The 140,355-nt window shown below is 49.0% G+C and overlaps 23 protein-coding genes across 23 annotated transcripts in view; 12 read left to right on the forward strand and 11 right to left on the reverse strand.

Moving 5' to 3' along the window:
- The window catches only part of UCRPA7_8448 (putative fad binding domain containing protein), a gene marked incomplete at both ends in the record, with an annotated part of 1,836 nt that extends 1,291 nt beyond the window's left edge, over nt 1-545 (reverse strand). Inside the window, 2 exons of the mRNA XM_007920961.1 lie at nt 1-253; nt 333-545. The exon at nt 1-253 is cut by the window's left edge and continues 171 nt beyond it. Coding sequence (XP_007919152.1) covers nt 1-253; nt 333-545 — 466 coding nt within the window. The remainder of the gene's footprint in view (nt 254-332) is intronic.
- Nucleotides 546-7,219: 6,674 nt separating this feature from the next.
- UCRPA7_8449 (putative c6 zinc finger domain containing protein) lies at nt 7,220-9,667 on the forward strand (the record flags this gene model as incomplete). Its single annotated transcript, XM_007920962.1, has 2 exons — nt 7,220-9,520; nt 9,578-9,667. 2 exons carry the CDS (start codon nt 7,220-7,222, stop codon nt 9,665-9,667), a joined length of 2,391 nt encoding a protein of 796 aa, XP_007919153.1.
- A 1,431-nt stretch (nt 9,668-11,098) lies between these two features.
- UCRPA7_8450 lies at nt 11,099-12,094 on the reverse strand (the record flags this gene model as incomplete). Its single annotated transcript, XM_007920963.1, has 1 exon — nt 11,099-12,094. One exon carries the CDS (start codon nt 12,092-12,094, stop codon nt 11,099-11,101), a length of 996 nt encoding a protein of 331 aa, XP_007919154.1.
- A 1,315-nt stretch (nt 12,095-13,409) lies between these two features.
- On the forward strand, nt 13,410-13,850 carry UCRPA7_8451 (hypothetical protein; the record flags this gene model as incomplete). The annotated part of the gene is made up of 1 exon (XM_007920964.1): nt 13,410-13,850. The coding sequence occupies one exon, from the start codon at nt 13,410-13,412 to the stop codon at nt 13,848-13,850; it is 441 nt and encodes a 146-aa protein (XP_007919155.1).
- A 2,113-nt stretch (nt 13,851-15,963) lies between these two features.
- Nucleotides 15,964-19,004, reverse strand: UCRPA7_8452 (hypothetical protein; the record flags this gene model as incomplete). Its single annotated transcript, XM_007920965.1, has 4 exons — nt 15,964-15,980; nt 16,031-16,380; nt 16,428-18,544; nt 18,609-19,004. The coding sequence occupies 4 exons, from the start codon at nt 19,002-19,004 to the stop codon at nt 15,964-15,966; spliced, it is 2,880 nt and encodes a 959-aa protein (XP_007919156.1).
- A 2,114-nt stretch (nt 19,005-21,118) lies between these two features.
- On the reverse strand, nt 21,119-22,666 carry UCRPA7_8453 (hypothetical protein; the record flags this gene model as incomplete). The annotated part of the gene is made up of 4 exons (XM_007920966.1): nt 21,119-21,741; nt 21,798-22,326; nt 22,384-22,411; nt 22,473-22,666. The coding sequence occupies 4 exons, from the start codon at nt 22,664-22,666 to the stop codon at nt 21,119-21,121; spliced, it is 1,374 nt and encodes a 457-aa protein (XP_007919157.1).
- Nucleotides 22,667-24,508: 1,842 nt separating this feature from the next.
- Nucleotides 24,509-25,105, forward strand: UCRPA7_8454 (putative prefoldin subunit 4 protein; the record flags this gene model as incomplete). Its single annotated transcript, XM_007920967.1, has 4 exons — nt 24,509-24,535; nt 24,594-24,725; nt 24,785-24,852; nt 24,913-25,105. The coding sequence occupies 4 exons, from the start codon at nt 24,509-24,511 to the stop codon at nt 25,103-25,105; spliced, it is 420 nt and encodes a 139-aa protein (XP_007919158.1).
- Nucleotides 25,106-37,775: 12,670 nt separating this feature from the next.
- On the forward strand, nt 37,776-39,674 carry UCRPA7_8455 (putative minor extracellular protease vpr protein; the record flags this gene model as incomplete). The annotated part of the gene is made up of 5 exons (XM_007920968.1): nt 37,776-37,834; nt 37,888-37,945; nt 38,002-38,058; nt 38,566-39,416; nt 39,464-39,674. The coding sequence occupies 5 exons, from the start codon at nt 37,776-37,778 to the stop codon at nt 39,672-39,674; spliced, it is 1,236 nt and encodes a 411-aa protein (XP_007919159.1).
- Nucleotides 39,675-43,719: 4,045 nt separating this feature from the next.
- On the forward strand, nt 43,720-46,803 carry UCRPA7_8456 (putative iq calmodulin-binding domain-containing protein domain-containing protein; the record flags this gene model as incomplete). The annotated part of the gene is made up of 1 exon (XM_007920969.1): nt 43,720-46,803. One exon carries the CDS (start codon nt 43,720-43,722, stop codon nt 46,801-46,803), a length of 3,084 nt encoding a protein of 1,027 aa, XP_007919160.1.
- A 1,403-nt stretch (nt 46,804-48,206) lies between these two features.
- UCRPA7_8457 (putative peptidase family m1 protein) lies at nt 48,207-51,164 on the forward strand (the record flags this gene model as incomplete). The annotated part of the gene is made up of 2 exons (XM_007920970.1): nt 48,207-48,310; nt 48,611-51,164. The coding sequence occupies 2 exons, from the start codon at nt 48,207-48,209 to the stop codon at nt 51,162-51,164; spliced, it is 2,658 nt and encodes an 885-aa protein (XP_007919161.1).
- A 1,474-nt stretch (nt 51,165-52,638) lies between these two features.
- Nucleotides 52,639-53,640, forward strand: UCRPA7_8458 (putative glycosyl hydrolase family 61 protein; the record flags this gene model as incomplete). Its single annotated transcript, XM_007920971.1, has 1 exon — nt 52,639-53,640. The coding sequence occupies one exon, from the start codon at nt 52,639-52,641 to the stop codon at nt 53,638-53,640; it is 1,002 nt and encodes a 333-aa protein (XP_007919162.1).
- Nucleotides 53,641-54,162: 522 nt separating this feature from the next.
- UCRPA7_8459 (putative alcohol oxidase protein) lies at nt 54,163-55,230 on the reverse strand (the record flags this gene model as incomplete). The annotated part of the gene is made up of 3 exons (XM_007920972.1): nt 54,163-54,225; nt 54,293-54,824; nt 54,899-55,230. The coding sequence occupies 3 exons, from the start codon at nt 55,228-55,230 to the stop codon at nt 54,163-54,165; spliced, it is 927 nt and encodes a 308-aa protein (XP_007919163.1).
- An 8,546-nt stretch (nt 55,231-63,776) lies between these two features.
- On the forward strand, nt 63,777-65,360 carry UCRPA7_8460 (putative glycoside hydrolase family 31 protein; the record flags this gene model as incomplete). The annotated part of the gene is made up of 2 exons (XM_007920973.1): nt 63,777-63,930; nt 63,979-65,360. 2 exons carry the CDS (start codon nt 63,777-63,779, stop codon nt 65,358-65,360), a joined length of 1,536 nt encoding a protein of 511 aa, XP_007919164.1.
- Nucleotides 65,361-67,979: 2,619 nt separating this feature from the next.
- Nucleotides 67,980-70,225, forward strand: UCRPA7_8461 (putative tartrate transporter protein; the record flags this gene model as incomplete). Its single annotated transcript, XM_007920974.1, has 3 exons — nt 67,980-67,998; nt 68,607-69,562; nt 69,620-70,225. The coding sequence occupies 3 exons, from the start codon at nt 67,980-67,982 to the stop codon at nt 70,223-70,225; spliced, it is 1,581 nt and encodes a 526-aa protein (XP_007919165.1).
- A 1,579-nt stretch (nt 70,226-71,804) lies between these two features.
- Nucleotides 71,805-72,554, forward strand: UCRPA7_8462 (hypothetical protein; the record flags this gene model as incomplete). The annotated part of the gene is made up of 1 exon (XM_007920975.1): nt 71,805-72,554. One exon carries the CDS (start codon nt 71,805-71,807, stop codon nt 72,552-72,554), a length of 750 nt encoding a protein of 249 aa, XP_007919166.1.
- A 2,236-nt stretch (nt 72,555-74,790) lies between these two features.
- Nucleotides 74,791-76,554, reverse strand: UCRPA7_8463 (putative glucose galactose transporter protein; the record flags this gene model as incomplete). Its single annotated transcript, XM_007920976.1, has 4 exons — nt 74,791-75,403; nt 75,458-76,027; nt 76,323-76,384; nt 76,546-76,554. 4 exons carry the CDS (start codon nt 76,552-76,554, stop codon nt 74,791-74,793), a joined length of 1,254 nt encoding a protein of 417 aa, XP_007919167.1.
- Nucleotides 76,555-87,154: 10,600 nt separating this feature from the next.
- Nucleotides 87,155-87,913, reverse strand: UCRPA7_8464 (putative kinesin light chain protein; the record flags this gene model as incomplete). The annotated part of the gene is made up of 1 exon (XM_007920977.1): nt 87,155-87,913. The coding sequence occupies one exon, from the start codon at nt 87,911-87,913 to the stop codon at nt 87,155-87,157; it is 759 nt and encodes a 252-aa protein (XP_007919168.1).
- Nucleotides 87,914-99,822: 11,909 nt separating this feature from the next.
- On the forward strand, nt 99,823-101,256 carry UCRPA7_8465 (putative abc multidrug protein; the record flags this gene model as incomplete). Its single annotated transcript, XM_007920978.1, has 4 exons — nt 99,823-100,032; nt 100,080-100,624; nt 100,679-100,751; nt 101,248-101,256. 4 exons carry the CDS (start codon nt 99,823-99,825, stop codon nt 101,254-101,256), a joined length of 837 nt encoding a protein of 278 aa, XP_007919169.1.
- A 13,394-nt stretch (nt 101,257-114,650) lies between these two features.
- On the reverse strand, nt 114,651-116,438 carry UCRPA7_8466 (putative flotillin domain-containing protein; the record flags this gene model as incomplete). Its single annotated transcript, XM_007920979.1, has 3 exons — nt 114,651-115,748; nt 115,818-116,265; nt 116,320-116,438. 3 exons carry the CDS (start codon nt 116,436-116,438, stop codon nt 114,651-114,653), a joined length of 1,665 nt encoding a protein of 554 aa, XP_007919170.1.
- Nucleotides 116,439-120,444: 4,006 nt separating this feature from the next.
- Nucleotides 120,445-122,777, reverse strand: UCRPA7_8467 (putative ph-response regulator protein pala rim20 protein; the record flags this gene model as incomplete). The annotated part of the gene is made up of 3 exons (XM_007920980.1): nt 120,445-121,691; nt 121,741-122,449; nt 122,526-122,777. The coding sequence occupies 3 exons, from the start codon at nt 122,775-122,777 to the stop codon at nt 120,445-120,447; spliced, it is 2,208 nt and encodes a 735-aa protein (XP_007919171.1).
- A 3,015-nt stretch (nt 122,778-125,792) lies between these two features.
- On the forward strand, nt 125,793-126,547 carry UCRPA7_8468 (putative cytochrome p450 protein; the record flags this gene model as incomplete). The annotated part of the gene is made up of 3 exons (XM_007920981.1): nt 125,793-125,952; nt 126,004-126,085; nt 126,139-126,547. The coding sequence occupies 3 exons, from the start codon at nt 125,793-125,795 to the stop codon at nt 126,545-126,547; spliced, it is 651 nt and encodes a 216-aa protein (XP_007919172.1).
- A 1,003-nt stretch (nt 126,548-127,550) lies between these two features.
- Nucleotides 127,551-131,446, reverse strand: UCRPA7_8469 (putative fatty acid oxygenase protein; the record flags this gene model as incomplete). The annotated part of the gene is made up of 5 exons (XM_007920982.1): nt 127,551-128,273; nt 128,329-128,598; nt 128,648-129,062; nt 129,120-131,352; nt 131,428-131,446. 5 exons carry the CDS (start codon nt 131,444-131,446, stop codon nt 127,551-127,553), a joined length of 3,660 nt encoding a protein of 1,219 aa, XP_007919173.1.
- Nucleotides 131,447-136,361: 4,915 nt separating this feature from the next.
- Nucleotides 136,362-138,005, reverse strand: UCRPA7_8470 (putative glycosyltransferase family 31 protein; the record flags this gene model as incomplete). Its single annotated transcript, XM_007920983.1, has 1 exon — nt 136,362-138,005. The coding sequence occupies one exon, from the start codon at nt 138,003-138,005 to the stop codon at nt 136,362-136,364; it is 1,644 nt and encodes a 547-aa protein (XP_007919174.1).
- Nucleotides 138,006-140,355: the final 2,350 nt, after the last annotated feature.

Below are 140,355 nucleotides of genomic sequence, written 5' to 3' on the forward strand. Positions count from 1 at the left end.
TGATGCCACCTTCAATGCTAGAAGCGCCAGCCATAGCCGCATGACCACCACTCTTAGCAGCGAAAGGACATTGTGTCAGTCGGGCAACCAAGATGGCAACAGATACATCAGCCCCTTTGGAAGGCTTGAAGACACAGAAAGGATCGACCTGAGCTTGGTTGTCCGACCAGTAGGAGTCGGTGAAGTTCTCATATGTTGATTCGCCTCGTGAATAGACGGCCTTGCTACCATAGATGAACTTCAGGGAAGAGCACTAGCGATAATTCATGTCAGAGCTTGATCTAGTTTTCAACACGCACAAACAAGGGACTTACGGCAATGCGACAACTTACAGCGATGGAGCAGGATGAGCCTGTGGACCGTCTCTCAACAGCTGCCGTCTCGTTGAAGTCCGCCAGAGCAGGTATTTCAGAGATGTCGATGCCCTGATCAAGGAGGGCCTCCGTGACATTAAAGTCGCTCGACTCAAACGCACCAGTCGGAGCGGCAACAGCTGCAACAGCGAGGCCCAGCGCCAAGCCTATAACAAGCCGTAACAGACTCATCTTCGAACCAGAGAGCCGGAGAGGGGGGTGTAAAGAAGGAAAAGGCTAAAGAGTGACAATGAACGGTTGGAAGAGATCAGCAATAAGAATTGCCGTCTGCAGATCCCTTGTGTCCGTAGGGAATCTAGAGTGGTGGGTGATCACGGCATCGTCGATGTTTTATTTGAATTACTCATCCGTGTACTGCTAGACGGACAGACTTGGCGCATAAGGTCGCACTTATCCAAGCCCAGTGTAGGAAATGGCCCAGGAAATAAGACAAACAGATAGTGCGTGATGCTATTGATTAGACCCGTGTAGCCTGGTCGCGCCTTCTCGAGCTCTCTTCCATTTCAGTTGCAAGCAGTAGCTGGGCGTCTATGCCACACATGGTATGGACGAGTTCCAGATTTTAGGCCTATACCAGCCCCCCCCCCCCCCAACAGGGTCATGTTGACCAACCCCTGCAGGACCCTTAGGATGATCAGAGCCGTCAGAAGTACTGAGTACTATCTACGTGTAGTCCTAGTGAATACGGGCATCCAGTACATTCAGGTCATATTCCCCAATTCCCCCCTTTTCAGTCTGGAAGAGGAAGTGATATTCATGTTTATACGATTCTAGCTTCGTAGATCATAACCCACTAATTATCTTTCACATAAGACAAGAGATGTCCTTGCACGAAATGCCAAGTCATCCTTCTTGTGTCTTCCATGATGCCGACGCTGTCTTAAGATTGGGGGAAACCCTTTCCGCAGCATGTAAAGGGTCGGCTGTCACGAATGCAAAAGTCTACTCAAGTGGACTACAACCTTGCTTCCTCCAGGTTCCGAGAAAAAGACGAATCCCAGGGTTGTCCAGGCATTTAAACTACGCAAGTACAATTATGGAGACCCCCACCTTAGCTTGTCGAACCGAGCTTGTTGGTTACAGTGAAAACAAGCGTGCAAAGTCGTCGTGACAGGGTCATGATACGAGCAAGACAACAAGAACACCGAAGGAAGACTTGGCAGATGTTCGGCCATGGAACTGTCCCAGTTCCTTACACAAATTGCTGCCGTGCCGCATATAGTGCTTGAATTCTTTGTTTAGCGTGCATCTTGACTTCGTCGGCCTACTTGGCGGTCTTGGCAGTTGTCTCAGCAGGCCCATATCTTCGAACCTAGCAAAAGTACACAAGTTGTACTTTCTCCAGGTCGTTCTGCAACGTCCCCAAGATAATGCCAGTCACTGTAACTTTCATCGAGCTGCGGGTCAAGCCCCAGCTAAACCAAGTAGGCGGTAGCGATGTGGAATGAGCCACCTTCGACGGATAGCATGAGCCATTTGAACGTGTCACAGCATGTCCCCCAGAGACAACATTCGCAAACAAAGAGCCCGCAAGTAAATTGTCACGAAGCTTAGTAGAAGTGACCCAGAAGCTGCCAGTGTATCTGTCAGTGAAGGTACTCAACTGCTATTGCGCCATGATGTCTCCTCAGCACCAGTGTTAGTGAAGCTTATTGCCTCTCAAACACTCCAAAACAGATATAACAACAGCCCATACCAAGATGGGGGCATATCAAACTACCGGTGCACGGTTGAACAATTAACGTTAAGCTTAGGGGTAGTTTCCAGGTTGGGCTGCGATGTTAAAAGCAGCCAAGCCAGTCGGAATACGTCCAACGAGCCTAATCGAGCCGGTCGCCGAAAGGACTTCATTTCCGATGCAACTTCCGGCAAGAAACGGCCTGCTTGTGCCGGAAGCTAAAGATTATTCACAACGCCACTGTACACTAGGGCTGTTCTGTGTATCTTGAGTGTGAGACCGAACTGGCCGTGCATGTGGTGCGAGTCATGCCATCTTGCGGGAGACGAGACCCAGTTGAACGGCTGTGGCGCTGGTCAACGAACATGAACTTTTGTTAAAGCAGACCCTCATCATGACTGTGAAGAAGTCTTCATTACTTGAGGTCTGCTTGTAAGACTCTTAACGCCAGTATTCAATTGGGACTCTAGGAATGGGAAGATCAGTAGTGAGACTAACCCCTGAATCCAATACCCACCATATGCACGAGCTTAAGACGTACTCTGCAGGTACTTTACCAGGGTCACTCTTGATGGTTAGAGCTGAAATTCTGGTTGCCAAGCTCCAAAGGTTGCAAATCCTAGACTCGGTCGCCGGTTCTCGAAGGCAACGCTAAGGGACACTGTTCGCGCCTGGAGAGAATTGGAGACAGTCTAGACGTAGGCGGCGCTGATGTACCTCTTCTTCCCCATGTAAATAGGAAGGCCCTCTCTGCTCAGGAGAGGTTGAATGATTTCCTTTTACATGGTTGCTTTTTGACGATCGCCATCGAGCAAATGAAGATGGCTGACATCTCTCGGTCATCGATCCGAAGCACGGCGATTGCACTGATCATTTTGACAACAATCTCGATACTTGCCCGCATTGGAGGTGGATACAGTCAGTGGAGGCAGTTGCAAGTAGAAGACTTGTGGCTCGTGCTTTGCTATCTCTTTTTCATCACTATCGCCGTTCTGTATCTTTACATTGTGCCTGCGTTCTATCGTCTGACAGATCTTTCTGCTGGCGTGATCGAGCCATACCCAACGGCGAACGACGATGCTCTTTTCATCCAGAAAGGTCTTTTTGCGGCCTCGTCATGTCTGTGGTTCTGTCTTTGGTCGGCGAAGTTCTCACTCTTGTGCGTGTACAAGAAGTTGATGGACAAGCTGCCGTTGTATATTAAGCTTTGGTGGGCATTGGTCATATTCAGCGCTTTGGTAAGTTAAAGACGGCTGATTCAGTGGACTTCCTCCTATTACAAAGAAGTGGTCGACATTCGTGAGCTAATTCATTTGATTTAGGCTCTCGTCGGATGCATGGTTACTTTATTCTTAGCTTGCTCGAGTATGCATGCCTGGTTTTCAGTCGGACTCTGCTACACGCAACGGGACATCGTACATGCCGCAATCAGCATGTGGTACGCTTATGCGGTTGATGTCTTGACTGATTTACTGAGTAGGTCAATGTCATCTGATGGACACTGTTATCTACTGACTCAAGTACAGTCATGGCTCTACCGCTCCGTCTCATTATTGGCTTACAGATGCCAACTTCGAGAAAAGTCAGCGTTGCTGCACTGTTCTGCCTTGGATTTGTGTGCATCATCGCCTCTACGATACGTGTCACTCAGATTAGCAACGGTTCCAGCCAGCCGACAGTACCATGGCTGGCACTTTGGGGTACAATTGAGTCTGCTATCGGTAGGTCTTCCAGCTAACGGCCGTTCGAAAGCGTCCCTTGGTGATGGTCTAGAGCTAACATGATATCATCAAAGCCGTCATCATTGCCAGTGGACCCGGCCTTTATCGCATCATCAAGATGCATACCAATCGCGCGCAATATTATGGGAACGAGGTCAGCTCGAAGACTCCTCGTAGCCGCAGCAAAAGCAATGGCCGGACCATTGACAAAGATATCGACCTCAAGGCCTATCCACATGCATCAGTGAGCCGAGCTGAACCGAACAGCAGTCAAGAAGGCCTGGTGTACCCGGACGGTTCTAATGGTATAATGGTGACGAGAGCAGTCAAGATTGCTCGTTCTGAGGACGAGGGGAGTCTATAATCACAACGTCATCTCTTTTGCTCTTGTGTGTGCCAAATATCATTTGTTATAATGGGAGCGTCTGAGTTCCCCATAGCAAGCGTCGCAAGTGTCCGCCAAGTGACATTACTACCACTTGTCCTAGACTCTATATCGCAAGAAGAACCACTCCCTCCATCCATTTGAATTGTTTTTGCCTTTTGATAAGTGTTGTGCATACGGTGTGATGTAGAAGGCGCGCTGAGATGGGTCCTTCCGGCAAGATAGGTTTTGATGCTCAAATGCGTATTGTTCGGCCGATGGTCGGCCACTCGAGCTTGGCTAGAAGCCGGCCGGATAATTGCTACATCCCGCTACTCCTCGTACTGACCGGCCGATGAACGGCGCTAACCTTATCCATAATTAAACCACCCACTTCACCACATCTCGCGGACCATTTGAATATAGTTACGTGTCTCAGCTGCCGGTTCAATAGGGGCATCATGGGCTCGAATTTGTCTTCTGATATGCCCGTTGCGGAGGCCCCTACCTATTCTTTCGGCCGAGAAGTAAAAAAGCAATTTCTGTTTGATCCCAAGTGGACGAACCTGAATCATGGCAAGTTTGCAATTACCTCGAATTTGATAAGGTTACTGACCGAAGAAATCATAGGGTCTTTTGGCAGCATACCCAAAGTGATTCGAGATCGACTTCGGTTCTATCAAGACGCCTGTGAAGCTCGTCCCGATAAGTTCATTCGGTACGAGTATCCTCGTCTTCTGGATGAAGGTCGGCAAGTCGCCGCGGAACTCGTCAATGCGCCCTTAGAAACAATTGTTTTCGTCCAAAATGCTACCGTTGGTGTGAATACAGTTTTTCGTAATCTCAAATGGAGCGACGACGGAAAAGACGTCGTCTTGACGTTCTCCACAGTCTACGAGGCTTGTGGCAAGACTGTGGATTGTGTCGTAGACTACAATGATGGCCTTGTGACGAGTGAAGAGATTGAGCTTGCATATCCCATTGAAGACAAGGACATCATTGACAAGTTTCGAGACACGGTCCGAGAGATCGAGCATAGAGGAAAAAGAGTCAAAGCATGCATGTTTGACGTCGTCTCGTCCAGACCAGGGGTGCCATTCCCCTGGCATGATATGGTCCAAGCTTGCCGAGAGCTTGGGGTACTCAGTGTGGTGGACGGTGCACAAGGAATCGGGATGGTCCCTCTGGATCTTTCGGCCGCTGATCCGGATTTCTTCGTCTCAAATTGTCACAAATGGCTACACGTGCCTAGAGCATGTGCAATCTTCTATGTGCCGATTCGAAATCAGCATTTATTACCATCGACTGTCCCTACCAGTCACGGCTACCAGCCAAAACTTCATCAACGAATCTCCCCACTGCCACCAAATAGTAAAAGCCACTTTGTCAACAACTTCGAATACGTCGGAACATTAGATAATGCGCCTTATCTCTGTGTGGCTGACGCCATAAAATGGCGGAAGACCACTTTCGGTGGTGAAGACCGTATCTTAGCATACCTCTGGGACCTGAACAAGAAGGGCAGCAGTCTGATTGCGTCGAAGCTAGGGACTCATGTGCTGGATAATGCGCAAGGTACCATGACTAATTGCGCTATGGGCAATGTGGCCCTGCCGCTGTGGACAAGCCCTACCCAGCAAGCTATGCAAGAGGGAGGCACGGTTATTCCAACGCCAGAGATCAACCAAGCGTTCCAATGGATGCTAGAGACAATGGTCGAGGAGTATCAAACATTCATAGCCATGTATCTGCAGGACAATCGACTATGGGCGAGAATAAGCGCGCAGGTATATATAGAGTTGAAGGATTATGAATGGGCCGCGGAAACCCTGAGCGACTTATGTGCAAGAGTGGCAAAGAAAGAGTATATCAAACAAAGCCGAGAGAATTGACACAAACTCGTGCTTAGAGTAGAAAGTCAGGCGCTTGTATGGCAAGCATCGTCAATTTTATGGCATCACAGCATAATAGACTCGTTACTGAAGACTGTTGAAAACTCCGGCGGCTGTAGATGTGATATAGTAAAGAACGTCAGACGCTGAGACTGTAATCGGGGACTGCTAAGTCAAGAACCCCCGCACATTGACAAGATATTCAGATCGGTCCTAATAATCTTGAGTGTCAGAAATAAGGTTGACTATTCTCATACGTATAGTGTAAGTCACTGTTAGCTCACATGTCGCGATGTCTTGCATCAATTGACAGGTGCAGGTGCGTCAGATAATAACGTGGCGAAGGATTGAGCGCTGACCGAAACAGGGTGCGGTACGTAGATCTGGTCCTCTCAAGATTAGCGGGCCATTTGTAAGCTCGGCTGTTCCGGGCCACGCCAAGGGCGCATAAGTACTGATCTTCTTGGCAAGATAATCAGTACTTGAGCAAAATCTCAGAAACGCATGAAAATTATTCGTGAATGTGTAGGGGATCATCACGCTATCTTCGCTATCGATCTTGCTGATCAAGCTCCCATTTCTTTACTCGGTCATGAATGAGTCTTTGGCCTAAATTCGGCTGGTTCATCGAGTCCATATCTGAACGCCTAAAAAGGACTCACATTTCAAGGAGTTGAAGGAGCAAGTGACGTCTTTGCTGACACATTATCTGTGATGAGTGCCTAGGAGTCAGGCCGCGTAATCCCGCGGTGTGTCCGCGGTTGTGGCTTGCCAGAGTCGCATCCCTCTAGCGATCCTTGCAGAAATCGCAGAGCATGTACCTGTTAACGTCGCGTCTCGGCAAGTACTTGAAAAAATTATCAGATCTAAAATAACTCCGCATCGCAAAAGTCGTAATCCGACGTCGCTCGGAGCTCCGAGAAAAAGCCCTTTCGTAAACAAGCCGCCGTCATCGCTTCCTGGATGACTCAAGGGTCAGAAACGACGTTCTCACGAGCCTTAATTGAGCTTCAAGTGTTGCAAGAACTCAATTCTTATAGTGTTGCGACCCCCGTGTGTGTGGGAAGTGCAATTGCATGCGACTTGGCGTTCACTGAGCCCACTAGACCACGGAGCCGAAGTTTCCCCTGAGCACGCGACAGTCGCTGCCGATAGGACGTAGCTCGTCATCACCGAGCTCATCGCCCAGTATGTCCGAGACAGGTGCCGGCGACGAGCACTCATCACCGAGGACCGATCCGAACTCTCTTCATGACAGCGACAAGCCAGATCATTCAGATCAGCCCCCTCGCAAGCGCCAGCGCGTGCGACTCTCATGTTTGGAGTGTCGACGCAGAAAGCTGTCGTGCGACCGAGGCTTTCCCTGCGAGAGATGCTTGAAGTCGGGCACTCCAGATCGCTGCACTTACGAGACGCGACCTGGTATTGCTCCTCCAACAAAGACCGGCTTAGGTCTCTCATCTTTTGACGGACGTCTGTCTTTGCCAAATGGCCTCGGCGAGTCGCTCCTTCGCAAGGATTCCTTGCGAGATTATGATCGCATTCGGAGACTAGAGCTTGAGGTATCTACCCTCAAGAACCTACTGTTGAAGCAAGCAGGGAGTGATGGGAGCACGCTCGTAGAGCACTCTCCTTCCGCCCTGCGACTTGAACCCAGGGAGCAGATTACCGAGGAGTCAGTGCTGCCACCATTTCTTCAGTACCATGACGCCGGTGCCGACAAGGACGAGCTGCGCTTCTTCCGTGGCAAGGAGTTCAAGACTCGATATTTCGGGCCACACAATGCCTGTATGGCATTCAGTGAGCTCACTGGATTGACTCCATTCATGAGAGAAACAGCTGAGGAATGGCTTAAACCCCTTCACATCGCTCAAAATCCGAAAGATCGCCCGAAGAGGAAGGTCGAACGGGAGAAGAAGTATCAGGAGCCTGACCTAGAGCTTGAGGCTCTGCTTCCGTCCAAGAATGATACTGATGCTCTAGTCTCGGTTTATCTTGACCAATTTGAACAGCTGCACCGTATCATTCACATACCCTCTTTCCGCAGAGAATATGCCACCTTCTGGGACCCGACGAAACCAAGATATGCTGCCCTCACTGCTCTCGTTCTTTCAATGATGTCCATATCCAGCTGCATGAACAGCGGTTCGTCTCCATCCAAGTTTGTCGGGATGGTGTCTTGCTCTCATCAGACCGCTGAGAAGTGGATCAAGGCGTGTGAAGAGTGGCACCGACGACAGAGCCAGAAGCACCGAAAGCTCATCCACTACCAGATTTCGTGTCTACTTTATCTTGCCAAACGGGTCAACACAGTTAAGAAGAAGCGATTTTGGACTGGATCAGGTATCCTCGCTCGAGACGGCATATCCCTTGGCCTTCATCGAGATCCGGTTCACATGCTCAAAGCTAAGATTTCACCCTTCCACCAGGAAATGAGACGAAGAATCTGGGCAACTATTCAAGAGTTTGACTTCCAAGCTGCTTTTGACCATGGCCTCCCGACGATTGTCAGCTCCCTGCACTTTGACGTTAACCCGCCACGAAACCTTAACGATGAGGACTTTGATGAGGACAGCAGCGAATTGCCGCCATCTAAGCCAATCACCGAGTACACTATGGCTTCGTATCAGCATTTAGCTCGACAAAGCCTGCCACTCCGGCTCGAATTGGGTCGCCTACTGACCGGACCTCCGGAGGAGATCGATTACGAACAAGTCATTCGATACACGGACAGTATAACCCAGGAGATTGATTCGTTGCCCTCCTGGGATACCTCAGGAGATACTACCTCGGAGGGCTCCAAGAAACCCCTTCTAGCGTACACGCTGCTACATATTCAGCTGAGGCAGTATATCATCCCGCTACATCAGCCTTATCTTCGAATGCGCAAGGCGAATTCGCGCTATCAGTTTTCTGAGATCATGTACTACAATGCGGCACGAGACATGGTTCTGTTGCACGATAAATTGACCCAACAGGGTATCAGAACATTGAACTTCTTGCGTGAAGATGCCCTGACACTTGCCGTTAATCTTTGCAGTGTAACCTTGCTGCAGCCACGCGGCTCGACCAACATGATCATGGTTAACTCGCAACACACGATCAGCCTGTTGGAGAAGTGTCTGGCTATGAAGGAAGACCGCATCCTGCGCTGCGGCAACAACGAACCATGGGGCTACTCGATCATGTGTGCCGCGTATGGCTTGCTTGAGACGCATCTAGGCCTCAAGGATTCCCAAAGTGCCAAGTCTAGCTGCGCGGAGCGATTCATCAACCTCCACTATCGTCTTCTTGCCGGACAGGAACCTCCAATCTCCAGCCAGCAGTCCGATGTCGGCGTGGCTGCATCCACTCGCCCTGCCGTCCCAGACTTCTTTGAACGCGCCAAATCAGTCACGCCTTTGCCTCCTCTCGCTTCTCAGGGTTCAGTAACCCAGGTGGAAGTGCCTTCTACACCTTGGTGGTTGCCGAATGGTGACCCAACACCAACTGTGAGTCCCCTGTCGGTTCTACCTGTTATTGTAACAGGAATTAATAATTGCTCTCAGATGCAGCCAATCAATCCTGATTTCAGCATGGAACTCTTGGGCTTGAATTTGAACGAACTATGGGCCGACACCTATGATGGCTTCCCGTAGATCGACATTGTATGTTCGCCGGTTGGGTATTTGACTGAATACCCATTGTTTAGTTATAAAGTCTGGGTTTGGAAACTCGCAAGTAATGGATAATACACTGCTTTTCATGACAAGGCTTTGAATGATGGTTAGGGGCGAATGTTCTTCCACTTCATCGGGTTGCATAGACCCCCAGTAATGATACTTCGGAGATAGGATACCCCGCCTGTTTAGTTGGTGAATACTTGAATGAATATGAATCTCTTCTCCATAGAGAACGGCCTGATGTTTGCCTGATTTTACAATGGAGTCAATAACCCACCACGGTGTATAGCCGGAATGAACAAAAAGCATTCACAAACAAGTCACTTATGAGCTTATCATCTGCTGATTTATCTTTCAAGTGTCTCTGTGTTATATTGATTAAAGTAGAAGTGAATAATCCTCGAAGACTGATTATGATATTGCCGAAGCATTATGGACTTCTCTCAGTGTTCTACCCAATTGCTTCATTACAAAAGAAACTATTTGAGGTGAGTTGAACAGTTGTTGCTTTCGATTGGTTAGCTTGGAAATATTTTATATAGCAAATGAAATCTGGTTGTTATACCAGCAAACACACACTAGCCCATCTGCCCTCCGAAGCGCAACTTCCGTTTTGACCGGCTATCAGGTCCAACAACCAAAATATGAGAACTTCATCCTTACCTGCCGTTATTTTCTCAAATGAATGAACCAAGGTGTGAAACTCTTGTTACCTCCGTCATTTCATTCTATACTAAAAGCAAGTTGATTACCTCAGGAATACCAAGTTGAGGTCGTTACAGCCGCCCACCGTAGTGATCTCAACAACCTCGTATCCAATTCGACTCGCTGATCATTCAACACAAGATCAGCAGACTACTCCTCCTATCTATCACCAGAGATGACAACGGAGACACCGCGCTTCATAAATCGTGCATCTTGGTCTATTGGGTACGTGAATAACGTGAGCTTTAATTAGTTTCACTAAATTGACAATCGTTCAGACATCCTTCACTACATCTTAGGACGGAGGTGGCAACGCTGTATTACATCGAAGATATGGAGGCGCTTTTCATCAATAGCTATCTGTAAAACAATGGAGATTTACTTACACGAAAGCATAATCTTCGGGGAGCCCACGTTTTAACGAAGTGTTTTGAATGGTCGTGAGGCTCTCCATTTTTCTCGGTTTCCAAGTCCCCAGACTCTCTCAGCCATTGTCGGACTAGGTAAATAGCCAATGAGTGAGTTTTTAGACTTCGTATCCAGAAATTGCGAGTTCACGTAGGTCACAGAGTTGCAAATGAAGTAATGGGCTCTGTGGAGGAAAGATTCTAGAGTGTTTTTCAATTGAGATGCCTACCTGTTTTTAAGACCCAATTTTGAAGAAACAAAGAAAATGAAGCTAAGAGATGGCCAGTAAAGAACTCATTGATCGTGACGAGATGGGTCGGACATACGGTTGATGAAGAAAGCCGAAGCTTCCTCACTTCGTAGCCCGGCAAGCTGCCAAGGAGCGAGCCCATTGCGATTCCGGAGATACTCGTCAGCTCCATAAGAAAGTAGTAGCTCAATCATGTTGACGTTGCCGTCCACAACAGCAGAGTGGATCGGGGCATAGCCGTTCTGATTCTCCTGCGAGTTCGGGTTAGCCCGCCACATCAGGAGCGCCCTGGCACACTCAAGAGAACCGGGCCGTAGCACAGCAAGGTGCAGCGGCGTGTAGCCACCTCCGTTGCGGAGATCTGGAGCCGCACCTGCGCTCAGCAGTTTGTCAACAATGACGAGGTTCTTCATTCGTGCTGCCATGTGCAGCGCCGTGTCTTGGATGAGATTCGCGGCATTGAGATTCACTCGCATGCTGATGAGCCAATCGAAGATGTGCATCCATGGCGTATACGTACCAGGATTGATCAGGGGTAACGGATTGTTAGGGTTCTGGGCAATGGCGCGTTGGCGAGCAGCCTCAACGGTTGCTGAGATGTATGCGTTTGCGGCCACGAGGAGAGGAGTCCAGCCAAACTGGTTGGGGAGCTCGAGGCTTGCGCCGTTCTGAGCAAGCGCAATAAGATACTGCAACTGTCCCTTCTCAACAGCAACGTGAACCGCGGTGCTGCTTTCTCTGTTCCGAAGTCCGATGAAGACTGCCTTAGTGCCGGGTGCAAACGTAAAGACTTCGTCGCTGAGAAGATACTCGAGTATCTCGACCAAGCCGAGATGAGCGGCTTTGTGAAGGGCAGAGTCGTCGTTTTCGTCCCTGCAAAGGATGAGTACCTCGCCCTTGCTGAGTTCGTGCTTCGTAGACAGTGCCGTGAGAATTACCTTCAAATCATCGAGGTCTCCCCGCTGGGCAGCCTTCACGAGAGCTCGAGTCTCTGCTCGCTCATTGATGAGCGGGTTTTGACCGGGACCTGAGCTAGCCATGTTAGTTATGAAGTACTTTGAGATGTCTCAAGATATCTTGGGGGTCTTACCTTGGGCGAAAAGAGTCTGTATGACTGCTTTTTTGAGTCGATAGCAAGATAACGGGGTTGAGTTGATGGACGCGAAAAGTTGTTAATGGCTTGAGTGGTTCGGTATCACTCTAGTGAGATGGTGGAAGTTGCGGAATATATATAACTGTGTTGAACAAACGCTCTGAATTTTCGGAAGAATGACTGAACAAAAGATTTTTGAAAATGTCTTAAGGAAGACAAGAACGTTGTCCAATATGCTCTGAACAAGGCCGGTGAGATGATGTAGTGAGATTACGAAGGCCTTGTTTGAGGCATGTGCAAGACTGTTCTCATACATGATAAACAAAGAAGATAAACACATTACGAAAGAGAGAAAGGACTGCCTTGCTTGTTTCGGAAGTTATTGAGTATTTTGTTTTCTTGCCCATAAGTAAAGTTGCTCTTGAAGTATCTGGGCTCAAGGCGTGCGGCAACCTGGCTAACAAGGCCCTTTACGAGAACGGATAACATGAAAGGACCTCAGCTTTTGTGGAAACATGGTTTGCCTTCTGCAAATTTACTCAATGTTTATTTCTTCTTTTTGATGATATACAAGTAAATATTTGCCTGTACGCCTGAGAGACAAGAGCTTGTGCGGGAGCTATCAGCTGATACCCGCTTCAATCACCCTTACAGAGTTAACAATGCCTTTGTGGAATGCATTGTGAAAACACAACCACAAAGGCATTGTGAAAACACAACACACCCAAACAAAAGATTACTATGCACAACCAAATCACACCTGAGGAAATATGGATGAACCAGGGGAGCTGTTTAGGATGACTTGAGGCCTTGTCACGGGCCATAACAGTAAGGCAACTAAATTGGTGTGTGGCACCCCACAGCGGGAAAACGTGGCGTTGATCAACCGTTGCACCACATCTGCAAGAGAGTGCGCTGCGACGGCAGGCGGGGCCCCTACCCTGACCCTGCTTCATGCCTGTGACGTCAATCTCCTTGACATCCACATGCTCTCACAAACGCATCATCGTCGTCAGGTTCCCGGTTTCTAGTAAGGCCGCATCAGCCTTAAATATGCTGGCGATGGACGGATCGCCCCTAAGTAGCGTTCCATTATTGATGGATCTAACGTAGCATGCCGTGCAATCTTAACAAGACTACTTACAATTAGATCCAGACATCTAGACCTCTTAACCTCTTAATTGATCATCCATCCACTCTTGGTAAAGAACACACGAGCAGACCATCTGCCTTATCTTCCCAGCAAATCTACAACCGCAGACATGCCCGTAGGCTCAAACAACAGCATCCGCTCGCGCAACCTCCGCGCCGCCAAGGAGTCCGAGGTGCTCCTCTGGCGTGCGCTCTGCGACTCGGGCGAGGATGCCAAAGAGTACATCGAGGCAGACTGCTCGATGATCAACCCGCTGGTGCACCCCTCGGGCGAGAACACGCCGCTGCACTCGAAGAGCGAGCCCAGCCTCATGGAGGCCATGGACAAGCTGGAGCCCTGGAGCACCTATCGCATGCACAAGGACCCGGAGCCCCAGATCGTGGAGATAGACATGATGGCTGTGCAGATCATGTACCGGGTCACGGTGCAGCGCGTCGACGACGCGGGCAGGACCAAGCCGTACAGCGTCGACGCTCTCGTCACGAGCACGTGGAGGCAGGGCGCCGGGGGCGATTGGAAGCTGTGCGGGCAGATGTGCGTCCCGGAGTGAATGGACGCGGGTGCGCTGAGATCTGACAACGATTAATCGCGATGTGGGATGCGTCTTCTTTCAACTACGTAACTCTCCGGGTACTGGGCACGGGCATGTATTGTATTTCTAGCGTCACGGTCAAAAGGGATGGGTTGGCTGTTATTCCGAGCATCGATTTCCAATCACAGATGACGCGGCCGATTTGGCTGTTTCTAACAACACGTCCAGATTCCTTGTTGTACTCTCATCACTATTGTACATCGTTCCTCGCGGTTCCCTTAGCCTCCGCGATCAAAAACGCCGAAATTCCGTTGAGACGACCAATATGAAGGGCCGTGTGCTCAATAACTATGTATCTATGACCTGTGGCACATGAATGCACAGCAGCAAGTGACGCCGACAGGTCTACCAAGAATGCTCGCAAAAGATAACTCGGGCTCTTCTCAAGAGCTTCAACCCTGCAAAGCGAAATAAAACCGCGTTCCATCGTTGCGGACGTGATGCCATCAAGTGTATCTTGCAGACCTAGAAGCCTCGCTAACCCTCAAAACGCCGCAGAGACATCACGGACCACATGTCCATATTCATGAAAACAAATCCTTGCTACCTTCGTAATGTCATACGCCCAAGTCATATAGACTCCTCAAGTCCCCGCAGCTCCATTCTCACTCGCCCTTCTAAGGTTCAGCATCATCCTCTCTACAAGAGCCATTGAGTCGGGTTGCACCTCCGCAACTTCAGGAAACTCTCTCACATTCACACCATTGGCGGCTAAAGAGTAGTCGGGGGCAGGCTGTGGAGGTCTTGGCTCTTGCTTCAGAATGCGTGGCGGGGACTGTGGAGGGAAAAGTGATACTTGTGAAAGACTGGACCTAGGCGTATGTCCACGACTAGATCCACGGCTCGATGAGTGTGGTCGTCTAAACGGAGATTGTCTGGGGTCGGAAATCCGCCGGAGTTGCTGGTGAAGCTGCTGCTCAGGAGATTGATGTACTCCGTTTTCTTGCTCTGCTGAAAGCGGGGCAGGAGACGGCGTGGATAAGGAAGTTCTGTGGCCATTCACAGACTGTGGTCGTGAACCCACAGTGCCAGTAGAGTTGCTAGTAGCACCTGCTATTATAGAAGCTGCCGGATGCATCGTCGCCGGCGGACCAAGAGGACTAGACTGTTGAGGAGCCGTTGATACAGCCGACTTCCCAGGAGCTATTTGATTCATGTTGTGGTGGTAGTTGTGTTGCCAGGCAGCTCCAAATTGGGGCCGAATGGCAGGGTGGAGGGGGGCGGCCGGTGCAGAGGGCATACGGCGATGGACCTTGTTCGGAAACGGAGGAGGAGACATCGACAACGGCTTGTGAGCGGAGCCGTGTGACGATGAAGGTGACACTGCGCCCGACTTAGACCTGGAGTGCGAGGAACTGTATATCGACGATGCTGAGGAGCCCGTTGAGTTCGAGTAAGTGTGTGAGGGCGGGCGTGTCAAACCCTGAAGGCCACCGCCCAGCCCAAAGCTAAGACGGCGGTCCTTGAAAAGAGCATCCGGCTTGCTCATGAGATAATTACGGAGACTACCCTCATATCCGTTTGTAAACCCACCCCAAGTCGAGTAGGGTGTGCGGTAGCGAGAAGAATCCCTGAGAAGCATGTAAGTATCTAGACAGAGCTAATGGGTCATACCAAAACCTACCTATTGTGATGTACGTGGAAGAAGCTGTATTTCTGCCACGCATGCTGCAAAGGTTGCTGGGTGCCGCTTGACGATTGATTGATGAATTGTTGTTGTGGAGTGACCTGGGGTGCCTTGAACGCAATATTTGCACTGTACTGTCCTGATGACGCTGAGACAGGTGCAGCATGGATACTTTGTCCAGGCGTTGTATTTTGCCCTTGAGCGCTTGTATTCGCTGCCGCTGGAGCAAAGGGAGCTGTCGCATATGCACCTTGACCGTTATAACGAGGATCTGTGCCAAAGGGCAGCTGCTGATTGGGAGGGGTAGGATTCGGCACAAATTGCAGTGGTGTGTAATAGGGACTGACATAGCTATTGGTCTGGACCGGTTTCCGCGGCTTGTAGACATATGGCTTTTCGGCTTTCTGCGTCCCTGCGAGCCCAGCTTGTGATGCATGGGTTGCACTATATGATGGCCGAGCCTGAGTGCGTGGTGCTGGTGGTGGCTTCGGAATTGAGTCGAGGAAGTTACTCTTGAGGTTGTGCTGGGGCTTGCTTGGATCTTCCGTGTACTGAGCCTTGGATTCGGTCGAGGTTTTGCCCAGATAATGCCACACTTGATCTGTGTTGGACATCTTAACGTTGACTTGCGCCTTGTTCTCGCATTCTTCCGCTCCGCAGGTGTGGAACTCTGCCCAGGTGAATCCATCAACGAAGATGTCATCTGCACGAGGAACATCATCAACTTGTCTCTTGGCATTGAGTTTGTCCTTCGCCTTCTTAGTTAAGGGCATGGGTAATGCGTTTGCAGATGCCTTGGGAAGGTGGAAATCTGCAGGCTCGGGGAGAAGCAACCACTTCCAGTCTACCTCGACGCGGTCCCTATTGATTGTTAGTTTGATATACACCTGCGGATTCGAGCAACATACCCGTTAGGAATAATGTCAAGAAGGAGAGTGCGCTCGTCATGACGGTTCTCGACCACCACTCCGGCGAAGATGTCTCCCTTATAGTACTGCATTTGACAGATCTCGCCCTTCTTAAGTACTGCAGCAGCCTCCTGAATACGGCTATTCTCTTCAAGAGTGTCACCGTCCAACCTCTTGTCTCGCTTCGTTCTGTGGAACCGACAGCTGAACTCAAAGGCTTGTTCCTTGTACTCAGTACCATCTTCACCGAAAACTGGTACCTCGGCCTCTTCAATAAAGACTCCAGCTGCTGCTGCACAAGTTGCGTGATACGATCGTGCACACTTCTTCTGCGAGCACTGGAAGCATGCCCCCTTCTTCGACCGACAATACAAGCACTTGAGATCCAGGCGAGCTTTGTTGATATTGGCAGCATTTGTAACGACCTCTTTGCCGTCCTCCGTTTCGATATATGTCTCCGGAAGATACAGCGCACACATGCGATGAGCCTTGCGGCCGTCATCTGTTGGCAAGATCTCGGCGCCAGGTATGTCATTGGGACACAGACAGCAGATCGGCTCCGCTTGCGCCTTGAGTCTGAGTCGGATCTTCTTGGTCTTGACCTTACCGTCTTTATCGATCGTGACTCTCTTGCGCTTCTTACCGGGTGCTTTAATGCGTACGGCATGGCTTGAAGGAGGTGAAGGAAGGCCGGTTCCGTCTTCATCTTCTTCATCCTCCTCCTCGTCCTCATCTTCTGTCTCCTCGTATTCTGTTGACTCGCCGCGAAGCTTCCTTTCAATCTCGTACACATCGACCCACACACTGTCCTGTGCCTGCGCACACTCGCACTTCTTGGCGATCTTGCCCATTGGCAACCATGAGTCCAATGCAAAGTTCACCGCTTCGGCACAATTGTAGCCCAGGTTATATCCAGAGTGATATCCATACGGATAAGTGACAACGAATTCTCCGGGATAGGAGACACACTTGTTGACTTTGATGTTATAGTGCTGTTGTAGGTGGGCAGGTGATATTAAAAAGGCCTTGTGGCGAAGGAATTGATCACAAGCCTTTGCGTCAGTTGGCCAAATGCTCTTCATAGCAGCCTCGAAACGTCGAGCGTCTCCTTGTGAGATACTATACCACTGTTTCGGGGCACCGAAATGAAGATAGTTGATGCTATATAGATCAACATCTTCAAGATGCCAAGCAAATGTGGCCTTCCACATGCCAAGATAAAGGTACGCAGTGTTGACGCCAGGTACTTTGGTGCCGAGCACGTCAAGAAGGTTGGGTAGCTTGTTGAGGTTCCAAGACTCGGTTGACTCATCGAAGAGGGTTCCCATAAGGTCAGCACCGTACAGGGGAGGCGCGTAGGTCAGAGTCTTCCAGTATATCCTCTCTAGCTCTTCGCAACGCTCGGGGGTGTAATCGGACACATCCATACGGTAATCCCAGTCCTTGAAAGCGGCCTCGTCAATCTTTGCGGACCCCTCGCGTCTGCTATATTTGCGACGAGCTGAGGTGGACTGCATTTTTGGCTTTGCTTGTCGAGAGAACCCGCCCATTCTTCGAACCGTGGGAGGTTCGTCGCAATCTTCATCCTCTTCCTCCTTGATACCGGGATCTTGTTCTACAGATTCGACAACTTTGTCCTCGTTACCGTCCTTTTCGACCTCAGGTTTTGGGGATACTGGCGTCATAGGCCGCTCCTCCGCATCCGCTGTGTCTTCCTTGACAGTATCTTGCTTCGCCTTGCCTCGGGTGGCTCGCCCTCTGCGTGCTCGTCCCTTTTTCGTCGCTGGAGAATTCGAGGTAGTTGATGGAGCGGGCCGGGATCGGGGCGCAGGCTTAGGCTTGTCGGCGTTTGCGCGCCGTTCGCCTCGTCTGGCGGGAGGCTGATGCTCGCTCTGGTCGCAAAGCTGCCTCCACTGAGGTAGATTGTAGGAGCGCTGATGAAGGATATTGACTTGGCGGTATGTGCCATTGGACCCCATGATGTCCTGCTTGATTGGCTCCTTGACCTTGACTTGCTTGACCAATTCGTCCAGGGCTGGCAGAGAGTCCTTCCATTCCTGCGGCGGGATGACCTTGACGATTCCGGATCTCATGCCGTACGAGTCTATCTTCGTCATCTGCCATATATGTCAGTATCCGTGCAAACACAGGAGGGTCAATGCGAAAAGAGTGCATTCATACAAATCGTTTGAAGTCCTTGAACTGGTGCATGGTTGGTCTGAAGACAGGCACTGTGCCAGACCAATGGTCGGGCAAGACTTCGCCGATATCATCTTCTTCGGCCTCCTCCTCCTCCTGCGGCGGCTGCTGCTGCTCTTGCTCTTTCTGCTGTCGCTCTTCCTCCTCTCTGAAATCGGCGGTGATAGCGTCGTCGAGGTCGCTCAATTCGGAATCGCTGCCGTCCAGCTTGAGATCATTATCATTGTGCGAGTCGGGAGGCGAGTGCAAGCCGATGGACTTGGAGCTCTCGGCGAGAAGCTGGGCAGGGTGCACGACGGCGATTGTCGACTCATCCATCTCGATCTCCGTCCCCAACTCCAGGCCAGGCGCCGCAGCGCCGGTCGCTTCGGTCGACATGGCTGAGCTGTAGACCTACATGCGATCGGCCCGCGAGGAGATAAAGTCCAGGCTGCGAGGCCTTTGACTGCAGGATACGATACACAAGGGCCTGACTGTCTAGCGCAGCTGAAAACGAAAGAAACCCGGTAGGCGGCACAGAAAGGTCGGACAGTAGGACCGGATGGCAGGATGCGAATGGCAGATTGTAGGTCGGCTTAAGGTGAGATCAGTTTAGTGGTTGGAAGGGGCGAGGTTCTGTAGTGCGGAGATTAGATAGGTGCAGTAGTGAGTGCTAAGTGCTTGCAGATGGGAATGGGACAGACAGGCAAATTGGCACCACTTCAGGCGGGCGGGCATGCTCGGCGTGAGATTGGATGGGAAAGAGCACCAGGTAATAATGGAGGTCGAGTAGGTAGGTACGGTAAGAGAAGGGGGGGGGGGGGGGGGGGGGTATACCTGTCTGTCTGGCACCGCTACTCTGCTCTTTCCCACTCAAGTATGCAGCACAGAAAGAGGCAAGGTCTGGTAAGGTAAGGCAAGGCAAATCTGGCAGTGCTGCGCAAAAATGGGCCGATTCCCTTCGAATCTGGGCTGATGGCGGTGCAGGCAAGGGAACAGAGTACCGGGTCTATTCGCGGCTATTGAAGGTCAATGAGTTCACACTGTGAGCTACGGGCAGATCTGTGCGGTCTCCTACAGTGTTCCACTCAACTTCCTGATAGATGGCTCGCCCTCGAGTACATCTTACCCCTAGAAACCTTTGAATGTCTTGTCCTGCCTCCCTTGAGAAAGTTGCAGGGACGGCAATAATTATAAGGTAAATCCTGTGTAAAATAATATCACCTATAATCACACTGAGCTTCATTATTTTCATTATTTTCTCTCTACTTAGAACGGCAATCTGACTCAAGGTAGGATACGTTGGCACAATACCTACCTAAGTACCTATTCACATCCGGTTACCTGCAGGATTGGCAATGGTTTCCTGCATCCCGTCGACCTTGAACTTTGATGGCGGGCTGCTTCTACCCATGATTGGACTCGCCTATGCTCCTCAGCGCTGCCACTTGCTGGCATTTTCCAGACATTCTGCTTCTGATGTTGCAGGCCTGATTTTCCTTCCTCTTTCTTTTCCTTTGCCATTCCCAGGGCCACTTGCGAGAATGTGCGCCTCCCGTGTCATCATTGCGTCCACTAAAAAAGCTAGATCAGCCGCTAGTCTCGACTTATCTCAGCTCTTGATGCCCCAGGCACTGCCCGCCCAGTGGGATTCAGGAATCTAATCTTATCAATCTAGGAGTGCTCCATCCACCACCTGCAAGACCACCGAAGTGCTTTGTCTTGATCTGCATCTACCTAATTAATACCTGCTTAGGTAGTGTGTCGCCCCGGAGTCGGAGCATCAAGAGCGGACCTCCTTTGATTTCAGTCCTACCTAGGTAGACTCCATTCGTCAGATATATCGAATGGAGGACACTTGCAGTTGGAATTGTCAATTCATTGGAGGACAGTCCATTTACTGCATCCTGTCAAGATTCGTGATGGAGGAGAGCTCTGCAATAAGGCAGCCTCCCAAGTTGAGCTACATAAGCAAGCCAGGTGAGCGTGGGCTCTGGTCTATCATTCTCTTGCCTCCACCCACCCGTATTGAACTGTATCATGCTGTGCGAAGTACATGATACTTTTTGGCGAGAAACACCGTTTTATAGCCTTCGAGCTTTTCTCTGAAGGCACCAAGTACCCAACCCATTCCATTCGGAAAGCACTTTACTGGAGCTGCGATAACTCACAGGTGCTTATCGCGATTCTGGACGAGGGTGTCTGACAATCCTCCTGATTTCTGACCATAAGGACAAACAGCTGTTATGAGAACGGTCGGTTACCGCCAAAGAGCTATATAGAGTTATGTTCGACAGGAGCCCGAAAATTAACAACGTTCGGCAATGAGATGCGTTCAATCTCTGCTTTGGTGGTTACCATCTCATAGAATGTACATCACAACATCGAAGACAAGAGTTACCACCAGGATCCTTTACTAATATTAAGGGGTCCGGCCTCCACTAGAGACTATCCCTCAGGATAAGTCTCCTCTAGACTGATTTTCCTAGTGATACAGGTTTGAGAGTAAGCTCTTATTGGTTGGAGTCCTCACGACGACCGCGGTAGGGCACTCCGCCTCGGTGGCCACCACCACGTCCGCGTCCTCGGCCATCACCACGGAATCCTCCGCGTCCACGATGGCCACCACGGCCTCGGTAGCCTCCTTCACGATCCCCACGGCCACGGTGGCGGCCCTGCACCTGATGGAACCCGTCGTTGGGGTCGGCTGGGACTGGAGCCTCCGCGGGGACATCCGGCTGGTCATCGGCCCATGACTGGGTGTTGCTGACCGCCGCTGGGGTGGCATTGAGACCAGTTTCTGTCTCAGCAGGATCGCGAGGCACCTTCACGTCCACCCACTCCTGTGACATCGACAAGTCATTACCAGTGTCCCACTGAGTCTCGCCTGCCAGGTTAGCTGCGCTGTCGCCAACATCAGCATTGGCTGTCACGCCATTGATCGGGGACTCGGCGTGTCCGTTAGTAAAAGGTGTGTCGACAGCTGCCTCGATTTCAGTCAGGCCAGCGTGTGCGACCGTAGGGTCGGTCTGAGGAAGCTCGGTGGACTCAACAGGGGTTTCGGTCTGTTGAGGAGTAGCTTCGGTCTGGAAGAGAGGGGCGGCGTGGGCGACTGCTAGGGACTTGACATTGGCATCTGATAAGTATTAGCTAGGAGGGACTTTTCGACCGGATGAGTAAGTCTAGACATACAGGTCGTCTGGAGAGAGGTGCCGGACACGCTTGTGGTAGTGTCCTCAGAGCCGTCAACGAGCTTCAGCATGGTGTCAACTGCGTTCTCGTCACCAGAGTAGACATGTAGCAGGACACCCTCGAGAGCGAGATTCTCATCCGCCTCTGAGTTGGGCTCCTCGGCACGCTTAGCAGCAGCTAGGCGCAGGAACTGTGACAGCACCAGGAAGCCATCGTGTAGACCCTTCTTGGTATCTGCCTCAGCTTTCTCCTTGATCTCGGCAACGGCGTCCGCCTTCTCCTTCTGGAGCTTCTCGGTTAGAGTCTTCTCCAGCTCGGCCTTCTCTGAAGCTAGTCGTGATCGGTAGTCCTGGTCAAGCTTCTTGAACTGGGTCAACTGCTCCTCTAGTTGTGTGATCTGGCGCTGTAAGGTGGGGATGTTGAGGTAGGCGGCTTTCTGATCGGCATTAATGATCTTGGACTTGACAAGCTCGTCGAGAGACTTGTCCTTGTTGGTGGAAACGAGATTCTCGATTTTGGAGGAATTGGTCTGGGTTTTGCGTCATTAGTAGTGCGCTCGTTTGCTCAGGTGGAGAACGTCACTTACGATCTTTTTGTTGATGTTACGGATGTTCCTAGGCAACGAATTAGCACAAAGTGATGAAATTTTGAGAGCAGCCCTGAAAGTAGACTCACTTCTGCAGCTCGCGAATGTACGGGCTGTCCGAAGACTCGTCCTGAGCACCTTCGCCAGCGGCCACGGAGGCAGCCTTCTCGGGAGTCAGCGTAGCAGCAGGCGCCGGCGACTCAGTCCGCTCGCCCTTAGACTTCTTCTTTCGCGCGGCTTTGGACTCGGTGGAGGGGTTCTGGACGGCAGTCGGAGCAGCCATGATGAGGTCGTGGATATGCAGTAGTTTGTGAGGGTATGTGGGTTGTAGATGATGTGTTGCTAGGTGTTTGCAGGTAGAAGTTGTGTGTTTTTGCAGGAGCTCGAATTGGGCCCGGGCAGAAAAGTGGTGACAAAAAAAATAGGGACCAGGCGCAGCCGCTAAGATGCAAGACAGTCTCAAATCCACGCCCGCCTTGACGAAGTGCCGTAAATCGTTTGTCTTGAGAAAACAGCAATATCGGGTGATACAAAACTACAGGCTTAAGATTTTAATCGCAACTCTGTTGTTTACACTGGCTCTGCTTGCTCGCGTGCTGTCTCTGGGCTCTGTCGAAGTTGACACTTTTGCCTAGTGCGCATGTGCCCCCTGTCGAACACGGGCCAAATGCCGTCCCTGGACCATTTCTTAGAATCGTGGAGAAGCTCCAAGAACTGGATTAAGGCGTAAAGCTATGCTACGTGGGTATCGGCCAACTGAGTTCTACTCCTCCGCTAGGGTATTAAATATTAGTTATTGGAGGGTGAAGTTACTCAATGTTGAGAGTCGTAATACCATCGAGCTCTTGAATATTCCGTTATTACCTAGGTACTTTAGGTCTATCACCTTCTACAGAGGTAGTAAACCCTTGTTGAGGAGGTAGTGACACCCTACCGAACTACCATTCCTTACCCTGGCGGAGGAGTACATTACAAACTTGACCACAGAGTCTTTTGCATTTCATACAAAGACCATCGCGTGCTCTTTTGCTACATTGCTCGCAGTCTCAAAGTAGTCTTCTCAACGTAATCTCTGTACAAGAGTTTCCTACGCTTGCACTTCTAGCTAGCCTTCTGGTTATTTCTAGGCATCACGACCTTTAATGGGACCGACAAGCTGGCACCTCTATGATACTTGATCATAGTCTCTTCTGAGGATCCATTCGCGACATACTTCAGTCCTTGGCGAGCCCAGGCTCTGTGATATGTGCTCTCGTTCGTAGCTATCCTGCATGGGCCTACGGCGCTTGACGCCGATTATTCGCAAGAGACCGCTTTGCTGGCTGGATATGTAGTAATGTTGAATTCTGCTGTTTGGGGAGTGTCGTGGTCTCAACCCTTGAATCTCGCAAGTGTATCCTAGAAGGAAATACCTATTAGCCATGCGTCTTTTGCCCCGGTCGACTGTCCAGAGAGTACATACCCCAGTGACCTTTTTGACACTCCTTGCAGTGATGCCCCTCTCACCGCCTTGCTTCGATTCGATAGCCGCCTCCTTCATGAGACTGGACATAAGGTTAGCTGGTTTCGACCTCTCAAAACACCGAGATCATACGTTTGCATGAAAAGAACATAGTCGAGGAAGATCTGTCAGCGGTGAAATAGTTAGCTCATGTAGACTGGGACGCGTCTTGAGGGGTCATCGAACCATGACATCCACGTTTTTGCTGGCATTGCAATTGGAGTGGGCCTTCACAATCTTCTTGACCGTCGCTCTTGGATACAGCTTCTGCCCTGGCGCCATCTTGAAAGCTCTTTGCACTAAGCTTTCCGTTGTGGTGTTGATGATAGATAAGAGAACGTACGAGCGGGCCTTCAGTGTTGACTTTCTCTACCGCGCGTTCTCCGGGGAGAGCATGGTGAGGAACCAATCGGCTGGCGTAATGGTAAGTGTGGGGTGAGACAGTTGTCCGGGCTTGCTTATCGGGGTACCTGACCTGCCTTGTAGTAGCTCCGTGAGAGGCTAGCGCACACTGTCTGCCATATACTGTCTGAGGGTTTTGCGGCTTTGGTGGGACAAAGATACTAAAGGCTCTGGTATCAACCACCACTCGAACACACACACGTCCCTCCAGCAAGATAAATCATGGCCACCATGATGCAGAGACGTATGGTAAGTTTAATTCAACATTCAATTACTTCGTAGAGCCTGCTTATACTCCGTCTATCAGCTATCAAGAGAGGACGAGGCCGCGGTCGGCGACGAAGTAGAGGTTCGGCGGGAAGACCAGGACAAGATCAATAAATTCAGCCGCCTCCATCAGCGCGAACTCAATATTGAAGACGAACTGAAGATCAAGAGCGTATGGAAAGATATCTTTTCCGATTATCGTGAGAAACCGGGTGCTAATGATCTCTTCAGAAGGAGAGAGAAGAGCTGGAAGATATTACAACAGAGCTCGAGCTCGCAGACGAGGATGATACGGTGCCGTCAGTACCCCTGAGATACTAGACGCCTACACGCTGCTTGCTAACGTAGTTCCTACACAGATACAAGGTCGGCGATGCATTCTTCCACGTAAAAGTACCACAAGCTCAGGAGATGTTGGGCGTATCGTCAGCAAAGGTGGAGGAAGACATTGAAGAACTGGAGGACAAGCTGAACACAATAAAAGACGAGATGACACAACTGAAGGTTGAGCTGTATGCGAGATTTGGCAAGAGCATCAACCTCGAAACATAGACGAACAATACCCTGACGATTACGAACATTGCAATTCTTCTTTTCCAAACGTCTCATGACCCGTTGCTGGCCGACTCTAAGCGCGTCGAATCTGCCGAATACTACATCGTTCTGATACGCGATCTTCCAGAGACTTTGATCAGACAGCGCAGTTGCGCAATACTCCATGGCATATCTGCCATCGCGCCCTAAAGACGATCAAGGCACCCGATATCGCGGCGGGTGGGGTCACCGCGCATTGCTAATCCACCGTCCACTGAAGAGCTGTAGTGGGGCACCTCCGGCTCCGGGAGGGTGTCAGCATCCGAAAGGCAGGCTGTTGGAGCAGCCCCCGGCTAAGGAGATCCCCTCATGGTCAGTAGGTCGACGGCGCCCCATCGGTTATGACGGCAGCCGCCTTAGGTGATGCACCTAAAGCCTCGCCTGTGATCTTATTCCTGCCATGACCAATCAAGCCTTTGGAGAATCTGCTTGACTTTGCGGGGGGAATAGCGCCCCGGCGGGTTACACGCGGGCATCAATGGTTCGGAGACGGTGTACTCGCCCACTTTTTGCGTCTGTGGCTAGTAGCCCAAGACACACCCTGGACTCGTCAGTCCGCTCCTCAGTCTTTGTTCTTTTCTTGCCTTCGCTTTTTTCATTCTGCAGTTCCGTCAAAGTTTCATAGTGACGACTACACCGTCAGTTTTCATGGTATATTTCTTCCTCTTCGCCCCTTTATATGAACGACACAACGTCGGTGTTTCCTGCCCCTTCTGCTCCAATCCGCAATCCCCATTTCCCTCCTGCCAATCTCGATGGATGAAGACAAAGAAGTCCATGGTTTGGGAGCCGATCTTCGGCCACATCGCAGTCGTGAGTAAAGTCAATAACTCTTGTTCCACAGCTAAGTAACCGTTGAAGGCGGTGACAGTCGTATTTCACGGGTCGTGAGCGGAATCGATGAACAAGATGCAGCATCCAGGTATCGAGAGGAGGAAGCAGACAACCGTCTTCCCGAAGGCGATCATGGCTCAGCTTCTTCAAGCATCGACGAAAGGACAATTGTGGCTTGGGAACGAGGGGACCCAGAAAACCCATACAACTGGTCCAGTGTGAGGAAGTCACCAACATGCTAGAGCTACCAGCGTCTGACAGCAAACAGTCTAGGAAGATGTTCATTCTAGTCTTGACGATGTTGACGATTATTAACAGCACCATGGGAAGCGCGTTACCTAGCAATGCAACACCTTTTTTCATGAAGGAATGGGGCGTGGAGTCACAGACACAAAAAGTCCTTCCCATATCAGTCTTCTTGATTGGTAAGCCTTTTGAGAATGTGCCTAAAAACTTATTTCGTGGACTGACAACTATCTAGGGTATATCTTTGGTGAGCAGATCATGACATCCAGAGGCTACGATCAAAATCTGATATATCCCCCTCTAGGTCCTGTTGGATGGGCTCCGATGAGTGAACAGTTTGGGCGGCGCTGGCTCACCGTAGGAACATTTTTCATATTCTGCATATGGACTATGGCGTGTGCCCTCGCGCCTAATTGGCCTGCGTTTCTAGTCTTTAGGCTTTTTGTTGGAGTGTTCGCCAGTGCTCCTATTGCCATTGTAACTGGAATCATGGCTGATATGTATGGGGAACCGCGTAGCCGGGGTAGGGCGATGGCGGTTTTCATGGTCGTATGTCCCGACCCCCGCTTCCTCATACGGTGCCGTGCTTACACACCTGCAGACCACCCTCTTCGGCCCCCTTTTTGCTCCGATCATCGCCGGTTTCTGCTCTCCGACCATTGGCTGGAGATGGACTTTTTGGATTGGCCTCATTTACGCCGGAGCAACTATGGCCTTCCTGATATTCCTTCCAGAGACATACGGCCCCATTCTTCTACTACAAAGGGCTAGGCACATCCGGAAGCATGATCCAAAAGCTAATGTAGTCGCCCCTCACGAGCTTGACAGACCAGACTTGAAGCAACTAGCAACAAGAGTTTTGACACGACCCTTGCGAATGATCTTCTTTGAGTTGATTGTGACCGCTTCTTGCATGTACCTTGCTTTGGTATATGCAATATTTTACATGACGTTTCAGGCGTTTCCGCTCATTTTTCAGGACCTCTATGGGCTTTCTCCAGGTGTATGTGGTCTAACATTCTTGACGATTGGCGCCGGTGCATTCGTTTCCCTCCCAATCTTTTGGTGGTATGACGGCTACCTTCACCGAGCTACAATTCGCAATGCGTCTTGGACGCATCAAGAGGAGTATAGGAGATTGCCACTTGCTTGCGTCGGCGGCCCAATGTTTGTTATCTCACTGTTTTGGCTTGGGTGGACGTCTCGGCTAGACGTACCATTTTGGGTTCCCATGTTGGCTGGGATACCTTTCGGGCTAGGATTCATGCTTATCTTTATGGCATTGGTAACACAATCTCGCCTATCTTCACATCGATATTGTGTTGACTCTCTCATAGTTAAACTACCTCACCGATGCCTACGAGATCTTTGCCGCCTCTGCGAATGCGGCCGCTTCATGTTGCCGGTCCTTACTGGCTACTGTTTTGCCGTTTGCGTCTGTCCCCATGTTCAAGAAGCTTGGTGTTAACGGTGCGTGTAGTCTCCTTGGAGGCTTTAGCTGTCTTATGTGTATAATTCCCTTTATCTTTCTGATTAAGGGGGAGAGGATACGCGCAGGCTCGAGATTTTGCATATATCTCCGAGAGAGGAAAGAAGAGATGGCAAGGAAGGTGGAAGAGCAAAGGCTGAGACAGGCCGAGGCTGAAGCCAGGTCGTCAGGACTGCTGCAAGTCCCAAAGGAAGAGGTCTGAGCCAACTTGGCATTCACACGTATTTCCTAATCTCTAGAGTGGCATTGCTGCCAATGGTAGTGCCATTGGCAGGGCTTCGTTAAGATTCCCTTCTGAAACATGTTGTCTTCCCTACTCAGCTGACTAAAGCCGATGCCGACTCCCTTCCACCATGGCATATCAAGTCAAGCTAAAGCCAGTGGTCTTCAATCTCCCATATGGAAAAGCAATTGCTGAGGACTACAGCATACTCCAGTCACGGGACTACGTCACAACTCCCTTAGAGCCAGTCCTCACACATATCTCTAATTCAGTATGAATATCAAAACCGACACGATTCCCAAAGAGTCCACGTTATATATCGCAATACTCCGGGAGTTGAAAAGCAAGGACAAGAGCATTAGATATCAAAATTGATCACCGTTGACATTAAGATCTCCAATTAGTCACACGCTATGGGTTTTGCGGTTATCGATTTACAGGCTTTCTCGATTGTTAGTTACCGGCTACTGAGACAGCCGCCTAGACTGTTGCTACCTCGTCATTCAATCATCTACTGCCTAGAATAAGTGATAAACAGTAGTAGCGAGTTTTGATTACCAAGAGAGTATTAGTACAATCGGTATATTCTGTCTGCTACCCTCTCTAGTTATATGTACGCCATACGGACGTGAGGCGCCAGCGGTATTCATTAACGAGCTTCATCCTTCAACCCTGTTTGTGACGTCGTATGAATCTTTAACTCCGTCACTAACAGGATTTCAATCGTGTTTGATGGTACATTCCTCTTCATACAATTTGATAAGTCGACTGAGCGGTGCGGTTTGGTACTGGCCCTAAAATTGTTATCCTGGCCAGTGGTGTTCGCTTGCATGTCACAGTGAAACATGAAACAGCTTGGCTCACAGATGAAACACCAGCACCCTGTCAGAGCTCCAGCACAACAACACCTCAAAATTTGACCACGATAGAGTTAAAAGTTTAAATCTTTAAAGCATAACTTAAATTCTACGCGCAAATAACTAATATTCTCAGTCCACGTAGGAAAAATGCGTATTATTTTGCTCTCTTGCTTACTCTCAGTTGGCCTCAGTATCGACACACAACTTCAATTGAGTAACTCAGACTACTGCTCATGGAGCCCCCTTCAACGGACAGCAGACGACTTGTGGTGCCAGCCAACAACACATCTGAATCGCTTGCCCAAAAGTCAATTCAATGGGACAAGCACCCAGTCAAGCCCTTCATCTAGAAGTAACAACTCTGCTTGGGAAGGGCCCCGCCACTGCACAGGAAAATACTGTGTTTGGTCCCATCGCAAGTTTGCCGGCGGTATAACAGTGGTAACCACACCTGAAAATGCTCAGAAAATTGCAAAATTCCCATCTATCTCGTCACTGGAGATAGTTGAAACTCCCTCACCCTCCTTTCATGCTACAGAGGTCCCTGGGAAGGGCATCGGGCTCGTGGCCAATAAGACCATCAAACGCGGCGAGCGTATTATGGCATGGCAGCCGACATTCTTGATGCACCATAGTCTGGTCAAGGAGCTGGACTCGGAATCACAACATCGCATCTTGGACTTAGCTCTACACAAGCTACCGGCGCCTCGCCGACGAGCCTTCGCGCGTCAGCTCGGTCAGTTTGGTGGACATCAGGTCAGCGACATCATGGCCACGAACTCATTCCAGATCGATGTTGGCGGTGACGACGGTCATCACCTAGGAAATTTCCCGGATGTGTCTCGTTTCAATCATGACTGCAGGCCCAACGTAGCATTTCGTATTGACAATCATCTAACACATCACACGCATGCTGTTCGCGACATTGCAGCGGGAGAGGAGTTGACGATCTCGTATATGAATCCATTTGAGACATGGGCGTCGCGCCAATTGCACATCGAGAAGTCATGGGGATTTGTGTGTACATGCAAGCATTGTAGCATGTCTCAGAAAGAAATCGAGAAATCGGACAGACGACTAGAGAAAATTGAGGAGATCGAGGCAGAGCTGGGAGATTTTAACAGCAAGAAAGTTAGTACGAGGATGATCGACCGCCTTATAAACCTCTACGAGGAAGAAAGACTGCAAGCCAAAGCCCATGGGGCATATGTGCTGGCTGCACTCAACTACAATCTGTTTGGAAATGCGAAGAAGGCAAAGCAGTATGCAACACTAGCAGTTGAGACAGGAATTATAGAATTTGGACCAGATGCTGGAGACGTCAAGGCCATGCGGACTCTTGCGAAGAATCCCAAGCAACATTGGTCATGGAGGATGAGGGTGGGTAGATAGTTGCATCTCCTGTTACGTCAGGTTATCAAGGTCGATTTCTTCAGGGTGGCCCAGCTACGGAATAATGAGAGTCATGCATGCCACGGCGTCGATATTGTTATTCTACAATGTCAACCCGCTGACTTCCTCAAAGTCAGTAATCTATCGTTGATGGGTTTATGGTATCCTTACCGAGCTAACGCTTATCATCCCGGTGGAGGACTACTGCTAGAATAGGCAAGCTGTTATTCCTGTTCTGTAAGGGCGAGCCGAAGTTTTAGGTATTGCACAGTCACTAATGATACAAGTACTTATGGGTTCTCTGTAACAATTTATGTATTCATTTGAGGGCACTAAGCAATACTATTCTTTGTCTGATTGCGCCTCACGGCAATGAACTCTCTTCTATCTCGCTGCCAAGGGCTCAACTACCAGTGGTGTCTCGACATCAAAGGGATCGCTTACAATCTTTCGCTTCGCCTGTGTAGTTATGATCAACCGATCCAAGGGATTGTCATCCGCAAGAAGAAGGAAGTGGTGCAACGTTAGCTCTTGGCCCTCACGATTTGTTCTCCCAAAGCATTGTACTTCGTTGTCTTTGTGTCTCAACGGTCCTGTTAAGATTTGCCAATTAGCGACCTGAAGGTTCAGTCCGGTACCAGCGGCATCGAAAGGAGCGATGAAAATTTGTGAAGTCCCTTGCTTCAAGCTGCGGAAGTTGTTCATGATTTCTCGACGCTGAGCGGCATAGAGATCACCATGAAAGAGAACGGGCTTTAGCTGCCCTTTGAGTTTCTTCAAAGCCAGAAACAGGAAGACCGCCTCAGCCAGACGAGGACATATAATCACCATTTTCTTGAGTTGAAGTTCATCCCTGGGCTCCTTTTCGTTCTTTTTCTTGATTCGTCTCTTGGATGTTGAGTAGTTAGCGGGCCGTTCCTCTTGATCATTCTCCATTTGATCGATACAATTCAAAATCTTTTCGAGCTTGGGACTGTCCTGGATAACTTCTTCCGCGTAACCCAGAAACAGGGGAATCTGAGAGACATCACGGCTCTCCCATTTGAGAATTTCTTCTCTAATAGAGTCCTTGGTAAAGCTCATCTTGTTTTCGATCATCAATTTGCCAGCAGCTGGGTATGAAGACAAAAATTGTAGCTTGTAAGACTTTTGGAAGGCCATTTTCGACATGGCTTCCTGACTCATAAGATCTGTAGAGATTAGATCTGCTTTGACCTCGTCAGCAATCATTTTTAAGTCATGGACATGGTTCTCGGGAGTGAGAACGGTGAGCTTTTCTGGCTTCACCTGCTGTAGATTGACGATTGGCAGGCCGAAGAAAGTCGATTCTTCATTATGTCGCACGATCAAGTCACGGGTGAGAACTCTCTGTGCCAGATTGTTGAAATGAAGTTGATCTTGACTTGAAGCAGTCGGTACAACTGCCTTTTGATAAGCTTCACTGAGTTCCTTCAGGGCTGCCGGACGCTTCGGGAAATGAGGATGGCTGGGCTGATCCCATTCTGGACGATATAGAAGCTCAATTAAAGGAGATATATCCCCAATGGCCTCGGGCATTGGAGTTGCTGTGACAGACCAAAAGTCAAACTTACCTTTCCGGATATGCTTGTGTTCCTTGGCAAGATCTGTTGCCCACGCTCCATTTCCTGATCGAGCGAGGTGACACTCATCAACGATCTGCACGCCAACGGGGCAGCCGTAGACAGTTCGAGATTGCCGTGCCGTGCCATTTACTTTTTGAAACGGAAAGTTCATACTCACCTGGAAAGAATCTTTGAACTTGATGCTGTTGTAGGCTGCTAGCATAATGATACGCTCAGGGTGCCGGTGTAGAAATTTGGATGGTTCGTACTTGAAGTTGCCGTCCTGGACTGACACCACATGCTCAGGAGCGTATGATGAGCTAGTGGGGCTGGCTGTAACGGCGAGCGTCTGTTTCAAGTCCGCGGGGGGATTGAGATCAGCGAACTTGTCGGTGCTGGCAGTCGCCCGGAAGAAGCAAGGCTGATATCGCCTTTGGTCCAACCTCGCATCCAGCAAAATTTCTGCCCATGACTCAGTGATTCCTGGTGGTGCAATAATCAGCGAGGGACCTCTGACAAGGCTGTCAGCGATCTTGCGAGTAATACTCCTGGGAGTTGCATAACACTGGATTCCAGCTTTGTTCTTGCATGGGCAAATCTCCTTACCTGTTGCGGTTGAGGGAAGGTGGTTCTTTGGCCGGGCGGTTTTGACGGGCTGAGAATGGGCGGATCTCCCAGTTTCGTGTTCGCGGATAGCCCATTCAGCTTTCACCTCTCCTACATTCTGGAAAACCAGAGCCCTCAAGAGGCAAAATACAATGCATGTATGCGACTTCCCAGTACCTGGGGCGTCTGCGACAAGTCCACCGGCAATATCTCGTTCCTGTCTGCAAATGAGCATCCTGTAGGCTGCCCAATATTGTCTTGGTGAGACTCTTATCTCTGAGCCAGGTATTGACACCGATCTAACACGGGGATCTTTGTGATCTGCCGGAGCCAGGTTGAGAAGCGCACAGCAATCTTCCCACTCCTGCTCTGTAGGCGAGCACGATAGAGGAAGTAGCGATTGTAAATCGCCAAGGAGGAAACCCCCCTTTCGTGCACCTGTATCAAAGGAGCTCAATATTCCCTGCGTATTTCTGTTTGAGTTTACATCAGAGCTGTTCTTGACTGGCGGCTCTTGGGAGCTTTTGTTCGAGTCGTCAATGCGAATGTCTGTCCATACTGACTCTGAGTAGGCTCTCTCGAAACTTGACCCAGCCGTCTGCAACATGGGGGAACCCAAGGATGCTATTGGGCTGGGCGTTCTCAGGCGAACTTTGGATGATTGTCTATCGTCTTCCGCCGGCTTGGTTGTACGGACCGAGATTGTTTGACATGGAATTGATTCTTGCGGCGACTCTGGAGATAAGATATGATTCTCAGGCTGACTCGAAGGTACGTTCCAAAAAGGTGCTGCAATAAAGGACATCTCACTTGCTCCGTCATTGTCAGAACTTTGATCATCATCTGCTTTGCTCTGGTCCTCTTGAGGCCTTGTCGCTGCATCGGTATCGTTAATAAGAAACACGACTTTCTTCCATCGCTTTCGTGGGGGAGTTCTGATAGAGTCTGGACCAACCTGAGAAAGGCCTGCTGTCTCATCCTTCTCAACCACGAAGTACACTCTGTATCGACTTGTCGGGCTTTCAAGAAAGAAGAGGAAGAATTTAGCCAGAGCAAATCGGAATTGCGTCGCCGATACGATACGGTAGGCTGGCAACTTGGGACTTAGGATGAGCCACATTCTGAAGTTGTCGTCTTCGCCAAGCTGAAGCTTTTTTTGCAGGTCCCGGACGAACTTTGCGGCCAGGAAATTGTTTGGCGAGAATGGGGCACTCGTTTCATTGGTGGCGAGTGCCTGCTCACCACCTGTGAAGTACTTACAAAGACTACCCAGGCAGTGATCGGGACCGTCTACATCGTTGGAAACTATTGCCGTGAACCTTACGTACCCCAAATGGTGAATTGTTGGGTTGTTTAGTACATCATAAGGCCACCATAGCGGAGTCATAAGCTCAATGTCCCTCTCGGATACGTTGGGACCGAGGCTCATATCGCTGCAAAGCACTTGCCGGGGCAAAAGCTCGTCAACGTCGCTCGACATTGAAGCAGACATGGTGAATGAAATCACAGTCGGGAGTCTGCTATGGAGACAGTTGTATCGCCACCGCACGATGTCTAGATCCGAATCCAAGGCGTAATGACCTCTTCTTCGAAAAAAACAGGAAAACGCGGTTTTTTTTTTTGTTTCAGAGGTAAAGGTGACGTGAAGATATCTACCTATTTATATCAGTGTCGTGAACAAAGTCTTTGTCTATCTATTACTGTAGCGCACATGACTTTATTACCTATCATTGAAGGAAGAACAACAATTTCTTTGTGAACGGATAAAGAGCAAGTCCCGATTGTCGACCCTAGAGCGAGATCCTGATGGTCCGTGCGCCGTTGAAACTCCTAGTAGTATGCAAGGGGCTATCGGCGTACTTTGCCCACTTACTACCAACTACTTCCCAAATAGGAACTGGTGAGGGTATCTCCGCTCGCATCTTGGCCCAAACAACACTTGTGCTTTCTTGAAGTTCCAGAAGAGCTCATACCCGAGGCGCTGAGTAGATAAAATACAGCCTCAGCATAGTTGCGTTAGAATCAAACAGACCAAGTGGCGTTGCTACACACGTATACAGAATCTTCGGGGCTCTTGAAAGCGCTTTTGATCTGCCCTTTTTGGGGGGTATATATTTCTAGAATATGAGAGACAATGCACTTGCCTAACGGGTTCGGGTGTTTCGTCGGTAATTTTCCAAAAGTCAAGCAGAGTTGATGAGATTGTTTACCTAATTATGAGCCTCGTGGAACTCATGCACCGTTGGTCATGGAGAATGACGGCATGCGAGTGATTATATGTACTCCTCTACCAGAGGAATCAATGTTGATTGGGCAAGGGTAAAAATACTGAATAATAAGAGTCATACCTGCTGAAGTCTCGAACATTCGTGTATGTATTGTAGCCCACGTCTTTCCACAACGGTTAGTAAAACGTCGCTGCGGAGTTGGTGAGATCTCAGCTAAATCTACACTTATCACCTTGGTGAAGGAGTTCTCCTTGGGCAGGCTAAAGTGCTAACCTTTGTCTGTGGCGACGAGCCGGACGTTTCGCTGCTGTACAGTCACTGATGGTTCATTTATTCATAGATTCCGTGTACCATTTCGGTCTATTGTACTAAAGCATCGAAGATCGCCTTCGATCCGACTACCATGACCTCGGAGTCAGCTCAGAGTGAATATTGAGCTGAGGGAGCAGGGTCTTATACCTAACAGCTGTCAGGTGACTTATTTGCAATTACTTACTTCACTTGCACTCGATTCACTTAGCTACTACCGCTTACAAGATACAAGAATGGCTACCCTTTCATTCTGAGTGCTTTCTTTACGCCCGGGTGGCATCTTTTGTGTGTGTGCTATGTGATATCTTTAATGAGTATAGGTCAGCATTAGACACTGCTGCCTTGTTTCAGTATGCACCATGGTAAATCGCCTTGATTGTCATGTGTCAACCTGTACTTGATTCGGTGCGTCCCCTGTAAAATTATAAGGGCTAAAGAGTAATTCTCTAATTTCTGTCACAAGTTTGATGATCTTGTATCTCCTGAAGCCCCTTTCTTGAAGTCTAAGTTGTATACATGTAACGTACTTGACAACACTGAAAGAATAAAATCTCAATAGCCTCTAAATTTCCGTTTCAATTCCTATTCTAGCATCTATATCAGTAGAACGTCTAGTTTCTTTGACTTATAATCAAAGTGATGAGGTGAAAGCTTACTATATAGATTATTAATCTAGATTAGGGGTATCACACCCATTCAAGGCCCATATTTCAACGTTTCGCGCACTCCAATTCCTGCATCGGGGTGCGACGAGTGACCGAGATTCCGATAAGGAGTGTCAATGGGTTGATTGAATTGCTCCGCTGAAGCGCCCACCTCAGTATGGCTTTTGGAAGATCCCGGCTTGTTTGTCTGTTTTAGAGCGGCGCCAGTACTCATTTCCTTTCTACCTCCTCCTCCTACACGTAGCACGCATGCAAGGTTGCTTAAACAGGCCCTAGATAGACTACAGTAGAAGGAAGCGATAAGACTGTCCGTGCGATCTAAAAATAAATTGGCAGCGTGCCATCTCCGGAAATCCTCAGGGGTATGCGAAAGAATGCAACGGCGCTGAGCCAAGAAAGGGTTAAGCTTCGAGGCTCTTCGCACAAGACTATCGATGCCAGCATGCACCGAATAAACACATTTTCACCGAGCTTCCTCTTATGGCTTGGCATCGCGCGATGTTAGGTGGTGAAAAGAGTAATAGCCCTAGAACCGCCCTGGTAGATAAGACCGGCCAGAGCAGTTCATGCGCATCGTTTCGGTCGTCGGCAGTGTCAATCGAACAGCGGCCCACAGGAAGACCAGGTATGTATCGCATCGGGGGTACTTAAAATGAGCGCACTGTTGGGCAATGGCATGGTGTCGGCTTATGTCACGTTTTGACCATTTGCGGAGCTCCTTATTTCTATGTATTAGAATTACCAGAGCTATTCTGGTATTATAATACATGCCATAAGCTCTTGATTTGTCCATTACCAATATTCATTGGCAAGAAAGTCGCCAGATTTGACGAGAAACTGCGTAGGTGGGCATGCGGCACAAACTAGGCCAGGATCAATCGGCTATAGCCACAAGATGAATCGAACGGGTCGGTGTAGCATTTCCGGCTTTCAAATCTAGTCACATGGAAGAGCAAACCTGCGATCGGAACAGAATCGGAACAGTCGTATCAATCACCCGAAGCTTCCTATCACCAATTCTCTAGACCGGTATCCATTCCATATTTGACATAATGAGGCCGCGTCGTGCGCAAGAATCGTTGTACATCTGCCAAGACTCTTGATAACGAATGGGGCAGGTGCATTGAAGGAATCTCGATAACACTGAGTCCACTGTAAGGCTACATGCAGCGATGATTCTGAGATACTTATGCCCCGGGTGCTGCTATCGTGGTATCTCACACCGATCCTCTCACTCTAGTGTATCATGGGGACTATCCCTATAAGACGCTAACCAACTTTTGTCATGAGCTTCTGCTTGAAGTAAGTCTTTCTTTAGTAGCATCGGTAATAATCAGTAACTTTGGGGTCGGCCATTGCTGCAAGATGATATTATAAAACCCCCATTCATGCTATTGAATAAGTGAGGTATCAAGACGCGAGTCTGTAGCCTGAATAAAAAATGCGTTTCGACAAGATATTTGTTGTGCTATCAAGCGTCAGCAGTGTAGCTGCTCTTCGTATTCGAGATACTCTACTAACTAGCAATGATAATAGTACTGTGCCAGAGCCAAAGAGATACATCATCGAGTTCACACCAGTAAGACAGTATCGGTTGGGGTCTGTAGCTGAGAAAGACATCTAATAAAATGTGCAGGGAACAGACCATGCTGACCTCAAAAATCAAATTGCGTCGAGAAAGGGCACTACTATCCTGAAGACGTTCGAGTCTGATGTTTTCACCGGTATCAGCGTCGCGTCGACCGGTGATAATGTTGATTCACTACAAGCTATTAGTTCAGTCGCTCAAGTTTGGCCATCTAAGAAAATCAAGCTTGATGCAGTCGTTCCAACGCAGTACTTCAATTACAGTGCTGCTGCGGCTGCCACACCTTACTCTACACACAGCCAAACAAGCGTATCGAAGTTGCATGAAGCTGGGATATTTGGCAAAGGGGCCGTGGTGGCAATTGTTGATACCGGTATTCAGTATACACATCCAGCCGTGAGTTCATTTGGTCACATATTTTCAAAGTATTAGCTGACATTTTAGTAGCTTGGTGGTGGCCTCGGTCCTGGCTATAAAATTGCAGGGGGTTTTGATTTTGTAGGAGATGGCTGTAAGCATCTCAATTCAGGGCATTTTGGGTCGTTCTAACAAGAATAGGTTGGCCATATGTGGGCTGCGACAAGGTTCCGGACGATGACCCGATGGATCAGATCGGTCACGGTACTCACGTCGCTGGTATTGTGGCCGGAAAGTCCGAATTGTATGCTAGCACGAACTACCTCTGAATGAAGTGTGTTGACTTGCAAATACCAGGTTTGTTGGAGTAGCTCCGGAAGCCACATTGCTCTCATATAAGGTCTTCACTGACTATGTAAGTTACCACTGAGGCTTGCTCCTGATGGCTTTTTAGCTGATTTCACTGGAAAGGACGGAACTGACGACGAAACACTCATTGACGCTTTCCTAGCGGCTTATGATGCGGGTGTAAGTTCAATTCACGGCATTGAGATTATCCACATTAGCACATTGAAAACTGATAGGTGATAGGCCGATATCATTACTTGTAGCGTTGCTGGGCCAGGGGGCTTCGGAGATGATGCTTGGTCTGTAGTAGCATCGCGTCTTGTAGACTCAGGGCTCGTAATAACCATTGCCAATGGCAATTATGGCACTGAAGGTCCATTTTTTGCTTCCATCGGCTCTTCTGGACGACATGTTCTCGGCGTAGCCTCTGTTGAGGCAACCGTCGTTGCCGAGACAGCGTTCTTGGCAACATTCAACCTGAATGGACATTCCAATACTACGGCGATAGGATATTTCGACGCATACAATCCAATCCCCTGGACTGTAAATCAGTGGCCAGTAGTGCCACTAACGCTCAACACCTCGGTCGAGAACGATGCATGCGAGCCCTTACCAGCGGGTAAATACAACTTTACTAATAAGGTCGTATTAGCAAGACTCGGGGGTTGTGAAGGGAGAACTAAACAGTTGAACATTCAAAATGCTGGGGGACACTATACTCTCTTCTATTTTGACGATTTGTCTACCGACATGCCGTCGGTTTCGAGAATTGGTGGGTTTGTTGGTATGGTGGAGGCAAGAACTGGCAAAGCCATGGTTGAAACCATTGCGGCTGGTGGAAGCGTCATTACCGACTTCGCAACATTAAGTGGTGAGACTTATTTCGTCGGGATGCCAAATTACCCGAATTACGGCGGTGGATTCGCCAATTACTTTACGAGCTGGGGCGGCCTCTACGATTTAAGTATCAAGCCTGATATTGCTGCACCTGGAGGTGACATCCTAAGCACTTGGCCCACGGATTCGTGGGCAGTTGCAAGTGGTACATCCATGGCTACTCCTTATGTAGCTGGTGTTGCGGCTCTCTATATTGGTCAATACGGCGGCAGGAAGACGAACCCAAATTTCAACTCCACGGAACTCATCATGAAAATAATTTCCAGTGGGGATTCTATTGCATTCAACGATGGTCAGACCATGACCGATTACGGATTGTATGCCCCAGTTCCGCAGGTCGGCACTGGCATGATCAATGGCTTCAAAGTGCTGAATTACACCACCTTACTGTCATATACGAAATTTGAGCTCAACGATACGCATCACTTCAGCCGTTATCATTCTGTGCAGATTACCAACAAGAATCCTTCCGCTACGGTTACTTACGATTTTGCAATGGAAGATGCAGCGGGCTTCGAAGTCTGGTCTGCTGAAAGTACACGACCAAAGGATCTCTTTGAGATTAAGCCCATCAAGATCGTCCCAACAGTAACCCTGCCCAAGACAGTGACTCTGGTACCTGGGCAAAGTAAGACAGTTCAGTAAGTTAACGGACCACCTGCTCTATGCGTAAGCTAAACGACTCTAGGTTCAACTTCATGTATCCTGAGGGCTTGGACAACATTCCTTTATATAGTGGGAAAATCCTTATTTCATCAAGCCTGGGTGAGGAGCTTTCAATACCATATATGGGTCTCGCTTCAAACCTTGAGCAAGACATGAAGAGTCAATTTCAGGATGGCTATCCATACATTGTGTCGGGCCTTGACAACGTTGCGATTGATCAGAAGTCTTCGTAAGTGCTAAGAAGTGACAATGTAAAATAAGCTGACGAAGACTAACGTTTGTCGAAGTTTCTCTTTTGATCTTTCAGTGGATGCTCAAGACTTTCCAAAGATCTACTCTAGGCAACAATGGGGTTCGAAGGAGCTCCGGTGGGACGTAAGTGTCCTTGCTTACGAAAGCTTGATTCTCATACGATAAAGCGAGGTTGACAAGATTTGCAGATATTTGAAGCCGGCTGGACAGAGCGCAATTGGGTCTATCCTCCGGTCGTGGGAGAGAATGGTTATGTGGGCACGGCGACATACTGGCAATTCTCTGGTGAGGTCCCAGTATACGACGCATCTTTATATCCCAACACCACAGTCACGTTCCCAATGCTAGACGTACCACGATGCTCGGTCGATGTGGCTTCTTTGGAGTATTGGTGGTTTGGTCGCCTTGCAAATGGATCTCAAATCGAACCAGGGCAATATATGTAAGTCTCAACTGTTTGCACCACCGGTTGCCTCGGCTTCAGTGCAGCGATGATCGCCAACGAGACTGACGTGTCACAACTACGTAGTATGCGCTTTGCGTCCTCTATCCCGTTTGGTGATTTAACCCATTCGGATAATTGGGACACTTACACCAAGGCCTTTAGCGTGCTGTCAATGTAAGGCACAGCCACCAGGACTCTGCAGTCCCGAGTCAGCCTTGCAATATATAGTCAACCTTGCTGTGACTGAAATCCGACTCTAATAATGATGCGGCGATAAACGGCAAGATTGAATGCAGAAGTTTGGGTAATAACGTCTCTAGGATTATGGCTCTGCTTTATGATTGGATCTGGGGCTCGAAGATTGGACAATGATGATCACCCAAAGGTGAAAGTTATATCGGGATTATAAGTAAGAAAACTAAGATTAAACATCTTCACACCTTAACGGAAGCATTATGCTACTATGTTAAGGCCTGCAAGGGTTCCTTAGGATTCATGTTAGCTAAGTCAAGTTTGGGGCAACAAGAAAGCCACCAACCGCCGAAGGCGCTCAACTCTTGGTTGGTTTTCTCCAAGCTGATCAAGAACTTATATATACACATGCTATCAAAAAGGGGCTTTAGCCGCCGTGGCTACAGGTGACTAAACCAATCCCGGATTGCACTGCAACCCCACATGCAGTGCAAGGCCCTAGGCGTTTTCAGCTATGATTCAATCAGTCCACTGGGCGGGGAGACCTTTTAATCAATTCATCCTCCCTCGCCGGACATTTATCTAGGGCGATACACATGGGCCAGTTTTTGACGCCTCTGTCGTACGGCGCCTCCTGGGTTCACTCTTACACTCCCAGACAGACGCCATAGTCGCGGAGAGCCTTGGAAACTACCACTCGTCCACTGACCAGGACCCGGCCCCCACCAATCGCATGGCCCTGCCAAGACGCAAGCTCCTTGCTCTGAGGATAGGTAGACGGCCATAGTCATGTCACAAAACGCTCGATACGCTCGCGTTGCACATACGAAGTCTCGTAATGGCTGTAAGCAGTGTAAGAAAAGACGGGTCAAGGTATTATGAGTTAAGCTTTTTTCACAACTGTTCTACTCTGACATTAGAGCTAGTGCGATCTTCGCACACCTGAATGTTCCAATTGTCATAGACGGCGCGAGGTCTGTGATTACAACAGGGACAAGCCAGGCGAGACGGGATCTGTGCCGGCAATGATACCGTCTTCCAGTGTTGCAGGGCTTCGAGCGCCGCTGCGGCCTCTGTGTGGAGAATGGGACTCGAGCGAATTTCTCACGGCCATGCCCGCCATGGATCACTCGCTCTCCGAGCAGGAAAGACGGGTGTGGAATGTCCAGGCCGTTCAGCATCTGGGGGGTCAAGCATACCTCCAGCATAATGTCCTCGCACTCAATGCGCTTCAACGCTATCTGGTCGGCGCTGAGGATGCTGCGGCGTGCTATGCTGCAGCATGTTCTCATCATCTAGAGGCTTCGAGGATCTTCCGGCAGACGACATCCACAATCAATGACAAGAACTGGCTAGGGGCATACATCCTGTGTACGTCGGTGATCATGTTTCATTTCGCCGTGTCCCAGGTCGCAGCACACCCGCATACCTTTGAGCCCGTGGAGCCACACGATTTCCTGGAGACTTTTTTTGTCCTTCGCCAATCATCATTGCTTGGAGCTCAGCTACGGTACTTTTTCCAGGGTCCATTGCAGGGCATGATCAAGCAAAGGCTCGACAAATTCGAGGTTAAGCCAAATGTCACGGTGGATCAAGCCGTTTCTGACCTTTGCTCGGCAGTAGATGAGTTGAAGGATATAGATGGCACAAAGAGCACACTTATGACAACGGCGACAGCCCTTCAGGGCTGGGTACATACCACTAATGGGATGCCTCGCAGCTGGGTTCATATCATCTGGTGGCCTGCAGCCGTAGGCCAAGACTATATCAACCTTCTAGAGCAACATCACCCATTTGCCGTGGTCATTTTTATTTATTGGTGCACAATCCTGAGTCGAGCTCCTAGTCGGTGGTATATGGAAGGCTGGGCCGCCCGGACTGTTTTGGCAGCCTTGAAATGCCTGCCTTCAGAGCTAGATGCATTAGTCCAGTGGCCCCGCGAGATTTTGGAGCTTGACAAGGCCGACCAACCTCTTGCTTTGAGGCGATTAACCAGTAGTCCTGATGTCAAGATCAAGGCAGAGGTCTTGGATGAGGTACAGAAGTATTTCGCCCTGAGGTCTGCATCGACAGAAGCTCTAGACAAGGCATCGAAGGAGTGGAGGAAGCACACCGAATTCTAGCACACCTCACCTCTGCAATGGGAGAGCCTGAGCGGCTCTTGACATGATATAATATGCATCGGCCTTATGGAGTTTGTGACTGGTTAGCCGGCGGTACTCTGACTTATACCTTTATCACAAGCGCTAACATGAGCTTTACTTCGCTAAGTGCAAATGGAGACTGTGCTCGTGATGAAGTGATTAGTACTTGACATTCTAATCTGGCCACTGACAAATAATTCCGTTCACAACTCTTCTCCTTGAAAGCTGTTCGTGCTAATAAAATGCTTACGATCTTGAAGATTTATAGTCCTGATGTCCAATTGTCGGCCTGTCGAAGTGACCATTACTCAGCGACCCGTGAGGTGGCCAGGTCTTGTTAACACTTCACTTGATACTATAGATGGGACGTTGGATCGAGTAGGAAGACATTGACGAGTTAGAGCTGTCACAATGAACAGAGGTCAAGTCCAAGAATCATGCCATTGTTGAAGAAATGATGTCATTTGATCACTACATTCAATTCAATGAGCACGAGGTTCAACGTCTTCTCAAACCTGCAAACGGAAGCAGCTCTGATCAATTCAAGCTTTGCTGACATAAGTAACACTAGGCAGCTCCATTCTGTAGGTGATAGGCAGGCGGTTGCGTTAGCGTCCCAGCTGCTTCCGTCATTCCTGTTTACTGTAGGTACAGTATTACAGAGGGGCAGCTCACTTTCCCCAGCCTTCTTTTGCGGTCCATCACAGACAGTCAGCGCTGAGCTCCACTTACATACTCCTTGGCCCATTTGGGTCCAGCCAGTCATTCTGCCGCCTGCATCAACATCCATCATCAACATCGCCATCGCCATCGCCGCCGTCTGCAGGCTTCGGTGTCTTTCTGCTTCATCGCATGCATATGCTCGGTTCTTATTGAACTGTTTTCTTTCTTTCGTTCCTCTTCTTTTTCTTCCTTCTCGTCCTTGTTAGCATCTTATATCATTTACCGGACAGAGAGCCTCTTGTGTGGGCAATCGATTGACTGATTGTTGTTTTTATCGGCCTGCGCCACTTTTTCCGCAACCGGGAGCCCATCGTATCGCGACCTTGAGACCAGGGGCCGTCTCACATTACTCACGCGAACAACCACCGCTGCAATCCTTCTGACCAGCCCTTGGTAGATCAAGGAGTTTTGTTCTTCTTACACCTGCGAGATACCCTTCTAAAACCGAATCATCCGGTGGGCTGCGTACACACATACGAAAACACCTACATACCGGAAGACCCAAGCCCACCAACCGCCAACATGCGGCGAGCTTCATTAGATCTCACGGAGCCTTCGCGCAACCTAGAGGAGTCTATAGGTGCGCCGACGCCTGGCACTCCGGACGCCGATGTCGACATATCACTACCAACCCCCGAGGAAGCCATAGAAGCCGTTGAAGGCGCCGATGATCAAACCCCGCGAATCTACACGCCCCCGCCACACATCGCCGCACGCTTCTACCGACCAACGCAGAACCGACGCAAGGGCTCAGCAGCCTCATCGCGACGGAACTCTATATCCTCTACCCATTCACGAGCCTCACTGGGCTGTGCACCAGACGATGACAGTCCCCAGAGCAAGCATGTCGCCCAACACCTGCGCCGCGCGTCCATCCTCGAGGATCGCCAGAAACGACTCGCCGACCGTGCTGCGCACGCCGAGAAGGTCCGCCTACGAGCGGCATTAGCGAAGGCAGCCACCCGCGATATATCCGCTTCGGAAGAGAGGGCTCTCGCTGCCCAACAGGCGCGCGAGAGAAATCTCGCCGAGATTGCTGCAGCATGCGCGGAAGAGGTGAAGAGGGCCAAAGCAGTGGCGGAAAGCATGAAGGAGAAGCGGGAACAAGAAATCAAGAAGATGCGGCTACAGATGGAAGAGCGTCTGGCAGAAGCCGAGAAGAGACGTGAGGAGCTCCGGAACAAGAGCACCACACGAACTCGCGGCAGAGGCCAGAGCATCATTACAAGTCGGAAGGCTGTCGAAGTGATGCCGGAGGTGAAGGAGGTCAAGGAGCGGGACTCTTCGCCTATGCGAGACGACGTTGCGATCACGAAGATCCAGTGGTGGTGGAGGGCTGCTCTGCGAAAGAGGGCTGTTTCAGAGTTTCTCCAACTGGGTTTGACTATCGATGGCGTGAGAGACACGTCATTCGAGAAGGTCGTTGAATTGCTTGGCCAGGAGAAAGTACTCCTGATCACGGCGCGAGTGCTACGGATCTGTGGTCTCCAAGAGGGAAACACCGGATCCGTTGACGAGATGGCCGCAGTGCGGACATTCTTGAGTGCATTCCTCATTTTGGGACACCCTGCCCAAGTCCTTAGTAATAGGGAAGGCAGTAGTGAACAGGAGCAGGTTGGAGCAACTCTGGCGCAGCCAATGCCGAAGGATGATCTAGCTAATCCACAGCTGCAGGAACTCGTTGGGAAGGCACGAGACCTTTTGATTTCGTTTGAGAACACGCTGTCTCGGTTGACATCGCTCAACAACTATACTCCCCCGCCCGCACTCGTCGAGTCGCTGCCTGAAGTGTATGCGACTTTCTATAATGCGTTTATCGCATGGAAAGCCCGTGACTCTAGCGCGCTCATTCAGGTCATGTTACTACAGTTTGTTGAGCTGGATGCTATCTGGCAGTCCGTGAAGGATAGCACTGATCCATCTGTCACTGATCAATACCGCCAAAGTATACAGGATAATCAGGTCAAGCTTATGGTGAGAATCAAGAAGCTGGCCGGTGCCGAGCAAGGCAAGAAGATGGTCTTCGAAGCTGTCAGGAAAGCTCGCAAGGCAAGGGCACAGAAGAAACCGGCTGGAGACACGAAGCCACGAGTTGCAGACCAATCAATTACGACGGAAACTGTAATGGATGACTTGGTGACCACCAGTGAGCGCAGGTCAGCAGCTGCTACACAACAGCCTACGCCACCATCCACGCCAAATGCTAGGCAGCGGTCCTCAGATATCCATGTTCGTCCGGCGAGCAGGAAAGGTAGTCTGCTGCCCGACAATCGCATTGTGGTCCACGAGCTAGCCATTAACCGAGAATATCGCGTCTCTGCGGATGAATTCATGGAGGCCGAGACCAAAGCGCTGCAGCCGTTGCTGGAAGAGATGCGCAACACGATGGTGGATGACCAGCAAGAGGAACACTTCTTCCTCCTGCTGTCTATCGCGGACTATATACGCGATAAGCTGCAACGCTTGGTGCGACCAGGTAACTCGATGCACACCTTCATTGGTGAGCTCCTTGACGTGGACATGGCGAAACGCCAATTCAGCGCTGGGAGCTTCTCTTATGAGAGATTCTTCTCGTCCATGGGTGCTTTGCTGCCTAAGCTCTGTGCGCCTGTCCGCGATGACGAAGTGAAAGACCTCGTTGAGAACAAGCTAAGCCAGGGAAGCTATGTTGACCGTCTCGAGGCGCTTATCCTCTTCATCGACGTCATGCTGAGTGACTACGCGAACCACTTGCTTCACCTGGTGGCACCAAAGCTGCTCGAATCTGCATCGCAGTATGAGGCAAAATCATTCTCTTCTGCATTGGAAATGGGAGTGCACGATCTGTCTGCCGCAGAGGCGGCATGGCGTGTAGCACGTAGCAAGGTTCTCACAGAGGTATCCCGTCGCGACCCTGAAGGCATTAACCACCCCAAATCACGGCCGACTCCGGACAGGATTTACAACCAGATGCTAGTAGACATCTTTACGCAGCTCGGTCCTATGCCGTCAGACGAGGTCCCCGAGATGCTGCGCCTTGATCACAAGCGTATTGCAAAGTACGGCACACTGTCCAGAAGAATCATCACAGCTGGTGCGATCCTTTTGCAGTGCAAAAACCTTCTCAAGCGCGACGTCCGGGCTCCGTGGAAGACCGAAGCTGGAAGAATCATGTCAGTCCTCGAGGCTGCAGATCGGCAGCCGAATAGTGATGCCATTGTCGATGGGGTTATGGCTGCTCTCGAAGCCGGCCGCTCTATGCCGGCCGCTACCAAAGGGCATCTTCGTGCTCTGGTTCAAAAGCTGGCAATAGCTAGCATGGAGTGCGCTACCAAGGCAAATGGCACCTTGGCATCCTCGGAGCCTAGGGAGCCGGTCTTGAGATTGCTACTCAACCGTCTCAGGGGTCACATGCTGGCCCGACTGGCAGCTGGAAGCACCAGCGAGAAGGTCAAAGCTACCAGCACAGCTGGCGAGAAATTGGCCGGTCTCGGGCTTGCAGAGTTCACGGATCGAGTACGTGAGATGGTGGACGAGATTGCCAAAGTCGGCAGTGTCGACCGCGAAGCCCATAGCGTATGGTGGGAGAATGTGGCCGAGAAGGCTGAGCGCGAAGAGAGCTCTTGAGCAGGAAGGAAGCACCATTCCAAAGAGCTACAATTTGAACTAGTAGGGCCGGGACAAGAAGGCAACATGTTTGATTGGCCGTGTTTGAACGCATTGGATTTATCTGGACAGGGAGACACTTGGGGACAGCTCGGCAGAGCTCATCACAGGACAGCGGCGTTTGATAGGCGGTTTCTGGTTTCATTTTGGCTTTTGGCATGGGCTGTGTGATTATCATGTTATTATTCGGGCATCATCTTTCCTTTGGTCGCATGGCATTATCATCTGGATGAAGCGCGACAGTTGAAGTCGTGCGGTATCATGACTAGCGAATGACACAACACAGCACAGCAATACATAACCTCACAATGCAAAGCGATGCAATGGAATGCAACGATTATGAACGTACAAGTCCTTGTGTTGAGTGTGAGCAGTCATTAATTGAGTGATTGGCCATCTCGGACACGGTCTCCTAGTGCAGATACTGTAAAAATATGGCCAGGAGCATTTAGGCTATCGAGTAGGTCTAGGCTATCCTACACAGTGCCAAGCAGCCGCGTCCAGTTCCCACTGTGTGCCTGGGTGGTGCTGTAAGAGCCTCCTTTTGGACGCGCCCGAATCGTTGTGTCACAGCGGCCGGGCGTCTTCCTTGCCCAGCTTCTCCTGACTAAATCTGTAGAGTCGCCGCCCACGAGACAACCGACGAGGACGCCGATCCACAACTAGCCAGGTGCTACTATGGAGCGGTAATTGACTTGCTAGAACGGGCAGGTGTCTTTTATAAGCCCGCGAGGATGGCTTCTCTTTGGGGCGCCGTCATGATCAAGCATGCGCGGGTATCGACGGTTCGATGCTGGTTAGGCCTGAGAACCGCTATCCTGCCGAACCTGCGCGGCTTCAAGAATTTTCGCAGAGCCGGCAACCCACAAGCGGCAGCAGCCAGAAGCTTCGGCACACGACCATCACCACTACCAACACGACAGCAGGGCGACGCTAATGGGCAAACAGTGCCCGTATGCAGCGTTAATAAGTTCACACACACATACGCAGCTGTTTGTACCAATCGTGGGGCACATCGTCCTCGCTCTTTGGCTTTGGGAATTTTCTTATTTAAGCGGATCAGCAGCAGTAGCCGTAATATTCACCATATTCACCATATTCACCACATTCACCATCCCCAGATTCGCCGTCTATCGTCGTCAGTCTCCGGTTCGCATATTGCTGCTGCTCTTGCTCCTGCTGCTGGCTGCCACCTGCACCAGCGGCCGACGACGACCATCTCTATCGGTCAGCTCCACTCGCGGCTCGTAGCTCCGACGACGCCACAGAATTGCTCGCCGCGGGGTTATCACTCCATCACCTCATCGTCGCTGTCCTCTACCACCACAGCCTCAGCCTCAGCATCGCTTCATACAGACGCGACAATGGCCGACCGAGAGATCCTGCCGGACAACTTTCGGCCCCAGCACTACGATCTGGTCCTCACTGACCTGAACTTTGCCGAATGGACCTACAAAGGCACTGTTATGTATGTTGTTCTCCCCTTTCAGCTTGTAGCAGCTGCCCCTCCCCCACCACCAATACCTCCCTTGTCGATCAGCGTTTGAAGCGCTTGCCCACAGAATGCAATCGATGGGAAACAACTCATCCCAGTTCAATTGAGATTGGTTGAAGCATTGGCTCAAGTGATGCTGGACATGAATAGCAGTGCCTGTCTTCAGGACGATTGTCACTGTGTGAGTTGCCAGGGTGCTGCCAGCCAAGGATCTAGACATTTCATCCCCCCTGCCATTAAGTCTCAGTGAGATGCTGACAATGTACCCCATAGCATCAATGGACCCTTTCAGAAGGCCACCAAGGAGATTGTGCTGAACTCCTTGGAGCTCACACTCAAGAAGGCTGAGGTTGTCACTGAGCAGACCAAGTCTAGCACAAGCTTCACCTCCACCACATTCAACTATGACGAGAAAGCACAGCGGGTCACTATTCCCTTTGACACTGAGATCCCAGTGTCTAGCAAGGCTAGCATCCGTATTGAATTCACCGGCATCATGAACCATGACATGGCTGGATTCTACCGGTCCCAGTACAAGCCCGCTGCCCCGCCAGCCAAGAGTGTGCCCTTCGACGATGACTGGCATTACATGCTAAACACGCAGTTTGAGAGTTGCGATGCTCGGAGAGCTTTCCCCTGCTTTGACGAGCCGAACCTCAAGGCTACATTCGATTTTGCTATTGAGATTCCGGACGACCAGGTAGCCCTCAGCAACATGCCAGTCAAGACCACTACCGAGTCCAGGGCTGGCAAGAAGCTCGTCGCTTTCGAGACCTCACCTGCCATGAGCACCTACCTCTATGCCTGGGCTGTAGGAGACTTCGAGTATATTGAGGCCTTTACCGATCGCAAGTACAACGGCAAGCAGCTTCCCGTACGACTATACACTACCAGGGGCCTGAAGGAGCAGGGTCAGTGGGCCCTGCAGCATGCTCCCAAGATTATCGACTTCTTTTCCGAGGCATTCGAGATTGACTACCCGCTTCCCAAGTCCGACATCTTGGCTGTGCACGAGTTCACTCACGGCGCTATGGAGAACTGGGGATTGGTGACTTACCGCATGACCGCTATTCTATTTGACGAGAAGCAGTCCGAGGCTCGTTTCCGCAACCGTATCGCCTATGTTGTTGCCCATGAACTGGCTCATCAGTGGTTCGGTAACCTCGTCACGATGGACTGGTGGGATGAGCTGTGGTTAAACGAGGGCTTCGCTACATGGGCTGGTTGGTTGGCGATTGACCACCTGCATCCCGAGTGGGAGGTGTGGCCTCAATTCATCAACGAGGGCATGGAGAATGCTCTGAAGCTCGATGGTCTGCGCTCTTCTCATCCCATTCAGGTTCCGGTGCGCAACGCGCTTGATATCAACCAGGTCTTTGATGCCATCAGCTACTTGAAGGGTTGCTCAAACATTCGCATGTTGGCTAGCCACCTTGGCGTCAAGACTTTCCTCAAGGGCGTTGCCATCTATCTGAAGAAACACGCTTACGGTAACGCGAAGACCAAGGCTCTGTGGGACGCGCTCTCTGAGGCCTCTGGACAAGATGTCAACGCCCTGATGAAGCCGTGGATCGAGAAGATTGGCTTCCCCGTTTTGACCGTTGGCGAGGAGCCGCGCCAAATCACTGTCAAGCAGTCACGTTTCCTGTCCACCGGTGATGTCAAGCCCGAGGATGACACAACGACTTGGTGGGTACCTTTGGCCTTCCAGGGGAAGATTGGCACACAGGACGCCGTTCCACTGGCTCTGACATCCAGAGAGGAGACGATCCGAGATGTCGATAATGACTTCTATCTCATCAACTCCAAGGCCACCGGCTTCTACCGCGTGAACTATCCACCCCTGCGTCTTCGCCTGCTCGGCACACAGCTCGATCGCTTGAGCACCGAAGACAAGATCTCCATCACGGGCTCGGCTGCCGACCTTGCCTTCTCCGGCTATGGCACGACACCTGCGATGCTGTCTTTCATCCAAGGATTCAAGAACGAGACGCATTACCGTGTGCTGAGCCAAGCTCTGGACTCAATTGCACTTGCCAAGTCTATCTTTGGAGAAGATGATACGATCAAGGCGGGCCTGGAAAAGTTCACCCTTTACCTGATTGACAGCGCCTTGAGCAAGTTGGGCTGGGACTTCCCGCAGGGTGAGGACTACAACACTGCACTCTTGCGGAAGCGTCTTCTGTTGACTGCTTCCGTCAATGGACATCCTGCGGTCCAAGAAGAGGCCTTCTCTCGATTCAATGCCTACAAGGAGTCAAAGAGCCTCACTGCCGACCTCCGCACACCTGTCTTCCGTGTCGCTCTCCAGAGAGATCCTGTTGGTGCCACTGCATTCCTCAAGGACGAGTGGTATAACACCACGGCTGTTGATGGCAAGGAGGTCTTGCTGCTTGTACTCGGTCACGTTTCTGATCCCGAGGTCATCAAGTCCACACTGCTCCCATTCCTGTTCAACATCTCGCCACCGGCTCCGGCCAAGGACTCTATTCCCAGCGCCGACATGCACATCCTCGCGGGCAGCTTGGCGAACAACCGCGTCGCGCGACCGCTACTGTGGGAATTCATGAAGAACAACTGGGACGACATCGAGAAGAAGATCAGCGGCAACCCCATCCTGCTGGACCGGCTGATCAAGGTGTCGCTGTCCAAGTTCGCCGACTACGGCATGCTCGAGGAGATCGACTCCTTCTTCGCGGACAAGGACAAGACGCGGTTCGACCGCACGCTGGAGCAGGTCAAGGACCTGATTAGGGGACGGGCGGCGTACAAGGAGCGGGATGCGGCGGTGCTGAAGGAGTGGTTGACCACCAATGGATACGCGTAGGGCACGTCTTCTTTTGGATCGTACATCGCACCCATGTTTGCGTAGTTCAGAGTAGAGAAAAGCTGGTACTGAAATCGCATCTTTTCCCATGGAATGTGTACTAAATGATCCTTTTCCCTTGTGTCATCAGGGGCCTACAGCGTTGATGTGAAAAGCTCAGGAGTACTCCTTGACCACAATGATTGTAATCAGGGAGGAAGTCATGACCTACCGACGGTTCACCGGCCCCCCTTATTCCCATGGACCTTTTCCATCTGATGATAAGTGGTGACGCAGCCTGACAGGAGGCGGCGGGTAAGTTGTGGGGATGGGATGTGACTCTGCGGCAATGCCAAGAGCCTCATTTGAGGCGCCACGGCTCTAGTTGCCTCAAATTGAGAGCACCCAACAGGGATCGTCTTCCGAGCTCCGACTGAAGCTGCACCTGTGCTCCAACCGCCAGGCTCACGAGTTCGTCTGAAGAAACCACTTTTGGATCGAGGAGCCCCAGGGGATGTCGAGCCGGTGTCTGATCCTTGCGGGTTATCGTCGCGTGGGAGATGCCTTGCTGGGTTGAAAAATGCACGTCGAACTGTTGACATGGGATGCATCGCATGAATGCAACCTTGTGGCTCAGAAGGGATGACTTACACGCGTACGTCTATAGCAAGCACGAGCGATTCGAGCGATGCATGCCTAGATGTCTTTCACGTTAGGTCGAGCGTTTCTCATAAAGTAGTCACTGACCCATTACCACGGCATGGCGAGACGACTGCATGGAGTCGTACATTGGATCGCCTTGGCGTGCACACGCGAGAAACAGCCGCCCCAACTTGGCGCCGATCATGTCATTTCCACTCGATGATGGGCACCAGGGAAAAGAAATCAGCACGTCTAGCCGACGCAGTGGGCTGTTGTGCGGCGTGCGATATCTGATCTATTAAGGGGATTCGGGAGGATCCCGTTTCAACGTGGCGCTAAGTTTGGCGTTTTACCAAAGCAACCCCTGGGCCAGATCACCCCCCGACCAGGATCCCCATTCATGTCGGCGCACCGCCAAAGTCTGCTGGGTGTCCGCGCAGGGCAGGGGATATCGATTCGATATGGATACTATCCAGAAAATTCCACCAGTCTGGTGTGCGCGTTGGTGTTTCGGTGTAAGTGACGAACTGTTGGCATCCCCACCGTGGGCCATCCGTGTAAGTGGGCTGCGGCGAAGCTCGAGAAGATAAATACAGCCATGAGTGTCCTCACGGAGAAGAAGTATACTGTTCCTCAGCACTCATTGTAGACTGCATTCTTTCTTGGTTTTCTTACCTATCCATTCTTTCTATCAACTTCACATTAGTCGCCTTCACTGTGTGAAGCTGGGACACTCTTTTGACAACTTTCGCTTCATTCGAACACCGAACATCGCTCAACCTAGCCATATCTTCAGTCCATCCGACTTGATACAAACAATTGGTCTATTTCTTCCACGTCCAAATTAACAACCATGTCTTTTGCAACCAAACTTGCGCTTATTGGCACTTTCGCCACTTCTACTCTCGCCCACGGCCTTGTGAGCGGCTTCGTGACCGACGGATCGTACAATCAGGGTTTCTTGCTTGATTATTACTATGCCAAGGTCAACGGCCAGGCTGTTCCTGATATCGCCTCATGGTCGGCCGAGAACCTGGACAACGGATTTGTTGACGGCAGCAGCTACACGGCTGCTGATATCATCTGCCACAAGAATGCCGAGCCGGGCAAGATTACCGCGAAGGTCGCTGCTGGTGGCACTGTCGAGTTCCAGTGGACTGTCTGGCCCGACTCCCACTTCGGCCCTGTCTTCACTTACATTGCCAGCTGTGGCGATGACTGCTCCACCGTCGACAAGACTGCACTCAAGTGGATCAAGATTGACGAAGCCGGCATTGATCTTGACACACAGGAGTGGGCAGCCACGAAGCTGATCGCCAACAACAACACCTGGGTCACCACTGTCCCGGAGTCCATCGCCCCCGGCAACTACGTCTTCCGCCACGAGATCATCGCCATGCATGCGGCCGGCTCCCTGAACGGCGCCCAGAACTACCCGCAGTGCGCCAACATCGAGATTACCGGCTCCGGCACTGAGCTGCCAGAGGGCGTCCTCGGCACCGAGCTGTACTCGCCTACTGACCCGGGCATCCTGTTCAACCCCTACACCACCCTCACGAACTACACGATCCCCGGCCCTACTCTATTCAGCGGCGCGAGCTCCGGCGGCAGCCCCGCTACCTCCGCGGCGGTTTCCGCCACCTCCGCGGCTGCGGTCACCAGCGCGCCTGCGGCGATCGCCACCTCTGCCGTTGTCAGCTCTGTTGCTGCCGTGCCGACGACCTCTGCTGTCGAGGAGACCCCGGCTGCCACCTCCACGGCGCCTGTTGCCACTGCTACCCCGAGCACGCCCGTCACCTGTGGTAGCAAGCGGAAGGTCCGCCGCCATGCTCGCGACATCTCCAAGAAGATGTGAGGACTTGATGTTGGTCATGGACATGTGTATGATTATAGAGGCTGAGCCCTTGTTCTGTTCTACCTGTAAATAGATTATACAATAGTGTACATGTATAACAGTTGCGCTTTAGTCGACTGAATGCGGGATCGTGCACAACCCTACTGTTTACATCAAGTGACATGACCTTGCAATAGGTTTCCGGCCTCTGAAATGCCATTTCTTTGATGCGAATCTAAGAAAGTAGAGCTATCATAGATGACGTAAAAAGTTTTTGCAGTTGGGTAGTCATTGGGCTGTGGTCCCAATATCACTTCCCTATGCTATTTCTGATATGATGAATAAAGAAGGCTTCTCTCATCGCACGTTACCATGTCCGTGACCTGCAATAAATAGCTACTATCACGGCGTGATTTACTCATGCTTCAATCCTTTTCACCCAATTCGGTCTGGTGTCATGTCCTTGAGCACTATCGCTCATATAATTGTCAGATAAGAGATGCGCCGATAAAGGTAACGGCTGGCAAGTACTCTAAAACTGTTTCAGACAAGCTTCAGTTCCTTAATAATGATATCCGCCCCTTTCTCGCCAATGACAAGAGCTGTCTAAGGTGAACGGATTTGTTAGTATGTGGTCTAAGGGATGGTTATAACGATGATCAATGAAACTTACATTATGGGTGTTGGCCCCAACATTCTCTGGCGCAATGCTGAGGTCAACAACTTTGAGGCCATGCACTCCGTAGACATTCAAGCTCCTATCCACGACACCCATCTCTTCACGCGGTGCCATCTTGTTTGTTCCTAAGGAATGCCACGTACTTGATACTCCCTCACGTATCCATTTTTCTAGAGCTTTGTTGTCTTCATCGGAATATTCAAGGTTTTCGACCTGGTCCATCTTCAGGCCTTCATCAGCTAATGTGATACACGCAGCCTTTGAGTCGGGCGGAAATCTCGGATGGCCCGAAATCACCTCGCCACGATACATATCTGTTCGTCTCATAAGCTCGCGGGTCTTCTTGTATGCAAACATCAGCGCAGTTACATCCTTCGGATCACTCAAAAACCCGCAGTCGAAGTCAACATCGTCGTTAGGCTTATAGCCAGTGATGTGGATGCTGCCTCGTGACCAAGGGTAGGCTGTGTATGGAACAACGGTGATATACTGTCCAGGATCAACAGACTGGTGGTCGCCTAGGTAGCTACAGATCAATGATTAGTACTGCATTGCACACTTATGGGTGTCCAGGAAATTCAAGAAAGAGACTAATCATACCCAGAAACCGGGGCTATCAATGTGAATGGTTTGTTTGGTTGGTTCTTGAAGTCTTGGCTCCAAGCTTTCTCAAAAGAACCTCCAAGCTCAGCGACCTCGGTTTCAGTAGGACGAATCTGCCCAAATATGTCGCAAGCATTCCATCCAAGGATGGGATCATTTTTAGATGTCGCATCTTCTTGGGCATAGCGACCACTCCAGAGACCATCAAGTGTCTCTTCCGGGGTCAAGTTCGTTTTGTAAGGACAGTAGACGGCGTTATGATCTTGATAGCCGCTACCTACACCAGGCAAGTCCACCAATACGGATAAGCCTGCTTGCTTGAGGACCATGGGGTCGCCAATGCGCGAGCGCTCTAGGATCTGTGGCGATCCTAACGCACCACTGGACAGAACTACCATCTTCCTTGCCTTGATAACTTGCATGGGGGATACACACATAGGGCTCGATGTTTTATAACCTGAGCAAGGAACTATTTCGACTCCGTTGGCATGAAGGTTGTCATCGAATAAGACACGGACGACTTTCGACTTAAGAAGAACATGCAAGTTTGGGTGTCTCCCATCTTCGAGTTTTGGGAGGAGATAAGTGTGTGCAATATCTTGTCGTCTTCCCTCCGGTGAGATATAATGCGTCCAACGTTCGAAGCCCATGGGAGAATCAAATGCCTGCGCATCCCTTAGTTCAACATAACCGAGTTTAGTTGCGGCTTTGATCAACTGATTCGAGCTTGCGTGAGAGCGGAAAGGACCGTCGGAAACTTGGATGGGACCAGCGCAGCCATGTGTGCTCAGATCACCTCGGCCATGATACGTCTCGAGCTGAAAATACAATTGTCAGCGGTGTTTCTAAAGTTTCGAGCAAAAGCACACCACTCACCTTCTTGAAAAACGGCATAAGTTCATCCATAGTCCATCCAGGTGTTTTCCAAGAATCGAAATCACATCGCTGGCCACGAGTGTATCTATTCAAGTCAGACAATAGGTCGATTAGTCTCGTCTAGGCGGCTTACGCCATGAAATTGATAGATGAGCCTCCACCTAGAATCCCGCCAGACTGAACGATGACATTTCGATTGGCAACATTTGCCGTTGCTTTGGACTTCCAGTGTATGGCTGTGTCGGTGCTTGGAACGAGGTTCTGGACAAACAAGGCAGGATAAATGACGGAAGGGATGTTCTTATTATTCGCACCGGCTTCGACGAGAAGAATGGCTAAAGTCGGGTCCGCTTCGGCTAGTCTGCTTGCAACAATACACCCTGCCGAGCCACCTTTAGAAGTCGAGGCAAGTTAGCCAAGAACCTCAAGTTACGGAGTTGAAGAGTAATGAATGATGTACAGCATACCACCAGCAATCAGCACATCTACTTCTTTGATCACATCGTCAATTGTGGAGAAAAGCATCATGTATTGATTGTGTTGAGCACGTGTGGAAGTGTTTGAAATCTGGCTTTTCCAAGGTTTCTTGGATTCGAAAACACCAAGAAGTCTCTGCAAGATAAAGCCTTAGCACCGCTTTGCTATATAAACTCGTCCTCTTCCTTGAAACTTTCTCTTTTCGGGTATTTTGCAATATTCTCGGGCAGAACGATAATGGGAACGTAGTGCGTCAATTTTAGTTTGCCGTGTACCACTTTCTCGGATGTGATGGTGTTGGTGTTGGCTGAATGAGATAGATGCGCTGGAGGTCTTGTGTTACCATGTCCGAGCGATAGATTATGCTGTGACACCATCTCCTTCGCCAAACTCCGTTCAGTTGCAGAATAACCGTAACACACTTCCTTGATTGCCCGTAGATAGAGCGGGAAATGTTGTGAACATCTCACAGAATGATGTGCAAAAGTCCACCTAGGCAAGATGGGCCAGTTTTTTGCGGGGTCAATTGAGAGGGAGCCACCGATGAGCAGCACGCGACACATCCTTCGTACACCTCCGCCAGGGTAATAAACGTTATTTTAGCGAGTTGAATATACCAGAAAACCAGCGTTGAGAGTATCTGATTGAGGCTTTGAAGATTCTGTTTATTTCTATAGCCCTACTGGTCTTGACAAAAGTAGCAACTCTCCTGTCTGAAAAGTCACAATTCTCACCCAGAATTAACAAATATTACCCCGGCAGAGGTGTATATCGGTAACTTGGGGAGCTCCTCGAATGAAAACAAAGTTTAGACCTTTAGCTACGACCCTAAGGTTGTTGCATAGATATATAGGGAGGCTTCTCTCCAAACATGGTTCCTATCGCCGTTCATACCTGATGTTTTGTTGATCTGATGGGTTTTGAGAACATCACTGGGAGAGACGCGCTAGGTTCATCGTTTCATGGTCAAGGTCCAATATGAGAATCCAAATTCAAAATCATTAGTATGCACAGTTTATTATGAATATCAATGCTTAATAAGACAAACTGAAAACAAAGGAACGCAGAAATGCTAACACATGAACTAAGCTAACTGCCGGATGAATGAAGTCTTAAGTACCTCGACATACGCTAATGATATATAGGAACTTCGGTTGAGGTCCAACGACCAAAATAGCTCGGAAACCTTGCCACATCGTGTGTCTCTGAAAATTAAAACCTAATATAGATTGTGAGTTTGGGCAGTAAGCTTTTCTTGCTCTTAAGTATCATTTCATCCCGACTTTCACTATGGGTATCTGTCCCTCGGTAGACGACTTGTAGATATACACTAGTAGGAAGCCTATAAATTAGCTTCCTACTTAGACTTCCTAGTATTCCTAAAACTCAAAATATTATCTTTAGTCACTCGTCCGGTAAATCACCCAAACATTCTACTAAAGCTAAACAATGTAAGGGATGATAGAGCTTATCGATAGCTTACATACATAATCTATTACTTAGGTTCTTAGGATACAGCAGGGTATAGTGATAATATGTCAATGCATTCTATGCTTTATCTAAATCCTCTAAGTCTGATTTTATCTACTCTAGGTACAAAGAGAAGGGAAGGTGTTTGAAAATATGATATGAACTTGCTCTAGCGAGATGCCATTACACTCTCCCAAAAATACCCTGGGGAGTAATGATCTTGGTTGCGAGAGCAATGATACCGCCACATAGACACATGGCTCCGCTGAACATTGACACCTCAAAGAAACCCCCATACTTGTTAATGAATGCCCCGTTCACAGGAGGTCCAATGAGACTTCCAAGACCGCCCAAGAACATGCCAATGCCCATATACGTTCCCATATCTCGAACGTCTTTAACGCAAACCGACATAGCCGCAGTAGCCCCTGAGATGATGGTTCCAGAAGCAAAACCAAAGACAACAGAGTACACAATTAAGCCTGCATTGCTCGTCGCCGAATTCATGCAAAACCCAACAATCCCGGTCATTACACCTCCAAGTGCAAACACGTTGATTCGACCATATCTGTCCGCCAGTACACCCGGGATGACACGACCGAAAGTGGATGCTGCGTTGATGATTGCGAGCAAGTAACCAGCCAACGTGGTATTCATGCCTCTTGTCACTGCATAAGATGGCATGTAGAATAGAGGTGTAAGCATGCCCGTAAACATGAAGAACATTGCCAATATTAGCAGGTCAAATTTTGGGTCTTTAAAAGCAGCTGAAATCCAAAAGTTGCTAGTCCTGGATGGTAGTCGAGCTCTGACTGCCAAGCATGCGAAAGTCATGAAAGGCAAGATGAGAAAGCCAATAACTCGGACGGACCATCCAAATCCCAAAGATGAGCCATTGAGCATCTTGGAGAGTGCAATTGGGATAATGACACCCCCAAACGAAGAGCCGGATATGACAATTCCTAGAGCAGCCGCTCTTTTTTTGTCGAAGTATTGCGAAACCGCTGCGAATGCTGGAAACTGAATGAGACCCATGCATGTCCCCATCAAAACGCCCTGTACCAGCATAAATTGCCAATATTTGTCGCACAAGCTGAGCATCATCATAAGAAAGGCGTAGAGTATTGAAGCCGGCCTCATGATCTACAATAGCAGGTTAGCTATACTCTGAAGTTATATAAGTTGTTGGGCATACCCATGCACCAAAGCGATCGAACAACGGTCCTCCAACTAGGCCAGCTGCAAACTGAAGAAATGCTGCTATAGATCCAATCCATGCAACGTTATCTGGTGATTCGTTTTGGAGTTGATGTCGTAGGTAATACTCCTCAAAAGTACCAAATGCATTCGCGAAGCCAAGACAGCAAAAGCAGATGGCAGAACCACCAATCGCAACAAGCCAAGCCCGGAGTCCTCCATCAGGTGCCTCTCCAAATTCAGAAGGCTGATGAAAGGCTTTTTTCTGGTCAATTGCGGGAACATTGGTTGCTTCATGTCCATCTTCGAGTTGGGATAATCCCGATCTCGTTTCAGTGGTCGTCATTTTGGACTTTAACTAAACTATGGAAATCAGCCTCGAAGTACAATGCTTTGCGACTATAATGAAGAGAGTTGTTTTTTGATACCATGAAGTTGAACCGTGACATGATTGAGCTGCAACAGACGAGATTCGTCGCTATATATTAAATAAATCGAACATGCATTACAAAACAGATCTCTACTGCAAAAGATACACTCGAATTTGGGGCGGTCTCGGGGTCGGCATTTTACATAAGATCACTGGGTTCTGGATGAACAATTGCGGAGCCGTGGACCAATCGACGTCTCAAGTGGAGACGCCCAATTGGGATAAGCACAAGTCAGGAAGAGAAAACTATCGGCCATCGAGTCGGAAAATGGCGGGCGATACGGACAGCCGACGCAGAAATCCATTATTATTTCACCGCACACAACATCATATCTTCTGCATTTAGCTTCATATAACCACCGACAGTCGGAGATATCCATGTCAAGATCGCCCGATGAATTGTCCCTGTAATCATCGGAGACCGGACCATCAACGCGGAGAGAAGCTAGCTCTTGATTATTCAGTATGGCCGAGCCGGACCGTCGGCGTAGGCGCCCAGCTGTGTAAGGGGTGAACCCCTTCTAGATGATCCATGCTAACATTTGTTAGCTCTTGTTCTCTATGCAGAAGACGCAAGATCCGATGCAATCGAGAAACTCCTTGCAGTAATTGTCTAAGATCTAGGAATGCTGATTGTGTCTACGAGATTCGCCCTTCTCCGTCCTGGCAAAAACAGTGCCAAATCAGCGGGCCTGCCGCCCAGCAATTAGGAAGCACTGATGAAGCCTTAAGCTCAAGTAGAGGCTCTACCACTTCAAATCATGCGCCATTGTCTTCCATACCAAGTTCGACAACGGTGTCAACACCTGTTAGCACACATTCTGCACGCGAACTCGAATTTATGAAAAGCAGAATTCGACAGCTTGAAGAGCAGCTATCTAAATCCACCGCAGTATCTAGTCGGTCTTCTGCCCCGACACCGAATTCCAATATAGAGACGATATCTTCGGCGCTGGGAGGTGATATCCATATTCATCATGAAGACCCTCTCATTGGCCATGCACAAGCCATCAGCCATAAAACTCGCTTGTTTGGTCGAAGTCACTGGATCAACGGCGCTTTACTGGTACGTTATCCGGCTCAAGCAATCATTATCCGTGTAGACCGCCCTACTAAAAGGACATTAGGCTCGAGACACGTTCTTGAAGATTGAACCCTTCATTCGTCTGGAGCCATCCAAGTCCTTCTCCGGCATTCAAAAATGTAAATCCTTGGCAAGAATCATAAAAGCACATCGTTCGCCTTCGTGGCCATCTCCTTCGCGTAACGACTTACCGTCAAAAGACATCGCCGACAGCCTTGTCAGCTGTTACCTCCGAACATTTGAAACAATATACCGGGTTCTACATGTGCCTTCTTTCAAGAAAGACTACCAGGCATTGTGGCTTTCCAACGCTGAGCCCGATGCAGGCTTTCTTGTGCAGGTGAAATTGGTTCTTGCCATTGGAGCCACCGTGTTCGACGAGCATTTCTCCATGCGCACATCGGCAATCCAATGGGTATATGAGGCTCAAGCTTGGTCCTCAGAGCCTGGGTTTAAGCAACGACTGAATATTCAAACCATACAGATTGACATCCTTCTTCTACTGGCTCGGGAAACTGCTGGAGTGGGCTGGGATCTCGTTTGGGTTTCCGCAGGCACGTTGTACAGGAAAGCGGTATTTATGGGGTTACATAAAGACCCAATGTATCTGCCAAAACAGAATACGTTCTCTGCAGAGATGCGACGGAGACTATGGAACGCGATACTTGAGATATCTTTGCAATCGAGCCTATCTTCAGGAGCTCCTCCGCTTCTTACCCTCGACGACTTCGATACAGAGCCTCCTGGAAACTTCGATGACGATCAGCTTTTGGAGGAAGGCTCCGTGGCAAAACCCAATGGCGATTATAGTAATACGTCGATGGCAATTGCTATGAGAAGGACTTTTCCCACTCGACTTGCAGTTGTCAAGTTCCTCAACGATCTTGGAACTCATAGTACATACGAGGAGACGCTTAGACTTGACGCAGAATTGAGAGTCTCATACAAATCCCTGCGCCAAACTCTTCAGGAATATCAGCCAGAGTCTGGACAGTGCCCTTCCCAATTTGAGATGCGTGTCGTGGACTCTATCTTGTGCCGCTACATCTCCATCCTTCACGTCCCATATTTTGGCGCAGCATTACATGGAACAACCTATGCATACTCCCGACGAGTGGTTCTGGAGACCTCGCTCAAGATATGGTGTACTGCGTTCCCCTCATCATCAACAACCGGCCAATTAGCTACTAATGTAGATTCTTTACTAAAAGACGATTTTACGCGACTCACGAGTTTTGGCTCCTCGTTCTTCCGTACTGCCGCCTTCCATTCTTGTGTATTGATAATGATGGAGCTTAAGGCTGAGCTGGAAGAAGAGAGCTTGGGACCTGTGCCTCTCAGACCGGATCTGTTTTCCGTGATAGAAGTTGCGAAGGAGATGTTCTTGCGTTCGATCGCAGCTGGAGACACTAACATAAAAGGCTATTTGTTAATGCGACTCATTGCTGCTCATATAGAAGCGCTGATGCAGGGCGTGCAAAAGGATAAATTTGGCGAGGTGATATTGAAAGCCGTGGAGGACACTACAGACAAATGCCTGCCAATTCTCGAACAGATGGCCGCCCAAGCAGATCCCGCAAGATTTGAAGAGAATCTTAATCAGATGTCTCTGAAAACGCCATCTGACATAATGGAGGACTGGGACTTGATGGTATGTAAAAATCCGTCTGCCTTCCCGGATACCTCGCTCACCGTGTTTATTAGATGTCTGAGGCACAGTTTAACCTTGATAATCCGGATATAATGGGCTGGTTGGTAAATGATGGGCCGCTCCAAGAACCTCCACTATGGTAATGGAAGGCTCGTCTGGCTTCTTTCTTTTGAGTGGCTTGATGAGAAACCCAAGAATTGAGTCGGGCTAGAGCAGTTGACTGTTTCCACTTTCGCTGTTGCGATGAGTTTCAATGATACAATATTTGTGCTGTATAGCAAGCAAGGTCTATCTCATCAGAGACCTTGAAATATTCTATGCATATGTACCCAAGGTGTACAATACAGACCCGGTGTATCTTCCGCCGATGTAAGTACTTGCAACCTTCCGAGGAACGAGTCCGCCAAAACGCATGCTCCCACCCATGGCAGTTCATTCACCGGTGAAGATCTGTTGTTTCTAGCTCATGAAGTCGACATGTTATTCGTGCTCTATAATCCCCCGTGTTGCTTATAGACTCGTCTGCGCAACGCGAACGGATGGTTGAGCAGGCCAATGCTTGTTGGAATTCGTGACACTATGCAACAACGCGTCTTTTTCATTCATCGAAATTTTAAGGTTGATCACATACATGGAAATCTATATAACAGACATGTCTGCTAATTTAACCGCTCGGGATCGACCACTCTATGATGTGGAAAGGGTTGATCTTTACCCGCGTGGAAGAACGGGCAATTGATTGTAGGCTGAAATACTGGAAGACTCGTCCAGATCGACAAACTAGAAATTTTTTAATATGGAAAATGAGATCGCAATTCAAACTTGTAGGATGAATTCGACGACTACGTGTTTGTTTTGCATTCTTTGTCAGTCCTGGTGTGGAATGCAGAAGTTCGTCACGCGTTCCGCGCCGTGTTGTCTCAGCCGTATTTACTGTTGAGCCCACGCCTTGGCCTGGACGGTAGGGAAGCCTATCTCGCCCAAACATGAACCATCTTCTGGGATAATTTATCCTTATTTTACATGGAACAATTGTAAACTTCACGATCTTTTCAATATGGCGCGGCCAACATTGTTTGGCGTTACACTCCTTAGTTCTTTCGCATCTCAAGGCTGGGCCCTGAGTGCTCGCGCTGCTAAGGGAGGGGCACACTCCTTATCGTTCTCCCACGGCGCCGTTACCTTTGAGCACACTATCTTAACTGGATCAACGCCGCATTCTCTCCACCCGATCGAGGTCAATGTGCAAAAGAGAGGAGTGATCAATGACGATAGCGGCGGAACATCGACGTGGTCTAATCTATACAATGATACCGTTCAAGTCCACGCGTCTTATCCTGCCAACGGCTACGTTGGTGCATCTTTCACGGTGGATCTTGACGATGTCATATACGGCATACATGAGTATCCCTTCAATGGCTCGATTAGCAACAACTTCAGCTCTGCAGATGTCGGAGTCTACGGCACTCAGACGGGCGTGAACTGGGCAAATGCACGGGCGCCGTTCTTCTTTAGCAAATCTGGATTCGGAGTCTATGTCGACAGCACGGCACTGGGAACGTTCGATTTCAGCATACCGGGGCAAGCAAGCTTTAGTTTCAACGCGAGCGAGATAGATTACTATGTTATCTACGACACAAACTTAACCTCGTTGTTGACACGGTTCTCGAACCTGAGTAGTACAATTGAGATGCCGCCCGACACTAGTTATGGCCCGATATTCTGGAGCGACGATTTTGAACAGGACTTCCATGGCAACGTTTCTAATGCACAAGAGAATTTCTACGATGTAGTGGATCACTTGTATGAAAATGAGATCCGTGCAACTGCACTTTTTGCTGACAGTCAGTGGTATCTGCTTACCTTTCAATGTGCTTGCTAATTTGATGTAGGACCCTATGGCACAGGGAATAACTCATTTGGGAATTTCGACTTCGACCCAAAGTTCTATCCTACGCCTAAGAAGTTCGTCAAGAATTTGACGGATTATGGATATGATTTCCAGGCTTGGGTAGCAAACCGAGCGTTCTTAGATACGGAGCTTTACAACACGTCTCAAAAGAATGGCTGGCTTTTCCCCAACATCACTGCGACTAATATCTCAGGTCCGGCATTGAACTTGTCTATCCCAGAGGCTTATGATTACTTTCTCGAGAAACTCACGAACTTCTCGAAGATTGGTGTCAAGGGCTTCAAAATTGATCGGGGTGAGGAGCTTGAGATGCCAGACATAGAGCAGAATGAGCAGATGGTGTTGTTTGAAGATTTGTGCTACAAGGCACTGGAGAAAGTCTGGGGCAAAGGCAACTTTTACAACTTTGCGCGCTCGGCATTTGATCGCTCACGGTCCAAGACTGCGGTATGGAATGGTGACTCCCAAGCCAACTTCACTGGCCTCCAATACTCTGTCGCGAGCTCCATCCGCGCCGGCTTGCTTGGCTTCTCACAATGGGGCTCTGACACGGGCGGGTACCTACGAACGGCCACTACGCCGCCTGAAGAGCTCTGGGCTCGATGGATGCACTTTAGCACTTTCACGCCAATGTACGAGCTCATGTTGGGCACCAACCATACACCGTGGTACGATTACTCGCCACGGCTCGTTAAAGTGTTGAAAGATACGGCGGATCTTCACACGCAACTGATTCCATACATCAAGAGCTATACCTACCAGGCAACACAGACTGGACTTCCCGTTGTTCGGGCTCTATTTCTTGAATATCCAACCGATGATTCTGTGTACCAGACGGCGGATGAGTACTCATTCGGAAAAGAGCTGCTTGTTGCGCCTATTGTCACTGAGGGTGGCAGCCGCTCAGTGTACTTCCCCCAAGGTAATGGGAAGTTCCTGGAGTATTTCAACAAGACGGATGTATTCTCTGGCGGCGAGACCCACAATGTCACTGATCTCCCACTCGAGTATGCACCGGTATATGTTCGCGAGGGTGCCATTGTCCCGACTGGCGATCTCTATCAGGGCAATGCGAAGTGGTCTAAGAAGTGGAAGCCGTCTCTCAACATCGAGATCTATCCTAGCTTCAATGTGTCCGTTTCTACATTCGAGTATTATGGGTCCAACGGAACAAATGCTACCGCGACGATCACTGTCACGACGAACAAGCCAAAAGGGGGACTAACAATTATTTACGATGACTTGGGTCTAGATGCGACGGCGTTGGTGTTTACGAAGAATGGAACGAAGAAGGTCGACCTTCCTCAAGGGGGCAATGGGGCAGTGGCGAAGCTCAAGGCGTTTGAAAGTCTTTTTGCTTAGAATGTTGAGTTCAAGGGTGTATTATACTATTGTCCCGTTTAGGAGGCGTGGGTGGCCATCTCTTATTCAAGCATTGTTGTCAGTATTCGGCATCCAATTCGAGAATGATTTACAATCTCATTGATGTCTTCCACCTTTGTAAGGCTGTTGAAGAGTTCCCCGCTGGTCAGTTGCTTTGTAACTTGTTCATTAGTCATGACGGTTCCACAAATCTCCCCCACAACAGCAAAATTGTCTGTTCTGAAATGGAACCATTGCATTTCCTGGAGCGGTATCCAGTAATTCCAATGTACTGCTGCCGTACCGGAATTTGAGCCTCCCCTTGGTGGATACTTCACATCCCAGGGCTCCTCAACATTTGATTCTGCGTCAGGTCTTGTATCAGTAATGACACGGGCTGATGGGATAGCCGTGTCTACTCCATCCAGCTTCAAGATGACGATACATGAGTCATAATAGTCAATGCTATTCAGCTTTGATCCAAATACCCAAGCGGCGCTCGACAAGATTGTATCGCTTACGACGGCCTCAATTTTGAGTTTGTATTTGCCGTCAGCTTCCACTTTTGGAAGGCATGCCTGTGGCACATCTAGAATTGTCTTGGGAAGGCTATCCAGCTTTCGGGTTTGGTCAACATAGCTATAAGCGCCTCTTGGATGTACATGTATCTCATAGGACGAAAGAGCGAATACAAGTTCTCTAACACGAGACTTATACGAATAAGGTAGCTGATCCCACGTGTGCGTTGTGAGACTAGGGTGGTTGAACACTTTGTCGGACCCTTCAGAAAAGTGAAAAAAGATAGATCGAAGAACGAGCCACAGCACTTGTAGGCCTAGAAACAGATAGACAGTGTCACTCGTCTGCTGTCCAAGCGATAGGTAGCATCCTACGACCGAGGTCACAGAGAGCGCAGCCCCTATGGCCCAGAGGGCAGTCCAGATCCATCGATGTCGATGGTTAGTCGGGGCACCCATAAGTATTCTTCGATCGCCGCCAGCACGAATGGGGGTTGGAAGCTGGCCCGCAAGCAGGTCTGTCTTCAAAGCCGCATCGTCAAGAAGTTCCCGGGAAATGTTAAGCGAGTGCAGGACTATGGCGCCTAGAAAGAACCACGCCCATGGGATAATTGATACAAGCGCAAGAGGCAACGCTCCCCAGACCCAAAAGACGGCGATCTCAATAAGTTTGACCGCGGAGCTAACAAGACCAAGCGAGTCCATCCAGTGGACTCTATCGGTCTTATTCTTGCGATAGGCGTCGTCTGTCAGGACGTGAACTTGCAGGGGGTCTTTCGGCCCAGAAAGGGGAATAAATTTCAGATGTTCGGATGTGAATTGGTCGAATTGATAAAGATCTCGTGCTGTGGTAGCCTGATTCTCATTATTGGCGGGCCTCTTCTTCGACAGCTGTTCTCTTGTCAGGTCATTTTTTCTAATGACATCTTAGCAGACTTACCGGCAGCACCTCACATGCGATGCCAATGGCGGAGCCGATCCTGTTACGCCCTCGATGCGTGCTGGCGAGATCCAGGCTCCACCCAAGTGCAAGATCCGTCTCGCTACTCTGCACGCCCAAGACGTTCCGCAGCCACCCCGGAATCACCGCCGAAATGCAAATCTTGGCCACGTGAAGAGCACCAAACAGACTGATTGCAGCCCAAGGTAGGCCTGCCGCCCCGCGGTTGCCAAGTGCTAGAGAAGACGCCGTCGTGGTTCCGACGAGCGTTGTCAGAGCTGCAATCTCAATCAAGCCATTGCCCAGCCCAATCTGGGCAGCCGCGTTGCTGTCTTGCGCCATGAAGTTAGGGCTAATGCCTTGTGGTTCCTTGCCTATCTATCGGCGTTGCAGTGAGGATTGGTGCCTTCACAATGGGATGCGGGGTTTCCGCGAAGTCTACATCGTGAGCCTCAATATTGCAAATGCTACACCGCTGCAGGTGACCTGCGGCTGAAAACGCCTCCTACTGTGCATTGGCTCAGTGCCCGACGGTCCTCCTAAGCGAAGATCTAGAGCGACGCCACACCTTGTTAATCGGCCACAAGGTAACCCGGAAGAAGACCATCAGCTCGGTGAGATTGCAGCTCGATGACCTGCATCGCTCTCTAGTATAGGAACGTGGAGTACCAAATTGATGTCATTTCACGGCTTGCTTCAGAGAAGCTTTCGTCTTGAAAGTCCTCTTTGTACTTGATTCACCTGTCTGATCCTACTTCCTAGCTACAGCCGGGCCTTCCAATCCACCAAGTGCTACTTCGGAGAATTTATACAAATTAAGATTAATTCGAACCATAAGTCCCCACCAGATAGTACGATGCATCGTCCACAGACTTCCCCATCCAAAATCGTTGAGGAGGGGTTGAGGTTCCGACCCCGAGAGGACTCTCGAGTGCCGTTGCAGGGATCTCTAGGACCAACCTGGCAGCAGCTTCTCCTATCTTCAGAAGTTAGGCATTGGAGGGACACTTCAGGTGCGCCATTTTACAATGCGACCAAGAAACGAACAAACAGCATATCGGGGACTCGCGCACAAATCTCCGACACCCCTGATCGGACAAGTGTGCACCGGCTGGAAAGACCAGTACCTCAGCAAGGTGATGTCCCGGCTGATAGCACGGTATGTTGAACGGGTATTATGGTAGGCCATCACGAGGCAGACAAGCATTGGCTTGCATCGCGCTAGACTGTTAATTAACCGCCACCAACATCATTCTCTTCGTCCAAGAACCCCTCTCTGCCCCGTTTCTCCTCACAGCCGAGCCCAGCCGCTTGACCTTTTACTGCACAGTGGATTGCTCCACCGCCCATTCGAGCAATAATCCGCGATGAACTTGGAAATTCCAGGCGTGTGGAGGCTCCAGAAAGCACATTGATCTCCTGCACTTCATGTGGGCTCCGTCATGCCAAGGCGCCGAAGAAGCACCCGTTGACTTGACTCGCGTGCCTTAATGCTGCGTCACTCATCTGAAAATGAGAGAATCAAGACACTCTATAGGACATGCAAGTTTACGCAATTTGCCGAATTTACTCCCCGCGGGAGGTGTCGTGGAGGCGGTCGCACCGCACCATGGGGAAAGGAACGTCACAAGAGGGGGTTACATGCTGTGGGTACTATAGGTACGCACCAAGTTGCCGAGGAATAGCAGTTTGTCATATAAGACCTCAAACATTCCACTAGATCGCCTGGTGAGATTGCAGTTGTAGAGCGAATTGCTGTTCTGCTATTCTCTGAGCGCTTGTGTGCAGCCCGAATATCTAACATGGCCGACAATGCGTCATTCTCAATCGCTGCTGCTGCACAGCAGAAACAAGAAATCGAAGCTCTCGAAAATGTCGAGTCTCAGAGAGGGCTGGAATCGGCAAACCTCAATGTCCGATATATGGATCCAGAACACCGCGCCCGCGTCGAAAAGAGCCTCAAGCGCAAGCTCGATGCTCGCTGCGGCTTGTTCGTCCTGATTTATATCATGAACTACTTGGATCGAAATAACATCGCGGCCGCGCGGCTCAAGGGCCTTCAAGATGACCTCGCGCTCAATAACACACAGTATGCGACCTGTTTGAGTATTCTTTATGTAGGATACATTTTGATGCAGGTTCCGTCGAACATGTTCATCAACCGGATCTCTCGCCCGTCGCTGTACATCGCATGTGCAATGCTGCTGTGGGGTCTCATTTCGACATTGTCAGGCATCGCAAAGAACTTCGCTGGCATGGTTACAATTCGATTTTTCCTGGGCTTCGTCGAGGCGGCCTTCTTGCCTGGCGCGCTGATGATCTTGTCGAAGTGGTATACACGCCGCGAGCTTACTTTCCGCAATGCAATTCTCTTCTGCGGCAACCTCATCTCCAATGCTTTCTCGGCACTCATTGGAGCGGGCGTTTTGTCGAACATGCAGGGCACACTTGGCCACCCAGCGTGGCGCTGGCTCTTCTGGATCGAAGGTGCTATCACCATGGCCGTTGCCGTCTCTGCTGCCTTCATCCTGCCCGACCTGCCGCATAATTCAAGGGGCTTTACCGAGGAAGAGCTCCAAGTGGCCCAGCTGCGGATGGTCGAGGATGTCGGTGAGGCCGACGAGGACTCGGCCGACCAGGGTGTCTTCGACGGCCTTATCATGGCACTGAAGGACGTCAAAATCTACCTGATGATGCTCACATTCACCGCTTACGTTGTTGGCCTGTCTTTCAACGCGTTCTTCGTAAGTCTCAGCTCAGTTGCTAGAATGGGGAGAAGATTCATTAACAGTGATAAACAGCCTACATTGACCGGTACTCTTGGCTTCGAGTACGTCCCGACTCTACTTATGAGCTCTCCTCCATGGGTGTTCTCTTGCATCGTCTCGCTAATCAACGCCATGCACGCCGATCGAACTGGCGAAAAGTTCTGGCATATCGTTGGACCCATCTGTGTTGGAATTGTTGGGTTCGTCATCAGCATGTCAACTGAGAACGTGGCAGCGCGCTACATTGCGCTCTTCCTTCAAGCATCAGCATATGCCGGGTTCATCGTGTTTTACTCCTGGATATCCTCGTCTTTCCCACGCCCCCCTGCCAAGCGTGCTGTGGCCATCGCCATGATTAACGCCTTCAGTCAGCTTGGCAATGTGGCTGGCAGCTATGTTTGGGACCTGAAGGAGAACGGTTACCGCAAGAGCTACGGTATTGTCTTGTCCATGTTCGGGATCACAATTGTGGGGTGCTTCGCGTTCCGTTTGATTCTCATCAATCTGAACAAGAAGATCGAGGCGGGAGAGCGTGCCTGGGAGACGAGACCGGATGTTGCCGCTCATACGGCCGAGGTGGAACAAATCAATGCCGACGAGGCCCTCAAGATGCAGAAGGGCTTCCGCTACTTGGTGTAAGCAGATGCTGCTTTGTCGATGGGATCTATTGTGATAAGAGACAAGCAGTTAGTGTAGCAATGAGATCCACTATGCCAGGGGCAAACATTACAAGTTTGCTGAGTGTATTTTTGTGCGCCACTTTGTGCCATTGTGTTGGCCTTGTATTCACTATCCGCCTTTTGCACGCGAACTTGGAGCCTCGTCGCCGCCACGGCCGTTAAAATCGCAAATAGACCTGATTCATGCAGTCGAAATGAGAAACATCGTGTCTGCGACATTGTGATAGTAATCATCCGTATACAGATGTCGCTGCGACCAGACTAACGATAGCAAGGATGCAAGAAGTGCAGTTCTTAGTATAGATACCTAAACGAAGCCATAGACGTGGATTTACGACCAAGCTGGATCACACTGACCTCGGAGGGTTCATGTTTGGGCTTCGGTCTAGGACCAACCATTGAAAGTGTGTCGGCGTGTCCTGAAGACAAATCACGGAGCAAACGCCCACGCCATTCAAATCAAGTGATGGGCGCGTACTGTGCGACGTTGTATCGAATGCCGATTCTTCCACGGACGCCACGGCAATTCACTAGCGAGTGAGCATCACGAATTTCATGCCCTTGGAGCGTAAGATATCTAATGCGGCTACCGCTCAGGTGGCAGGCTGGCTCGGCTGGCAGCGCACTCTAGGGCGAAAAGAGTAGAGTGTTAAGGCTGTGCTTCGTCGCCCTAACATGCTTTCGGCGAGCCGGCGATCTAGCGAGCTTCAGGCTCGACAGCGACTGGCTGCTCGCTACGAGGGTGAATCTGGGGTAGCAACGGCTCGTGAAGCACTGGCTGTCCTCAGCGCCACCGGCGGGATGACGGCAGTGGCTTCAGGGCCTGCAGGTGCTATGCATGGAAGCTCTAGGGGCTTCTATGTGTGTTCCTCAAATCCCATATTGTGCAGTGCCGAATTGCTGGTTGGCATCATGGTAATCATCGAACCTCAGAGGAACTCACTCTGAAAAATGGCATCGCGCGGTGCAGATCTTCTTTTCCCCAAAATCGAAATGTATTCCAGCAGAGCACGACAAACGCAAAAGAAGCCTCTAAAGGGGAATTCTGCTCTGGTACTATGACGTTTGGCGCGGATAGGTGGTGGTTACGAGCAGGCCGGGCCGCTGACCTTGTCTTTGGGGTGGGATCGGCATTTCCTAATCTCGTATTGATGACTTTTGACAGCTCTCTGACATTCCAGCCTAACCACTCTGGCTTCTGACGATACCCCGATTAGTGTCTCTTTCAGGCAGAACGAGCACGAGCTGGCTGGATAGTCGCCGTGCTCAAAGATTGTATTTTTGGATTTGTCAAGAAGCCGCCAGTGCGGCGACAGAATCGCTGCGTAGCTCTTTCTGCATATAAACTCGATCATCTCTCGCCTCGCCTTGATCGTCCAGCATGAAGATCCATCATCACACAGCATAATCACTCTTCAGCATTCCAAGAGCCTCATTTTCAGCTCCACTGATCCTCGTACTTCACATTAATTACAACTCGCTCGCTTCATCTGCATCAGCATTTTTTGCTTCTAATCTTCTAATCAGCATTCACCATAATGTATACTCCTCTTATTGCTCTCAGCCTCGCAGTTCTGACTACTGCTGCTCCCTCGGGAAAGCGCCAAGTTCCACACTACCCGCCCACCTCCCAGTCTCAGGGCTTCAAGCTCATTGCCAACGTGACCGATCCGTCGGCCGATTTCACTCCTTCGATCAAGAACTGGGTCGTTGAGGGCGCGCACACTGGCGCAGGAACCAACGTAGCTGTTCTGAAGCCCTTCGACGCCACCACAAGCCCCGGCCGTACCTTCTACCTCAACGGCACAGCTGAAGACGTCCGCTACGGTAACACCAACGTTCTCACCGATGGCGGCACTCCTCCTGCTCCATACGGCATCTATGTCCAGAACCAGACCGAGTTCGAGTATCTGTACCCAGATGAGCACGGTGTAGGAATCAGTGTCGGCGAGGGCTCCGGAACCAGCCTGACACGATTCCCCAATCCGTACCCGTATCTAACGTCCGCCACGGGCACTGGCACTTTTGTCGCCTGCAATAACACCGTAGCGTACTACGGCACCAAGTTCATTACCCTCGAATATGCCTATGCCACCTTCACTGCCCCAGACGGCAGTTATGAGTACAACGCCAACATTCCGGAGGGCTGCGCAGCCGTCAACCTGATTCCTCAATGCACTGAGCTCAACGAGCTCCCCGAGGATGCCTATAGTAGCCACGAGTTTGCGGCCCAGACTGCCTGCTACCCCGACGTTGCTGCTATCGACTGGACCCAGTACGGACCTTAAGACACTTCAAACACTTTTACGTGGCAAATGATGCAACAGCAGTACATGAGCCATGTAGTATCTGGTTAATAATTTGAATGGAAGTGAGGACAATCGAGAGCGTGACGGTTCGTTGCATTGTTTGGCGCATCGGCTTTAACGGAGCATGAGCATCGTGACGGGATAAAACCTCGGCGTTTGTGTACTAGGCGCAGTATTTACTCTTAAACCTTACATTAATATAATCACTTGTCAGATGTCTCTCCTTTAGGAAGTAGAAACCGGAAGATTGTGTTGCCGACGAATGTGGCGACGGCCTGAACCTTGATAAATACGATTGTTGATTTTGATAGCGCGTGGTGAACCGTTTTGCATATTGGTCAGCGAGCGGAGCAGGAGCTCACCAACTCTTCCGCCTCCAGCGGCCTTGAGGTGATTATGCTTTAGTGGCAAGCCAACATGGCGCCGACCAATAGCGAATAGGCTCACAATCATCTTCGCCAGGAGACACAAGAAGCCTCTATCAAATCGAGTACATCACGACGTGGTTCTCGGGATACCATCGGCGATAACAAATTCCAAGGCGCCGCACTTGGAAGCTGATGAGCAATTATCGTGCAATGGGCTTACAAAGGAACTTTGTGTTTGATCCAGGTTTGTTATTCGAATTTCGAGGTATGAGGTAAGCTCATGATGGTGTAAGTCTGAATATCGGCGATATGCCGTCGGGTTAGGGGCAGTGGTCAGCTAGTTCACCCGAACGAGAGATATAAAGTGACACGTAGGAGCTTGCAAGAGTCGCAATACCCTCCAAAAGTTTCAAATCTTTCCTAACAGCCAGGTTATCATCATTTTCACATCAACCTCGCAACTGCCACCATGGCGTCAAAAAGCCACAATGACTACGGTCTTCCGGAGGCCTACAAAGCTCTCCTATTTACTTCCAACACTTCACCCCCTACTATCACCGCCCTCCCTACTCCTTTGCCAACCGCTGGCACTGCTATTGTCAAACCACTTTTCTCGTTTATTCCGCATTATATTCGGGACATTTTCACCAATGGAAACCCACGAGGGTACCGGTATGCTTTGCCCATTGTACCGGGTTCATCCTTCATTGGTCGCATTGTGGCTGCTGCCTCAGATGCTCCTACTTTAAAGCCGGGCCAATTGGCATGGATTGACCCTGTGGTGAGGGGTCGCGATAGATCTGGGCAAATTCTCCATGGGCTTCATGGCGGACAGACTGATCAAAGCTGGGCTCTGATGGCAGGAGAATGGAGAAACGGAAGCTGGGGAGAGCTAGCCAAGGTTCCCGCTGAAAATGTGCATGTCTTGGATGAGAAGGTTCTCCTGAGTTCCAAGGCGGATGGTGGGATGGGGTATACGCTTGAAGACTTGGGTTATCTCTCTCCTCTGGCGGTCGCGTACGGAGGCCTTCGAGATGTAGACCTACTTCCTGGAGAGACGATCTTGATCGCACCTGCGACTGGGTCCTTTGGCGGCTCCGCAGTTCACGTCGCCCTTGCAATGGGAGCGCGCGTCATTGCTATGGGACGGAACGACGCTGTACTGGCTGATCTTAAGGCGCTGAACCCGAGTCGAGTTACTGTTGTCAAAATGTCAGAGGATGTTGACAATGACAAAAACAACATCGTATCTGCGGCACATGGCAAGCCGGTAGATGTCTACTTCGACATGAGTCCTCCTTCCGCGTCTCAGTCAGCACACATCAAAGCGGGAATACTAGCCCTTCGGCCAAAGGGGCGTATGAGTCTAATGGGAGGCGCTGCTGGAGATGTGGTCTTTCCATATTATCAGATTATGGCGAAGGGACTGCGACTGCAAGGCACATTCATGTATACGCCTGAGCAGGTAGTTGGACTTATCAAACTTCTTGAAAGCGGCGTGCTATGCATTGGCAATGAGAGGAATGTCAAGTGTGAAGGAGTCTTCGGTTTGGAGCAATGGTCGGAAGCCTTTGAGGCGGCTTGGGAAAAGGGCAATCGTATGGGCAGATTTGTTCTACTTGCGCCTACCAAGGCTTGAGAAGTCTTTTGAGTCCCGAAAAATTTTGAGTCTATCATAAAAGGCATGATCATATTATTTGCGAGTAATACTTCTACATAAATAGGCCTTACAAGTTCATCCGCAATCTTAAATGCTGCCACCTCCCTAGCCCTGCTGGCCGTCAAGTTGATGAGTTATCAAGAACTTAGAGCAAGGCCATGCTAAATTATTCTGAGAGCATGTCTCATTAATCCTTCTGCTCAGAGATAGGCACTGTCTTTTCGTCATCGGCACGCAAACCAGAAGCCGTCTCCTCATCAACAACACCATCATGGGGTCCTTGCAAGCCAAGCTCGGTAGTCGTGAATGCGTCAGCAGTGTCTCTGTACCACGGCCAGAAGTTCACCGCTAGGGCATATGTCCAAGCCGCTACGAAAAAGCATAGTGGGACGACCATCGCAAGACCTGTTCCGTGAGCATCAGCGGCAACACCAGTGAGTGGCGGCACGCAAGCGCCTCCCAGAACACCGCCAACAATAAAACCCGAGCCACGCTTAGTATGTCGACCGAGACCACGCATGCCCAAAGCAACAATTGTTGGGAAGCAAATGGACTCAAAGAACAGAGTCACATAGAGCATAGACATTCCAGTATTTCCCCTTTGCGTGATTGCTGGCGCAATAAAGACAATGCACATGGTCAAGAAGACACCAAACACCCAACGTGGCCTCACGAAATGCATTATGCCAACGCCAACAAATCGTCCGAGGGCGAAAGATCCTTGAGCACCAGCAAGAAATTGCGAGGCAGTCGAGTCCGGTGTGCCTTTTCGAGTGTCATGTACATAATTGATGAAGTATCTATATATCAGTGATTAGTCATTTCAAAGTCAAATAGGCATTTTGATCACATACCCGGCAATTGCAACTTGGGCACCCGTATAGCAGAATTGAGCAAAAGCTGCGTGGAAGAGGCGATACTGCTTTCTGAAAGGCTGGCTGCTTTCGCCTGCATGTGTCTCCTCTGCTTGAAAAGCCATATCGGCATCTGTAATCTCGGGGATTGAGGACATGAAGAACACAATTGCTAGGAGAAAAACGAAACACGCGATTGCAAGATAGACCCATTGCACATTCTGTAACGCCCGTTTGTCATCGAACTTAAAGAAGACATATGAGCCTAGAACCGGTGCGACGACCGTTCCGATGCCGTTGAATGCCTGGGAGATGTTGATACGGATCTCGGAGAATTTCGGAGGCCCACAGACAGTAATGTACGGATTGGCTGCCGTCTCTAGCGATCCGAGGCCGTTGCCAATTATAAAGATGCAGATGCAGAAGCCGGCGAATGAATGGTGCAGGATGGCGGGGATAGCGAGGAGGGCACCAATACCATAAAGCAGTAATCCCCAGATAAAGACAGCGCGGTAGCTATAATGACGCAGAATCCAGGCGGCATGGCCAAGAGACGCGAGCGGGTAAGCACTGAGAAAGTGTCAGCCATTTGATTCGTTTACTAACCGTAGTCCATCCACTCACCCAAAGTAGGCAGCTTGAAGACCGGAAGACCTAGCCTTATTAATTCCTAAGGTGTTTTGGAAGTGTTTGTTCAACGTATCGAGAAGGCCGTAACTGAATCCCCAAAGGAAGAAAAGTATTGTAACAAGGCAAATTGGATAGAGCGACTCTCTCAAGGTCAACTCGGCGGCTTTGGTCCGTTTCCCATCAGGGGTTCGTAAGGACCTTCTTTTCCAGAATTCTTTGCTAAGCACCATCTTACTTCGTGTGAAGGAAGTGCCGAATATCGAGAAGAGTCAGCTGGTAAGCCTCTTGAGTAGGCTCCTGAGATTTAAACAATTCGGAGGCCGTGATAATGATAGATATGAGCAGAGAACAGAAGCCAGCCGGTCACGGAATTGTGAGGTAATAGCCGTTATAAGTACCGAGCTCGAGGACACACATCGTCCTCGTGATGGGTGCCAATGCTTCGGTCCTTTTCGCACCCAAATCATGCTGGCTTGTCATGTATCTCCAGCCACTCGTGTTCAAGATCCGACGGGTGTGGGGGAGGAGACGGTCAAATGGGGTAACGAATGACGAGAGGTAGGGGAATTAATGACCTCAGTTAAGATGCGGGGAAGCAAACTGAATCAGCTCAAGCACCCCAATCGATCTCAATGGCCCCGGAGATGTCTCCTTGTCCAAGCCAAACTGTGGAGACAAACAAGGTATTGCAAACAGTGAAACAACGGGTGCGTTAATCATGTTCCCCGAACAAGAAGGTCACCCTTGTTTGTGTTCTAGCGTTGACGGTAAAGATTGACGCAATCAACACCCACGATTGGCGGACTGCCCATCACCCATGAGTTCTGCCATGTCGGGATTTTCGCAGATTATTGACCCGAGGACACTTTTGAGAGCTAATGAATATTAAGGGGATGCGTGGCTTGCTCTTCACAGCCAGTTGCTCGCTCACTTTTAATCGAACATCCGTCGGCTGATTTCGTTAAGATGCTTCCACGTTTTTCTTATATCGGGATTTACCCCAGATTCTACTATAACAGCCACAGTACGCTAGGCATTGCTTGGGGCCATATTCGAAATGGCAGCCGGTACAGGATCAGTGGGATCAACGACATCCCTGCCAGTAAATCCCGACAGACCCCTCATTCTGCCCCGCTTGGAACATACCTCATCCTTCTTGGCGTCCTAGGCGTCCTAAACCAACTCTTACAACAAAAACTTACTCTTCTACTAGGTAATATATGTTAGTTTGCCAAGGACATCACTACCCCTTTGATAAGGCATTAGTATCTTTATTAAAGTTGATGAACCCATAGTCATAAACAGAACATTCAAGAGCTTGATGAGTATCACGACTCTCAGCATGGGGTGTCTTCACCCTTTAAGAACTCACGTTTATTACCTTGACAGAGGGGTAGATCGGATCTTACCGGGGCTCAACTCCAGCTACAGAAATGGTGGCAGGGGCTCAAAGAGAATTAACAGCTTGGAAAGCGAAATTTTCAAACTCATCCTAATAAAGCTTCCACATGGGAGGCCTTAATCAATGTCACTACTTTTCTCTTAGTGATCTGCTTCCTCGACAATGTGTGACGAATCAAACCACTTCTATATCGATCTATATTGCGGAGTCTCTTGCACTTTGCCGATTGCATTAGTAAAAGTGGCCATAGGCAAGCTACCCGTGTAATTGCTCGAGCTTAAGACCGATTTCAATAGAAAGAAGCGAGAATAGTGGAACAATTCATCGTAACACTGGCAAATGGTTTCTCATTGGATGGGCGTTTAAGACTTAAATATGAAACCCCCGATTAGATTATTTGGACTATTTTCGTGCGATTATAAACCGTGGCATGTCACCAAATCTGATGTGTGGTCGGAACTAGCATCATTCCGACTCAATCCCCTTTCCCCCTTTCGTGGTAGAATGATCCCCATTGATATCACTTGTCACCGCAAGCAAAATTCAACTTGATATGACAACATAAGGGTAATAATGCGGACAAAGGCAGTCATTCGAATACATGACATAAGGCTACCGGTTCATCTTCACAGCATTGAAGCCACTCTTGTCTGGTCAGAGCACGGCCATGAAGTAAAATCGTATGGATATTGATTAGAGGCCTCGGCTATCGGCATTGTCTGGGCGGTAATGTTATAAATGGTGTTTTTCTTTTTGAAGTGTGCTAACTTGGCTCCTTACGCAGCTTCAAAATTATCGAGCGTCTCTGGTAGTGTGACAATAGAGTAATTGAAAGCGGGCGCTGGAAGATATTATCATCTAACATTGAGGACCAAAAGCTATCCCGATCTTTTGATGGTTTCTTTTTAATAAATTTTTGTTTTTCTTTTTTCTTTTTCAAACTTTGGTTGAGAGACTCAACCAAAGGTTCCGGCAATGTAGCACATTTTGTGCGTTTATCTCCGGAATATAAGTACAATTTTTTAACTGGTGATCTCTTTGAAACGCAACAATTCAGACTTCTACGCCTCGTAGATGCGCTAGTTAATGACATGAATAAGCTAGTAGCTGCGAATGTCAGCAATCGATAGTGCTATTTAGTCTGGAAATGGGCCGTCTTTATCTCCGTACCATCACGGAGTCCGGACATCAGAAGGCCCATATGCCAGAATCGGCCTCTCGGTATATTAGCCTTAAGTCCACCGAAGTCTTCAAAATTGATGAGGTGAAGGTAGAAGGATCGTATCATTTGAATATTTCATTACGGATTCATTTTGGATATTTAGAGGGGACTTGACGCTTTCCATATTCATCAATTTTCCTTTTCTCGGTGAATTGATCACATCATCTCACAAATCCTCAAACCCAACCCCATACCAACAAGATGCAACTAACGAACCACGCGCTCATTGGCGCTGCCGACAAGATCCCCACGAGTGATGCAACTCCAGTGCTTTCTTTCAGCCCTGTTGTGCTTCCTTGCCCAGACCGTAGGGTGGACTTACAGATACGCGTCTCGATGCCTTCCACCGGCAATGCTCTACCGATAATCCTCCTCTCTCACGGCCACGGCATAAGTAACTACCTTTCGTCGCTTGAAGGTTATACTCCGTTAGCAGACTTTTGGGCTGGACACGGCTTCGTTGTCATTCAACCAACGCACCTCAGTTCTAAATCGCTAGGCTTTCAGCCAGACGCAGGAAATGTAAGGGAATTGTTCATGGAGTCGCGCGCTCAGGATATGATGCGAATCCTTGACAGTCTAGACTTTATTGAAGAGGCTGTGCCTCTACTCAAAGGACGGCTAGATAAAAATAAAGTAGCTGTTGCAGGTCACTCCCTCGGCGGGTACACTGCCATACTCCTGCTTGGTGCTACGAACATCGACCCTCAAGATGGGACAAAGACCGATCTGGTCGATAAACGTATCAAAACTGGCGTGGCATTCAGTGCTCCTGGGTACGGTGGACCCGATCTTTCAGAAAATGGAGCAAAGCTCCTTCCATTCTATGGACCAGACTTCAGCGAAATGCACACCCCGACTCTGGTCGTCTGGGGAGAGGAGGATGTAAGTCCGCACCTATCGGTACGCGGGGCGGACTGGCACGCAGACCCCTTTAATTTCTCTCCAGGAGCCAAGGACTCATTTATGGTCAAAGGTGGCAAACATGGTTTCGGGGGTATCAGTGGGTGGGACGCAGGCGAAACTTTGGATGAGAGTCCCGAGCGATTAGCTGCCGTACAAAGAATAACATGGGCATACATCAGGAGCCAACTGTACCCGGAGGACAAAGCCTGGGCAAAGGCTTGCAAAGCTCTAGAGGCGTTTCCCGAGCTTGGCAAGATTGAAAGCAAATAGGAGAACTGGCAAAATTGCTGAAATTTTAGCTTGTTATTGCAAATGCACACTAACGAAATGCCAACAAAAGAAATTATCAATACTGTATTTTCCTTCTAGTCCTTGAGACTGAATGTGACATTCTAGGTTCGGAAAAAGCAACGTTTCACCAAAAATTATTGATTTGAGTTGGTATAGAGCCTCTGAATCTGCCATCATCTCATGCCAGTGTCTACAAAGAAGAATTTACTACTGGTAGTATGCTGATCTTATATTATTACAATATTATTTATAGATTGATATCATGGTAGAATCTGCTGTCTACAAAATGCGAGAGTGGAATGGTATGTGGGAGGAGAGAAGATGATTATATTATACATCGGACTTGGATTGCCTGAAAGGGCCACTTTCATGATTTTGCAATACCACACCCTTCCTAAGAAGCGGCTTAAGTATTATCTGGTCAATGTCAGCTTCATTCTTCATGTAGCTCTGTCTTTTGCAGCTGATAACCGGCCAGGCCACTTGGGAGCCATCGCCCAAAGCAAGGTAACGCCGAATGCTGCGGTGCCGAGAGCCCACCCACCGTGCAGGCCATCCAAGTATGCTAATTGCACACCTTTGAGCACCTCTCCATTATAGTTGTCTTTGATTCCAGCCGCACCAACACCAAGAACATCATGTGGATTGATACCAGGCACATAATGAGGCAGCTTCCGCAAGAGTAAGTTGTTCAGAATAGCGTCTGACACTGCAACACCCCAACCTCCAGCAAGTAGCATGAAGACTAGAGAACAAGGAGACAAGTAAGTCTTAAGCAGTACACCAAAACGAGTGTGCTTCATTAGCGTGGGTCGAACTACTCACACGAAACAGTAGAGACTGCGATGGAAACATCTTCTGCAGAACTCGTTACGGTCGCCACCAAGTTAGGTGTTTGCACTCCAAGGCCACAGCCCAAACCATACAAAATTTGATATCCAATAATAGGGCCGAGGCCCACGTTGATGTCAAACGTGTAGATGAGCCCAACACCTACAGTAGAGAGTATTCCAGCACCAAGCAGAAAAGGCTGGAAAAGTTGCAGCTTCCCAATGCAGATCGAAGCAATCATTGTGGCTAGAGCTGCAGACAGGAGTTAGTTTGGACATCCAAGAAGATTTGTGAGCTGCAATATAAGGGTTGGAGACATGAAATATTACTTACCAGTTGAGAGAATTGATGGTATCATTTTGATACCACTTTGCACAGGCGTATCCCCTTGAATCGCCTGGAAGTAGATAGGCAAATTGTACTGTAAAGCAATATTTCCCGCATTGAGACTAGACTATTATCATGTCAATTGATTTTGTGGACAAAGTTGGATAGATGGTGATGGCTACTTACAAGAAGATGAACCCGGAGCATGCTCTAATCGATCTAAGACGCTGTATGCGGAAAACGATGAGCGCTCGGTCACCTTGGTACCATTCGTTGACGGCGAAAAGAGATAGTAGAGCCACGCAACCAACCAAGAGCCCGATTTCGTCGTCCGATTCCCAGGGTTTCGCCACACCTCCCCATTGTATAGCCAGAAAGAAACAGAGGACACCGGAGAACATTAGCATAGATCCTATTGGGTCAAAGCTTGCCATAATCTCTCGAATAGGTGTTTTCTGTCCCGCCTTGGCATGACCAGGGGTTCTAAAGAACATTGTCATACAGCCCATCGTCACGCCGCCAATAGGTAGATTGATATAGAAGCACCATCGCCATGTAACATTGGATGTAAAGGCGCCTCCAAGCAATGGGCCTGCGACACTGGCCACCGTGAACACAGAATTGGCAGCCTCCTGTGTGCTCTCTCGCCCAGCAGCATAGCCCTAATCATTGGCCGTGCTATCCAGGGTGTCGGCGCCGCGGGTGTTGCCAACGGCGGCTACACAATTACGGCTTTTATTGTGCCACCCAATGTTCAGCCAGTTGTCGTTGGACTGATGGGTCTCGAAAACCAAGATCGCTAGTACATAGACTACTCTGAGAGAGAAATACTTGTAGGCTTTGCCCCAAGCAGATATAAATGTAGCTAACGTAAGGAAGAACGCACTGTAGGACAGGCATGCATTAGTACACGCGTTGGAGCTTGCAAGACGACCGGGGAATGACATATGAAGAGCTCTAGTCAAGTGATTCAAAGGCAATATGCATAAAATGCTGATATAAAAAGGATAGATGAGCTTACCTGCCGTACCAACCTGCATCGGCCATGCTGTTGAATTCGGTGGTGATCCTCGGGATCGCTGTACCAATTATACTCTTATAAGGTTAGAATACAGAACGTCAATACGTGGTGATAGAGCTCAACCTACCATGTCGAGAGCAATCTACACGATTTTTAATTAGGTACTGTCGCTTTTGAGAGGGTGAAAGCACATTACGAGAAAGGTGGCAAGCATAAGGCTTAGCACAATAATACAGCGATTGATCATTGGTGGGTAGATTGTCTTCGACGCTGGAATGTCATCCTTGCTTGACTGGTTTTCGAAATCAGGTCGTCGGTTCCCCTTGTGCATTATATTTGTTTCGTCGGCATTGGGCCCATTAAGTAGTTGTAGTTCCACGCGCCGATTGTCCATCTTGAAGCTCAAGAAGCCCTAGATGTGGTCTGAGCCCACAATGCTTGATATGGAAACCGATGGCATCGAAAAGAGTTTGAGTAAAAATGTCTGTTCTACCTCTTGGCTGTTTTTGCAAGAAGGAAATTAAACAAAAGAATGCTAGCAAGAGCAATTCTCTTGGTGCTCAGGAGACTTGAGTGGATCTGAAATACGCCGGACTTAGTGGACTTCGGACTCCGCATACTTTTTGTCGCATCACGTTCCGACCGATCACTTCTTGAATTGGTCTGCTTGAACTTCCAAATGCAAAATTGAATTGACCTCCTAATCATTCATCTCATCGAAACCTCATAGCCCCTTTTAGTCCCTCGCGTTTTGTGCGTGCATGCGTAAGTATAGAGTCATTCAGATCGAATACCATACTAGGTATTGTCCACTTTTTGAAGCCAGCCTTCACGATGTGTTAATCTACCGCTTCTCGTTTCCTCAAATATGCCTCCATATTAATGTTATTGCCCAACGGAAAATGTACTTGAACGGCCTCGAGACAAAGCTTAGAGCAATTAGACCTACGCATGTGAGAGAAATTGATCTAGAAACCCAAATCATCTTTCATTTGCGTATACGTATCAGCTCGTCAATTGAATGAAGAGCCATTATGATGATGATCTAGAGCACAGCGGTGCTTCTGGTTGACAGCATGGAGTCTGGGGGTTTGACGGAGCACAAAACGTGATATCAATGATTGTACTGTTACCATGCAATGAAGCCTTTCGCTATGAGTAGAAGAAATTGCCACCGAAATACAAAGAAGGCCAAGGCCCCATCATGAACAGGTGCAACCCGCCCATCACGTTTGATACATATGGCTAGGAGGACTCATGAGCTAAGGTACTGAAATTAGAATGTCCAGTAATCATGGCTACCGGATTCGTCGTCATTCCATGGATGCCCCTTGCACTAGATGATGAAAAGCCAATCAGCGTCCAGCAAGCCGATCTTAAACTTCTCGAAAAGGCAACAAGCCCGTCCTTGAGTCTGCGGTGGATGCTGACAACGCGCCACCAAAATCACATATGTGAAGAAAGCTCTCGTTGTCTGAGTTTGATAGGCATCCACAAAAGCCTATGAAAAGTTGCTTATAGCCGCATTCCCTCTCATTCATCAATAAGTCTGACATTTCTTGCCAAAAAGCTTTTATGGGATCTTAGCTCACAACATCGTCCATTACCCCAGTTTATACATAAGCTGTCTCTCAACCCTGAACAGCAAGAATAAGCGTTAAGCAAGCCTTTAAGCAGGTCAAGTTTTTGGGAGGCGCATTCTTTGCAGAACAAGCCATTTGAGAAAACACCGATCTAGCATTCTGTCACCACTATATTTTTAGGTTTCATTCTGTTTACCAGCATCTTAAGCAATGGCGACCCCAGCATTTGGCGCAGGTGATCATTTCTTCGAAGCTGATCATGTCAGATTCCACTACCGCGTAGGGGGAAGTGGCCCACTCATAATTGCTCATTCTGTTGGCTGGGGTATGCCTGGATCGTATCTATGGAACGGACTTGGTCCACACCTCGAGCAAAATCACACAGTGATATATTTCGAGCCACGAGCAAATGGCCAGACAAGCAAACCTTCTGACGAGACATCCATGTCTAGCAAGATGATGGCGGAGGACATCGAGCACTTGCGAAAGCATCTGGGGGTGGATATAATTCCCGTGCTCCTCGGCCATTCCAACGGAGCGTGTATCGTTCTTCGATATGCAGAGGTGCACCCTACGCATGTAGGAAAGCTCATATTAATCGACGCTGAGATTCACGATAGTCCACCCAATGACAATTTCCAACAGTGGGCTGCCAAGCGCAAGGATGACCCCGTGTACAGTGAAGCTTTAGCAGCACTTGCTGGAGCGATGCAGAACCCACCGAGTGACGACGCAGGCTTTGCTGAGATGATGGAAAGAATACTACCCTGGTACTTCTCCGACACAACCCATGTATCGACGTTGCAAAAGCACATCGACGCGGAAGTCACGCCTCCGGGTGTTTGGGCGTTTCTCAGACAGTCGAAATTCGACCGAGAGCCGGCAAACCGGCTGCCGCATGTCGGCGATGGAAGAAAAGTCACTGCGAAAACTCTAATTCTCTGGGGAAAAGAGGATGCAATGTGTAGCTTGACAGCAGCCAATTCAGTGGCTCAAGCCATAGATGATGCCAGTCTGATTCTGGTCGACTTTGCAGGTCATATGCCCTGGATAGAAAAGCCAGACGAGTTCTGGAAAGCAGTTGATGACTTTTTATAAGTTATGTCTACGAGTGCACATGCTTGTGACAAATATGGATATAGATACTTGAATCGGTACATTTAACTTTGCTGAACTGTTCTCTTGGTTCGATCTAAGCCTTGAAAGGTGTTTCAAAAGGGCGCTCAGCCTGCGGAGTAATTCTGGCAAGGTGTCTTCTCTCTCCGCTCTTCCAATCTACTAACGCAGAGTGTTGAGTGACTCGGTTATCCCAAACAACAACAGTTCCTGGTTGCCACTTGACTCTAGCCTGGAAATCAGCTCCGTAAGCAAGATGGTCGTAGAGAAACTTGAGCAGAGCGTCTGATTCCTCTTTTTTGAAGCCTACAATCTCACGAACGACTATAATATAGCGATTAGTTATTTTGATAGCGCATATGAAAGCATCTTTCTCGAGGAACTTACAGCCAGGATTCACAAAAATAGCTTTCTCACCTGTCACAGGGTGTGTACGAATGATTGGATGTGCATTGTATACAGGCTCACGCCGTACAACTCCGTTTCTTCCCCGCGAGAAATTTGCCTGCTCAATACCCGAGTGAATTGCTTCTAGTCCGTGGAGTCGCTCTTGAAGAGCAGGACTAAGACGTCTGTAAGCTTCGGTAGCATCAACGAATAGTGTATCTCCGCCAGTCTCAGGCGTGTCGAATATATATAGGAACGTAGTGCCGGGAGGCTGGGCTTCGTATGTGACGTCCGAATGCCAGCTCACAGTAGTAGTTCTGAGTGCAAAGAAGTTATCAATGGCATGATCTCCAGCTCCGCGGTGTACCAGGTGTATTTCTGGATACCCCTCGGGTGAACCCGAGGTTGGATGGATATGGTGCCGGCCGAAATAGCCGCCAAAGTCCAGAGCTTCTTGGATCGACAAATCAGCTAAATCCTGATCTCGAAACGCAACGACCTTGCGTTCGGCAACCAAACGAGCTAGTTGATCCTTGCCCGCGTTGTTCAACTTGCTCAACTGAACACCTCGGACTTCTGTACCAATCGTAGGAGTGAGCTGTGTGACGGTAACCTGGTCCTTAGGAAGCAAGTCAGGATATGTTGGATCAGCATCCTTTCCGTGATCGTAGTGCTCAAATGGTTCAAGTGGCGGATATTTTTGATCCGGATTCCAAGTTGGCAGGTAGTGGGGGTACTACAGTACTGGTATTTAGTCAAAAGAACAATTAGGCCGAAAGCATGACGGAGGATGAATAGATTCTTTGCCATTCTTACCTTTGCAGCTGGGTGGTCTTTTTTACCTGCCTCAGCCTCAGCGTCATAATTAGGCGCAAAGAGACCCCGAGCCGCCCTGTTCGCAGCGGCGTTTGCATTGTTTAGGGTCGAATGTAATTTCAACTTGGTGACATCCGTTATTGTCGACGGCTCGACGATTGTTTCGACTGCAGATGGCGCCATGATTTTCTAATCAGCCTTCTATAGTATTAATAAAGTTGACCTATAAGTATCACGAAATTGTTGCGTTGTATCTAAAACGGGCGGAGGGGGTTGACAGGGTCGGGTCCAGCTATTTTATACCACAGAAATACCTGCAAACCCCTCTTCTATTTCACCTCTTGTCAAAGGACTCATATAGGGGCTACATAAAGCATTGTCAATCACATAGCAACCTAGTGAACTGTTTCTGTGCCGGTGTCCTCCAGATACCTGGCATCTGGCGCTATTGGCAAGCACGCAAGTCAAATCAGGACCGGCGATAAGCCCGGAAACAGCTCTAGTCGGCTAGCGCCACTCGGTGCCGGAACGGTACCACCTGTGATTCGTGATCTTTTTCTTGCCAGAATATATAACGCCATCAGCCTTCATGATAGACAAACCACCATTCAACGAATGAAATGTTCCTAGGTCGCCAACTCGAGAGCACGTCATCGCCCGCGTATCACGCCAAATACTGGCAACTCATAACAACCGAGTGCTTGGGACAAGCATCGTTCGACTTAGGTGCATAATCTAGCCGCATGTGTAGTGAGGTTTGATGACTTCAGTGCCAAGAAGAATGTCGCCTTGAGGTTCTGGCTGAAGAGCGCCGGCAGCCGGCTCACTACCATGACTGCTCTGCGCGGAAAGCACCCGAGAACCGGAACGTCAGAGCCTCTTGCCATTCGCGGCACCGATGACCCGAGGACGTAGAAAGAAAATAAGGGAAGAGCATAACGCTGACTAGGAAAGAGTAAGAGCAGCATAACAGCTGGTTAAGGCGAAGTACGATCGAACTATTGGCGAGAATTGACAGGAACTATAAGAGCTGAGAAACGATATTAAGAAGCCTCATCGCCAGTTTAATGGTATGCGCGCACCAGCCGTTGGTGGTAAGTCAGCTCTCCAGGGTTTGCTCCGTAGGAGATACCTCCCCCATTGACCAGCATAATACCACGTTTGATTAGCGGATTATAAGATAGCCCGACTCCCACGATCTATGCTCCTCCAAAGCCCTTTTCATCTGATCGAGTGACTTCCGCTGGGTATCAACGTACTTCGCAAACATTCCTTTGGCCATGATGTCTATTGCCGCATAACCCTCGGCATTCAGAGCAAGAGCCTCGTCGTATTTGCCCTGCTTCCCGAAGATATCCATCAACTTCAGCATGATTCCGATATTCATTGGAGATCCATAGCCAAGGTCGGGGCATTGACGAATCAATCCTATTAGCTCCTTGGCTAGCAGCTCTGCCTCAGAAAACCGATTTTGCTGAGCTAGAATAATGAACAAATTGTCGATGGAGCCAAGGTCCTGAGGCCATTTCTTGTCAGGATCGTTCCGTTTGCCCCATATGTCAATCATCGTGCGATATCGCTGCTCTGCCTCAACCATCTTCGTAGCTCCTTGCTCTCGCTGCACATGAGCAAGTAAAAATTCGCGACGATGCCATATATTGTAGAAGTCATTGGAGCTCAGAGACTCTGGGACATGAGGAAGTGGCTTGTTCCTCATTCTATCAAGAATCAAGGACTCGAGTAGTTGAAGCTTGGCGACTTTGTCAAGATGAGCCATGTTATCAAGACTCAGAGCAATTGTCTCGTCAGCACTGAACACGCGAAGAAATTGGCGTCCCAAGTTATCATTGGAGAGGCTGTCCCAGAATGCGCCCTGAGGCACATCAGATTCCCACGGGAACCTGTTCAAGGGAGATTTCTCCATGATTTATAAGATAGCGAATCTCAATAATTTGTAGGGAGTTTTCTTTCATGGAATGTGAACAGAGAGTTACTTGTGTGATTACATGCATTGGTGATTCTGATTGGGGTATTTTGGCGCTTGTTTTATATCTGGCGAGTGAACCGTGGATGCCTGAACATGAGACAGAATACTGGTGCCTATTAAAGTCTGAGGACGCTATGTTTTTTTGATGTCGAGCTGATCCTCTCTTGAAACATGTAATGTAATGAAATGGCTTATAGTCACCAGCTCGTCACTTTTGCCCACGTGGGGCTAGCGGAGGCAACTATATCTATCGCTAGAGGTGCTGAGACAAAGGCACAGTTCTATGTACTCTGCCTTATAGCCGGATGGAACTATCGGTATGAAACCGTGTATGTATAGAGATATTTTTTGAACTCGCCCAACCAAGAATTGATGACAGAGACGAAAGATTGAATCGCTTATAGCACCAAGGCATGGTAGAGCTAGTAGGACTGCACCTTGAAATTGAAATCTGCAAATCTTCAAGTCTTCTACAACTCTAACTCAATCCCATTGAGTGTGTAAGCGGCGAGGAGAAGTTACAGATGGGGTTTTGTGACTTGTTTACTATTGAATTGCTGGTCTTGTGCGGTTTGGATTACCTGAAGACACTCACTCAAATGCCGCACCGTGTAATCTAGGTGTCTTTGTGCAAAGCATTATAGGAAACACAGGCCTTGTTTTGCGCCGTTCACTAGTCAACTCTAGAGGCCATAGGCTGTGAGCCAACCGCTAGCTACTAACAATGAAACGGAAAAGGCATCTAGCGAAGCACGCGCTGCAAGGCACACAGGAGATCGATGCCTGAATGAAAATGATACAGTATTCGGACTACAAACTCTATATCCTTTGAGACACTCGTGTATTGCTTCAGTGTGTCAAAAGCCAAGGTGCAAGACCTGTACCGCCTTGAAAACATGCGGCTTTTTGCCTTGGCGATTGCGTTACAGGTCCGGCGGCGCGAGCCCGTCCTACAGATGGGCCGTTGGTTTATGACCTTTGAACTGAAAGAACTGGAGCAAATTGCATTTCGACTTACGCCGCTGAAGCGCAGTGTTAAGAACCGAGCTTCGGACAAACAACGCGTCCAAACGAGTACCCCAGTAGAGTGCCAATTAAGTTACGGCATAAATTGGTCACGCCGCACCCTAGGTGTTCAGAATCCTTGCCGGCATGCCTCATTAGACAATAGTCGACACCTGTTCTTTGTCACATTTTGTAGTGCATCAAAATCCTCTTTCCCAATTTTAACTGGAAGTGACTTCTTTCACATAAGGTATTTTATTTTCTGGTGGCTTTGACGGTGGTTAGCTTCACGTTCTCCCTTGGGATGGGATGGAAAGACGTTAGAACGAAAACGACCACGAAACCCGCCGAGGCTCTTAAGTCCGTGGATGGGACTGTTTGAACATCTAGTCATAGCTTGGAGATGCATCGATATTATCACACATGATGAACGCGGATGCTATGTCAACCGAATCACAGTACTTCAGCTGTCGATTACGCTCAATTTCGAGCTTTGCTACAATGACTCGGATTTGAAAAGTTGATAAGGTATCAATACTCTGAGGTGAAGAGTTTAAGCCTAACCAGATTAATAGCATCAATCCTTTGAAAATGACTGATGCATACGATGAAGCTGTGACGGTAACAAGCTGTCCCAGGCACTGTCCTACTTAATGCGATATCCTCGATAAATGGTCTACAGATAGTATGAGCCGTTATCGCCATGTGTTATCCCAGCCACCCTGCTCAACAGCAAAAGCAAGTGCTAGTTCTGTGAATCGTGCCATATGCTGCAAGCCAAATTAGTAAAGTCTGAGAATACGGAAGGTTGAATCTCACATCAATAGAGAAGTATCCTTTCTCGTCATCAACATCCATCGTATCATTCACACCGTGCACATATGGATCCATATCTCCGGGGAAGCCACCTGCGAGAGGATCGCCCTCTGTCGCAAACGCGGCAGGGTAGTTTAGCTGGGTGAAAGACATGTAATCGGATCCGGCATTGCTATCGCGTGTTGGTCAAAAAAGAACCTAACACGACCAGGTAGAACAATTGGGGTTAGACGTACGCAGCGAGCTGATAGATTTTTGTAGGAATAGAGATGTACTCTTCTCCTAGCTTCACTGTCCAGTTGGTAAGTGCTTCGTCTGCTTGAGTAGAGACGAATCCAATGGACTCAGTGGCATTTCGGGCAACGAATGCAGTCATGTCCTAAATATCCAGTCAGAACCCGAATTTGGGTCAAAATTAGGACTTTCTCACAAATTCCATCATTGCACCAATAGGGGCATTTTGGTCCTTCTTATACCTCGCAATAGCTTGGCTTCCCAGTAGCCCCCCTTCTTCAGCAGCATACCAATGAAACTCGACCGGGCCATCTTTCGGTGTATATCCGTTCTCCGCCAGGATTCGAAACGCCTCTAAAATGCTCACGGTCCCAGAGCAATCATCATCCGCCCCCGGCGCAGGGAGAAGCGGGAACAAATAATTCGCTGAATCCTGATGGGCACCGAGGATAGTCAAGGGCTGGGAGAAGTTCCGCACCTTAGGCTCAAAACGTGCGATAATGGATGACTGTGGAAATGAATGGGTGAAATATTCAAGTGAGATATGAGTACGGAAAGGGGAGTCATTGATTATCTGTGATATGATCTATGTCAGTTTGCATCATATCATCGAAATGCCTTTCCGAACAGGCGTAAATACCTGTGCAATGTGATCGTGAAGCCATTCGGAGCTTCTCTCGCCATAAGTGTCTCCGTAATATCTATTATAGTAGCTTGTCATGTGCTTTAATACACTATGCATCCTCTCAGTGGACACATGAGCAAAGAGCGGTTTGACAAGGCGCTGGTGTTTCAGGTCAGGCAGTTCTGGTTTCACTGGGTGAGCGTCCACAGCTTCTAGTCGAGGTGGCAGTCTGGGATTTTTGCTTACTAGCCTTGCCAGAAACCAGTGTTTCCGTTTGTTGGTTGTAGAAGTCGGAATGATCCGTGATGTCCATGAATTTCTTGCCCTTTTTGCGTAAGCGGAGCTTATCCCCTTCTGTGAGCCATTCCGGCTCCTTTTGGCCCATCAAGTGTAAGAGCCGTGGCTGGGCCATTTCGGCTGCAGCATCAGGCCGAAGGGCAATGAGAGCTTCCACTGGGTCATCATATGCCTGAAGGGCGGCAATGATTGCTTCGTTACTGACAAGCGCTGGGTCATTGGCCTCTAAATCCACTAGAGGCGATGGCGCAAAGATGGGTCGTTGTTTGTAGCCTTCGACAAGGTGCGAGGTACACAACAGCAGCGTGAGAATGTAGTCGCGCAACATGACAGGCAATAAAGACGGTGCTTGCTCTGATGAAGGTTGATGAAAATGCGATGGCGTTGTGGTTGAGGTTATGTCCGGCTCTCGTACGAAAGCTCGGAGTTGAAATTGAGCGAACCTGCAGATCAACGAGCTCAATGCCGAAGGCGGCCTGGAGGGTTGCCTAACACACCACGCAATCTCCTCCATGATGACATGAGCTTCAGGGGGGATGGAGTCGCTGATAAGCCCTAAACGGGATGCCCTAGTCTTTAGCGAGGGCACGCGTTGAAAGGACCTACTGCATCGGGATTAACGTCATCATCTTTCGCCGCGACAGCACCAACGCGCAATCAATCGGAGTTGATGTTACGGAGTAACCATGATGCGTCGATGTTGGGGCTTGTCTGGTCCTTGAACTTATCATCGCGCCTTTCAACTGTAAAGTTTTTTCTTTGTTTGCGTTCATCAGCATTTCAATGCGTGTCCCATCACGCATTTGGCAACGCACACGCTCGTAAGCTATGCATACCTGAAACCCGTTAGATATGGTGAGACTCGAACATGGCAATCTTTGCAACCCAGTTACCTTTCCACAGTCTGTGGTCATTAGGCTATGGCGTGTCGCTCAATTGCTTGCCGATCAACGATCGCATGGCATTGAGTCTAGTATAATTACATAAAAGGACGAAGATAGACGACGAACAGAACCCTTATCAAGTAAATTAATAGTCCTGATGTAAGCTTATTAAAAGGAGCTATGGAAGACAACATAGATAAGACAGCATCAACAAGATGCAGAAAAACATACATGAGAAATAGTCATATCAAGTTGACGACCGATCGTTTCAAGCCGGCCGAGCCGCAGCACCAGCATCTTTTCGTCGCCTCCAAATCTCACATAAATCGACGTATTGGTCATCAACGCAGACGGTCGTCAAACTTTTGCCCTCAGTCGATCCTGAAAGTTTGTCACATAGCATATATACCACTTCAGATGACTAGTCAGCTGGGGTTTTGCTAGTTAGCTCATTTGTGACGGCGTTATCCTCGGTGAAGCGAATTGCCACCTTGCACTCACTAGCCTTCATATCAGATCACAAAACCTATCAAGTGGTCATGAGAAAGCAATATCGGCATAGCACAGGTTGTTGTGAAGTTTGAGTTAAAATGGTCATGAGCCCAACAGCCAAGCCATGACTCAAACCAACACCGGTACAAGCTATGACCGAATTTGCGCGTTGGCTCTAATCTTTGCAGACAGGTATCAATATGCGAGCCGTCCCGTCAAGCTAATGCAAATCATGATGGTTTGAATCCTTGGCGATTCTTTCCTCTCCTGACCAACATTGATCGGTGAAACTAACAGACTCATTTTGAGATTTAACGCAACGTAGGTTAGTAAGTTGGTGTAGTCATCTCGGACTCTGGTTCTGATGTGGTGATGCTGTGCTCGCCTTACATCTCCGCTTGATTGCATCTATAAGCCTTGGTAGGAGCTCATATTAACAATTCTACATGGCCCGTACTCGCCAACCGGTCCAATCCTCGTGATTGGAGCCACGAAGTCAGCGACGAGGCTGGGCAATTCATCTCGCACCCACCCTCATTGGATTCCGTAATGAAGTAAGAAACAAGTTGGTGCTACTTCATCAAGCGATGCAGTATGGCCGCCGTTTGTTGGCCATGCACATCATTGAGCCTGAGGTGAGGTGCCTATCAAAGCTACTGCCGTGTCCTGCGGCCGGGCCGGGGCCAGAGCTTTGCCGCATGCATGTCCGGAAAGGTGGGGGCCGCCCCCGAGACAGTCCGGGAAGGCTCGGAGACTTTAATATGACAGCAAATTATATGGAGACTGTTGTTTCGCTCACGACCTCGGAAAAACTCGAACACTGTCCATCGCAATATGCGCTTATCCTACTAATTCACGATATTAAGCCGATTGTTCAAAATTGTCAGTCTGTGGTCAGCGGTCAAGCCCAGACCCTGCAGAAGGATCTACCCCGCTTTCTGTCACAGTCACAAGTCAGGCCTGCCCCTGAGCTAGACCACCGTGAAAGCCCAATTGTCACCGCAATTTCATGCGCTGATCAGCACCCTGACAGTTCGGCTCGCACTAGAAGCAGGCTCAGGCAGGTCAGACAGCGTGGTATGCTGTGCTGTGGTTGTGCGGCGTGGTCTGTAATGCGCCGCATGTCACACTTCTAGGGGTGGCCGCCCCCAAAATCGAAGCTACTGGACCTAAGCTCTTGCGTAACCGCCGGCCAACTCCCGTCACTTCGGTATCCAATCACCAATCATAGCCCAGCTTGGCAGCAGGTTCCGTCACATCACAATGTTGGGACATTTCACGGCTTGGTCCGATATCATAGAGCGGAGCTGCAGTGCATATGTGACAATATGACCTCTTCAATGAGCATCGTGAATCATGTAGACCAACACCGCTGTTCGGGGGGTTATAAAGGGCCCAGCAGCCACTTCCCCCAACCCCATAGACCTTAGAATGGCAGTACTGCTCGAAAACATTGGCTCTCTGTTCTTCCTCCAAGCCTGATTTCTATAACGCAAAGATGAAGTCTCCTATTTGTACTCTCTTACTATCATTGAGTCTTTCAGCTCTTGGTGCAGCACTCCCGGCTACCCCGAAAGAAGCACTGGTCAAACGAGCTAGTCCAGGTCTCCTTGCATGGGAGCAACCCGACTTCACAGGGCGCTCCAAACACTACACAACCCCAGATGTTCAATGGAACAAATGCCGTAAGTCACCTAGTCAAGTGCATATTAGCCCAATCTTACAAGTTTGTCGCAGACACTTTCGCGGAATTTCCAGCTGGCACATCAAAAGGAATAAGCTCAATTGCCGCCGACTCAGGGAACTCTTGCATTCTATACCCGTATGTTATCCTGTCGTGTTTGGGTGTTTAACCTGACCCCGCGTGGCTGTCCAAGGTGATTGTTCGTTAATTAATATTTCTTAGGAATACGGTGTGCGATCCCGGCAACAATAACGAGGACCAGAGGCTGTTACTGATTGGTAGCTACTACGATCTGGGAGGATCGGAGTACCAATGGGACAAGAAGCCCGCCAGTTTCAAATGCGGCCCATATTAATCTGATGATATAATCTGCTTACGGTCGGGAAGGATTTCATACGAAAACTTCCTTATCGTACCCCAGCTTTGAAGAAGCCTACGGGAATGGGAGGTTTGCTACGGCTTTCTGAATGCGAGTAATAGATTATTGCGGGTCAATTTCTCACACTGCTATATGGTATTCAATAGCATCGCCCACGTCACTTTGTTATGTCGGGATCTAGCGATCGGTAAATTTCATGTTATATCACCATCATTTCGTGTCTTGGGAGAGAAACACCGCAAGCAGTCAAGCAATGGAGGTAACATCAAACTGCATATTTCTTGCTGGAAGAGCTATCTATGATCTATTTATGGGTTCCAGAAGGGCTTTCATGGCTATTTTGATGTGTTTTGCCAACTTTCTCGTCTGCTCCACGTCAATTGTTTCGTGTCGCCGTCGTGGCTGTCTAGACTCTCTTCGCGACTATGAGATTATTGTCACCCATGAATCGAGATACAATAGTGCAAGTCCTAGCTAGCACCTCTGATATTTGTAATGACATTATCAAGTTGTAGAAGATTAGTGGGTTGACTAGAGATTTTGAAACCCCAGGTTACTACTTCTAAATCCTTGAACCATGAATGCGCCAAGGTCTGTTGTGCAATGGGTCTCTCGGCTAGATCAAAGTTTGTACGGCGGCCAAAAGATCTCGAAAGTCTAGATTAGTTATGCATTCCCGCAAAGGCATTGGCCGCCTAGGGGTTGTCTCGTTGGTGCCACCCTTGATAAGTCATAAGACCTCAACCTACGGGCTATGTCCAAGAATATTCAAATGCAGTTACCCTTCTTTGTCGACGAAGTGAGAATTGAGCGTTAGAAAATATGAGCAGGCACCTTCTTCCATCATCCAGTTTATCATCTTCAACTGCGAAGATGATTCTCTTATGCAATGCATATTTGCACTATGAGGGCTGATGTCACCAGGAAACCCAAGTTTATAGAGATAAGTGACAGGCATTACCACAATTCCGAACAGGAATATGTCGGATGGCTTGTTTAGGAGTCTTACAGCATGCGATTTCGCTGCACCACATGCACTTACGGGTTTACCTACCCTCAATGTCAGATATATAGCGAACATACGCGGAAATTTCCAAACTGTGCAACTGAATCTATTGAGTTGCCGTGCTTTTCAAATTACTTTATTGAACAAGTTTGCTATTTGGCCTCATATACACGTTTCGATCATTCAGATGTGAAATAGGTGCTTTCGCATGAGAACTTACCAATGCAAACATTGCCGCATTCATGCACGGCCGCAAGACCACAGAAAACGACATTCAATACGGCTTTTATAGACCTAATACAGAAAGCTCATGAGAGCTGTGCTAATTTATGCAAACGAAAATAAAATTCCTACATCTTGCCACCTTGCATGGGTGACGAAGTGAAAGTGGTCGTTTCCTCGCGAGACTCGATATAACGTCTCGTTCATGCTATATCGAAAATGTCCAGCATTGCCAATACCTGCTGAGCACTCCCTCACTCTCATGCTTTGCATTGGAATACATGCAATTTACTCCAAAATGTTTTCCAATTGTACATAAAAAAGATCGGGCAAAAGGGAATCCGGACTTTGAAGCCCATATATTGTTCTGCAGATGACAATGATGACTATTAACCTATGTAATACCTTGTCTTCCGACGAAGAGCATTTGCAGTGTCCTAGACGCTCTGAAAAATTCACAACATGGAGTTCTTATTTATATATGAAAGCCATCTGTGCGATGTTTATCATGTTTGACAAGTTAGCTTGCTAATCAAGACTTTGGAATGCTGGGAGTTGGCGCCGCACTGACAAATACAGCGTTTGTACTGTAACCCCCACATACTGTATAGTACAACGCCGCCCAGCCGGTACTTCACAGAGCCGGAATTAACACCCAGGTAGCCATCTCCACTCGCCTAACGCAAACTAAGACATTTAGCTCTCAGGTAATCATCTTTCACCAAAACACCTATTTTCGTCCCCTGGCAAAACCAGCCAAACGCAGACGCTTGAAGGCGATGGATGCTTCAAAATGGAGGATTTCTAAAGCATGTCAAGAGTGTAGGACGAGAAAGATTCGCTGCAACGGCGAAGAACCATGTCAGCGATGCAGCGCCAGGGGCGTTAATTGTATCTACCGAACCAAGGCACGAAATCGACCCAGGAAAAGCTCACCAGACCGAGTACCATTAGTGTCGCGTGGAATGCAAGATCCCATCTCAGACTCGAAGACTCTTGACAACGCGGATGGTCAGCTATCAGAAAATGCAGCAGAGGGCATTCAGAACCACAGTGTGGCGGCGACACATCGAGCTTCCCCGTCCATGTCTCTTCAGCTCTTTTATGGTTCCTCGTCAAATTTCTCCATGCTGCACTCTATCTATCACCAGATAGAAGGCGCAAGGCAAACTCCTAGCCAGCACAGAGAAGTGGAGGAAATCGGTCCTGGACTGGATCTCTTTGGTAATCGGAGGCTGTATTTCGGTGATCTAGCCGACAACAATGAAGCGTTGCACATGACAACTGATTACTCTGCTATGTTCCTTAACCAAGCTCTAGCAAGTCAACTGATGGAGCGCTATCTGGCCACATACTGGCATATTCTACCTGTGGTCCCTAAAGACGTGTATCGGCGTCGACTTGGACAGCTCTACAGCGCCGCTGGGCTCTTTTCGTTTGACGATCCGGATATCATTGTCATTCTGCTAGCGATGGCAATTGGAGCGTCTATGCTTGAAGAAGAGCCAGCAGCTCAGTTCTTGTTCCAGAAAGCAAAGCAAGGCTATGCAAAGCTTGATGACATGGTCAATATTCAAGCTGTTCAGACAGCCTTACTCATGATAAGTCGCCCTAATGCCCCTACGTAATCTGTCCCAGCTAACCTGAACTACGCGCATTTTAATGCAGAGAGAGCTAGGCCAAACTCGGCTTTCCTCAATACTGGCACTGCCGTTCGTAAAGCTATAGCTGCTGGGCTACACAAGGATGTGACAGCCGCCGGCCAGGCACCAGACGAGACACGGCAGAGAAGAATCACGATATGGAGTGTCTACTTTTGGGAAATGTGAGTGCCACTGACTGCATCACAAATAGTTGATGACAAGCTGGGGCTCACTACTATTTAGATGGATATGCTTCAGTCTCGGGAGGCCAAGCTCCATACCTGAATCCGAGCTTAGTGTACCATTTGTTGCCGAAGAAAAGCTGTTACATTCGCTGTGCACTCTTGCGCGCATAATGTCGACCTGTGCTACACGTATTTACACCCAAAAACATCAGTCGCTTTTACCAATGTGGAACGCTGCGAACGAGATTCGTCGCGAGCTTTTTCTTTTTGCTAAGCAACAGAGGCAAGAGATGGACTTTGGCCTCGTGGGGGATCCAAACAGCGGCGAACTCGGAGTTTGCCAGACGATGGTCTCTACTAGTAAGCTCGGCTTCGTTCAAGTGTCGTTTCCGCGCGCTGACTTCGTGATTGAAGTGTATCACCATACGCTTCTGCTAACATTCAGACCGTTCCTCGTTCTACGTGCTAAGCTTAGGCATGATGTAGCATCAGGAGAACACCCAGCTATCGGTACCCCGAATCTGCCTCCATGGTTAGACACCGCCTGTGAGCAGTGTCTCGATGCAGCACGGCATTCAGTTGGGTTCCTCTCAGGAGCTTGTGAGCAAAATATACTTTGTCGAGTAGGTTTTCCTTTGCTGTTGCACGCATTTGTTAAGGCTCTCGTCTGAACCTTCGCTCTAGGAAATCAAATATCACGGCTTTTTCCTCGAAGGAGCCTGTCACGTTCTCGCTTTCGACCTTTTGCAGGGAAACGAAACCGGCCGTCGCAACCTTCCATGGCTTCAGTCAGGCATCCGAACGCTCCGATCTATGGCACCAAGGGCTAAGGGAAGTCCAGCACAGACGTCGGTACTGATGGCCAATGTGGAGCGAATGGTCAGGGCCGTAATTCCGGATTTCCGCGTTGATGACCAGCCAATTAGCGTGTCCGCCGACACCCAACAAATTCACAATGGAACATCCTCAATAGCAGATAGCCACATGTCGGGGCAGACTAGGGGCACGACGCCATCTTTTCTATACCCTTCGTTGCCATTTGGTATGGATGGCAACGGATCATCATCCACACAGTCCCCGATGACCATGAACTTGGAGGAGCAGGCCGACCTAACTATAGCCGACATGGGATGGGACTTTGACTTTGCTACAATGGATATGGAGGCATTCCTCTCGATAGATCCAGCTCTTGTTGCGAATTATTCAGTTTAAGATGTATTATGTAAACAAGTATTCAGCTCTGACTAAGCGGCAGGTCTTCCATGTTGTCAGACTTTGGGGTTTGAGTATGAACGAAATCGACAGGAAGAGGCTCAAGTACCCGGCTTATCAATCGGAATTACTATCTTTGGTAGGATGCATTAATTTCCTGGTTAGGGTTTGCTAGCAATGGCTTGCAATCACCGGAGGGAGAGGCATGTCGTAAATACGGTACGGTACGGCGGATGTACGGATATACGGATTAAGAGCCATCCCTCATCCCTCACACGCCGCCGGCAGCGCTTTAATGGGGCGTATAGGACAACAATAAAAGTCCAGTTCGACGCCAATAAATCCTCTCCCAGTCTATCATATTCATTTCACTATCAATTTGCCTCTTCTGACCAAGATGCAGAATTGCGATGCATGCTGGGCAGACAATTTGCCAACTCAGCAAAACGAATAAATGGCGGACTCGACTGATAAAGGGGTCGGCACGAAGGAAGCGATGAATGACCACGAAGAAGGGTTGTTCCACTCATCCGCAAGCGAAACTGATGTAGAGGCTTCAGGATACCCTCGAGATGGAGATTACAAAGGAAATTCGCCTCAAAAACGACTAACTCTCACATTTAAAGATGTGACTGTCAAAGTGACTGCGCCAGACCAGGCTTTGGGAGAGACGCTGTGGTCTCGAGTCGATCCACGACAGCTTAAATACATCCTCCGTAGTGGAGACCAGCACAAAAGGGTTGGAATGAATACCATTTTTGTAGTTCGACTTTATTAACTCCTCATCAGACTATCCTGCATAGCGTGAGTGGACAGATCAATCCGGGGGAAATGGTGAGGAGAAAAATTTCCAATATCAATCAACAGATATCCAATCTAACAAATCGTAAAGCTCCTAGTTCTAGGAAGGCCGGGTGCTGGGTGTACCTCGCTTCTCCGCGTGCTATCCAATCATCGCGAGTCTTTCAATGAAGTTCGAGGTGAAACATGGTACGGCAGCATGGATCACAAGCGTGCCAAGAGATATCGGCAGCAAATTGCGTTGAATACTGAGGGTAGGTAATCAAAGTTTCCGCACCATGGATAAGACCAGATGATGCTAAATTGGGTAATCGTACTCTTAGATGATATCCACTTTCCAACCTTGACAGTCAACCAAACCATGAAATTTGCACTGAGGAATAAGGTGCCTAGAGATAGGGAAGAGCATCTGAAAAAGAAGCATCATTATGTTCAAGAGGCCAAGAATAGTATCCTTGACACGCTCGGAATTGGTCATGCCAAGAAGACAAAAGTTGGCAACGAATTCATCCGTGGTGTTTCTGGAGGAGAAAGAAAACGTGTTTCATTGGCAGAGATGATGGCCGGCCAGGTAAGACCTATCAAGTGGACTTTGATCTTGGCTAATATTCATCATAGAGCCCAATGCAATTCTGGGATCAACCAACTCGGGGTTTAGATTCAAAGACCGCTTTGGAGTTTGCGACTACTTTACGTAAGGAAGCCGATCGCAATGGCAAGACTGTCGTCGCCACACTCTACCAAGCTGGCAATAGTATTTTCGATAAGTTCGACAAGGTTTTAGTTCTAGCGGATGGCCTTGTCATATACTATGGTCCACGGAGCTTCGCACGACAGTATTTCGAATCACTGGGGTTTATCTGTCCGAAGGGCGCCAATATCGCTGATTTCCTAACGTCAGTCACGGTAAAAACGGAACGGGTTGTGTCACCCGAGGCCGAGGGGAAAGTACCTACAACAGCTGAGGAGTTTGAGACGGCCTACAAGAACAGCGTCACTTGCCAGCAGATGAAGCAAGCTGAGAGAACAACACAAAGTCTAGAAAAAGAGGTCCAAAACATTCAATTGGCGGTCGAGAGTGAAAAGAAGCAAAGACGTGTGGGTGGAAAGCGAAGTGTATACACTGTTGGCCTGAAAGCCCAAATCGTGAATTGTACGATCCGGTATGTACGGATTAAACTGCGGCATTATGCTCTTATACTAACGGTACCTGATAGACAGTTCCAAATTATGATGGGTGATCGCCTGTCAATTGCTGTCAAGGTCTTTTCAGCAATCGTCCAGGCTCTAGTATGCGGCAGCCTCTTTTACAACCTTCCACTCACCAGCGAATCTATCTTCCTCCGGCCTGGAGTATTATTCTTCCCGATTTTGTACTTCTTATTGGAGTCCATGTCAGAGACAACGGCATCTTTCATGGGCCGTCCAATTCTTGTTCGACATAAACGTTTCGGATTCTATCGGCCAACCGCATTTTGCATTGCTAATGCCATCACTGACATTCCCATTGTCATGGTCCAGGTCACTTGCTTTTCCTTGATTATATATTTCATGGCAAGTTTGCAATTAGATGCCGGGAAGTTTTTTACTTTTTGGATCGTCATCAATGCCAGCACCTTGACGTTTGTGCAAATGTTCCGCATGGTTGGTGCATTATGTGGGCACTTTGGCACAGCGTCGCAGATGACTGGTCTGCTGTCAACCGTATTCTTTGTCTATGGAGGTACGTCGTGACTCGACCCGCGTGTATGACGTTGCAATGGACGCAATACTGATAATTTTCTAGGCTATCTAATCCCATTCGAAAAAATGCACCCATGGTTCCGTTGGATTTTCTATCTAAACCCAGGGGCATATGCCTTTGAGTCCCTTATGGCAAATGAGTTTACCGGGCTTACATTGGACTGCGTTTCGCCTCAATACATTCCATTCGGAACGGACTATAACAACAAATCGCAAGCCTACAGAGGTTGTACAATCCTAGGCAGTAACTCTTCCGGCATGATTGACGGACATTCGTACATCTCACAACAATATTCTTATGCGACAGGTCACATCTGGCGCGGATTCGGTGTGTTGATGGCATTTTGGATAACATTTATTGCTGTAACAGCTCTTGGATTTGAATTCCGCAACAGTCATGGTGGCTCATCTGTGCTACTCTATAAGAGAAATCTGAGGCAGGCCAAAGGAGTTATAGATCTTGAAAGGGCGGAGAAGAGAAGCTCTGCTGCACCCACTCAGGTAAATACCCAGTTCGTCAAGCAATCAACATTCACGTGGCACGATCTTGATTACTACGTCAAATATCAAGGGCATCAGAAACAACTACTCGATAAAGTCTTTGGCTTTGTCCAGCCTGGCAATCTAGTGGCCTTGATGGGTTGCTCAGGTGCTGGGAAGACGACGTGAGGAACTCTCAATCATTTTTGTCTATCGACACTAATATTGGCTTGCAGACTACTAGACGTGTTGGCGCAGAGGAAGGACTTCGGAGAAATATATGGGTCAATTCTGATTGACGGTAAACCTCAAGGCATTAGCTTTCAGAGGATGACGGGTTATTGTGAGCAGATGGATGTTCACGAAGGGACTTCAACGGTCAAAGAAGCGCTCATTTTCTCTGCTTTGCTACGGCAACCAAGGCACGTGCCTGAAGCAGAAAAAGTGGCTTACGTGGATCACATCATCGAACTACTAGAATTAGAGGACATTTCCAATGCCTTGATTGGCGGTGAGTGTGCTCCTTTTCTCGATTTGACTGTTGTCTAGGTACTAACCCACCGTACTATAGTTCCTGGTGCCGGCCTGAGCATTGAACAGAGGAAGCGAGTGACTCTTGGAGTAGAGCTGGTGGCTAAACCCACATTACTTTTCCTTGACGAGCCAACATCCGGTCTGGACGGACAATCTGCATATAACATTGTACGATTCTTAAGACGCCTAGTCAACGGTGGACAAGCAGTTCTGGTATGATAATCTCTGAGGAGTCATCAACGAAATCATCCGAGTACAAGCTAACTATCCAGTGCACTATTCATCAACCATCGGCCGTTCTTTTTGAAGCATTCGACTCTTTACTTCTCTTAGCGAAGGGTGGACGAATGGCCTATTTTGGTGAGAGTAAGCGAAATCAAGGGGCAAAATACGGTTTCCGAGACTAATACTATCCCAGCTGGTAAAGATTCTAATATAGTCCTCGATTACTTTGCCCGAAATGGGGCGCCTTGCCCACACGACACAAATCCGGCAGAGCACATCGTAGAAATCATTCAGAGTAATACTGAGGTCAAAATTGATTGGGTTGACATCTGGTCTCAGTCGCCAGAACGACGAACTGCAATCAATAAGCTCATGCTACTTAACGAGGAGTCTGCTGCAGCTGATCATCAAATTGAAGAGGGCGTCGACTTTGCATCTTCGAAATGGTTTCAATTCAAGATGGTTCTATATCGACTCATGATTCAGCTTTGGCGATCACCAGTCAGTAGCATCGCACAAAGGTGTTGAATCATTGAATGCTAACCACCAGTAGGATTATGTCTGGAACAAGATCAATCTACACATATTTGCCGCTCTTTTCAGTGGCTTCACGTTCTGGATGATTGATGACGGATCTTTCGATCTGCAACTCCGCCTGTTCGCGATTTTCAACTTCATATTTGTAGCACCTGGCTGTATTAATCAGATGCAACCATTTTTCCTTCATAATCGCGACTTATTCGAAACTCGTGAGAAGAAGGTACGTTACCATGGAAAAGGTTTACCAAAGGCATCAGCTCTAACCAAATCATCAATACGCAGTCCAAAACGTATCACTGGATTGCATTCATCGGCGCTCAGGCCGTCTCCGAGATTCCCTACCTTATCATCTGTGCAACTCTCTACTTTGGCTGTTGGTATTTCACTGCAGGATTTCCTGTTACTGCAAGTATCTCGGGCCACATTTATTTGCAGATGATATGTAAGCATAAGTCCTTAAAAAGTTTGTTCTGTTCTGACATATCATCATCAGTTTACGAGTTTCTTTACACGTCCATTGGCCAGGCTATTGCTGCCTACGCACCAAATGAATATTTTGCAGCAATCATGAACCCACTTCTTATAGGCTGTGGCTTGATCTCATTCTGTGGCGTTGTCGTTCCTTATGCATCAATGCAACCTTTCTGGAAGTACTGGCTTTACTACCTAGACCCTTTCCGTTACCTTGTCGGTGGTCTATTTGGCACTGTACTATGGGATGTCGAGGTCAAGTGTAAGCCTCATGAGTTTACGTCTTTCGATCCTCCTGACGGTCAAACCTGTGGAGAGTATATGACAAACTTCCTAGCAAATCAGCCCGGATACATAGACAATGGCAATGCTACAGCGGGTTGTCTTTACTGCCCCTACCAGACGGGAGCAGATTATGCCAGAACATTCAATTTGAATGCCGATTACTACGCATGGAGAGATGTAAGTATAGGCATAGGGGGCAGTGATTAAGTTCGAACACAATTACTAATGAGCACACCAGACTGCTATCACCGCACTCTTTTGCATCTCGTCGTATGCATTGGTATTTTTGATGATGAAGCTCAGAAGCAAGAAAACGAAAAGTGCGAGATCTGAGTGAGAAAGGCAACGATGGCTTATCTAGACATAGAAGACGTTGCGACAAACAGGTAGCTGGGATATTTTACATCTGACTTTAGGCTTTATACTGCAACTGTTTTACTAATTAGACTGATTGGGAGTTTAACGGCCTATCACTTTACATAAGGAAAGGGATTCAGAGAGACTGGACTATTCTTGTATTTACATCTAAAGTATGACCACTGTATATCAGATCGCGATGCCGTCAAGCAGCTCGGTCTTCGAATGGCGACAACTACGCCACAATCGATCTGTAAAATCTAACTTCCATCCCAATTGAATTCGTTAGGATTAGATGTTCGGCTCGAGAGTCATATGAGTAATTATCAGTGGTTGTCTATCAAAGTAACATTCAGTTGTTTAGCCATTTCAAGATCGGGCACTTCCTGGCCTTCCACAACAGATTCTTCCTTTGATTGATCGGAAGACTCTATGTCCTCGACCAGGTCCTCGTAGATTCGTGCTCCTTCTGGCGGGAAATGAGAGCAATCGCAGTATAAACAATAAAGCCCCCATTCCATCCTTGTGCCATCAGCAGTCATTCTAGCATATTTGTGATACGGCTCAGGTAAGACTTACCAATCAAAAAAGTCATGTCAAAAATATGCTTCCTGGACTGCCCATAACTTCTCCTCGGACAGCTGCCGCGAGACCTGGCAAGGACATCCAGATGAGAATGAACCAACAGGCAATTGCCCGCAGATTAAACCCTCCGGTAAACCAGTAGATACTGGTTTTATCACCAATAGAGAGGTCCGGAACCTTCCAGTTTCGCCTTCTTATTATCCAGAAGTCCGCCACATACATGCTTGTCAGAGGGCTGAGAAATAGTCCTATAGCAGATAGAACAGTAGTGAACGTAGCCGCTGAGTTCACAAAATTCCAAGGGCAAACGGCGAAGCCGATGCTGGCAAGTAAGATAGACCCTCGGCGAGAATCGATATACTGGTTAAGTACTGAGGTAAGATCCATTCCTGCGGCAACGGTATTGAGAGAGACATTGATCTATCCAAAGTTAGTACGATGAACACGTTCCTGCCTCTATCTCAACTCACTGCTAACTGGCTGACATACCATCCAGCACCGGCAAAGAATTTTCCTGCGCGAGCAGCCGAGCTATAGTTCACATCTTGTATTTTCAATAGCAGTGTGATTGGTTGCCATATGACTGATCCGTACATCTCTCGGCAAGCGCTCGTGACGAGAATACCGAGAGTGGCAGCAAGTGTAAGCCCTACTGGGCTGGCAATCCACATTCCAATCTAGGGGGCGCGAGGCGTCTTCGCATGTCGAGACTGTCTAGGAAGAAATTGTTGGACTTCATCAACTGATATTAAACTACTGTTAAGGCGAGCTTGGGCTGAGTGCAAAGCTCAATTAAGTTGTTGAGTTGGCAATTGGCCAAGGAATTTTGCCGTCAGCGAGATTGCATTATCGTAGTATTATCAGCGAATGCACCCTTCAAAATTGCCGCTAGGCTACAGCAACTAGGGAACCAGTGGGCAAGAACAAGCCTCGAAGTATCAAGGAATGATAAGATACGGCTAGGCTGGTATAACGGGGACAGGTCCTCTTGGCCTTGACAGCTGCACAAGTCATTTTGGCCTTGTGGATATCGTCGGGGAAGCCTTCTTCAATGTGTATCAACCACAGAAGGCAGACAGCAATTTGATCTATTGGTAAAATAACTATAATCCAATATCAAATCGTGAAGACGGCATTAGTTCGACGTGACAAGGTTTGGTTTTGAAGGGTTTGAAGTTTGTAGTTTGAGATGGTGATCAGTTTTCATCAACAATCGACATCGGCGACTAACAATATCCATTTGTAGAAGGCACGGCATTGTGAAAACAAAGTTCTCTGCATTGAAGTCTAATCAGGCATGTTGACCTTCACCATAGAACATGGTAGACGTACTCCGAATAATGCGGAGATCAGTTAGCTAGGTCCGGAAGGTTAACGGCGTCTGCAGTGCTTGGGTGGTTAATACGGTGGCCGACGGCCAACACCTAGAGAGGCGCCTTGCCCGACGCCCCACAGCCCTGAATGCTACCTATCAAAGACTCAACCATATACAATCAACCTGACATAGATACTAAGCCAGCAACATAGCGTTGATTAATATTACAATCCTATCATCTGAATGCTACTCAAGTTTTTGGTCTACTAGTTCTACCATTAAGTCGTCAGGTACGCGCGGCCCTGTCACAAGGAGCTAGACTCCGCTGAGGTGGAACATCTTCAAGCTTCACATGACCAACCAGCATCTCCCGTATGGACTTTTTGTCATAGTCGGACACCGGATCTCACTCATTCCCGTCAGGCGTTCCATGACCATCAAAAGTAGAAATGCTGGACGTTATTATCCGGAATGGTCGCATTGTAAGTCATACTTGAGCGCGTGGGAGTGGTTCTCCTTAAGAGCATTGTGCTAAGCATCGTGGAGGTAGGTCACAGCGGCCGAAATCCTTCCTGTCGGATTGGAGATTGGAGTGAAGAATGGCAAGATTGCTGTCATTGGTATAGATCTAAAATCAGGGGTCTCAACAGAAAATGCTGATGCTGAAGGAGCATACATTACACCTGGGTAAACTCGCACTTTTGGCTTCCGGCTCCCCCCATTGTGCTACTCTCTGATGTTAGTCTAGCGGTGTAGATTCGCATGTTCACATTGAACAAGACAATGCTCCAACAGGAGATACTTGGGAAACCGGGACTCGATCGACCATCGCTGGAGGCAACACGACCGTGATAGCTTTCGCCACGCAGAAACGCGATGAAGACAGTCTATGGCCTGCGCTAGAGGCATATCACAGAAATGCAGACGGCAACTCCTTTTGTGATTATGGATTTCACTTGATCGTGACAAATCCCAACAAAAATGTGCTTGAGCAAGAACTCCCTCAGCTAGTCACAAGGGGCATCACAAGCATCAAGCTATACATGACGTACAAGCCCCTTATTCTACGAGATGCAGAGCTCTTCAAAATTATGCTAGCTGCTCGCGGCCTAGGCATAACAACCATGTTTCACGCAGAGAATAACGATATCATAGAACAGATTACAAGGTATGTATATAAAATGCTTATGGCCTTGACAACCCCCTTGCATTGTGAGCTGACTATGGTTCACAGTTACTTGGGTGAAAAAGACATATTTCCACTCCGTGGCACGCCCTCAAATCGCCGAAAGCGAAGCGACATACCGTGCAATCATTTTAGCTGAAGTTACCGACGCGCCAATTCTTATCGTGCATATGTCAGCCCCCACAGCCTTGAAGCATCTACGAGAAGCTCAAAATAGGCTCCTTCCAATCCACGGAGAGGCATGCCCACACTACCTGTATCTTACTAGTAATAAGTTACACTCTAAAAACGAGGAGCAGAATTATGATGGGGCAAAACACATTTGCACGCCACCGCTCCGACATGATCCCAAGGACTTAGAGTATCTATGGAGGGAACTTGCCAACGGGACCTTCACTGTTGTGTCGTCGGATCATGCGCCGAGTACATTTAATCATCCAGGTGGCAAATTGAAGGCGGTAACTCGTTATGAACACGGTTGCACCCATGTAGACTTTATGAACGTGCCGAATGGACTACCGGGTATTGAGACGCGGCTCCCACTCATTTTCAACAGAACATTCGACCCCGAACTTGGCCCACCGCGTGATAAAGGAGTACATATTTCCTTGCCGCGATTTGTTGCATTAACATCAACAAATCCGGCTCAGCTATATGGACTGGGAGACCAAAAAGGCAGCCTACAACCTGGGTTCGATGCCGATATCGTGATCTGGCATCCCAACCATGTGCCGACTATGGATACCGAGACGAATGGTATCAACAACATCAATGGGGCCAAGACTATCGATGGAGCTACTAAAGCTGAACCGAGATTCACCATTTGTAACGAGAACTTGCATCATCGAATCGATTATACGCCTTTCGAGGGGATGCAGGTACGAAATTGGCCGCGTTGGGTGTTCTTGAGAGGCAAAAAGGTTTGGAAACATGGCGAAGCTGGAATAATGGGAGTAAAGGGAGATGGTGTCTTCCTAGAAAGAAAGAAGTCAAGGATACTGGCCGGGCAGATGGGTAGAACGGCCTCTGGAATGAAAGATGATGAATGGCAATACTGGATGTAAACCAATTGGTAGACTGTTAAATTACATTGACTTTGATATGGACTACTACTACTGAGTGTTATGAGGTGTTACGAAAATAGAAGTGGTAGCTCAGGCCCGACCGAATGAGTACAATAGGTATAAGATCTTTCAAGTACGATAATGTCTTATTGTTGCAATATATCAGACTAGCTTCCAATCCAAAATTTTAACAGACATGTTTTTAGACGAATACCGAGCCGAAAGAGTTCATTACTCTACAGATTCATGGTTTATAATGCTTGTTGCCCCGATATCCTTTGATATGAAGAGCTTGGCCAATCTCTCAAATCATATCTGTTTATTATTATATAAATATTCTTATTCAGACTTCCCTAAACCGACAAATTCACATATTCTCAATAACAACTCCATTAATCAGTCATTCCCTTAGGAAGACCAGGTTCCCAGTGTTTTGTTGTGGTTGGATGCTTGTGATGAGCACGTTGCATGCGACGGTTATAATGTTCATAAGCTGTCAACCCCCTGTCATAGCCCTCTCTTATCGGCGTTTTCTCAGTCCCGAATTTTGAAAGAGTCTCAACGAGCTCGTCGTTCTGAAGGCCAAAAAAGAACGGTAGACTGTATCGAGCCTTGCCAGTCTTATTGCGTACGGGGTGTACTGTGCTTTGACTGTCACACTTGAAGTCAACTCCCCCATTTTCGCACATTGCACGTCTGTGTAAGCACCCAGTCCAGTGGTCTCGTTATCATCGGGCTCCTGCGGAGGATAATACAGTGCGCGGATTCCAGCAACTGGATAAGTAGCCTTGTCTTTGTAGAATCCTTCCTCGACACCAATCATCTTCTCCATAACTTGACTCAATTTGCGCATAAGACCTAGGCAGGCAGAGCGGTAAGCTCGCATAGCTGGCTTGAAGAGAGGGGCGTCCGTGTCGTCAGGCCATATAGTTTTACGGAAGAGTATCTCGGGTTGATGGCCTGCGCCATCACGGTCTAGCTCAGGCTCATAGCCGGTCGTCATGGACTCTTTCAGATCTATACACACATCAACACAATTACGGTTCCTCATAACCCATGAATGACGGGGTAAAGATTGATGGACCTTGATTTTCTTTTCCATGGGTAGTTCAAAGAACTCCCTGAGGCTGTCAAACGCACCTTCCACAACTGCCCAGTCGATACCATGGTTTTTAATGACGAAAAAGCCAGCGCGCAGGGAGGCGTCCCTCAGATCGTCAATGAGTTGATCCAGCTGGTCGCTGCTGGCTCCTGGAGAAGTTAAAGGTGAAAGACCAATTACGGGGAATGGTGGCAAATTTGCCGCCGAGACCGCTGCCTCCCAGAGTCCGAGTAATACCCTGAGATAATATAAGCTTGCCGTCAACTATACCGGCAGTACCGACCATAGGGGTATCCTGAATAGTGGTAGTCGTGGTTGATAACTACATTGTAGATGGTTATTGCGCTTGATCAGAGATTTGACTCAAACTAAACATTACCGCCGATTATGTTACTCATTGACGTGGCTCTTTAATTAAGACTGAACTTGACGGAGTAAGCGTAGTTGAAGTATAGGAAACAAAAATCGCTTGTATGTTATACAGGTAATCTCTCGGCGAAGCTCCTGGCTACGTTTACAGTACGATTCTGCCTCATACGATGAGAAGCAAGCACTGCCTGATGTCGGCCTCCTTTGGATATCGTAAGCCTAGTTGCCGCTGTCACCTAATGGCAGCTAATACCAACCGTGGGCAAACGGGCAAATCTGGTCTAACTCTGTTTAGCAATCATGTTTTGACAGAGGATAATGGAGGCAGTTGCTACGCTTGTCGGCCAACATGATAAGATGGTGGGGCTTCGGCATCTCTGGCCACTGAGATAAGCAGCCATGTCGGACACCGGCCAGGCGGCGAAGACTGGCGCATCCTGGGACGGGGCTAGGTCATCGGCCGACTTCTTCAGAAAGACGCCGAGAGCAAGCCTCGGCCGGCGCGAGACCGTCGAAGTGACTGAATACGCGGGTTGTGCAAACCGATCAAAGCCATCCGGAGCGCGACAGGTCAGCAATTAAAGGACGATACAAAGCACTGTGATTGAGAACTGCTATCTTGGAAACATTTGGTCGCGTGGGAAGTTGTGCTTCACTCTCGCCGCAAGCATTCAAAATGGCAACTTCAAGAATCTTGACCGTGGCTGCAGCGCAGCTAGGACCTATACAACTTGCAACGCCGCGATCCGAGGTTCTGGAGCGCATGCTCAATTTACTGGAGAAAGCCGGGACAGCTTCTCCGAAGATTAATCTCGTCGCCTACCCAGAACTTGCGCTCACCACTTTCTTCCCTCGCCATGTCATTACGGACTCAGATGATGTGTCGAGGTTCTTCGAGCCAGAGTCGGCGAGTAAGCCTCATGCAATTACTCAAAATCCGCAGACAAAGCCGCTCTTCGACCGTGCCAAAGCTCTCGATATAGACATATCATTAGGCTATGCTGAAAGCTGGACTGACGCAGATGGCAAAACAACGAACTACAATACGATGATTTACTACTCTGCTATGAGAGATTCTGTTCTTTCTAAATATCGCAAAGTGCACTTGCCAGGTACTCCGAAGCCGGTCCTCAAGCCCAATCATTCGGAGCAATTAGAGAAGATGTATTTTGCCAATGGCAATCTCGGCTTCCAGGCTTTTCGAGTTCCAGGTCTAGTCAAGGGCGCATTAAAGCAGCAAACCGTCAACGGGCATTCAGGCGCAAGTGATGGTATGGGAGATCCGATTCTAGGGATGCTCCTCTGCAATGACCGCCGTTGGCCGGAAGCATGGAGGGAGTATGGCCTACAGGGTGCTGAGCTTATACTGCAGGGCTACAACACCTGCGGTTATGCCCCACAGCTCCCTGGCAATGTTGATGAGCAAGAACAGCTTGCTATATTCCACCACAGACTATCGTGCCAGGCTGGTAGCTATCAAAATGCTTGCTTCAGTATCAACCCTGGAAAGGCAGGGTACGAAGACGGCGGCCTTCTTATTGCTAGCTCTATCATCGTTCATCCAAACGGAAAGATCATCGCTGAGTCCAAGACTAAGGACGACGAGCTAATAACAGCTACAATCGACCTGTCTGACTGTCGCGATGGGAAGACACGAGTGTTTGCATTTGAGAAGCACAGACGTATTGAGCATTATGGCCGGATAGGAACTCAGACTGGTGCTGTAGAACCTCCTCTTCTAGAAAACTAGATAGGCAATTAAATGACCGCGTACTGTATGATGGCGGAGCCGTGAATGCAATTGTGTATATCTATAAGAATTAGGTTCCTCTCAATTGGCTCTTTGGTCGCGTCGTATGTCCTGCCTGCCTATTTGCCATTCAGTAAACAGAGCCTCCACCCTTCGAAGACTTGAACTCATCAGCCCCTTTCGTCCTCCAGCCCCTCTTTCTGCGAGGCGTAAAGCCCATCTCCACCTTTTCGTGAGGTCTTGCAACTCCATATATTCAGCAGTAAAAACATGGTTTGTGTTGTTATTTCTAGAACCTGGACTCCCCACACTCGGGGGACTATTGATAAAGGATCCATTTGTAGGTCCCTGCGAATGGTGTTGTTGTGGGGAACAGCCCTCGATGAAGCCCATTTGAGATGGTTGGGTGATAACAAGAAGATGCATCAGAAATGTTGAAGCTATCGCAAAATTATGTTTCGACCCTGATTATAGGATTAGCAATCACGCCTTCACGACGAACAACGCCACAAAAACAAATTGCTCCGGCAAAAACTTACAGGTGAACCAGAAACTATCCCAATCGGCGGTTGTTAAACCCTCAATAAACTTGACGAGCTCTTTCGCGCATCCAACCGCGCCTCGGACGACAGCGACTGAAGCGTCTGATTCGAGGAACGTAGGTGCCTCAAATAGATTCTGTGTCGTTATCAAGGCGGTCGCCAAGGGGCGCAGAAGTGCTCTGAAAAGGGTAACTTGAGTAGTAATGTAGGCGAGTCTCAATGGACCAGTGCTGTAAAGCTCGTCTGGGCCATGACCACGGAGATGCACAGATTCGTTCCCCGAAAGTTGCAACTTGGGAGGTAAATCGTCCTGCCATTGTTTCAAGCGTGCGCGGAATGGTTTGGCTGTTTCAAGTGCCAACTGAAAATCGCCTGTCGTCTTCTTCATGGCGCTGACGGTGAAGAACGCGCGGTAAATATCTCGAAGAATCAGTGTAAGGAGTATGAGGTGATGGAATCGAGACTCCTTCGGCTTGTCATTACGGTAGTTCTCATCATAGCCATCCTCGTTCAGGTCGTCTACTCCCAGAAGTGAAACGTCGGCATCTTCCATATTCAAATGGCTTGGCATACCCTGTCCGAATGAAGTCCATGATTCTGTAATTACAGCAGCCCACCATAAACGCCGGCGGAGCTTCTGCTCCCAACTTGGTAAAATAGTCCATGATGACGGATCTCTATTGAGCCCTATGGTCTGGCAATTAGCCAAGACCATGGAACAAAGGCGCCAATCGAATGACGCATCAGTGAAAAAATCGTCACGAACTTGGCGTTGCAGGACTAAGAGAGAAGCCTGTACAGTGGCCAGCCGGACATCAGGTTCTAATTGAAGAGCGGCCCAGGCTATGCTCCAAAGTTCTGATGCAAGTGTTGGGTGTAACTCTTGTACGCACAGTACGTCGTCATATATTGTGAAGGGTAGAGCTGAGGCGCATGTCGCTGCTAAAAGTGACAAAGGCATGTGATCCAAGGATTCGTCTGATAATGGCTCCTGATGTCCGCTCAGAATTGGGAACGTGGGATTTATGAAGCGATATGAGAGTCGTATAAGCCCACGTGCAAAATCGCTACTAATCAAGCTTTTGAAATGCATTCGGTGCTCGCCCAAGGGCTTCAGACCCCGTCCAGGGAGATGCTTGCCTTGATCCGGCGTTTTGCTGATAGTGAAAACAGATGGAGGATGAAATTCGTTCTCGTCTGGGAACATCGGCCCAGTTCTTTGATACAATACCGCGGTGTATGGGGAATTGGATTGTTGCATGTCATTATACCGTCTCCTTGCCAGCAAATGCGTATCTAGTTCTCCGGACGGTCCAACGAACCGGTAGGTGCTTAGCTGTGTTTCCAGCGAAGCCCGTACGGAAACGCCAGAAGGCGGAAATTGCGTTTGATGACTTTCGGGAATCACATCCATCCATGTATTACCGTCCAGATCAAGCAAAGATCCTGGTTGCAGGTGGAATCGTGGACTTGTTTCCGTCATTGGTAAGTCTCCCCCAAAGTCAACGGGCAGCGACTCAATAGCGTCAAAGGAGAATCCCAACTCCTGGTACATGAGATCGTGCCCCGGACTGATAGGAGACGAATCTTCTTGTCCATCTTGGGGCGGTAGGGGGTCATCATCCGCGTGCTCTGGTAATATAGAAGTCGGTCGCGGAGGACGACGTCTTGAACCTGGCCCGTTGACAAAGGTGCATGGCTTTGACTTCTGGCGACACAGCTGGCAAGGAGGTTGTGTCTCGATATTACAAGCTGCTTTGCGAGCTCTGCAGAAGTCACAAGGCCGATTCCTGCGAGATTTATATGGCCGCGCACCGGTGAACTGTGGCTGCGAGGGCTGGGAAGAGACTGTTGTCGCTTCCATGCTTCCTCCTAGGTAAACCCCGCTATTGTGCAATCGATGGACTGTCCCAGGCAGAACATGACTCTCCTTATCGATTGGTGTGGTAGACGTTTGTCAATGCGTCACCGCAGATTAGCAACGCGATATTCGAACTCCGGAACCAAGGAGTTGTTAAGACGGAATGTCGTCTGACCGGGAATGCGATAAGAGTCAAAACCTGCGGGGCTATACAGACTCCACAGTGGGTTTATGTGACAGAAGCTGTTAGCTGCCCGACAGCCGGAGAGGGCCCAGATCCTATAGCCCCACACCATGTAAGCATCCAAACTTCCGAGCACGAGTAGAACGTTAAGTCCTAGACATGGAGAGCTACTCCCAGCGAGGTCATGCTCTGGCTCGCTTTGTAAAATTAGTTTGGCTCCGCCGTGTAATGGACTTGACAAGTGTGGAGATACCGATATTGAATGATGTTTTCTCTTGCTACTCGTCGTCCCGAGTGTTACTTTCCCAGCTCATAGTTTTCCAATCATTATTTGAATACAGGTTGCGTGGCAAATCGATAGGGTTTGCAGGGTATCAATCTTTATTTAATCTGACAAATGAGAAGACTAGTATGACAAGAGGTATCTATGCAACGCGATTCAAATACAGTATAGCCCTCCAACTGAAACAATGCTAAGAGTGAGCGTGTCAAAGTACTTTGTCAGTTGAACCACTAAACAATGCTTGAGGTGTGTTGAACAACAAAGAAATATCGACAGTATCGACTATGGAGTCGGTAAAACAAACACACAGTCATTAATCAAGTTCCTTCTGGCCATTGACAACGGCCTTCTGTCTCTCGGCCTCGCTCATCTGACCCGCTAGGCGACCAAACTGCCACTCAGGTAGGGTGATACCGGTTTGCTCGTTAATAGTGGTCATCAGCGGCGGCAGCATCTGATAAACATTGCGCATGGTATCAATGCCAGAGCCATGGCCCTGGGCACCATTGCCGCCCTCGGTGCCGGCTTGAGCCCCGGTGTTCCAGACACTGATCTTGGGCTGCAGACCCTGGATAGCAGTGGCGTTGGCCTTTGCGAGCTCTACATATGTGCCCTTCTCGATCATCATGTACTGCAGCAAACCAGCGGGGCCACCGAAAGCTTGCGCCAGTTTGCCGTAGGCATCAGCCATAGCCGAGAGACCCTCGGCCTCTCTGAGCTTCTTGATAAGGTTGGCTTCGGCGTTCTTTGTAGCAGCGAAGCTCCAAGCCTCAGCATCCTGCCTGGTCTTATAAGCTGCAGCATCAGTATTCTTTGTCGTGCGGTTGAAGTCGGCGGTGGCAGTGGCCTCAGCATCCTTCGTGGTCTTATAGGCAGCGGCATCAGTTTGTTTCATGGCCTTCTCGAAGTTGGCACGAGCATCGGCCTCAATCTCGTAGGCCTTTGCATCAGCGGCCTGCTGCTTGGATTCTCTGGCGATCGTAGCCTTTACGACATCGGAAGCACGCAGTCGCTCCATCTCAGCAGCGGCACGCTTTAGCTCGACTTGCTTCTTGAGCTCCTCGTCCTTCACCTCAGTTGCGCGAGTTGCCTCGATCCGGGCAATGTCCACATCTCGGTTCAGGGTCGCCTTCTTGGTCGAGAGGTGAGCCTCTGCCGCGGCACGCTCGATGTCACGCTCCGTCTTCTGAACGGCTGTCTCGGCGTTGATCTTGGCAATCTCACGATCTTGTTCACCCTTGCGTTGAGCTTCACCGACGTTACCACGCAGCTGAGCCTCAGCAACGTCAATTCTAGCCTGGTTGGTCGCTCCTTCATGCGCCTTTCGCGAGAGAGACTCGAAGTAAATGGAGTTAGGAGCGTCCTTCAACTCCTTCACGTTGGCGTTGTAGATCTTCAGTCCGAATTGGTCCTACATTGGTCATGAAAGTATGAGCCACATAGTCTTGGACGCGTATTTATTGTGAGTTTGATAACTTACGAGTTCGCCCTGAATATTGCGGAAGATTCGGCGCTTAAAGACCTCACGCTCAGTGAAGATTTCTTCCATAGTCATACTGGAAACCAGCACACGGACTTCACCTTCGATGATACCCTTTACGATGTTCTCCAGGAATTGGTGTGTGTTGTTGACTTTCTTAGCACCAGAATCTGCTAGGAGCATGGCGTATTTCATTAACGAGTCTCCCCGATCCTCGCGCCGATGGTCGCTGACATGATCATGAGCCTCAATGCCAGCGGAGCTGCCAGCAACAGAGTGATCCTCCACGCCAGCAGAAGCCATCAAGTCCTGTGCCTTGTTGCCTCGCTTGGCGTTTGCACCGCGTTGGTTGACATCGGGACCGACCGTGAAGACTACAGGCAGGAGGAACTGCAACTTCTCCTTTGTCATGGCCTGCAGATTCATGGCATAATCGTGTGGCTGCACGCTATTTTGTGTTAGTTCCAGGAACTCGGCGAATCTTGCATCTTGCGCAACTAACCTGAAGCGCATGCAGCGCTGGAAGGGATACACCCATGTTGCCTTTGTGATTTTGACATTCTTGATTCCCATGCCAGTGATGGCAAGATACTCATCGGGGGCAGCAACCTTGTAGGACATCTCGGCGGCTTTTGATTAAAGTGCAAGTCGTGAGTCGAAGGGGAGAAATGTGAAGGGGGTCGTTGAGATGCTCAGTAGTGTCTCTTTCCTCTGGACAAAGGAAAACCAAGCGAGGAAAAGGTTGTTATTTTGTAGTTTATAGCGAAAGAGACGAGTCCGTTCTTATGGCGAAAAGCAATGAGCTGCAATACCACAAGTTGTGGATCCGACCGAAGTTGGATATCAGGAAGCTTTGCGCACTTTAACTGGTGTACACGGGGTCCCTGGTAGGCTCAAAGTCTGAGACGAAATCCAGAGAGGAGAATAAGAAGACGTTAGGAAAATGAGGGGTCTTGATGCAAAATATACAGTGAGGCAAGAGGGACTGATATGATTCTGTAGAGACTTGTGCAGATGTGCTACGCGGTGAGTGGTCTGACGAGTTTCAGCTGTTCAGATCGGATGTGATACATCGCTCCCACTTATACGTGGGAACACGAGATAGGTGTGGCGTTTGAGGATCTCGCGGCATTGATCCTACTAGGTAATAGAATTGCTGTCTGCCTTGAGGTTGCAGCATCCTCGCCCTACCAGAATGGCACGCCGGGGCATTGCCCATTGCCATTTCCTACAACCCCAAGGCTGCCCAGCCTGGGCAAGCAGCAAGGTTCAACGAAGTGGCATTGCAACCAGCCCATCTACAGTATAACACTGGCGAAGAAAGTGGATTTAGGGAGTGGAACTCTTTGACGGTCTCCAAAACACTGCGCCAGGCGGGTAGAGCATGTGATTAGGCCAAAGAACGCCTTGCAGACTTTAGTGTGTGGCTGTGCGTTGTGCTGCCCCTATCAGGTATCTTGGCTACTAGAAGCCGGCAAACCGGCACCTATCGAAAGAAGGTTTGGTCCCAAATTCGCTTGTGCTTCGCCCATTGACGGATGATCACGAAGCCAAACCCTTCCAGAACATTTCCTCAATGGGCCGATTGGATGTCGAGGGCTTACCCCAGGTTTGCCTCGTTCTGCAAACTCAAGAAAGTGCTTGTTGCCTTCTTGAAGAGCCAGGCTCCAGGTGTGACAGGAGCCACTATAATGAGCCTCATACCAGCGCCATGGTAACGAGCAAGCTATTAAAGATGGCGCGGTGCTCCACTGCCCAGACTCCAAAAGTCCAACCTGCTTGCCGATCTGCCCTTGTTCACGGTGAAGAGAGTCAAATGCGCGACTCGGCTCTCCTCGCTATCCCCTGTCAAAGACCGAGAGGGCGAGAGGGCGAAAGTGTTACATGGCAGAAGATCGCAGATCTCCGAGGCAGTAAGCCAGGGATCCAACACAACAAGGCTTTGCACTGGAATGCCCAGCACTCGAATGCGCCAAAAACAACCTGACTGCTCCTCCTGTGGAGAGGTAGGGTAGCTCAGGTCAGGTAGCCAGAACAACACCACCTCAAGAGCCCTACCATCTTGAGAAGACTTGCAGTGCGAGGCATTCCCGGGGATATGGCGCCCGTCTTCCGCCATTGGACAGGTCATTGAGCTTCATTCGGCTTCCCAGCACAGTCGACTGCGCATCTTGCATCTATTATGGATTACTGCCACGGTTATTCCATCGTTCGTTTCGATATCTACTGAGCGACTGAAGCTGCTGCGCTTTCCATTATACGTCTGTGAGTCTGTTGGTTTGGATCATACTTTCTTGCAGGATAGCCACAGATCCTTCTACTACGGAAAGATTCTCGATTCCATTGGTACTGTCCTCGGCTATTCCGATCAAAGTGTGTCTGCCTTAGCAGTTTGCCCCTCAGGTATCTATAGCGCTTTTACATCCCTTAGGCAGACACCTGACGCCCGAGTGGACAGGCGATTAGAATACGGGTTGGCTCATTTCTTTCAGCCGCAACATCACTTTACTACATCCATTGACAGCAGTGAATCCATTCCTAGATCAATCATTCGGGTCATCAACACAGCCGTCTCCATTAAAGGCCTATCTGGCTCCGAAGCTGGCCCATAGCTTTGTCCTCCTCTGGGCTGTTTTAGTGGCTCTGGCCCACTATCCAGATGCATAGCCACTGACGCAATCTCCTCTGGCAATTGAGCATCATAAATCGTGACCACAACTAAGAAAGAAGGGTTATCCGATCATCGTCCAGACTACACGAGGCTGTGTGAGCAATTGTTAAGCTCAAGAGCGCCTTGCTGAGTGGCTATCAAGGTTCAGCCGTAGCGATCACGCGCCCACGTGGTAAACTCAGGAGACCGATTGAGCGAATTCACTCACCGAGACACTGTTGACTCCTCCAGGTACACAACTTCTGGAACTCTGTTTGGGTGAAAGTATCATCAAAGCCAAGTGTAGCTGAGCAGAATCGGCCATCTCTGACGAGAGCGGAGCCTTTGCGGGTGGTTACAGCGACAGCACTGTGCAAAATCGCATCTGCAATAGAGAATCTCATTCCCAACGCTCGACTCAAACCACCGGCGACACTTGATAAGAGCGTAAAACATTGTCAGAAAGTCGCCGGATATGTCAAAGGACGGTGTTTTCAACGACGAGGACGCCCCTCCCTCCTACACCGAAGTGATCGGGTCAACATCAACTTCTACCAATCTAAGGAGTCCCAACCCGAATTACTACACCTCACATCTGGCCACACATCTATCTACACTACCCTCGCGCATTCGCGACTCACAATATGCACACTCTACACAGCAAGCCGCCCAGGACCTGGAGCTGATAACATTGCTGGTACCACACGTAGAGGGATTCTTGTCCGACCTCGCCAGCATGGCCCGCAACCCGCCCGTGGCAGAGCTTACATTCGTGCCGGAGGCGGCGGTTCCGAAGGCATGGACACTGAGCGGAGCGCAGGAGCGCCGGCGCGAGGGCGAGGTCGTGCAGCTTGTCAGGGTAGAACCAGAACGTCCAGATGCGAAAGGAGGTAAGAAGGGAGAGAAAGAGAAGATAGATTCCCAGCCCGGGCCCCGAGACTGGAAAGCCGTACAGTTTGATGAATGGGGTAGATGGGACGAGGACACTGGAGATAGTTCTAGTTCCGGCCCCGCGACGTGGTGGTGGTGGCGAGACGAACCCATGGCACGACGGTTAGCGAATTATTTGCAGCCACGAACAGAACCGAAGGTCGAGAGAAAACACGTTCAGGCTGTGGTGCAGCAGGCAAAGGAGGAGCGACGTGGCTGGGGATGGGGTGGTTTAGGTCGGAAGAAGTCAACCACAAGCGAGAGATCAAGTGCATCTCCAGCACCAGTCGCCCCAGCGCTGGATGTGCCAAAGACTCTGAGCGAAGAGGACCGTGTAACCATGACTGTACGACCAGATGAAGTGACCTTCCGGCGAGAGAACGAATTTGGAGTTTGGGAGAGTATGACTGGCTGGGGAATTGTAGTTACTGTTAAGATCCGGCGACCATGATATTTCGATCAGTCCATAACAAAATGCCAATGGTAAGTATGAGCGAATACGAGCTTCTGATAATATGAGTCTACGCATATAATCCGCTACAGCATCCATAACAAAATTCATTCGCGACTTTCTTGTCCAATCACGAAGCCATTTAGAGAGTAGGATCTAATTACGCCCAGGTAAAGCAGGCAGCCAAACTCAACCGAATCTTATCCCCGAGTTCGGCTCCCATTTCCCCCCAACTGGTGCGTTGCCCCCTGGTGGACCTTGCACAGGGCCATTGCCGCCCGGAGACGGCGCAAATTTGATACCCATATCCGGCGTCCACATGCCTTGACCCATCGGCGCGACCGGTCTAGGTTGCTGTGGTGCTCCAGCGCTGTCAGCCCAGGATTGGATATTTGACTCAATGGGGCTATGCAGCGGCTGGCGGGCAACCTGAGGCGGCTGATAGAACTGGGAGGGGCTCGGTGCGGCCTGGTAACCCTGGGGCGGCTGCTGCTGTCCACCGCGCTGGTTCAGTGATAGAGAAGACAATGGAGGCATGGAGAGCTCGCTGTACACATGTTAGTGAAAGCTCTAGATGTGCCTGCTGGAGGGTATACTCACTCCTCAAATGCTCTTGCATCCTTCCGCCTCTCGGTGACCCAATTCCGGCACTGGTCCCGGAACTGACCGACGATTCGACTTAGATCGTTGTAGAATTTACGCCCTACCTCTACGTTGTTTACGATCTCCTTATATTTATAATAAGCATTATCAAGCTTCTGTAGCGCTGCCTCGCGCTCTCTTGTCCCTCGGTCACCTGCGGTCTTCTTCTGCGCCTCGAACTCGCGGTTGACCCGAGTGATGTCCGCCAATAACTTTTCCTGCTCAGCGGTCTCTTTATCGATCAGTTCTAGATCAGGTTCGTAAGTAGCATCGAGTCGCTTCTCAAAAAAATCTTCAAAATGCGCTGCCACTATGGGCGTATTTGGATATGCTCGTTCCAGACGTGCCGCCTCTTTGAGAATGTCAGGTTTGATATCGTCTGCTCGAGCCTTTTCTCGTAAGATCTCCACGCGTTTGCGTCGGCGTGATTCTAGCCGCAGCACATCGTTGTACACCCCACGCAGCCTTCCCAAGGCTGGTTTCACAGCCTCCGGGATCTCTGTCTTGCGGCTGCTCGGAACAAAATCCATGATGCCGCGGTCAGGACCTGCAAGAATGGTCAAGGTAGATTCCACCGCGTTGTATTTATCACGCACAACGCCATCGCTAGAAATAGAAGATGCGAAGTAGCCCTCGATCTCGTTTGCCTGTCCCCACAGCTTGACACCGTGGGGATCAGATCTGCCGTTGGGGCGATTCCACCGTTCCGTGCCGTATTTCATTCGAAGTTTGTTATCCTCTTCTTCCTCAGCGGCAAGCAGTGCCTTGCCTTCGTCAAAAATCGCACAGTCTGCCGTCCGCAGCTTATCAATATCTGCGAAAGACCGCTGAATTCGGCTCAGCGCATCACCTTGGCGGATCTCTTCAGCGTGTTGAACCAGGCTGCCAGGGAGGCCGAGCGGCTTTTCCAGTGCCTGTAGCGATCCAGGAAGGTTGAGGCTGGATAGTATTTCGTGCAACCGCTCGGTAAGTACTTCAAGCTCTTGGATGATGTTTTGATTCACAAGGCGGTCACGACGCTCCTCGTAGATCGACACGGCCACGTGTACCGAGTAAGGTACAAGTTTGTGAAAGAGTGGCGGGCCAAATTCTGCATGGTCACCGAGATAATCGCCAGGATTGGCTAACTGCGGCGGGATACGGGCCACAGCCATATTTGCGCGCTCGAGAATTTTGAGTTCCGACTTAGCGGGAACGGGATCTTGATTTGTTAGCAATCGAACAGAAGGCAACATGTTGTGGGTGCCTACTCAGATAGATCATATCATTATCTCTTTCTGCCCTCTGGAGATCGTCCTCTAGTCTCTTCTTTAGCCCATTCAAGTCATCCAGGACGGCTTTGCTGAGGTAACCGCCTCTACTTTCCTTCAGACCCTCGTCCACACACGTCACGGCGTCTTTCAACCGCGCTACTTCCTCCCCGTATTTGCGCTTCTCAAGGCAGTCACATGCTGCCCGGAACTGCGCCGCCGCAGCAAAATGATGGTGCTTCGCACTCATGTGGTGGATCCAGCTACTGCTGATAGCCTCGCTTTTCATCGCTGCCTCGCCCGCAAGGTTGTAGAGGTCACTAACCCTAGCGGCTACCTTGGAGATGCTCGCATCCTTGTATTTGTCCAGAACGGCCTTTTGCCAGAAACACTCCTGGCTCTGTGCCAATTGTAGTTGCATCAGAGACTCTAGTGTCGATTCGTCCAAGTCTTCCGGCGGTGTAGGCATGCGCAGCTCTGGCAGCACTGCCGTCTTCATGTGGCTTAAGACGCCGGCTGCCTGGTTGAAGTAGTTCGCTGCGGTCTTGAGACCATCGGGAGATCCGCGATTTGATGCCAACCCAAGCTGGCTGTAGAGGACGGCCAGGTTGAATAGTATATTGAGAAGTTCGTACTTGAGATTGTTCTGTACTAACGGCCGCTCGGTGTTGTATCCTAGTGCCGGATACCAGGTAAAGTCTGCGCCAATCTGTCATTACCATCCTCGTCAGTATGCACTATAGACAAGTCTTAACGGGTAGGGCTATGGATCCGACTGCACATACATCTATCGGGAATTTTCCGGACACCCACATCAACTGGCCCGCGTATGCCTGCAGCTTCTTGATACCACTAGGATGGGCCTCGCGCACGTTGACTGCATCACGGCGGAGTGCGTCGATCACCTCGAGGTCATGGCGAAACATATCCGGGTGTTGGTCATATTTCTTGGAGATGTACTGCCGAAGGGCAGTGGAGAGGGAGATGTGTGTCGACTTGCGGAAGGGCAACGTCAGCTGGTTGCTGCTAGGATTCATGTTGTCAGTTGCCTGTGGCTGCTGCGACAGATGGTGATGTTGCTTGCGACTCACGAGGACATGGTTCCGTGAAAGAGACGAGTTCACAAGCCAAGATCTACCTCGAGTAGGTATTCTCACACGTGTCTGGCTGGCGCATCAAGGACTGGATGACCTCATTCCCGCCGTTGGGCATCGAGTGCTGTGTTGTGGTTGGCGGGGCATGTTGCTGTGGTGGGGTTCCAGGTTTAGCAGGAGTCGTGGCTATGGCTCCACTTTCAGCATGTCATGCATCCTTCCATGACTTATGTAATCAGTCTCCAAACATGTAAGTGCACCTCCGATTTGGCAGGGAATGTTGGTTGCTCAGGGGGAAAGAAATGAGCGACGAAAGTCATGTTCATCTTTTGAGCCCTTGAAACTTTTATGCACTCCTATCAAGGCTGGTACAATGTTCATCTGTGAATACTTTATGATCACCGTCAAGTCACGAAGCTAAACATGTAAACGAGTTGGGTTGGCTGGTGCTTGTATGGCCAATCACCAAGTCTCGAGGCGGGCGGTCGTACTCAGGTTGTTATGTTTTCTGAATATCGCTCTATGTGGCTTGTCCATGACAGAGATGTAAAGCTCATTTGCCGCCTCTTTTGGTGTGTTTTTTGGGAAGTGGCAATCCCCTTGGCCCGAAGAGTTTCAAAACTCTCAGCATGTAGCAAAATCGATAGGAATTCTTCAAGCTGGACACTGCGCTGCACATCATATACAAGTGGATAAGCTAAATAGCCAGAGATGTACGCCAATGAAGGTTTTGATCAGCACAGAGAATATCGATTCCAGCTCTCTTGGCATGCCACAAGTAAGCAATCCTGGTGAGTCCCAACCTAGGCTGTCACCGCTGTAATGGAGACTCGAAAAACGTTACCAGCATGGTAGCCCAATTTTTGGACTTGTACCACAGTGGCAGTACGTGGTCGAATTCGCCGATGCTTTGTTAATGCATATTGTGACAGTATAGTTCACGACCGGACATCATTACGGACATCCCCACCTGCAATACCCAAACAGCCATCTCGCCGCATAGAACAATCTAGAGATGCGAAACACTCTTTCTTGAGATGATATACTTAATATATGCAAGTCAATGGATTGTAAGCATGAGACGCTCTGAGTGATCCTTAGCCTCAGTGGATGTCAATGATCTCCTTGTTTGTCCCGCGTCTATTGATCAATACACGTGCCAACCAGAATCCGTTCCTAAGCACAAGTTCTCCAACAGACTAAGCTTCGCTTGGAGTCAATGCTTTCCAAAAGTCAGAATAATCTTCGAGCACGAATCCGGCTCTAAAAGTCGTGTTCAATGTCTCAAGGACTTGCATCATCTCTCAATCCAGCGTGAAGGCTCGATTATAGGTTCAAATGCGTCACTGAATGAATTCTAAATATGCTCTTCAGCACTTTCATTGGTACTTTACATCCCCAGAAGTACCTTCAAATGAGTACATGCGTGACGTTCAAATATAGCCTGAATAAATTACGGACTCGCACCACTATGGTTAATTTCAATAATCAACGACAAGGCTCCCCATGAAGTCCCCGGACTGCAGTCATAATCTCTCTGACTCGTTATTGACTGCAAAACTTTACCCATGGACCTGGATACCTTACCAAACAAGCTGGTCTTGGGAGCAATTAGCGCGGACAGCCGAGGTCGTGACAGGAAACAGATGATCTCGGTACCGACAGCGCATGCTAGTGACAAGCATCGGAGGGATGTATATATATCCTCAAAATGGGATACCCCTGTTTGTTGCGAGTTTTCCAAAGGAGGGCTCCAACGAAGTCCGAACCATGGTGATATAAGTAGTGACAGTCTCAAAGCTAGCCTGGAAATCTCAATCTTGGCGTTTTGAGAGGTTTCCTGCCTCAACTTCTGAGACTATTGAGACTCTTGTCACCTAATCGTTACCTTACCAAACCTAGCCAAGCCCTTCAAAACTTGACAAACATGGAGCTATCAGTGGTCTTTCTATACCTGGCTATTCCAAGTCTCCTATTCTCCGTCCTTCAGCAAATTCTTCAATGGAGGACGAAGAAGCTAGGACCCGCTACCAAGTTTCCAGGGCCAAAGCTCTATCCCATCGTCGGCCGTGTTCATGACCTCCCGAGATTTTCAATGTGGTTGAAGTTTAAAGAGTGGGCTGATATATATGGACCTATCTACCAAACGAAGATGCTGAATCAGAACTTCATCATCGTCTCAGATGAGAAAATTGCAGAAGAGCTGCTCATAAAGAGAGGACACATTTACTCGGGCCGTCCCCAAATTAGAGCACTATTCAAGCATAAACAAGGCCCTGCATATGTTGCACTGATGGATCGTCATGGTAAGCCCTAACTAACATCCACAAGAATCCAATGCTTCACTGCTTCAATGCAATTCAGAACGGCTACTAATAGAATATTTTCTTTTCAGATATATGGAGTCGCCAACGAAAATGGGTACATGCAGCAATGGCCGATGCTCACAAGCATCACTTCTACGGCCATATTGAAGCCGAGTGTAAACGATATCTCATGAATCTTCTCATCGATCCTGCCAAATTTCTTGACTCGACTAGAGAGCATTGTGGGCGTATCATGAGTCGCTTGGCTTGGGATGAAGCGTCGCAAGGCAAGATGAATGGCGAGAGTGCTGACTGCACACTCCACTGCATGTCGGTATCAGGACCAATCGTCAATACTTTGACTCCATTGTGGCACATTCCAGATCCGGTCAATCCTTGGAAGTCCTTTGAAAGAAAGCGCGAGGCGACACAGCGAGCTTGGTGGCTGAATAATTATCAAATCGCTAAGGAAAAATTTCAGCGAGGTGAGCTTCCTTCAGACACTTGGGCCTATCGATACATCGAGCAGGTGCAACGCGAGAACGGGTCCTTGGAGCAAGACGAAGATCAGGAAATATATGCCTCATGCACTATCGGGTTCTTCAATCTTGTCGGTGTTGTAACGATCTCAGGCCCGACAAAGTTCTTTCTCATGGCTATGGCGCTACATCCTTACTGGCAGAAGAAGGCGCAGGCAGAGATCGACCGTGTATGCGGAGACCGCTTCCCAACCATTGACGATTTTGCAAGCTTGCCCACGGTGCGTGCTTGCCTGAAGGAAACTATTCGATGGAGGTCTGGGGTCCCACTAGGTATGTCTGAATGATTTCCGGAGGTGATCGACATGTTGATTTATTTGTCAGGGGTGCCTCACCAAGCTGAACGAGACGATGAATACCGTGGGGTCACAATAAAGAAAGACACCATCATTCTAGCTTGTGAATGGTAATACATGTTCAATGCCGAAATTGGCTCTACGAAGACTAACATCTAATCAGGAGCATCAACCGGGTACCGGAGAAATACCCCGATGCCGAGAGTTTCCGTCCGGATCGATATCTTGAGCCTGGCTGGCCAACATACCAAGAACCGCTTACCAAATATCCCAACTTTCGCGACGGAAAGTCCATGCACACTTTTGGCTGGGGACGCCGCACCTGCTTAGGCAAGGACATTGTAGATGATGAAATGTTTGTCACGGGTGCTTCTGTGTTATGGGGCTTCAACATGTCTCAGAAGATTTGCCCGCGCACTGGTGAGCCCGTATCAATTGACACTCAATCGACCAACTCACACGTCATTCTTGAGCCATCACCATTCTACATGGACTTCAAGCCCCGCAGCGCGGTAAAAGCCAAGTTGATCATGGACAATTACTCATCTGTGCAACCTATTTTAAAGGTTTAGACGTGGAAAGGGTTGAAATAGCTATCTGGTATTCAAATATACGCCTCAGGTTAGGAAGACAAATTGAATGTCTCTTCTACTGCAAAGTGTTGGGTAATCAAACCTCCTGGTAATTGTGGGATCAATCTATCAGTTTCTTTATAGTCTGTTTGAATTCGAACAGTGTGCAAGAGGTAATGGATAGCAATTCTTCTAAGAGGCCGAGAGGTCTAAGATTTTATTGACACTGTTTTCTGATTGTACGCTTAATCATATCCTTACTTTCCTATCTGACGTGTCGCGTCTAGCCATACCTAGTCTGTTTGATAACCAATTGTAAGTGGCGCAGATTGCACAAATCATCCGAAACCAGTAACTTTCAGGGACACTACTAATGTACCTCGCACATCACGGCCTATTGGACTCAGTGGGAAGAAAAGCCTGACTTCTCCACATTACAGAGACAAATCTCTATGATGGTTTTTGCTCATTCGAGCTTACAAGATTGCATGGCGTTGAGGAGTATGTTAATGAAACCTCCTTCCGCTTTCACTATACTTTAACATAGATTGATAAACCTTCAAATTTGTAGTCAAGAGGTTATTGAAAAAGGGCAGCAGTACCTGCTGCTGACCAACACCCAATCAAGATATCACGTAGCATACACACAAAAAGAAGCCTCCAGAGCCTGAGAACGTACTGAGAATGAAGGGGTAGCCATTCTTGTATTGTAATAGTAATAGCTAAGTGGAGCGAACAAAGTGAATTAAGTAACAGCGAAATAAGTCACTTGACTGCTGGCAGGGGTAAGACCTTGCTTCCCCAACTCATTATTTAAACGCTTCAATACTTTCTGAAATAAAATAGTACCTACTTCAATCGTCCATTCATTAGCACATACTGAGCTTGGTCAGTGTTTTTCACTAAACAGACCTCAGAGGCGAGAATTCGCGTATGCATGGGAAACGAAACCCATATATTATATCTCACTGCATTCTCAGAACAAGGTAAGCGAACTCGAGTTTTACTTGTGTACCACATTGTCTGACAGGCCACATCCAGTCGAAAGTTTTATTGCTTTAGACACCAGCTTCTTTGCTGGGTCAACGCAAGGACAGTCCTCGTCATGTGTCTCTTTCTCTTTCTCTTCTGGAGATTTGGCATCCTTCGCAGCAGCGCAGACACAACCAACATCAGCAAACGCCCCTCCAACATGGCTGGCGCCTTGCGGCTGATACCACGGCGGGCTATCATCCGGCAGCACAACAGTCTTGACCCTACCATACGGGTGAGAATAAGGACCTTCTGAGGAGTAATTCGATTTGCCAAAGCCGTCGAAACGAATTTTCCACGTCATTGGGAATGGGACCATTTCATCCCAGTTAGGCGTGAGATAAGTATCTGTGTCTGGCTTTAAGACTGTATTGGTGAATATATGCTTATCAGCATGGCCTTTGGGAAGACGTCTAACTTGCTCCGCGATCCAGTGCATCCTTCCCGGCGCCGTGAAGTTGGAGTAGCCCTCGGCCGTCTCGCCGAGATGGATTTTCTTAAGTCTTCCTTGCGTGTCGTGACCACGGCGCGGATTCTTCATCTGTGCAATGAATCTCACCATCATTGTTAAGGCGAGGACAGCAAAGCGTCTAGGCTGGAAGACACCAAGCTTTCCGGCGATGCTAAGTTGTGAAGTGAGGAATTTGATCTCGTCGGCTTTTCCCGCTTCCTCTGCGTCGAGAGTTGCCTTGTTCTGTGAAAGTCATGTAAGTTATAGGTGCCAATTGTTTATCGTTTGGTGAGCTCACAAGGTCGAGAAGGACCATCTGTCCTTTCACGACGTTCCCGAACGGCAACTTCGCATCCGCGATCACCTTGCGCAGGATAGGTAGTCGGACCGTTTCTTGAGACGCCATTTGGACCATGCTTTCAAGCTCCTGCTCATCTTCAAGCGTGGTGCTGAAGGCTAATTTTTGAACTGTGATCCATTTTGGCGGCTTCGACGAAATGGCATCATGTGCTGGATGATCGGCGGCATTGTACAAATCAGTCATGTAGTCGTCCAACACGGCGGTAAACTATTGACAATCAGCATGGCGTAAAACGCGAGTATCTAAGATAGCGTACCGAAACGACCGAGTTGTACGCAAAATCGAGACAAATGAGCAGGAGTATGGCGGCGGCCTTGCCTGGATCCTTCTCGTACTCCAATACCTGCTTGGCAGTCCAGAACCCAAGCTTTGTCATCTGGTTCGTTCGCTTCCTTCCGAACAAGGCTTGCGTGATTTCCCACTGGTTCGCCGCAAATATATTCCCACGCTGCGTCAAGTTGGTCAAAAATTCCATCGAAGCTTTGAAGGCTTTGCGGCGCTTCAGCAGTTTTGTCTCGTCCGCATTATACGACAGAAAGATTTGGCAATTCGTGATGTGCTGATAGATCTCGTTCTCTGTGTAGCAGTTTCTCACGTTGGAATCCGTCCGCAACTTATGGCCGAATCCAAGGAAGTCGGCCACATATCTCGTGACTACTGGAATTGCGAAACTGTGCATAGGTTAGTCGAGGCTTGCAGATAGTCAAAACTTGACTAGCTGGACTCACTCCCTAGTAGCGTCAATCTGGAAGATTGAGTTTGTCATAGCAACGGACTCTCTCTTGATGATAGAGCACATCAGCTCGTCAAGATACTTCTTCAAATCTGGTTTGACAGTTGAAAAGTAGTCATCTAGAGTTTTAGATGTAAATGTAGGGTTTTTCTGATCTGAATTCAAGACCTCGTTTATCTTCTTTGGCAAGTTCGCGCTGTGGTGTAGGCCAGGATGGCAAAATACCTTCCCTTGATCGTTCAAGACTTTGGCAATATCGTTAAATTTGGTAAGATGAAGTGGCTTCTGGGGCTTATTCGGCGGTGACGTAACAAATTCGGGACCGTAGCCTTGCTTTTCTGCAAAATTCTCGTTCTGGTTCTCCGTATAGAAGGGGTGGAAGAAACGGATAGAATTGTATGGGAACCAGCCTGGAAAAGCGCGTTGGATCAAACGGTGGAAGACTGAGCTCTTACAGACCTCATTGTCTGGCGTAACTTCTTTCATACCCCATGATGTAAGGGAGTTGGTATTCCAGTCAACGGTATAGAAACGGTCTGAGCGGACGAGGGTGATGGCGTCCGAGAAGATGGCGGTCCACAACGCAGAGCTCGCCTCCCTTGGGCCTGGGTCCAATCCCATATACTCATCCGCTTCGCAAAATATACCAGGATACAGCTCGATTTTGTCGGGATGCTCATAGAGATCTCGCAGTGCGTTCTGAATGTCGATGTTCTTGGTCACGCTTTCGAATGTTTGGTGTCTCTCCATACCGAAAAAGTCCCTGAAGTCATTCAGGGTGCCGGCTTCCCATTTACGTGCTTGTAGGATGCCCATGATCTCCACCGGCTTGAGACACTTGGGGGTGTTCCGAGGTCCGAAGTTGGAAATAGGGTCATCCATAGCCGAAGTGAGGGTCTTGATCATCTTTTCGTCATCAAAAAGGCCAGTGATTTTGTTACGCTCGAAATGCTTAGAAGTGTTCTCGAATGTTTTGTTGCCAGATGCATCTGGTATGCCAAACGTCATTTCCCATGGCTCAGGTGCCTTGATGCCTGCAGCTTTATCTTTGGCAGCTTTCGTCTTAATATCAGCCATCTTTGCGAGGAACACTGGTAAGGAGACATTGCTTGGGTCATCGATATTCAGCTGTGTGCGGAAAAATTCGTTGGTGTACTCCTCGTCCTTGAGCGAGATCGCACAGTGGAAGCGATACAGCAGATTGAATTCAACAGTCACCTGGTTTCCAAGGCCGCGAGTTGTCTTCTTGTGATCGAAATCACTGCGCGGGTCAAGAGTGAAGTTGGTGTCGAACTGATGGAAGCCCATCAGCGCTCTTAAGTAGTCGTGTACTGAAATCTGGATGTACATTCCGCAGGTGATGAGGCGAGCGGTATTGAAAAGATCATTGTCCAATTTAGCCCAAGCCGCATCGTAGCTAGCTTCGAAGGCTTGGCGTTTGGACTTGAACGCTTTACATTCGTCGCCTTGCGCTTTACATTTTTCGCAATGTACATCTTTGAGAAGAAGCTCGAGATCATCTTTGCATTTCATCAGACTTTTGTACTCTTCGGTGTGAGTAGCCTCGTCTCCTTCCGGTTTCGCTGCTTGGTACTTCTTCCAGGCAGCTTCGTACTTTTTGCACTGCTTGTGGCATTTGTTATGAGGAATCCCGAAGGCCTTCACCAGCGACACCAGCTTAGTATCCGAGAACTTTTTTGGAACCGAAAAGCGGCCGTTCTCATTGATCCGATAGAGTTGTCTTGCGGCGTAATTGTGGTACCGGTTGTACATGACAAGCATGATGCAAACCCCGGGTGGTTGTCTCAACAACCGGTCTTCCGCAAATGTGTCGGGCTTCAGAAGACCGCGCATGTACTTGCTATCCCGAACCTTACGCTGCATTTCCATCGTATATCCGTAGAGTGGAGACAAGTCAAGATAGGACGAGCTGTCGGAGATATTCTTGTCGTTATCATTTGTCCTGAAAATGTCGTGAATGATGATAGTTGCGTGGTAGATGAGCATGCTAGAAAGGCCAGACTTGCTCTCGCGACCACCTTCTTCCCTTGCCATCAGCTTGTCAAAGATGTCGCTAGGGTCAGGGAGAGCACCGAGAGGCGCAGTTTTTGAGGGCACCGTTTTGGCGTATGGACCACCAGCTTGACCAAGATGTGGGTTGAGGGCGCTGTTGAACTTGCCGTCTGCGCTTCGGTATTGGAAAGCGTCACCAAGATATGTCAACGGCGCTGTTCGAAATCAGATTATCTTATGCCTTCACGCTTCATGTGTCCGAAAACATACGGTGCAACATCTTGTCATACTTTGATTTGACCTGTCCATCGATGAGTTCTTGTCGGTTAACACTATAATTAGACAGACTGCCTGCAATCGTTGCGAGACCTTCTCCCTATTCTCATATTAGAATTAGCCATTGAAGCACTGTTCAGACACCTTACATCGAGTCCCGTGCCTCTGATGAACCCCCCGAAAATCTGCTTTAGCGCAGGCCAATTCTTGGGTTGCAATACTGTCACAAGATCCCTAAAGAAGCCGACTTTGGGGACGATATGATTCTGCATATATATCAGTACCAAGTCCCGCAAAAGAGTGTTCACACATACGCCGATGAGATTATCTCCTCGAAACTTTGCATATTTCTCATCATTATCTTTCCTATTTCTGAGCTGCAAGGTAAGTTGTATCAAGTCTTCATCCTGTTTGCTGCGAATTTGCGCCATGGTAGGCGTCTGTTACTACACGAGAATTCAAGCCGGTAGAGTAGTACTGGTCATGAGTGGTGTGTGAGAGATGGAAGACGCGCCACAACTCAGAGAAGACGATGAAACTTAATACCCTGCATTACCCTCACTACTGGAACTTTCTCCCTAGGGTTACGGTGGCCCGCGAGGTTGGGTACGCCACGACGCTTGCATCCGGAAAGAAAGTCCCCGGAGCATTCTTGATGTTGATTTTGAGCTAATCATACTCTACATGTGGGAGTGTGCAGCGTGACTGTCATCGAGGCCCTCGCTAGGTCAATTTCATTGTATCACTTGATCAGCCACGCGTTCCACAGGCGGCCAAGAACAAAGGAACGGCTGAGTTGCCTTCATTTATCGGCTGTAGTTGATTGCCGGTTCAATACGTAGGAGCAAGCCGATTGCAATGAGAGGGGTGGCGTGCGGCTACGCAGCGCGCCACAGCTGTTCAGAGACATGCCACCGTAGCTAACGGCTGGCTGCTCGGAATCTGGAAGACATAGCTGAAAGCCAAGAGTCTTACTAGGTGACCTCAAAGGGAAAGTGGAGGGATACTGAGCGGGTATATAGGTTCGTGGCTGGCTGTCACCATGAAGCTGAGGTGGAAGTGAGCAATAAGTAGCACACGTTTTGAGCGGGCTAGTGTCCGTCACCCCGGGCCAGCCCGTGACACTTTCATTTCATCCCGCAACTTTGAGACATGAGTTTGTCTAAGATTACTCTAGACTACTGGAAGGCAGTATTTAGACATGGAAAAGGCTCAGGTTAACGCCACACATGCAGCCCTAGATCGATGGCAAAGTCTCGGCTCGGCGAATACGCAGCGCCTCGACAAAAAAGGGTGTCTCGCTATCAGTTGCGTCTTGTCCTTGAATCCTAAAGAAGTGCTCGAGTCAATTTCAGTAACCCGTTTGAAGGCACCTTTTCTTTCAAATTTGGGTTTCACACTTCCCATCTTCGTGAGCAGCTCTTTACTCTTCTGTCGAAAATGTCTTCCCAGCAAGTGCCAACCGGACAGTACAAGCCAGCGCCTCCAAATGCGAGTCGGAGTCCTTGCCCCGTCGTCAACGCTCTTGCCAACCATGGCTACATCGAACGCAGTGGACGCAAAATTTACATGGAGGATCTTAACGCATCCATGAGGCATGTCGGCATGAGCCCGCTTCTAGGTTCCGTCTTCGCCAAACCGACTTATTTCGAGTTTCAAAATCCGGCCAAAGCATACCTGAAGAAACCAGTCACCTTCTTTCAGAGGTTCTGGAGCCTTCTCAAAAACCCTTATACCTTTTTCGACTATTTCGGATGCTGGAAGCTTGGTCATATTAGCGATGGGAAACGGTATCTTGATCTCGAGGATCTTGCTACCCACGGCGCAATTGAGCATGACATCTCTCTTACACGTCGAGATGTAGATCAGCCTGAGGGCAACAACAAGCCACAGCAAGATCTGATTAAAGAAATGTTGTCATTCTCTTCTGACGGCGGCAAGACCCTCGCTGTCGAGGATCTGAGCAAGTTCATCAAGAGCCGTATCGAACAGCAGCTCAAAGACAATCCAAATCTAGTCTATGGACCAGCCGAACATCAAGTCAATTGCGGACAAGTCGCATTGATGATGGGTTGCTTCGGCGATGGGCAGACGATCCCGTGCAGCTATGTCAAAGCCATCTTCCAAGATGAGAGACTACCGTGGGAGGAAGGCTGGACTAAAAGAACCTGGTGGACGATGGGACTTTGGGAGTTCTTCGGTGCAGTTAAGAAGATGACTTCCGCGGTGGGGCTGCAATTTTAACCTGTCGGAGGTTTTGTTTCACCTTCATGTCGTATCAGATATCAATGTATCAATCTCGAAAACACACTGCTGTTCAAATTATGTGATCGCTGCTGCTATTTCCTAAATATGTTTCTGGCACCACGTCCAGCATTTACTCACTACATGGATTCATCCATAGCATCAACTGAATGTTCTTGCCAGCTTTGATTTGATTCTTCATCAAAACGAGTCGTCATTTTCTTTAATACTACCCCGGCGTGTTTAGAAAAATGATGTTTCTTAATTTCGGGGCTTATTGTGGCTGATTCTATCGCTGCCGTTCCGCTCATCTAGAACGACCGATTCTGCTCGGGGCTGGCTGACCGGGGTTTCCCGTCTCCTCGTCAGCCAGCCCCCGAGTAAGAGCTATTGGTTCGTCTGGAATGGTTCCAAACTCTATTTTCCAATAATATCAGCCGTATACGTAACGGATATGCTCTTTCCCCAAACGGAGAAGGCTGAACAGGACAAAATTGCAGCTACTCATGGGTCAACATTACACGTTGACTTATATCAGCATGGAGTCGCACTCGTCACGGGACTCCAGGGTTACTTCGAAAGCTACATAGTTTCTAAGTACTCTCAAAGCTCGGCTGTGACCGTGGCTGTTAGAAAACCGTCTACAAAAGCCTTTACTGCCTTAAGCGTCCTTCTGAGAAGTTTGTCAAGGCCCAGGACTTTCCAAGTCAATTCAATAGCGTTGCTGCTCCCCGTCGCCTCACAATGTCTCCCTTTCAAGAATTCACACTTCAACACAGCGCTGCCTACCTCCCAGCGTTGAAAGGCGTAGCAATAGTCGGCAGTCTCTGGAACGCCGGTTCCATGACGACCGCCTACCGCCTGCTCCCTTCAATCTACCCAATAGTGCAAAAGTCGAGCAAAGACGCCGCAAAACAATGGGAGTTTTACTACTGGGCTCTCTCTGCAACAGTGCCGGTAACTGATCTGGCGACCATCCTCGTTTGCGGCGGTCTCGCCTACGTCGGACACAAGGAGAACAAGGATGGCTTGCCCTGGAAACTCTGGGCTTCAGCGGTGGGGATAATGCCGATTGGGTGGGTGTGGGTGTGGACGATGATGCTGGGGCCTTCGAATAAGTTGCTTGCAATAGCCCACCCGGATGGTATGGAAGTAGAGAAGAAGGATTCGTCCAGCGATCGGCAGAAGACGATCGATCTTCTGAAAGAGTTTAATTCGCTTATGATGGTGCGGATGACATTTCCATGGATTGTTGGTGGGATTGCTCTGTGGGCTTCAGGTTTGTAAAGTAACATATGGGGGAGTTTTGTATGAGAAAGAGGTGATTTAGAGGAAGGGAACCGATACAATATTGCCTTCTTGATGAAACTTTAGATGACCTATAGCTCATGATTAGTCCTTACGCCGGGTCCCTGATTGTTAAGTAGAGCTATATCTAATTGAAAGAATCTCACACTGTAGCCTGATCAAGGCCATGTCCATGCTTGCTAGAGGAACAAATATGGCCCGAATCTGCGGCTCAGATCAACCGAGTGTCATTGCCAATACACCTGTTGCGTGGTGCTAATGGATTTCTTCAAACCAAAGCTTGTGAAAGGTCAGTGATTCGGAGACCGTAATAAATCTACTCCAACGTAAGATCAATCAGAACTTATCGCAGGTGCTCGAGCTTATTCCTTGAACTTCGATTGCATGACTTGTCAAAACACGATGCAGTGCAAAGTCTAACGAACATGCTTCCCCGCCGTACGCAGATAACACTCAAAGCTGAGAATTGCTGATAAAAAGATTCCAAAAGAAGGTCTGCGTCCAGAATGGGCAGAGTTCGACACGATGTTAATGCTCTCTGATTTTTATATGATTGCCACAGAGGATCAGTGTGATGATCTGTTATACAATACTGGGTTCCAGGTAGTCAGTGTTTGGAAGCAGGTCTCTGGCAATACCATAATAGAAGCGCAACTATGAGCATTGAATTCAAGAGAGAGGCCCATGTTCGTCAGAATCATGGGAATAGTAGGTTCCTCGCCTACATTCGGTCTCTCCAGGCACGATTGACTTTCGCAGAGTTGAGCTTTAGCAACCTATCTCATGTACCTCGACAAATTATCAGCATGGTTTACCTCCACTACTCACTATTTTCAATTTCCCTAGGCAGCTTTATGACAACCTTATCATTGCTCACATTTGACTGTCATTTATTGTTCTACCTCTTCGCGGTACTTTTACTGTTGTGGTCGAATGTCCTCGCCATAGATTTTAAACCTAGAGATGTCGTGACAGTCTAATATAGGTTCCAATTATATACACATATAAACGCCAATGACAAGGCGTACGTTAGGTAATCCTTTCCTAATAGATTCCCTTTTCTTCGATCTGCCCAAAACTAGTCTGGCCCTTATCTAACCAAGTAGTATAAGCTTGTTAGGAGTAGCTTACGGTGGTATAGGCTCTCGAGCTGTTTGCGAGATTAAGCTCCGGAAGACTTAAAGCACGACACGACGTGCATGCAGTCTTCTTGTCGACAAGAACAATCATGGCGATATCTCAAGGTTCCGAACTTTCTTTAGATGGCGGTAGGTCCCCGTAAGCCGGCATCGACTTTCGAGGACATAGAGTCTTGTTCGAACGTTCAAATCTAACTAGCGAAGAATGGAGAAAGCCTCTTCATGTTGATCACTCATACGATGTTTCGTGGTGCTTTTCAAGAGAACCATACCAGCTCTATTATGCCATCGACCAGACTCATCGGTTCGTCATCCGCATCCCTCCAGCGCACATCATCCGACTTCCGGACGTAGACTTGGCTGACGCTGCCATCCCTATTAAACGTACTTTCCTGAAGATCCCAGGCAATCTTGCGACCGGTTTGGAGCAGTGATAACCGTTGAGGACCAAACATGAAGTCTAGGTTCCAGCCCTTGTTCTCAGGAGCAGCGTGGAAGGTTTGCTCGAACTGATCGAAATTGATAGTGTCGAGTCCTTGAGGATACTGTGCAATGCTGAAGCCAGTAGAAATCACGAAGTCGTCTTCCGTCTGGAAGCGTTGCAAAGTGCAGTCCTCGCCGCAGAGATGCGCGATCTTAGTGTATTGGAAGGGAAACGCCGTATGCCAACCGCCACCACGGTAATGATGCAGGGAGAGAGGCTTGATGCCACTTTCGTAGAAGCCCGATGGGTCTCCGTTGAGGTCGAGCTGCCAGAGATCCCAGATGGTGGACAGTCGCACTTCGCTGTTCTCATAAATACATTTACGAAGGAGAATGTCGCCCTGAGGTCCCCATCCAGAATTTGATTCATGGACCTTCTGCTCGGAGCCGCAGCTATCATAATTATCGTTGATAACTTCAGCCATTGGCACGGTGAGGAACACACCAGCACCTCCAAATGCTTGTGACCCGTGACGATCGAGGTTGTTGACATCTTCGGAGAAGGTACCGATATAAAGCGGTTGAGTGTGGTCGTACGTATTCATTTTCTCCACGAGGGCATTCGGAGAAGGAAAGAATGTGTCGTCATCGCAAGTCACTATCCATTTCCTGCCGGGCCGGTCTTCGTGGTTGTATAACGCCGGAACCATGGTCAAGTAGCGTACAGCCATCTCCATAGACGGATCGGAGTGATACACGTCTGCGTCAATGCCGCGCTCGCGAAGTCTGCTCCAAGCATCATAAAGCTGGTCATCCGTGGCATCCAACAACAAAAGCAGGAGCTTGCCTCCGTTTGAATGCCCTCGATGATTTGTGAGCCAATGGGACCATTCGTTGATAGGACTGGTCTTGGTAGCGTTGAAAGGCTTGAATGTTGTAGAGACGCCAAAAATAAAGTCAGAAAGATTTGCTGTTCCGGGATAGGCGGACTTCGTGACAGGCACCGTCAGAGGCTCGGGGCAGGTTTCCTTCCAAAACTTTTTCTTCAGGTCAATGGTCTTCGTGTTCTTTGGCAAAAACTTTTGCTTGATCTTCGTCATGGATTTCCTCTGTATGTCTTGGCGCGAAATCTTGATGTACCTTTTATAGTACTCGAACTGATCGCCGAGGTCGTACTTGTCCTGTAAGACACTGAGGTGATCGGTATCATAGTCGCAATTCATTGTGATGCTATGGTTTGATCTCGAAACGGGGTAGTCGGCTGCCACTTGCTTGCCACTCTTGACTGTATTGTCTTCTAGGGGAAGTTGTGACGACACGGACTGCTTTGCTGATCCGGCAGCCTTCATAACTGCGCCCTGTACATTGTATGTATCTCGCCTCATACCTATGCTCATGAGTGCGAGAATGAGGAGGGTGAGTAGAACGGCTCGTGCGAAAGGATTCCGCATGCTGAAGATGCGATATGACTGACCCATGTTGACCCCCATAGCAGCTTGTGCGAAAAGAAATCGTAACAATCGTAAATATAGCTTGAAGCTGTCTTAAAACGGCCGGGATCTAACCTGTACCTCCTTTGCGAGTAGCGACAACGCGGGGCAAACGATGAGCAATAGCCGAAGTTGTGAACGCCAACAGCACGGCTAAATATGAAGTGAGAGAAAGCTATATACCCAGGTCTACGGAGAATAGATCTCAGATATGCCCTGGACGACCATAAGGCAGGGCGTAGAACCAGTCCTAGGTACTGAAGCAAAGGGCTCAGGAGAAGAATGCGGCTACACCAGCAAAGGGAGGAGAAAATAGTAAAGGACCAGAATGAAGAATAAGATGGATTAAAAATGATCAAAATGACGGCAAGCCCCAGCTAACATGGAGGGACAGGGGTGGAGGAAGAGAGTGAACTTACAACGGCACCACGGAAGCTGATATGTGGTATTAGGCTTAAATTGCCTGGTAGCAGGGAAAGGAATAAACAGCAATAACGACATTCTCGCAGCCTCAGAACATCCTACCTCAGCGCTGGAAATACCATGCGGACCGGAGCTACTTTACTCTTCTGCCGTTGCGGCGAGATTATGAGTGCAACCGTTCCTGGTAAATTGGCGGTTTTGATGAAGACCATGGAGGCGACAGGGACAGGCTGTGCCAAGGTGCGATACTAGAGTACCCATTCGCGGGAGGAGTTCCCCCTTAAAGTTGGGGTGGCGGGGTCCACCTTACCCGCCGCCCCTGGCAGGAGGGTTGCATTAAGACCGGTAGTTTGCCTTCTGTAGTCTCAAGTATTCTCAACTGCCGTCACAAAGCGTCCATCACCAGAAGTGTACATTGGTAAACTTGGCAGATACGAGCGCAAATCTCTTGCTTGAGCTACCCCCTAGAAGCATGCCCAGATACCCAGGTAGGCTCTCGGGGGCTTCCTTGGTCTCGAGGTGGACTAGAGATTGTATCGAAAATTGGTGTGAGATGGACGTGGGTGAAGAAGATACACAAAGTCTGAAGGCTTTCTTGATAATGCTCCCCACTGATAAGGCCCTCTACTCTATGCAACATGCTGCCAAGAATGCAGGCGGAAAAGGCTGTATGCAATCGGTCTGTTTACGCCACATTTCGTTGCCGCTTTCCGTGACCTAAAGCTTGAGTGAGCGGAGGTTGGACGGGCTCGGATCTGCTTCGTCGCCGTCCTTGTTTCTTCGTGTAGTACCTGTAGGTATCTAAAGACTGTCCGCTTAGAGATCAGCACCTACCAGCGATCCTAGGCTTCAGAATACACTCCAGCACGCCAGTGGGACCGATCCGTTAATATGAAGTGAACCGTTCTATTTTAAACAAGCACACTACCATTGGGCTCTGCACATGCTTGGTTTACGCGTTGTAACGGTCAGGTCAGGTTGCAGTATGTGGTTGGCGGCGAGTCACTTTCAAGATTTTCAACGGCATAGAAATAGCAGACTGGGGCGTGCAGATCCCCCTGAAGCTTGGTTGTTACAGTGGAATCTTGCCAGCCCCTAAGGATGCCTCCACTGAGACGCAGGAGGAGACTCATACTTGCGGAGCAAAACCAAGCAAAACCGGATCACAAGCTTCTGCTTTGAGGCAGTTCGTGTTGGTCTCTTTAGCTCAAGCGGGCACCGTCTGTACAAATGATCCACGTCGGTGATTCACAGATATTCAATTTGATAAGGCATGCCACGCGGCGTACCAAGTCTTCCGGATATTTGTATACCGAAAATTGATTAAGATCGTTTTGACATCGACATCTGTTGATTGAGGTACCTTTGCATGCGACCAACCGCCTGACCGCCAACAAATGTCAATCGAATAAAGCTGGACAGAACAACGAGACGCCGTGCATAAAGTTAATGGTACCGGTTCAGTATGGGAGGGCTTAATCAGATTGTATTATTCACGCGATCAAGGACAGCACAGCCAGCGCATGATATTCTAGAATTAAATTAGCACAAGCTGTAAGTCGGAAAGGGTGTTCAACGGTGTACATCTGCTGGGGAGCCTTAATTCAGGGGGAGGGCTACGCAGCATATTAGAGACTGCCATCGTCTAGCCACACCATAATATTCGTATCAATTAATGGTATACTAGAATGCGCAGTAGCATGTTTTGCTGCAACGGCCTAGTTAGGTCACATGAGAAGCACTTCGGAAGTTTTTCTCTTCTTCGTGGATCTTAAAATGACGCGCATATGAGGTGTCACTGATGGCAAACCGACGGAACGGAGCTGAGTTGTTGGTCTCGAATATAGACGCAGCCGGCGATCTTAGTGGGAAAGGGGATTGCGGCGTTCAGAGGCCGCTCCATAAAGACTTTGCT

This window comes from Phaeoacremonium minimum (genome assembly GCF_000392275.1).
Source record: "Phaeoacremonium minimum UCRPA7 unplaced genomic scaffold PA7_03_scaffold_596, whole genome shotgun sequence".
Classification (NCBI taxonomy): Eukaryota; Fungi; Ascomycota; class Sordariomycetes; order Togniniales; family Togniniaceae; genus Phaeoacremonium; species Phaeoacremonium minimum.